The sequence below is a fragment of the Leucopleurus acutus genome (genome assembly GCF_964270905.1).
Source record: "Leucopleurus acutus genome assembly, chromosome: 10".
NCBI classification, from domain to species: domain Eukaryota; kingdom Metazoa; phylum Chordata; class Mammalia; order Artiodactyla; family Delphinidae; genus Leucopleurus; species Leucopleurus acutus.
Genome location: NC_139153.1, coordinates 90,084,684 through 90,228,862, shown reverse-complemented (window position 1 = coordinate 90,228,862; position 144,179 = coordinate 90,084,684). Strand labels below are relative to the sequence as shown.

The window sequence follows — 144,179 nt, the reverse complement described above, 5'->3', positions numbered from 1 at the left end:
TATACACATTGCTTTTTTTAGGCTCCGGACGCGCAGGCTCAGTGGCCATGGCTCACGGGCCCAGCCGCTCCGCGGCATGTGGGATCTTCCCAGACCGGGCCACGAACCCGTGTCCCCTGCATCGGCAGGCAGACTCTCAACCACTGCGCCACCAGGGAAGCCCCCTCAAATATACACATTGCAAGAAAAATGGGAAACAAATGAAACGAAACGTCAAGAGTAGTTATTTTTGAATGGTGTAACTATAGACAATTGTTATTTTCTTCTCTTATTTTTTTTTACTCACTCCTTAAATTTCCTGTTATTTTTAATCAGAAAAAAAAGTATTTTGATACCACTATTTTTTTTCTATTGATAACCCCCTGCATGTGGTCTTTTTAAAATTTTTAGCAAGAAAAAATGTTAAATAATTTTAGCATACAAGAACATCTATGACCTAAGTGCCTGCCTAAGAGCAAGAAATATGAAAAGTTTGATCCAAACATAGAAATTCACATGCCACAGATGGGGCACCTAGAACAACAAGAAAAACAAAATGTATTCCGGTTCAAAAGTGATGGTTGGTGAGGACAGTTTACATTTCATAGTTTACAGCAAAAGATTGTGTTTTGTTAACTTTGCAGGACCTATTCATTACATGATGCAATGAACAAAGAGGTAAAAACTATAAATTATCCACCGAGAATTTGTGGGATATTTATAAGGAACTGAAGCAGAATTTGGTTCTTTATTTTAATATAGTCAGACAACACGGTGAAAATTTGTTGAAGAAATTTACTAGATGTCTTCTTCAATTGAAGACACTTTTTAGACTCAGGATCCTCAGTAGCCTAATTTCTTAGATTCCTATTGGCCTTACGTATATGTATAACTGAATCACCTTGCTGTATACCTGAAACTAACACAACACTGTAAATCAACTATACTCCAATATAAAATAAAACAAATTTAAAAAAGAAATTATACTTATTAATGCAATAAGGCACGAACCAAATGAAACTGAAACTGTTGAAAACATAGAAACACATGATTGGGTTTCACGAAAATATGAACGTGTGCAGAGTCAATGTGGACACCTGGATTGAGCTTCCATTTCCTCCCCTTAGTGCTACACTTAAGATAAATAGGATCACAGTCTTAGAAAAACTGCAGAGCCAGACTGTGGAAATTAATTTGCAATTTCAGAAGAGAGCTACAGGTAAAAGGAAGAAAGTTAACGGCTTCTCCCATTTTCCATAAGTTATGCGTCTTGACTGGAGAAGCAGAAGGTCAGAGAAACAGAAAGGATGGTGAAGGTGACTCTGATGAGCAGTTCCAGGAAACTGAATGAAGTCCTATTGTCTGGAGAATGTCATGGATCCCAAATCAACAGGTTGCAGGCACATTCTCAGAAAACGCGTATCTTGTTTTGGGTCAACGTGAATGACAAAGAAGAGTCAACTTTCTGTCATGACATGGGTCACAGAAGGTTTTTGAAACTTTTATTTTTATCATTGAAGATCTTATCCGAAGGATCAGAATGAGGAAGTACCCATGCTCCTGGATTAATCGGAGGAAATTTTGAACATCTATTAACTTCAAGTAAGTGTATGTTCAGATGTTTTCTGGTTTTTATCCTCTCTGTTTTGGGGTGGGTAAATCTCCAGAACAGGTGGTATTTCTTTTCCAAAGCAACCATTTATGAAAACCCCGTATAAGTTAGTGCTTTAATGTACTTTGATCACATTAATCCTCCTAAGGTAGCTATTACCAGCCTCATTTTTTCAGTGAAATGTCTGAAATCCAAGAGAGTGACGTGATATGCCTAAGGTCTCACAGATTGCAGGTAGAAAAAATGAAATGGAAATCTATGTTTTCTAGCTGTAAATTTCTTACTTTTCATATGTATCATGCTTCCTTCTCAAGTTTTACCTTTCTCTCTTTTTTTTTTTAACTCATGACAGCTTCTTATTATACCAGAATATCATCAGGATCTCCACCTATCTACCTATCCATCATGTTAATGATGGGCCCATTGTTCTGAGTTTATGAAGAGCTCTTTATGAAGAATGGATACAAAATGTTGTTAAATGCTTTTTTTCTTCCCATGGGTGGGAATGCTAAAGGATTTTTCTCCTCCAGTTTAAAATAAGAGAATTATGTTAAAATATTTCCTAATACTGATCCATTCTTAAATTGCTGGCATGAACACCATGTGGCCAAGGTGTTTTCTCTCTTAGTGTGTTGCTGCATTCAATTTGTTCTATTTTATTTATGACATTTGCATTTATTTATAAGTGAAACTGGCCCACAGTTTTATTATATTATGTTGGTATGTGAAGTCTTTTGTGTCCAATGTCCACTTTAAAAAATGTCTTTGTCTGGGCTCATGGATTCCTTTATATTTGGGGAGAGAATTCAGCTAAGGGGGAAAAAAAGAAAGAGTAGAGGTCCCCATATCTCTTGTCTTTAGCTTCCATGGCTGTCTTTAATGAGCAAACTTCCAGATGGATCTGGATCACAGAGCTCCTGCCTTAACCTCTCAGCCTAGACCGATAAGTTAATTTACGTTGAAGGGGACAAGAACCGCCAAGAAAGAACAGTAACCTTCTAATTGTGGAGACAGGTAAAAGTATCTCAGAGCTAGAAATTCCAGACCATTTGGTCAAACTGCTAAACACCACCTGCCTCTGTAAAAACATATTGTTTTTCAAAAACAAAGTGTTCCAGATAGAGGGCATCTCACTACCAAGGACTCTGGTCCTGCCATCTTTTCACTCTGTCATTCTCCATGTGTTGGCAAGATGCTACAGCGACCCCGGGTGTCACGGGCTGACATGACTGTATCATGAGAGGAAGGGAGGTATTTCCTCCCGCATGCCTATTTTACTAGGTAAAATGTTTCCCAGGAACTCCTAGTGGACATCTCCTCCAGTCTTTTTCACTGGAATTAGATCTCATACCCACGTCATAGGTGCAAAGGAGATGAGAAGAAAAGTATAAGGTGTATTCTGCATCTACTGTGGGAGTGTGTTCTCCCGCAAGCAAGAAAAGAGAGAGAAGAGGCTGTTCTGGAAGCACGCAACAATTTGGTCACAAAAGAAAAGGGGAGGGACTTCCCTGCACGCAGTGGCTAAGAATCCACCTGCCAATGCAGGGGACACAGTTTCGATCCCTGGCCCAGGAAGATCCCGCATGCGGCGGGGCAACTAAGCCCAAGCACCACAACTACTGAGCCTGCGCTCTAGAGCCCGCGAGCCACAACTACTGAGCCCACGTGCCTAGAGCCTGGGCTCCGCAACAAGAGGCCTGTGCACTGCAACAAAGAGTAGCCCCCCGCTTGCCACAATTAGAGAAAGGCTGTGTGTGGCAACGCATACCCAACGCAGCCAAAAATTTAAAAAAAAAAAAAAGGGGAGGATGGGCACCCACATAAGATCCTCTGGCGAGGAAGGAAAGAGCAATGAAGGAGGGAGTATTTGGGTGCAAAAGACAAAACATTGCTCACTTCCCAATGTTGACTAAGAATTGTATAGGAAGGTGCGGTTATCTTTTAGTATCTTGCATGTAGTGGTCTTTGAATCAACTTTTAATTTTCCCATGAGGTTAAATGGATTGAAAATGTAAAGTCAACAAGGGTTAGATGTATTCATTCACATGGTATTGAATCACCCACTCAAGATAGGAATATTTGGGGGCACATCTGATTTTTCTGATATTTAAATCAAAGAATACAGTAGTTGGCTTTTACAACCATCGACAAAGACTGAGTCTAAGCTTGGACCCTGCAGTGGTTCAATCATTGTTACACCTGCATGGGTATGTTTGTCATATGAGACTCCAGACTGCTATAGAGAACTATAATATTCCCACATTCCTCTTCATTTTATTAATCGATTGATACTATCTTTCATTATGGGGATGAAAATGACTGAAAGGGAACAGAGATTATTTATTGTGGAAGGGAAAAAAAAGACACAAACGCTTTCAATATGTCAATAAAGAGTACCCAATTCCTTTTCATTCTTTGTGTTAAGTGTGTGTTACTTAGTCTTACCTCATCTGTGTTTAATAGGCTTCCTTCATACTCTCTCCATGAAGCCAGAGATGTACATATTAAACACAGGAGTTTTTGACAGCTTCTCCTTCCCTAGGGCAAGACTGCTCAACTAGTAGTAACTAAGATATCTTTTGACAAGTGCGGCTAAGAGCTGGTAAAGCTTAGTCAATCTATATCAGCCTTGTTGGCACTTTCTTTCCATTTCAGACCTGTATTGCCTTGAATGATGGGTACTGGAGAATGACTACAGAAGCTATACAATCCAAGAAGGGTAGTAGATGAAATCAGGCAGGGAGGGTTAGTGGGGATGAATGCAAAACCAGACTCATATTGATCAGAGCAAGGAAAATACTTTTTCCAACTACAATTGCAGCTGAAACCCCTAAATTAGATGATTGAAGTAATAAGACACGTGAAACGGCTTTTAAGTCCACTACGCACTCTGTGTAATAAATTTCAAATGACATGGAGGCTTTTAGTGGAGAGAATGATTTATTGCCATCTGCAAGAAGGAAGCTTTCAGGGATTATCTCTAAAGTGGCAAAACACTATTCCAAATTTCACAAAATTAGCGAAGCTTAGTGAAGCTTGGTGACTGAACTGACAAGCAAGCTCAAAAAAAAAAAAAAATTAATGGAACAAAAGTACTGCAAAGGTGCACTTTCACATCCCAATAGTTAGACATGTATTATCTCCTCAAAAATATTCAAATTAACATTCGATGAAAATCTCTTTTAATTTGTTAGGAAAAAATTCCTGAGAATATTTGATTTTTAAAATTATTTTTAATATGTGGGTATATTCCAAAATGATACATAGAAAAGTCTAAATATATTCCAGCTCATGTTCAGCATGGAATGGACTAAACCCTAAATGGGTTGGACTTCTCTTGCCTCAGGCAACATTTTCCATGATTCCTTTACTTGGGAAAACCCAAGACAGTTCACCCATGAACTCCTGAACAAAAGATGGACAGAACAGTCATGGCGCTCACCTTACATCCTGGTCTTTTAAGGAAAATTGTGATTAAGCAACTCAGGTAAAATCTGAGGGGCCTTACAAAAATATATTACTTGCCAAACAAAAAGAAAATAACAGAGAAGTCTGAGGACTGGGACAGGCAGAGATAGGAAGATGCTGTGAAGTCTGAGACCTGGAAAGATTTTCTGGATCTGGGATCTATCTCATGCTTTCCTCCTGTGCAACAAGTCTTTTAATTCTAGCCAATTGCAAAGAATGGGAAAGCTAGGAATCTAGAAGTATGTCTTTTCTGCAAATAACAGGTATTCACTGTCAGAATTTTCAGATTCCAATTGTGCAATGATCCCAGGAGATTTCTTTTCTTTTCTTTTCTTTCTTTCTTTTTTTTATCCTGACCTAGCAGCACATGGCTGTCAAGAGGGAGCAACAGTAGACTTACCCACATTTTGTCTCCTCCAGCTCCATTCCATCCCTTCTTTAACCACTAGTCCTCTCACTTCTGTAGGACATTCATTTGATCCTGAGATATAATTGGCATCCATTAATTAACCATTTATTGCACCTCCTTGTTTTCCTTCTGTGTCACCTATTTTACCACCACAAAGACTCAGATTTCATTATTTCATCTGCCAAGACTACCACCTAAGAAAGGAGATGTTTTGGATATTACTACAGTCTCCTTTTTCCCCCTCTAAATTTAATGGAACTGTATTCCAACTTTTAATGATTTCTCAATTACAGTAAGATTTTTAAAAGTAGCAAAAAAAAAGTATCTCTTTCAATTCACATAATTAAAGTGAGTATCTTCCTTAGACAATCTGCAAGTTGCCAATCTGAGAACTGTACATGGTTTAATTTTTAATAAGTGGTAGGACTAATGACTAAAGTGGAAGAGAACTGCACAGTTTAATATTGTATTTTTCTTCAAGTCCTCTTCATATAAACAAATTCCTCCTGCAAATGCTAATTAGTGATTAAAAGCCACAAAATACATTATATTTGAGGTAGCCAGTGTCTTTGCCTACGGCAAGGCATACTCTCCCACTAATCAGTTACTAAAATGCTCTGTCTTACAGAATTAAGACATGAATATCAAATAAATCAGTTTTTTCCAACATTTTCATTGGCACTAAATCTGAAGATGAAGAGAAGTAGTTCTCATCAAAAGAAATGAAATATTCCTCAAGCAAGTAGACCCATAATTTTACGAATGTGAAGAAGTCAGGGAAGGGGTCCCAAAACCCTGTGATCTGCATTCAGAGATGAATTAGTGACAAAATGTTTTCTCATTTTCTGAGTTAACTGAACGACCTGCATCCAGAAATACTGGTACCTCACCATAAACACTATTCAAAAATAATATAATTCATTGTGAAGTGGTTCTTTCTTGGAACCCATCTATTCTAATTATCTATTGCTATGTAACAAACCACTCTCCACACTAGTGACATAAAAATAGCAACCATTTTATTATGGTCATGGATGTTGTGGGTCAGGATTTTGAACAGAGTACAGTGAGGCTGGCTTGTCTCTGCTCCAGGGCATCTGGGACCTCAGCTCAGAAGACTCAAGTGGGTTGAGGGTGACTCAATTAGTCAGGGGATGGAATTATCTGGAAGGTCCTTCACTCACGTGTCTGGTGCTTGAGTTAGGACAACCCAAAGGCTGGGCTCACGAGGTCTGTCGATCAGCATGCCTGCATGCAGTGTTTCCATGTAGCTTGGGCTTATCACAGCATGGCAGCTGGGCTCCAGAGAAAGCCCCCTGAGACGGAACAGCTGATAATTGAGTATTCTAGGAGATCAAGGCTAACACTGCTTGGCCCTTTCTGGCTCAGCCTCAGAAGTCATGCAGCATCACTTCTACCAAGTTCTATTGGTTACAGGTGAGTCCTGGAGGCCAGCCCAGCTTCAAAAGGAGTACCATGAGACTCTTCCCCTTGATGGGAGAGACTCGAGGTCACATTACTGAAGGACACGTGGGATAGAAGATATTGCTGCAGCTCTTTTTGGAAAATAAAATTTGTCACCCCAAGGAAGGAGGATGGAATACGAAATGCCTTTAGCATCTTTTAAATGTTATTCTCTCTGCTAGGCAATATATATGTAATGACATTGAGTTACCAACTACTCCATGTATCAGTCCTAGCACTTGCCACATTATATTGAAAATATCTGTTTTTAATCTATCTTGCTTACCAGTTGGCAAATTTCTCCATACCAAGAACTCCCTTTGAATCTATTCCAAGTGTCTTGAGTATCTGGCATGTAATAGATGCGCAAGTATTTGTGAAATAAAAAGTTATCTCTGCAATTCATTCATTCTATCTCACGTATTCATTACTAATTATGTAGTAATTATTCATTTATACATGTTTTCTCTGCTAAATTCTCTGCCTCTTGCTCAGACTTTGTCTTATCTCCAAAACCTAACCATCTGCCTGGCACAGGGTAGGTTCTCAAGAAGCTTTTATGAAACTGAACTGGTCTTTTTTGGAAGATGGCTCCACCACGTGGAAACCAATAACAAACCTGGTGGGAGGCTAAACTTTCACTTTATTCATGATCCTATAACAACAGAGACCAAAAGAATGTATTTCTTTTATCTTACTGCTTCAAAACAAACCACTTCAAAAGTTACTGACTTAAAACAATGACTGTTTTCTTTTATTTTATTATCATCTGAGATTCTGTATGTTAACTAGGCAGTTCTAATATTGGTTGAGCCTGTAGTTATCTGAGGGCTCAGTTGATCTGGAACCACCAAGACGGAGTTGCCCATGGCTCAGATGGGCAACAGACGGGAATGTTGCCCATGGCTCAGATGGGCAACAGACAGGAATGCCCAATGGCTTGGGCATCTCACAGCATGGGGGCTGGGTTCTGAGAGGGAGTATCCAACAGCAAGAATTCCAAGAAAGAAGAAATGAAAGCTGCCAGTTCTTGTAAAAGCTAGACTCATGATTGCCCAAGTATGACTTGGGCCATATTCTATTGGTTAAACTAACATAGCACACATTCAAGGGTAGAGAAGATAAAGTTCAGTCTCAAAAGGGACCGGTCAAGAATTACAGGCACCTTTAACCACCACAGAATGGGAAGGGTGAAAATGGAAAAAGCAAATGAAGACTACTCTGGTACAACTTCTGTGTGTGAATAATCAGGTTAATCAGACATGACACAGTTGGTTAAATAAAGCCCAAGGCAAGTGTTCTGACGCTTTGTGCAGAGTCAGAAACAGAAAACTTAATTTTTCCCTAACTGTCCAATAGGGCTGGGATGCTCTACAAAAAGGATTTATGTTATTTCTTTATGAAGCATTTGAGATAACCTAAGTGAAGAGCACAAGTTGGTGACATATACCAGCTAACACCCTGAACATATGCTCATTTATTTTAACCAACGCAGACTGGAAAAAAAAAAAAGTGCATAGGAAAATAGTCATGATGTTAGTTTTTTTAAAAAGAGAGTTACAAACCTTGTATTTATAATATCACCCCAATTATGTTTTTGTTTATACTCAAACAAATTGAGGTGTTGGCATTTAATACAATAGCACATAAAAACTCAAATTTATTATCTTTTGCTGCTTTTAGAAGAAGCTCCCTGTACATCCTTGGGGGATGGGTTTCCAGAAATTAGATGTCAAGACTGGAACCTTCTTAGCTCCTGGAATGTTAAATAGTCTAAGATGGGTGTCAGGGCTTGGGATCTGTCCATCTTAAAGATGGAGTTGTTCAGACGAACCTTAAAATACTGCGATAGAAATGAATGGGAAAGAAAGGCTGGGTATTTCTGAGGTTTAGAGGAGAGCATGGTCTGATTTGGGGATGGACAAGCAACAGTTGGAAGAGTGGAGGGGTCCTCAAGATCATGAGAAAAGGACGTGAAGGTGGCAAATACCTTCAGTGAGTGACTCTAGATGGCAACTTTAAGTGTGTTTGAAGAGCAAGCAGGAATGGTGGGACCTCCAAATGGTGTGTGACAATGGCCCTAAAAGCAGAATATTAAGCTCTGTGGCTCTGGAAGCACAGGAGGTCCCCACGAGGAACAGGGCAGGGGCACTGGGAGGCAGTCTCTAAATAAACTAAAGAACAGAAGGTCTTCCTAATTTCCTGGATCGCAGAAATGCTGTCATTCTGTTCAAGCCTAAGCAAGGGGGGAGCAGGCGCTGAAAATAACAAAGATTGGACTTCAACCGTAATAGACAAGAACAGAGTCAGATGAAATTTGATTGTACCCAGTATTAAGAAATGTGAGATACTTTTATCTTAAGAGTAGTTTAGACCTTTCTCTCTCTCATACACACAGACACACACGACACACATACACACACACACAAAGGCATGCACACACATACATATACACAAAGGATAGAAGAAAACATACTTATAACTATTAACAATGTTATTTATATGCTAGTAAATTATGGCTGACATTGTTTAATTTTTCAGGGGGTTTTTTGTGTTTTTTTTTTTTTTGCAGTGAATATACATTAACTTCAAAACTGCAAAAACATAAGGAAAAAATAGAACCTAATTAGATGACAAGCAAAAACCCAAAGTATATCTTATTCCCCAGCAGTACCTCTTGATCTGTAATCAGGCACATGGCTCCAAGCAAAATTCAATGAGTTTACATGGTCAAAAATAGAGCAAGAAGACCATAGCCAAAATAGTTCTCCTAAGCAGAGAAGAACTAGTTGCCCAGTGTTTACAAATCCTGGCATAAACAGTGTAACAGCTCTTATTTTAGCATGCTTGCTATCTGTTTTCACTACTTTCAAAAGATGGAAGATTACTCTGAAGCAGACTCTAGAAATGTCTTGACTCGTATTTCAGTGAAATTAAGCTTTCTATGAAATAGAAAACAAATAAAACATTTGGAAAAAGTATCCATTTTACATTTACATCTCTGGAAGAGGTGAGTTCTACAGTGAGGTGAAAGGGAGAAGGCAGCAGAAGGGAGTGAGAATAGGTCAAGATATTGTTTTCAAAAAAATAACAAAAGGAAGAAAGAGGAGGAAAATAATAACTTATTGAGTAACAACTATAGTTTGGTGCTTCATATGCACTAAATTGGCTGGAATCTTTTTTTTTTTTTTTTTTTTGGCGGTACGCGGGCCTCTCACTGTTGTGGCCTCTCCCGCTGCGGAGCACAGGCTCTGGATGCGCAGGCTCAGCGGCCATGGCTCACGGGCCCAGCCGCTCCGCAGCATGTGGGATCCTCCCGGACTGGGGCACGAACCCGTGTCCCCTGCTTTGGCAGGCGGACTCTCAACCACTGCGCCACCAGGGGAGCCCGGCTGGAATCTTTTTAGGTGCTGTTGAAGCGGCGTGAGCATCTTTTATGACAGTGATATTTCCAGCCCATATTATGGACCAAAAAAACATAAATTTCTTTCTCTTAGACTTCATCAGCAAAAAAGATGAAACAGTGTAGAGGAAATATGTACTCTCTTTCATCAAGCAGTTGAAGGTTGAGGGCAAGGATGGCAAAGGGATTGGGACCAAGGCAGAAAAATATGACTGAGTGACTTCTGAGTTTATCAACTGGATTTTTAAAGTATTGTATCAGAGCAGCTTAACCATGGAAAAAACCACTGAATTAGTCAGGTTTCTCCAGAGAAACAAAATCGATAGGATGTCTCGAGAGAGAGATGTATTTTAAGGAATTGGTTCACATGATTAGATGAGCTGACAAGTTCAAAGTCTGCAGAGCAGGTTGGCAGGTTGGAGACTCACGGAAGAGTTGATGTTGCCGCAAGAGTCCAAAGTCAGTCTCAAGGCTGAAGTCCTTCTTCCTCAGGAGACCTCAGTCTTTTCTTTTAAGGCCTTCAGCTGACTGCACGAGGCCCACCCACATTATGGAGGGTCATCTGCTTTACTCCATGTCTAATAATTTAAAGGTTAATCACATCTAAAAACTACCTTCACAGCAAGATCCAGACGGATGTTTGGTTATCACAGCCTAGTCAAGCTGACACATAAAATTAACCATCACAAAAACTAAACACTCAAATGCAGAGAGAGCCCAAGAGAAAATAAAAGATGACTCAGTTAGATAATGAAGTGGTCTATAATGAATATAATTTTGTCTAAGCATACTAAGTTCTGAGTTGGAACACCAGTTTGAATGTAGCTATTCCATAGTGGGTGGAAGCTGAGCTTCCTGTTAAAAAGAAAGGAATCAGAGTCCATCTGTTTTCTGATCAGGTGAACATTTTAAAGTATCTTTTCTCTGAGTCAGCTTTCACTATGACATTCTGCTTTTCGGAAAAGACCATTAATTCCTGTGGTTACATTGTTGTTACTGTGATAAATTTAAATTACACCTGGGTCTCAACCAAGACACTCATCACTTGGGCACCACACTTAACCTTATTTTCTTCCATTCTCCAACTGCAACTTTGGTTGCAAATCAACAAGTCACTTCGTTGCTGCACAGACTCTCTCTACTATTCACACTTTGCAGTCATAATATTTATGTTCTTCTCTTCTACAGACTTCCCTTTTTTTTTCCTGCCTATTCAGCAAGTGTACCAATCCTTCACAGATCGAAGTAAGTTCTACCTAGTCTGTCATTCAAGTTCATCTATGAATTCTCTGACTATTCTTGCCAATAGTAAGTTCTCAGTAAGTCTCTCTTTACTAAATATTTTATAATATAATAATGTAACATAATATTAATGATACTATTGCAATAAATTCAATTTCATTATTTTTTTCTACATTTACTGATACAAAAAGAGGAACAATAAATATGTCATCCAAGGAATTGCATTCCTGCCCAGTGAGAACACAAATGATTTGTAGTTATAGAATCACAAAATTTTATTTTCAATAAACAAAACATCTACTGAACCCATATGATATGTACAAAGAACTGGGCTACGCTCTTGAGATAAAATGAGAAATGTGATCATAATCTAGTAGGGAAAAAAATAAAACAAAAAATCAAATGTATTTTCAATATAACATGATTCCTGTTTAATAGACAGATGAGCAAAATGCTTAGAAACCGTCTCATGCAGCTTCCTTATTTCAAAGCTGAAGACACCAAGGCTCAGGAAGAAGAAACAGCTTGTCCACAGTCATATGTATATTCAGGACTGGACTCCAAGCCATTCATTAGTTGATTCAACTAATTACAGTCTATGGAGAGAAAAACGTCTACAGAGAAAAGCGTCACCCAAATAGCACAGCAAATCAGCACAGCTCCAGATTTCACCTGAAAAACATCTCATCAAACTCTCAGGCCAGGGACTTTGTTGTTGTTGTTGTTATTGTAGAGAAATGGCCCAGCCAGGAACAGTAGAGCATTAATCTCACCATGAAGGCCCTGACATTGCTGAGATCTTTACCACCAGTGAGTAGCAAGCATTTTTGTAGTAGAGGTCCATGTCCAGAGAATTGATTCTCCAGTGCATATGCATATACCCTATTAGCCCCACTTGACAAGTGGGAGCTATGCTCATGCCTGCAGTGGAGGCTACAATTGCCCGGTCGAACAGTCTCTCTTCATGCATAAACATGACTCCCGCTATCACTAATGGGAAAGGGTTCCACAGTGCTGAGGAAAATAGAGCCCACAGTCTTGTGGTAAATCAGTCAAATGTGACATGCTCCGTGTGAAGGGCAGCACCGCCGCTGATGCAACGAGCAAGCCCATGTACAGTACAATAACGTGCCAAAGCGCTTCGGTGCAGACAGCTGGTTTGAAGCTCCGGGAGACAAAGCAGGACTTAAAACATGAGTCATTAGAGGGAACCCAGGTACAAATGTCCGTGCAGAAAACATCGTGGACTGCTCTCATTAACGTGCCCTTCACCTCCCTTCCCTCCTTGCCTTCTCTTGGTCACTCTCCTAGAAGCAAACTTGTGAGTCTGGACAAGGTGTTCTATCATACTGAGTTGACAACACAGCTTATCTATGGTCTGGTGGGATGAGACACAGGCCTGCGACCAATCTCTGGCTGTCCTTTAACATCGGGACCACAGGACATGCTGTGCCTGACAAATCCGCACAGAACAAGGCTCTCCCCGGATGCTCCCCTGCCCACCTGTCTACCTCCTTCCTACACCACACTGTGGTATTGTGGCATCATAAGAAATATACTTTTGATGTCTGTCCCTGGTTCTTGGCACAGAGATCCTAAAACCCTTGGAATTTCTTGAGTGATGGGGTGAGAGAAGCACCTTCTGTTATTCATAATAAGCCCCTTTTAACCATACCTGAGTTTAAGCTAATGAGGTGATTCTTGGAGGATAGGGGACTGGTTACCAGGGGAACCAACCATGTGATTAGAGGGTTAGAGCTCTCAGCCCCACCCGCCAACGTCTGGGGATTTAATGACCAATGGCCAATGATTTAGTCAATTATGCCTACATAACAGAACCTCCGTAAAACCCCCTCAGTGACAGGGTTGTGAGAGCTTCTAGGTTGGTGAACATACCAAGGTCCTGGGAGGGTGGCATGCCTGGATGGGGCATGGAAGTTCCATGCCCCTTCTCTATACTTTGCCCTGTGTCTCTCTTCCATTGGGTTGTTCCTGAGTTGTATCCTTTATAATAAACGGGTAATAGTAAGTAAAGTGTTTCCCTGAGTTCTGTGAGCCATTCTAGCAAATTATGGAAGCCGAGGAAGGCACCATGGGAGCCCTCAGTTCATAGCTGGTCAGGCAGAAGTACAGGAGGCCTGGGACTTCCCTGGAAGTACAGTGGTTAAGACTCCGTGCTTCCACTACACGGGGCGCGGGATCGATTCCTGATTGGGGAACTAGGAACCCACGTAACGCACGGTGCCGCCAAAAAAATAAACAAAGAAAAAAACAGTGCAGGAGGCCTGGCTTGTTATTGACATCTGAAAGGGGGGGCAGTCTTGTGGGGCTGAGCCCTTAACCTGCGGGGTCTGTGCCAGCTCCGGGTCGGTAACGTCAGGACTGAATGAAATTGTAGAACACCTATTTGGTATCTGTAGAGAACTGAAGAACTGCTTGGCGTAAAAAATACATACACTCAGTAGTAGAAAAATAGTTTTTCCTTTACACATGTATCTAGGGCCCTCTCACCTCCCTACAAGCCACACCTAATGTGCACCAGGATCCTCTCTGAACTCCCAGCCCTTTGACATCTGCCCCAGGGCCTAGACTTGGGCCTTGCCTAACCTTTAATCTCCTTTCTCTTTGCCCTACCTTTGTCCTCCTGCCAAGCCTAACTAACAAGATTAGGAAAGGAAATAACCCTGTCTCAGAAAAGATAAATGTACTGCAGCAACAACCACCTGTATAAAAGTATCTTCAGGTAAAAGAACAGGAAATACATTCAAAAGATGCGAAGGTGAGGGAAACGGCAAGTGGAGGGTAAGAGATTGAGTTCTGTGCAGGGGACATTTCAGTTCTGCTTCAGATAATACCACATTAACGCTACCAGCTTGAGGTCTGCAGATCCCGCACACTTCTGGGAAAGATTTCTTGCAACCAATTCAGAAAAATAGGTTACAAAGGCAATTTGAAAATGACAGTCCTTGAAGACTTTTTAGATTATTTATTTTGTTTGTTTATTCATTCACTCATTCATTAACAGAAGCTATATTCAGAATTCACTATATAGATATTGTGCTAGTCTCTAGGGGCCTAATGTCCGTAGCAGACATCTTTTCCATCCTCCAAGGAGTTTAGAGTCTATAATAGGGCTCAGTACACTTTTTCTGTAAAAGACCAGATAGTAAATATTTTAAGTTTTGCAGGCCATCCTGTTTCTGTTGGAACTTCTCAACTGTCGTTGTAGTGCCAAGGCAGCCATAAATAAATATGTAAATGAGTGTGACTATGCTCCCATAAAACTTTTTTTATGGACACTGAAATTTGAATTTTGTATAATGTTCACATATCATACAAGGTCATTCTTCTTCTGACTTTTCTCAGCCACTGAAAAATGTAGGAACCTTTCTTAGCTCACAGGTCATACACAAACAGGAGGTGGGCCAGATTTGGCCTGTGGGCTCTAGTTTGTCAACCCCTCCCTGGTCTACAGGGAGAGACCCAGGCATCAGAAGATCCCCCTTTTCCCATCAGGACTGACAAGAAGAAAAGAAGCCCATGTAAATTATCAGGTTCAGAGGCAAGCTCTGGGGTTGACTGTGTTATCTATCAACAGAAAGCTACACAGTTGATGGAGGACCCAAAAGTATTTTTCACCAGAAATGGACCCTGCTCTTGGTGGCACTGTTCATCTATAAAACAGGATTAAAACTTCCTCCCTCTTGGTGCAAGGATGAGAAATAATGCTCCTAAAACACTTACTATGCTGCCAGCCAATAGAATTCCTCTATACTGACTGCTGTAAACAAATCAGCTTTGCTGCTCAGGATACACAGGACATTTGATAGATTGTTCTTCCTTTTTAATCCATATAAAGGTATTTCTTAGCGCCATTATAGTAAAGATTTTTGTGTGGTTGACTGGTGGGTCAATATTTTTAAGTTAGAATTTCATTATTACTATTATTATCACTTTAACATTTACTACCCTTGTTTAATTTTGGCTGTATTATATACTCATTCATCTTCTTTTAAAATTACTTTTAAAAGAAACAGAAAAGTCATACAAATGAGAATTAGTCCTGCCAATAGCTTATGCCTCGAAGAAGAGAAACATAAATAAAGGTCCTGCTTCTCGCCATTCCTTGGGGTGTCACAACCCTAAAAAGACCTCATGTTCTGGTTTGGGGTAGTATATCTTTGGCCTAAGAACAACCCTTTTGCAATACACTGAATGTTCGTGTCTCCCCAAAATTCCTATGTTGAAACCTAATCTCCAATGCGATGGTATTTGAAGGTTGGGGCTTTGGAAGGTGATGAGGTCATGAACTTGGAGCCCTCGTAAGTGAGACTAGTGCCTTTGTAAAAGAGAACTCTCTCCACCCTTATTCCACCATGTGAGGACACAGCAAGAAGATGGCCATCTTGTGAAACACGAAGCAGACACTAACCAGACATCAAAGCTGCCAGCACGTTGATCTTGGACTTCCCAGCCTCTGGAACTGGGAGAAATACATTTCTGTTGTTTATAAGCTCCCCAGACTGTGGCAGTTTATTACAGCAGCCCAAACAGATTAAGATACCTTTTAAATGATGACTATTCCACCCATAAAAGCACAGATTCTGAACTGTTCAGCAATTTCCTCCTTTCCCTCTACCTTCCTCACTGCCAGCCCCCAAAAGGACAATAAATCAGTCCTAATTACAGCAGAAGACTATTCCTGAACCTATGAATTCTCCTTACTGAGGACATGAACTTGTCCTTCACGAGGGAAAGTGCCCACCTAAACCCACCCTGCCCAGCATCCACAACTGTTTAAACCTCAGCTAGCACCTAAAGAATTCTGAAATTAAGTAAAATAAAGTCTGTAGCCTTATTGCTCTTCTTTCATATTTTCAGTAACTTGATAAAACCCTCATATGAATTGGATGAAAGTAGACGGATCCCTAGAATTATAAAATTAGCAGAGTCCTTCATCTGCCAATGCAGTGGACTTATTAACACCAGCGTAGGGTAATATTAACAAAATAGCTGCACCTGGTGGGTAATGGTTGTCCGAAATAATACTTCGGTATTAGCTATGTTAAAATAAAATTAGTGTATTTCACAAACATTTTCCACTTGAACAGGATTTTTTTAAATAGGTCACCTTATTCAATTACTGGGGAGAATATTTTTTCACGTAATAATTATAAATAACAGGTACTGAACTCCTAATTCATACTTGGCATTATGCTAAGTGCATTACTGTATATAATTCTCACACAGCATCCTGAACTAAGCAGTACTGTTGTTTTTACTTTACAGATAAGGGAAATTAGGATTGAGAGAGTAGCTTGCCCACAATCCCACAGCTGATCAGTGATGAACCTGGGATTTGAATTTTGGTCTGTCTGACTTAACCATGTACGGGGCTAACGGCTAAACAACATTGTTTCTTATGAGCTGATTCACATGAGCCCAAAAGGGCATGCAGAGTTTTTCTAAAGTTAGATGCTCTATGGGGCTCTTTGATGGTTTAGATGTTCAGTCAGTGACAACAGTGCTTGCACTTATTTTTCAGGTTAAAAACTTTTATCCTATACATCCAGAATGCTAGGATCTTCTCTGAGTACTTGTTCCAGCATAAGAAGAAACTGAATTCTATTTTTTAAAAATAATAATGACCTTATTTATAACCTTTCTCACAGTCTACCCCCATAGGTAAGAATTAGGGTCATGTCCATTTCACATCTGTGTGTCTGGTAGCTAAAGCATATGGACTTCTTTTTAGTAAACATGCAAAGCCTCTCCCCTTAGTCTGGTCTGCTTTAATCACGACTTCACCTTTGATACTGAAGTTGATTATAATTCTAATATTTGAAATAAAGGAGCAAAAGGAAAACTTTGTCTCTCAATTAAGTCTGGTCATCAGAAAGAAAGTACATCAATCTATTAACCTAGACTTTTAAAAACTGCCTTTTCTGAGTTACAATTTCATGTTATAACTTCAGCATTTATAGTCTATATAGACAGGCATACCTCATTTTATCACACTTCACTTTATTGTGCTTCGCAGATATAGCGTTTTTTACAGATTGAAGGTTTGCAGCAACCCTGCATTGAGCAAGTCTACTGGTGCCACTTTTCCAATAATACTGTTTTTTAATTAAGGTGTGTACATTATTTTTTAGACATAATGCTGTTGCACTCTTAACAGACTACAGTGTAGTGTAAACATAAGTTTTATATGCACTGGAAAACAAAAAAAAAATTGTGTGACTAGCTTTATTGCAATACACACTTTATTGTGGTGATTTGGAACTGAACCTGCAATATCTCTGAGGTATGCCTGTACTAGCTTCCACTTTTGGAAGGACTCTGCATCTGTTACAAAATAACTGAATGCATTGTTTATCGTGTTACCCAATATCCCTTACATAGAGATCCAAATGATAGATTTCTTCCAAAATTGTAATTGTCCTTCCAAAATAACTTGTAGCCTCCCTAATTACCATTCAATAAATACCATCTAACCCACTGGGTTTTCTCCATTGTTTTTGTGCCAAGCCTATATTGTGTTTTGTCCTTTGTGAAGCACACAGCCAAACTCAGTCTCAACTATGGTAACCAATTAATCATAAGTTCCTGTTAAATGTCTCCTGTTTCTCTACATGATCTTGGGTATATCTGCTTTTTTTCCTTTTTAATGTTTATCTTTACTGTCCAATAGTATTTAGATTCCAGTATCATAAAATATTGCTTATACTACTGGATAAGGGCAATAGATAACTAGATGATAAGACCCCTGTAGGACACAGGGTCCTGTTCAAAACGTCCATAAGACATTTGGTCCATGCCAAAATGTCCTTGATATTTGGTCCTGTCCAATACCATCTGGCATGGACCACATACGCTCATGGACTTTCTGGAAAGGACCATATTTCAAGGACATTTTGGTGTGGACCAAATGTCTTCTGGACACTTTGGGCAAGACCAAATTTCAAGGATCCTTTGGCATGGACAAAATGTCTTATGGACCAAAAGTCTTATGGACATTTTGAGCAGGACAAAATGTCTGCTAACCAGATAGACGGATGGATAGTTGTACATGTTTTCGTAATATAGGTAAATAATATACAGTCCTGGTAGTATGGTGAAAATGAGATCGAAAAAGAGGACTTGATTCATTAGTAAACACTTATCTTCACAGAAGAACAAAAAGACTCTCCTTCATTGTTAGATGCTGCCTGTTTAAACACTGGCCAGTCATTTGCCAAAAACAAGACGGAAGTATTAGGATGAGTATGTCCAAACTATCACTTCATTGGAAAAGCAGTTCAAAATACATATCACACTGCTTAGTCCCCAGAGGAAAACACATTGTAAGGCAGTAAATGGAGAATGAGCAACATTTCTGTTTAGCTGAGAACACTACGGGTGTCCAATAAATAGGAGGTGATGACATTATTAATGTCTATGTGTTGCTCTTTGAATATGAGACTAAATTGTTTCCACATATACAGAGCCTTGTATAAATTATTTAGTCAATTTTCAGACTATACTTGCCAGTCCTTTACCTTTATAGTATCTTGAAATAAAGGCCATATCTTAAAATAAAGAAAAAAGTTCTAGGTCAATATGATACATTTGTCACTGATATAGAAATGAGTTTTAAAATTTGCCCTACCTACAAAGTCAGGTCACTTCTACCAAATGAATGGTGTTGACTATTTAAAATAGTAAAATGTCAACAGGTAGATATCTTCCAGTTGTAGATAATTATGGAAAGCATTAAAGCAGATTTTCTGCTCAGTATACTACCTAAAATAAAAAATACAGCATTTGGGGTAACATTAAAATAGCATAGCCAACTCTAAAAATACAAACAAATAAAGAGATACATTGAGGAGCAAGGTCTAAAAGCTAGAATACATTTAAGTATGATGCGGCACTGCCTCCACCCAAGTACTTCTTTTCATTTATTCAATTAAATTTAACAAGCTTCTGTACATAAAGAATTCTTCTGGACATGAAGAACACGGAAGTAAATTAAACAGTCTTTGCCTTCAAGGATTTTGTGAGTCACTGAGCTTTTGTAACCATCCTGGGTACAAATATTCTCTAATTTTAGAGTTAGAAGCCTCTGAATCTATACCTGGCTCCATCCATGCACAGTTTGGATGTTATACGCACAGTTTGAGGTGTTTTATCCATCCTACTTTTTTAGTGTTTTACAAGAGTCTATTCCTGTTCAAGGTAAGAAGCTTTATGCTTATTTCTCCATTTCTATACCTTGTCTCTTCATGGCCAGTTGACAAAAGCCTCCCAGGAAACCTTCCTGACCACAATCTGCACTTCTGAAGTCAGGTAGAAGCATCTCTAGTTACCCAGGAGTGACTCTTCTATACAAGACCCCCTTTGAAGGTCAGTAAAATCACACTGCAGTGAACAATGCCAACATGTTCAACATACTAATAACTGAATGCTTTTGACACTTAAAAGGGTTTTTTTTTCTTTATTAGTCATTTTAAGAATTGTTTTAAAACAAATTTATAGGGTAATGATCCCATATGCTGCAATGGACAACTTTTGACTTCTTTTGTCATTTCAGGCAACTAAATACACACCTAAGATGCCATTCCTGTATCACAGGTGTGCAAGTTACCATGACAAACAGAAAATTTGTGGATTTCAGAGTTTGAGTAGGATAAGTTTCTACTTTTTTTTCCTGTTGGCCAGATTAAGTCCTATTTAAATCATTGTCAGCCACATGTCAAATTATCTCAGAAAGGGTAAAACATAGGGAAAAAATAAGGAAAAAGAAAGACAAGAACTCTCAAAACCCTGTGTCAGCTAAGAGTGTAGTTTAAAATGTGATGGATTCGTTCTATTTCTTAGAATGAATTATTATTCGTTCTGAATTATTATTCGCTCTGAATTATTCAGCAGCAGGCTTGGACACTGGGGAAAATGCACAAATATTGAGTTTTTAAGCTTGGTCTGCTTAATGTCACAGGTTCTGTATAATGTGACAGCACTGCAAAATGTACATTGGAAAAATACATGTTCTGTTCAACTTTATTCTCATAAAACCCCATTTCAAATCTTAAAGTGAAGGCAAATTTAGTGCCATTATCCCTCTAGGCTGCTATCTGAACCTCTGTTACCTTGAGCATGTAATATAAGATTAATTAGTCTGCAGATCATAAAGGTATTCTGAAATCTATTTCAAAAGGGTTACTGCAAGATTTTCAGCTCCAGCAATTTGGCCAAATAAGTCTGGAGGTTCTCCCAACACAGACCCTTAGAAACAGTGTGTACAAGATAACCAAAAGTCTTCTGAACGCTTAGCTGAGCTTTTAGGAATTAGAAGTAACCTCTAGAAGCCAGGGAAAAAAAGAACTGAAAATCAAAGTGGTAGGAAATGGGAAAACTCTGTGGAGGGGATTCTATCTTCATCACCTAGGGGCTGGATGTTAGTATCCATGTGATGACTGAAGTTAAGGCCATCCCCTATGTAAAAAGGGGAGTTAGTAAAGAAGTTAGCTCATAAAATGAGGATTTTTGGAGAGGATACAAGCGAGAGAGGACAAGGAGAAAATATCTGCCCATAGGCACAGAGAGAGAACAAAAAAGCAGAAAAGTTATCTGTCTTTGTCTAGATTCTGCTGGAAAAGCAAAACAAACAAAAAGCCCTCCTGAAAATGCAAATCCAGATATACTTTCTTCATTGTCAGATATTACCACATGGTCTAAGAAACTCCAAGCTGAGAATTAATACAAATCTTGGTCATGAACAACTGATAGTCCTTGGGCACCTAGACACTCCCAAAACTCAGACTCAAAAGATTGTCATGGGAAAAATGAGCCCCAGCTAAAAGATGTGATCACAATGAAAATTTCCAAACGTTAAAAAAAAAAAAAAATCAATCCAACATATGTAAGACTAAAAAGGGTTATAAGTACCAAAACTTCATATGATAAACCAACAATCAGAAAGTGAATTAAAAATATGTAAAAAAATTAAAGGCGTAACATCCAATTGCCTAAGTTACATAGGCTAGAAATAAGACACTGAAAAGAAGCCAATTAGAACTCACACAAATGAAAAGTATAATCATTGAAATTAAAGTATAATCATTGATAAGTAAAAGAACAGATTAGAAATAGCTGAGAGAATGTGTAAACTGAAATATGGATCTAAGGAAATTGCACGGAATAAAGGACTGAAAAATCACAAAATCAGAAAATATTAAAAAGTGATAAAGAGACATAATAGGTAAAATGAGGAATTCCAACACACAGCTAATATAGTTCCCCCCAAAGAAGAATAGAGAAAAGCAATATGCAAGGAGATAACTGTTGGAAATTTTTTTAGAAATGATGAAAAACGTAAGTCTTCAGGTTGAAGATGTGTATACAGTAACTGTAGAGCAGCATAAATAAAAATAAATCCACACCCAGACACATTATTGTGAAAGCAAAGAATACCAAAGGAAAAAAAGAAAGAAAGAAAGAAAAACAAATTTAAAAGCCAACAGAAGGAAGAGTAAATTATCTCTAATGGAATAAAAATTAGACAGACAATAGAGGTCACATAACAATGGAACAGTATATTGAAAATATTTACAGAAACTCATTGTCAAAGAGGATCAATCAGGATGTGTGAAGGAGTTAATTAACATCCAGGACAGTGCTCAAAAGCATGCAGTCATCGTATAAATCTCCCAGCCTCCCCCACACCAAGGAAAAGATTTCTCCGAGCATCTTCAGGACTCAGCCCCAGTTCTCTACTGTGGTTATTTTGACTATTTGCAAACTTCACTGATTTTTCTCCCATCTCACTTCTCCGATTTTCTCATGTAAGTTTTCTGGCCTCACTTCCCCAAATAAATTGCTGCACCCAAATCTGAGTCACAGGGTCTGCATTGCAGGAAGTAAGCTGGAAATTAAAAAGACAATGCTGTAAACAACAAACACATGTAATGAGACATAAACTAAAAAGAAAAGAAATGTAGAAGGGTCTATCAGACAAATACTAAACAAAAGATCCATAAATAGAAGGATGGATGGACGGATAGATGGAAGGAAGGATAGATGGATGATAGATAGATGGATAGATGGATGGATAGAAAGATAGATAAAGACCACTACAGAAGGATAGGAACAATTCTGAACTGTGTGCTCTCAAAAATATAATCTCAAATATATTATTAAAGAATTCCTAAAATTACAAAGAATCGACAAAATAATAATTATAATAGGAGATTGTAAAAGGATGCCTTTTAGAAATTAATAGACCACACTGGCTAAAAATTAATAAAGATGAAATAAATTTAGAGCTTAACCATATAAAGACAGATAGAACATACTAGGCCACAAATCAAGTTTCAACAAATACCAAAGTATATATATTATATCAACTAAGTTCTCTGTGATGCAGTGTAATTGAAATAATAATACAAATATTACTAAGTCTTCTTATATGTTTGGAAATTTGAAAAAGTATCCCTAAATTATTCATGAGTCATAGAAGACATGACAATGGAATTAGAACAAATGTAAAACTGAATGACAATGAGATATATGTAAAGCAGTACTTTGAAGAAAATTATAATCTTCTTAAATTGATTATACTAACATGAAAGGAAACATTTAAATTAATGAAATAATCATCCAACTGGAGAAAATGAACAATGGAATACACCTGGAAAAGATAGAAGAAAGAAAAATATAAAATAAGGCCAAAATATTATAAAGAAAAATGAAACATATTAGAATTAGAGCTAATTCTAATAAGGTAGCTGCTAGCTTTGTGTGTCTCTTGAACACTTGAAATGTGACTGGTGTGACTGTGCTATTGAATTTTTTATTTAATTTTAATTAATTTAAATGTAAATTTTTTTTTTTTTTTGCAGTACGCGGGCCTCTCACTGTTGTGGCCTCTCCCGTTGCAGAGCACAGGCTCCAGACACGCAGGCTCAGCGGCTATGTCTCACGGGCCCAGCCGCTCCACAGTTTGTGGGATCTTCCCGGACCGGGGCACGAACCCATGTCCCCTGCATCGGCAGGCAGACTCTCAACCACTGCGCCACCAGGGAAGCCTTAAATGTAAATTTTAAAACTGAAGCAGTATGAAATATTTTTATTAAATATTACTGTTTTGATGGGACTTCATTGTTTTATCAGAACTGCATTTTACTTTAACCATTGAAAGATAATCATCCAATTTGAGATCTCCTTTCAGTATAAAATACATACCAGATTTTGGTGACTTAACATAAAAAGAAGAAAATATCTCATTAATAAATTATATATTGATCACATGTTAAAAATGATAACATTTTTGATAAATTGTATTAAGTAGAATATCTTATTAAAATTAATTTCACTTGAAGTTCTTTCTGCATTTGAATGTGGCTGCCAAAAAGTTTTAAGTTACTTATGTGGTTCACATTACATTTTTACTAAACAATGCTGACTTACAGAGTGTAGCATTATTACTGAGTACAAGGTTAAAATACAAAATGTAATAGCATTTCTATGCAACCAGAAACAAATATAAATAAAATTGCATTATGATTCAATTTGTAATTGCCACAAAATTATTAAAAAACTAGGAGAAAATGTAAAGACATAAAAGTGTACCTAGATAAAAGGAAAAATATTCCATATAATTAAAAGCTGCAACATCTTAAAAATTCTCTCCAAATAAATACATAAATTCAAAGCAATTCAATAATATTTTTAAATACTAGACCTGAACATTTGGAAGTAGAAATTTTAAAATAGTATCATTCATATGTAGATATAAATCTAATAAAATATGTGCAGGGTCTGTAGGCTAAAACTATGAAACACTGACGAAAGAAAGCAAGGAACCCTATATAAAATGGAGAGGTATGTCGTGCTCATGTATTGGAAGACTCGATGTTATTTATATGAAAATTTTCCTCTAGTTGATCTACAAATTCTACATGATCCACCTCAAAATCCTAGTAGAAATTCTGTGGATATCGACAAGTGAATCTAAAATATATATGGAAATACAAAGGAATTAGAATAGTTGAAACAATTTTGAAAAAGAAAAAGGTGGAGGGTTCACCCTTTGTGATTTCATGAACCACAGTTGTCAGTCTAGTATCAAAATAGAACCACACAAATGTGGCCAATCGATCTTTGTTAGACAAAGGACTTTGGACGTGTCAATGTAGACCCATTCCTGGTTTTAAAAAAAACCAACCACCATTCTGGTGAGTGATGTTGATAATGAGGGGAACTATGCACGTGTGGGAGTGGGGGGGTATATGAGAAATCTCCCTGTTGCAAACATAAAACTACTCTACAAAAATGAAGTCTTTTTCGAAAGTGTGTGGGAAAGGTTCACACCAGTTTCTCAAGAGTGGAGGAAGAGAGAATAAATGAGAGTGAGGGTTTGGGTATATCAGTAGTTCTTGTATCAGAAGAGGGAGAGAGAGAGAGAGAGAGAAGATCTAAACTAAATGTGGCAGATATTAACTATTTAAACTTCAAGATGCATATATTTTCCGCTTGAATTTTTTCCTAATTTTTAAACAATTTCTTTACAGAAATAGAGTGTCTCATAATGTGTTAAAAAATATCAAAATTATAAGAACACCTGTCTTCCCAAATAGCTCCATTAAAGGGCAGCACTCACTTACTTACATGCTTCTGAAAAATAAACTTTATTGCTATTTTATATATATAGCCCTTGTTTAAAGATTGGAGAAAAACACTGAACTTTAAGCATATAGTGAAGAATTTCTCATGAAGGGAAGGGGTTATGGATTGCGGCTAAAGCTGTATCAATAAGGTCTGTCTCTTCAATGTTCTTACATATATTGAATTGTTAGGTATTGTACTTCTTTTCCCAGTAAATATCAGATTAATGTTCTAAGAACGTTTTTTCATTTTGCCCTAAGGGGCAGAGCCTGAGGTTAAGAAATGAGACTAGAACTGGAAACTTAAAAAGAAGTCAAAGTTCTAATTGCCTGCCCTAGCATAGTTGCTCCCACCACTGCCCACTATTTATAACAAGTTGTCAATGCTGCACGCAGGAAATGATATTCAGAAAGATCCTCATGCTTTCTGCACTACCAGCAGGATACCATGAATTATTGAATCCTAGAATTCCTTAAGCTTCTTTTTACAAAAAGAAACCTTTTTCATCTACTTTGACAGTTATATCACTCTTTTTTTCTTCCAGTGTCTTCCTGAAGCTCTTGATAGGAAAGCTTAGGCTTCCTAGACAACTGTTACTCAAAATGAAAAGCTGCGTGGATCCTGTCAGCCTCCATCTTACACTATTTAATTTTCAGACTAGAGTTCACAAAATGGCCATTTCTATAATGCATTCCATGTTGCCAGATAGAGAAGACTGCTGGCACAGTAAATATCCATCTAAGCCTTCTTTCTCATCAACAAAACATGTCATTTGTAGTACCCACCCATCAACAGAACTTCCTCAAGCCTGCCTCATAATTATATTTTATAATCCTCCTTTACACACGAGAGCTCAATTCACTTCCTCCTACAATGCATTAGCATCCTCTTCAAATCCATTAGTGGTATCACAAACTCCACAGCGTCATTCCCTCTTCAAAATATTTTATTATTAAGTTACTGTACTGCAAGCTGGGAGTCTATGAATATTTAAGCGAGGCATTGTATGTTTATTACACTCTGCCAAGACAAAAAAAAAAAACAAAAAACAACTATTTGCCCTAATATTTTGGCAGTGGTTTAAAAGCTGCTATGTTTTTGTAAGTGAGATGTTTGCTCAAGTTGAAAATGATTGCTATAAGTAAAGAATCTATTTGTTTGAAATTCTTGATGATTTAAACCTTACCTGTTTTTCAAACTGCAAATAAAATGTCAATGCTAGTTAGCAGCAGGAGTGGGAACACACAGACTGACTCTAGTGCTTTCAGAAACCTGGAGCATTCCTTAGCACAACTAACTCATTCCAGTTTTGCTGGCTCTATATTCATGTTTTAGCATTTGAAACTGATTAGCCGCACATCTAACTGATGGTTATGGAGACTACTCCATTATTGTTTATAATTTTCTAAGTTATACTGCTCTCTTGAGTTAGCTGGGTGTATTATAGACATCGATAATCCATTATTTTCACTGAAAATAAAATTAATTACATGATTTCATACATTGGATGATATATTACATAGCTGAGATGTAATGGCCAAAAAATGTCTGAAATGTGCATCTACAGAAGAATTGTTAAACAAATATGGTATATCCATGCTGAATATTTTTCTGCAATAAAAAGGAACAGAATACTGATATATTGTATGACACGGATGAAACTTGAAAGCATTGTGCTAAGTGAAAGAAGCCAGTCACAAAAGGCAACATATGAGGTGATTCCATTCATATGAAATGTCCAGAGCAGACAAAACTATAGAGGCAGAAAGTAAATTAATGATTATTTAGGATTGGTGGGGTGGGGATGGGGGGCTAGGGAACAAAGGGGCAATAACTAAAGAGTACAGGGTTTCTCTTTGTGGTAATGAAAAATATTCTCAAATTGACTGTGAGAATGGTTGCACATATCTGTGACTATACTAAAAGAAACTGAATTGCAGTTTAAATGAGCAAATGGTATCCTGTGTTAATTGTATCTCAATAAAACTGTTTTTAAAAATGAGTTAGAATTACCAGCCTCATTTCTCTTAACAAAAAAGACATTAGGGGCTTCCCTGGTGGCGCAGTGGTTGAGACTCCACCTGCTGATGCAGGAAACACGGGTTCATGCCCTGGTCCGGGAGGATCCCACATGCCGCAGAGCAGTTGGGCCCGTGAGCCATGGCCGCTGAGCCTGCGTGTCCGGAGCCTGTGCTCCGCAACGGGAGAGGCCACAGAAGTGAGAGGCCCACGTACCGCAAAAAAAAAAAAAAGACATTAGACAAGCCTCTTAGATACCCTCATCCACCAGAGAGCAGACAGAAGAAGCAAGAAGAACTATAATTCTGCAGCCTGTGGAAGGAAAACCACTTGCACAGAAAGATAGACAAAATGAAAAGGCAGAGGACTTTGTATGAGATGAAGGAACAAGATAAAACCCCAGAAAAACAACTAAATGAAGTGGAGATAGGCAATCTTCCAGAAAAAGAATTCAGAATAATGATAGTGAAGATGATCCAGGACCTCGGAAAAAGAATGGAGGCAAAGATCGAGAGAATGCAAGAAATGTTTAACAAAGACCTAGAAGAATTAAAGAACAAACAAACAGAGATGAACAATACAATATCTGAAATGAAAACTACACTAGAAGGAATCAATACCAGAATAACTGAGGCAGAAGAATGGATAAGTGACCTGGAAGGCAGAATGGTAGAATTCACTGCCATGGAACAGAATAAAGAAAAACAAATGAAAAGAAATGAAGACAGCCCAACAGACCTCTGGGACAACATTAAACACAACAACATTTGCATTATAGGGGTCCCAGAAGGAGAAGAGAAAGAGAAAGGAACCGAGAAAATATTTGAAGAGATTATAGTCGAAAAGTCCCCTCACATGGGAAAGGAAATAGCCACCCAAGTTCAGGAAGCACAGAGAGTCCCAGGCAGGATAAACCCAGGGAGAAACACACCGAGACATATAGTAATCAAACTGACAAAAATTAAAGACAAAGAAAAATTATTGAAAGCTGCAAGGGAAAAACGACAAATAACATTCAAGGGAACTCCCATAAGGTTAACAGCTGATTTCTCCGCAGAAACTCTACAAGCCAGAAGGGACTGGCATGATATATTTAAAGTGATGAAAGGAAAGAACCTAAAACCAAGATTACTATACCCGGCAAATGATTTCATTCAGATTCGAAGGAGAAATCAAAAGCTTTACAGACAAGCAAAAGCTAAGAGAATTCAGCACCACCAAACCAGCTCTACAACAAATGCTGAAGGAACTGCTCTAAGTGGGAAACACAAGAGAAGAAAAGGACCCACAAAAACAAACCCATAACAATTAACAAAGTGGTAAGAGGAACATACATATAGACAATTACCTTAAACATGAATGGATTAAATGCTCCAACCAAAAGACACAGGATTGCTGAATGGATACAAAAACAAGACCCATATATATGCTGTCTACAAGAGACCCACTTCAGACCTAGAGACACATACAGACTGAAAGTGAGGGGATGGAAAAAGATATTCCATGCAAATGGAAATCAAAACAAAGCTGGAGTAGCAATACTCATATCAGATAAAACAGACTTTAAAATAAAGAATGTTACAAGAGACAAGGAAGGACACTACATAATGATCAAGGGATCATTCCAAGAAGAAGATATAACAATTATAAATATATATGCACCCAACATAGGAGCACCTCAATACATAAGGCAACTGCTAACAGCTATAAAATAGGAAATTGACAGTAATACAGTAATAATGGGGGACTTTGAAACCTCACTTACACCAATGGACAGATCATCCAGACAGAAAATTAATAAGGAAACACAAGCTTTAAATGACACAATAGACCAGATAGATTTAACTGACATATATAGGACATTCCATCCGAAAACAGAAGATTACACTTTCTTCTCAAGTGCACAGGGGACGTTCTCCTGGATAGATCACATCTTGGGTCACAAATCAAACCTCAGTAAATCTAAGAAAATTGAAATCATTTCAAGCATCTTTTCTGACAGCAATGCTATGAGATTAGAAATGAATTACAGGGAAAAAACCGTAAAAAGCACAAACACATGGAGGCTAAACAATACATTAGTAAATAACCAAGAGATCACTGAAGAAATCAAAGAGGAAATAAAAAAATACCTAGAGACAAATGACAATGAAAACACAATGATCCAAAACCTATGGGATGCAGCAAAAGTGGTTCTAAGAGGAAAGTTTATAGCAATACAAGCCTACCTCAAGAAAGAAGAAAAATCTCAAATAAACAATCTAACCTCACACCTAAAGGAATTAGAGAAAGAAGAACAAACAACACCCAAAGTTAGTAGAAGGAAAGAAATCATAAAGATTAGAGCAGAAATAAATGAAATAGAAACAAAGAGAAACAATAGTGAAGATCAATAAAACTAAACGCTGGTTCTTTCAGAAGATAAACAAAATTGATAAACCATTAGCCAGACTCATCAAGCAAAAAAGGGAGACAACTCAAACCAATAGAATTAGAAATGAAAAAGGACAAGTAACAAGTGACATTTCAGAAATACAAAGGATCATGAGAGATTATTACAAGCAACTATATGCCAATTATATGGACAAGCTGAAAGAAATGGACAAACTCTTAAAAAGCACAACCTTCCAAGACTGAACCAGGAAGAAACAGAAAATATAAACAGACCAATCACAAGCATTGAAATTGAAACTGTGATTAAAAATCTTCCAACAAACAAAAGTCCAGGACCAGAAGGCTCCACAGGTGAATTCCCCCAAACATATAGAGAAGAGCTAACACCCATCCTTCTCAAACGCTTCCAAAAAACTGCAGAGGAAGGAACACTCCTAAACTCATTCTCTGAGGCCACCATCACCCTGATACCAAAACCAGACAAATATATTACCAAAAAAGAAAACTACAGACCAATATCACTGATGAATATAGATGCAAAAATCCTCAACAAAACACTAGCTAGCAGAATCCAACAACACATTAAAAGGATCATACACCATGATCAAGTGGGATTTATACCAGGGATGCAAGGATTCTTCAATATACACAAATCAATCAATGTGATACACCATATTAACAAATTGAAGAATAAAAACCAGATGATCATCTCAATAGATGCAGAAAAAGCTTTTGACAAAATTCAACACCCATTTATGATAAAAACTCTCCAGAAAGTGGGCATAGAGGGAACCTACCTCAACATAATAAAGGTGATATACGACAAACCCACAGCAAACATCATTTTCAATGGTGAAAAACTGAAAGTATTTCCTCTAAGATCAGGAACAAGACACGGATGTGCACTCTTGCCACTATTATTCAAGATAGTTTTGGAAGTCCTAGCCATGGCAATCAGAGAAGAAAAAGAAATAAAAGGAATACAAATTGGACAAGAAGAAGTAAAACTGTCACTGTTGGCAGATGACATGATACTATACATAGAGAATCCTAAAGATGCCACCAGAAAACTACTAGAGCTAATCAATGAATTTGGTAAAGTTGCAGGATACAAAATTAATGCACAGAAATCTCTTGCATTCCTATACACTAACAATGAAACATCAGAAAGAGAAATTAAGGAAATAATCCCATTCACCACTGCAACAAAAAGAATAAAATACCTAGGAATAAACCTACCTAGGGAGACAAAAGACCTGTATGCAGAAAACTATAAGACACTGATGAAAGAAATCAAAGATGACACAAACAAATGGAGAGATATACCATGTTCTTGGATTGGAAGAATCAATATTGTGAAAATGACTATACTACCCAAAGCAATCTACAGATTCAATGCAATGCCTATCAAATTACCAGTGGCATTTTTTACAGAACTAGAACAAAAAATCTTAAAATTTCTATGGAGACACAAAAGACCCCGAATAGCCAAAGCAGTCTTGAGGGAAAACAACAGAGCTGGAGGAATCAGGCTCCCTGACTTCAGACTATACTACAAAGCTACAGTAATAAAGACAATATGGTACAGGCACCAAAACAGAAATATAGATCAATGGAACAGGATAGAAAGCCCAGAGATGAACCCATGCACTTATGGTCACCTTATTTTTGATAAAGGAGGCAAGGATATACATTGGAGAAAAGACAGCCTCTTCAATAAGTGGTGCTGGGAAAACTGGACAGCTACATGTAAGAGAATGAAATTAGAACACTCCTTAACACCATACACAACAATAAACTCAAAATGGATTAGAGGCCTAAATGTAAGACCAGACACTATCAAACTCTTAGAGGAAAACATAGGAAGAACACTCTATGACATAAATCACAGCAAGATCTTTTTTGATCCACCTCCTAGAGTAATGGAAATAAAAACAAAAGTAAACAAATGGAACCTAATGAAACTTAAAAGCTTTTGCAAAGCAAAGGAAACTACAAACAAGACGAAAGACAACCCTCAGAATGGGAGAAAATATTTGCAAACGAATCAACTGACAAAGGATTAATCTCCAAAATATATAAACAGCACATGCAGCTCAGTATTAGAAAAACAAACAATCTAATCCAAAACTGGGCAGGAGACCTAAACAGACATTTCTCCAAAGAAGATATACAGATGGCCAAGAAGCACATGCTGCTCAACATCACTAATTATATTAGAGAAATGCAAATCAAAACTACAATGAGGTATCACCTCACACCAGTTAGAATGGGTACCATCAGAAAATCTACAAACAACAAATGCTAGAGAGGGTGTGGAGAAAAGGGAACCCTCTTGCACTGTTGGTGGGAATGTAAATTGATACAGCCTATATGGAGAACAGTATGGAGCTTCCTTTAAAAACTAAAAATAGAATTACCATATTACCTAGCAATCCCACTACTGGGCATATACCCTGAGAAAACCATAACTCAAAAAGACACATGCACCACAATGTTCATTGCAGCACTATTTACAATAGCCAGGACACGGAAGAAACCTAAATGCCCATTGACAGATGAATAGATAAAGAAGATGTGGTACATATATACAATGGAATATTACTCAGCCATAAAAAGGAAAGAAATTGGGTCATTTGTAGAGATGTGAATGGATCTAGAGTCTGTCATACCGAGTGAAGTAAGTCAGAAAGAGAAAAACAAATATCATATACTAACGCATACATGTGGAACCTAGAAATATCGTACAGATGAACCGGTTTGCAGGGCAGAAATAGAGACACAGATGTGTCTAGAGCAAACGTATGGACACCAAGAGGGGAAAGTGGTGGTGGGGGGGTGCTGGTGGGATGAATTGGGAGATTGGGATTGACATGTATACACTAATATGTATAAAATAGATAACTAATAAGAACCTGCTGTATAAAAAATAAATAAAATAAAATTTTAAAATTCCAAAAAAATAAAACAGAGAGGGAACAACAACAAAAAAGATGATATAATTTCTTACATCCTCTTGGACACTCACTATCAGCCCCTCAAGCTGATAAATGGAGGTGAGATGGGAGGGGAGTCAGTGTGGCTGACTGCCAAGGAAGGAATGACCCATAGCAGAATCACTTTGGAGTTTTTGAAACTACATAGACCTCTTCTTTCAACAAATGTGTCGTCTCTATTCCTATGCCAGAAGCCACTGCTCTATGGGGAAGTATAGAATGGTGATGTGATTCCGAGTCACCTACCTAAAAACTGGTTGAAAACAACTGCTCTAAGTAATGGCGTCAACAGGGTGCTCATGAGGATCCACAAGTGTGTTGGTCAACATTGAGGATTTACTTAAGGAAATATGGCGACCATGTTTATCATTTAACAAAGATAATCAGGCTTCTTTCTCTTTAGCAATGTTTTACTTTATTCCATACAAGGAAATGTTTACAATAAAGAGAGGGAAAGAATTGTTTTAAGCCAAATAATCGGATACGGTTGGCAGTATTTGTTTTGTGTCAAGCCACATCTGTTGTAAAAGTTTCCAGAGGAAACTGAAATCACTGTATAAAATACATAAATACAAACTTTCTGAAAAACTGTGTATTGTATTTCCTTCCCTCTTTGGATTACTTCTAACAGTTTTACTTCCCTTTGACCATGGAAACTTGATCTGTGTGTCCAGATTACAGCACAGAACAGAAGCAATTTGGGACAAAATCGTTATTCTTTTTCATCTGTTGTCCTCCCTAATTTTCCTTTTATGTTTGCCACTGTCTTTCTTGAAACGATCCTCCCTTTATCTCTTTGATGCTGTACCTGGGTACTGCCGTCTCTTTTTTAAATGATACGTAATCCTTCTTAATATGTGTCGGTCACTGTTGTAAGAGCCTTATATATTTATCCCATGTAATCTTCCCAATCCTATGTACTCTATTTGATGTAGTGCTTTTAATTCCACTTTTAAAGACAAGGAAATTCAAAGACAGAAGTGTAAGTAATCCTTCACTTACACTTTTTCTGCCCCGTCTTGATATCTGTAGTATCTGACTCCTTCAAAGAGCGCAGGAAAGGGTAAGTTTTGACTCCGCTGACACCATTGTGACTTGGCATCCCACTCTCTGAGTCAGGCAGGTGGTGAGAAGTCTCTCTTTTGTGGGTCTTTTCACGGGTTCTTAGGAGAACCCATGTAAGTTCTCCCATCACTGGGGAACTTTCACCTCTAGTTCCTTGAAGCTGGGATGTACCGTCTCATTGATTACCATTGTCTCTGCCTCTGAAATGAAGGAATTCTATAGATTCTGTTTGTCTGTCTGTCTCTTCAGAGATAATCTGTTCTTCGACAGAATCTCAGAAGATGCCAAGCTGATATTCTGTCTTGCATTTGGCCCGAATTTAGTCCACAGGAAACACTCACATACATTTATCTCAGCAACACCAGATAATGCAGGCTACATAATACTGAAATCACTTCCCGCTCAACTCGTCCAACAGGAGTTGGTCAGTGTCTTTCACCCTTGTGATGCTTCTTAAGTAGGAGTTAGACCATCCAATGGGTCTCCCCATTGGGGAGATCATAGATCAACTCTCAGAATTGTCTCACTGAAAGTCTTCTTATTAAACTGAATAACTGAACTCCATAGTCTTACATTGAATTGAGGTATGGAAGGAGAACTCACAGAACACAATAAGGTCTGTCCAAAAATTCTCTCTCTCTCCTCATTCTCTCCTTTCCATACCCTTTTATATCCCTTATTTAGGAGAAGGAGTTAAAAGTTCTCTGAATGATTTTTGCCACCTACTTTTAAAATCTTGGTTTAGGGCTTCCCTGGTGGCGCAGTGGTTGAGAGTCCGCCTGCCGATGCAGGGGACATGGGTTCGTGCCCCGGTCCGGGAAGATTCCACATGCCGCGGAGCCGCTGGGCCCGTGAGCCATGGCCGCTGAGCCTGCGCGTCCGGAGCCTGTGCTCCGCAACGGGAGAGGCCACAACAGTGAGAGGCCCGCGTACCGCAAAAAAAAAAAAAAAAAAAAAAAACTTGGTTTAATAGCACCTCATTGTGTGTGTGTGTGTATTTATATGTAAAGATATATTCATTTGTTCTGATTCCTCTACGGAACTATTACTTCACCAATGGTATCAACCAGGTCTGTTATAGTCACCACAGCATACACAGCATTTATTCCAGTATGCGGCACTTAAAAGGCAGCCATACAATATTTGTACAATGAATGAATGCATGAACACATCTCTTTTATTTATTCATAAAAATATATTAAGATAATTCAGGAAGATCCCCTATTCAGTTCTAATCATGAAGCCATACAGGTCCTCAAAGCAATTACCGTTTGTTCCACAAGAAACTTTTTTCATTTTTGAACCTTTCCTGTAAATGCATCAGTTAAGTAATAAACATTATTTTCAGAGTTCTACAGAGTTCTGCCAAAATGTCAATCATGCCATGACAGAAACAGCTATTTCTTTAAATAAAGCAATTTACAATACAATTGTATACTAAGTGCCAATGAATTCTCAGTTAGCTATACAGAAATATCAGACCACTCTGCTAATGAAATGAAGGAAAACATAATTGACAGTTATCTTATGAGATTTCATTGTAATGCACATGATGTTATAATAAATCTGGTTACTGGAAATTCTGTGGTGTACTGTTTAATGTATATTAATTGATTGCCTTGGAGTCAGCTTATTTTGAAATTCCTGAATGGGTACTCTGCATCTGAAGTATATTATAACAGGTCTTTACCAAATCTATTGCATATGATCAGTGGAGAAGGAGCTTTATAAAAACCTCTGTTACCATCTATTACCAATTTGTAACAGATGTTTTGGTAATAAAAATTCCAATTTGAAACAAAAAGATTCTCCATACTAGCCTTTCCGTGGTGCCTATTCTGGATCAGTAATTCCAGATCAAGTAAAGAAAAAGTAACTCAACAAAACAGAACCACCTCAAAATCAAAAAACAAAATGAATTTTCTATGTGAAATTAAATTTGATAATTATGTCATGAGTGAGAATTTATTTAACTTTTTAATGTGAGGGTTTTTTTGGTTTGATTTTAAGATGAGGAAAGTAAAAGCACTATTTTTCCTGCTGTTGATGTTTTCTCATCAACACCCTAACAAGAGTCATTAACATGAAAGTCCAGTTGTGGTCTACAGAATGCTTCAGATAGCATCTTCGAAATGTGTGACCATCCAGTGAGGAAACTATGCTTCATTTATAATCTAAAGTGCTCAGAATATCTATAAAATGAATATTTCATTCAAATTACAAATTCATTTTGAGGACTTTGTAGGAAAATATCCAGATTTTTTAATGAACCTTTTTTAAATTGAATTATTTGCTTTTTCTTATTGATTTGTAAGGGTTCTTTATTCTGGATACAAGTCCCTTATCAGATGCATGATTAGCAAATATTTTCTCCCATTTTTCAGGTTATCATTTCGCTTTCTGAATAGTGTATTTTGCAAAATAAAACTTTAAAATTTTGATGAAGTCCAATTCATCTTTTTGTTTCTTTTATTGATTGTGCTTTTTGTGGTGTCATATCTAAGAAATAAGCACCTAATCCAAGGTCAAGTTTATAGCAAAAAGTTGTTGAGTTTTAGCTCTTAGGGTTTGAAATTTGAGTTAAATTTTATATATGATGTGAGGTAGGGTCCAACTTTATTCTTCTGCATGTGGATATACAGTTGTCTCACCATGTACCCAGCACCACTTGTTGAAAAGATTATTTTTTTGCCCATTGAATGGTCTTGGCACCTTGTAGAAAATCAATTGACCCTAAATATATTGTTTATTTCTGGACTTTAAAATTATATTCTATTGATATATATGTCTATCTTTATGCCAATACCACACTGTCTTGGTTGCTGTAACTTTCTATTAAGTTTTGAAATCGGGAAGTGTGAGTCCTCCAACTTTGTTCTTCTGATTTTTCAAGACTGTTCTGTTGTTCTGGGCCTTTTGACTTTGCACTTGCATATACATTTTAGGATCAGTTAATTAATTTCTACAAAAAATGCAGCTGGAATTTTGATAGGGATTGCACTGCATTTGCAGATCCATTTAAGGAGTACTGTCACCTTAACAATATTAAATTTTTCTGTCCATGAACACAGGATTTCTTTCCATTTATTAAGATCCTTTCTTTCCAATATTATGTAGAGTTTGGTATACAAGCGTCTTAGTTCACTCAGGCTGCTATAAAAAAAACCCACAGATTGGAAAGCTTATAAACAATAAAAATTTATTACTCGCAGTTCTGGATGCTGAAATTCCAGGGTCACAATGCCAGCATGACTGCATTCTGAAGGCCCTCTTCCTGGTTCATAGCTGGTGCTTCCTCACTAAGGGCTCACAGAAGGGGCTAAAGAGCTCTCTATAGCCTCTTTCATAAGGCACTAATCCCATTCAAGAGAGTTCCACCCTCATGACAACTCCCAAAGGCCCCACCTTCTAATACCATCCTGTTGGGCATTAGGATTTCAATATTTGAATTTTGGGAGGACACAAACATTCAGATCACAGGAACAAGTTTTACAAGTCTTTCATAAAATTTATTCCTAAGTATTTTATTCTGTTTTGATGCTAAATGGAATTTCTATTTATATGTATATATAATAGAGACTCTGAAGACTCACCAGAAAACTGTTAGAACTAATAAAGTCAGTACCTTCACAGGATCCAAAATCAATATACAAAGATCACTTGCGCTTCTATACACTAACAATGAATTATCAAGAGGAGAAATTAAGAAAAAAATACTGTATAGAATAGCATCAAATAATACATGTGAATAAATTTAACCAAGGCCATAAAAGATCTATACACTGGAAACTATGATACACTGATGAAGGGAATTTAAAAAGACACAAAGAGATGGAACCTATTCCATGTTCATCAATTGGAAGACACAAATAAAAGGAAAGATATTCCATGCTTACGGATTGGAAGACATAAATAAATTGAAAGATATTTCATCCTTGCATTTAATAATATTAAAATGTCCATACTACCTATAGCAATCTACAGATTCAACACAATCCCTATCCAAATTCCAATGGCATTTTTCACAGAAATAGAAAAAGCAATCCTAAAATTTGTATGAAATCACAAAAGACCCCGAATAGCCACAGCAATCTTGAGCAAAAAGAACAAAGCTGGATTTCAAAGTGTAATATACTTCCTGATTTCAAAGTGTATTATAAAGCAACAGTAATTAAAACACTATGGGATTGGCATAAAAATCGACACATATATCAATGGAACAGAATAGAGAGCCCAGAAATAAACCTGTGCATATATAGTCAATTTTTGATAAAAAGTGCCAAGATTACAATGGAGAAAGGTTAGTCTCTTCAATAAACAGCATTGAGAAAATTGATTTGCCATACGCAAAACAATGAAAGTAGACCTGTATCTAACACCATACATAAAAATTAACTCAAAATGGATTAAACACTTGAATAAAAGACCTGAAACCATAAAATTCCTTAAGAAAACATAGGGGGTTAGCTCCTTAACCTTGATCTCAGCAATGATTTTTTGGATTTGACACCAAATGCAAAGGCAACAAAAGCAAAAATAAGTGGGACTACATCAAACTAAAAAACTTCTGCTCAGCAAAGGAAACCATTAATAAAATGACAAGGCAACCTATGGAATGGGAGAAAATATTTGCACACTATATATGTGATAGGAGGCTAACATAAAAAATATGCAAGGAACTCAAACAACTCAATAGCAAGAAAAACAAATAACCCAATTAAAAAATGAGAAAAGGATCTGAATAGACTTTTTTCCAAAGAAGAGATACAAATGGTCAACAGGTACATGAAAAGGGGCTCAACATCACTTATCATCAGAGAAATTCAAATCAAAAGCCCAATGGATATCACCTCACATCTGTTAGGATGGCTGTTGTAAAACAAACAAACAAACAAGAGATAACGAATGCTGGTGAGGATGTGGATAAAGGGAACCCTTGTACACTTTTGGTATGGAATGTAAACCGGTACAACCACTATGGAAAACACTATGCAGGTTCCTCAAAAATTTTTAAATAGAACTAACATATAATCCAGGACCCCCACTTCTAGATGTTTGGGTTTCTAAAGGAAATAAAACCATTATCTTGAAGCAATATCTGTACTCTCAGTTTCACTGCAGCATTATTCACAATAGTCAAGGTATAGAAACAACTTAAGTGTCCATCAACAGATGAATGTTTTTAAATGTCTCTATGTAAACTGTTTTATTCATATTTTATTTTTAAACATGTTTCTTCATGTGAACTGACTGGAGAATTGGTAATTCAGACAAAAGCACAATCAGGAAGCAAGGAGTTTTGTTGTTTTTGTTTTTAAATTTTTGAATTTTACTTATTTTTTTATACAGCAGGTTCTTATTAGTCATCAATTTTATACACATCAGTGTATACATGTCAATCCCAATCGCCCATTTCATCACACCACCACCCCCCCACACACACACCCCCGCCGCTTTCCCCCCTTGGTGTCCATACGTTTGTTCTCTACATCTGTGTCTCAATTTCTGCCCTGCAAACCGGTTCATCTACACCATTTTTCTAGGTTCCACATATATGCGTTAATATACAATATTTGTTTTTCTCTTTCTGACTTACTTCACTCTGTAGGACAGTCTCTAGACCCATCCACATCTCCACAAACGACCCAATTTCGTTCCTTTTTATGGCTGAGTAATATTCCATTGTATATATGTACCACATCTTCTTTATCTATTCATCTGTCGATGGGTATTTAGGTTGCAGGAAGCAAGGAGTTTTTATGTCACACCCACTGTGGACATACATGTTACATCTTAAAAGCTTCACTTATTTTAGCCAATATTATATAAGTTTAATTAAATTCTGTTTGTTAGTGTTTTTTAAAAAAGTATTTCACAGGCCAAGTAAGATCAGTGTTAGAATTAGAACACAGATATTCTGCTTCCTAGTCTGGGACCCTTCCCACTTTACCACATGGTTTTCAATGCAGTATAATGCTAACAATACACAAATTGGAGCATTTCATAAGTTAGAAAGATTGTGTCAGATGACCAGGGTTCAAAGATAGAGACTATCCTTTGGATGGGTCCCTTATCCTCCCTGAAGCTCAGTTTCCTCATCTTCAAGTATTCCACACCTCATATTCTCATTATTTTTGTAGAATCAACTGAGTTAACACATATAGGGCTTAGCCCAATTCTTGGGAATACTATTACTAGTTATATGATAACCCCTTAACCTGACTAACAGAGCAACAGGGGCAGAAATAATTATTGGTACAATGATGTGCTCTAAAACAACAAAACTTGTTCTATTTTCTGAAATTTTCATTCTAAATGAATTTGAATACATCTATTTTTCATATCTCAAGGAATTTTATAATATGCTGTTAATATTTTGCATTTTGAACAAATTCAAACTAGAATACTTAAGAATTTAACTCAAATGAACATTAGTGTTACCACTTTCATTGGGATGGTATAAAAAGTTATGATGTTGCTAAAGATTCAGATAGCTTCCTGTCAGTGCCAATAATGCTTGAATTTCATCAGCTATTGGAACAATTTAAAACTCCTTTCAGCATTTCCTCACAAACCACACCTCCTCCCAAATAATTCCTCTTGATCATTCCAAGGCATGTCTTTAGTCTGCTGACTTCACTAACTCATCAGATTGAAAAGGACAAATGAGAGAGTGTTGACCCCTCTCCCAATCACATACCAAGTGTTCTATAAGAATGCAGAGCTTCTGTGTTCTCCAAAAAGAAGTAAGAAAGTTTACTTAGGAGAAATAATTCCCAAGCCTCTGGGTATGAGACACCCCAGTGGGTCTCCAATTATTACAGAGAAAATTAAGCTTTATTTCATTTAATTTTTTCTAAATCCCTCACTAAAAGTTTTAAGGTAGATAGAGTATATGCTATATAACAGGGTTGTGTTGGAGAGATGGTCAATAAGGAGCATATTATACAAATATTGATGAAGTCATCACTTCAAAATAATATTAAAAATCAAGGCTTGAAACAATGCAGTTCTGAATTTTAGTAATTAACTGTGATGAAAGTATAAAAATCAGACATCTCTGTAGTAAATTTTATATCTCCTCTAAAAATTCCCTATCATCCACTGTGACAGATCAGAAGAGATTTGGAATAGTGTATACAGCACATTAAATATAACAGTTGTCTGACTTCAAATAAAAATACTTTTAGATTCAAAATAATTCAACAATAACCCTTCAAGTGTGATTGATCATTAAATCCATCAAAGTCACAGTTCAAGACTGAAATTTTTATCACTCTGTAGTAAAACTAGTCTAAAGAAACTAAAGTTAAAAGGACAATTAAAGTAGTTCAATTCTCTCTGGGGAATGTATAAATGTAGGTCAATACATTCCAGTGGTCAAAAGGAGGTTAATGCCAGCTCTAGACTTATTCAATAAGGTGCATGCGAGGTTATAATGATTTCGATAGCATGGCAATAATTCCTGGACATCTCCCAACCTTACCATTTTCCCAAACCTTGAGAAAGTTGTCTGATTCTTCCCATATATGCCACTTTTACAAAGGAGCAGAGCCTTTGAAAGAAAAACATTTTTGGCTCTGTTAATGCTAGTGTATTCTTCCAGCCCATTATTCGGTGTTCAGGACTGGACAGGCAATTACATGCAAATTTGTTGGGAGCTAGGAGGTTCATTTACTACATTCAGCCCCATAGAGGAAGATCAATAGAAGTGCAAAACCTAATCCTAGATGAAAGCACCATGATCAGGTAATGGTTATAGAGTTAAGGCCCTCAGAAGAATGTTGGGAATCAAAAGGGCATGCTAGAGAAAAGCATTATGCATAGTGCTTTTTTGAACCATATGGGAAAGACAACAGACACAGTGAACCAAAGAGTTGGAACACAAGAAGGTAGACATGCAGTTCAACACAAATTGTTAGGGTTTTTCAAAAGATATGAATGAGGATTGGACCAATTAAAAATGGCTGCCTCGAAAACCTTTTGTTGGCTTTTTAAAGAATAATGGTGTGCAAACCATTGCTCAAACTTAAACCATGCAAGTCATGCTTGCATTTAACTCTTAAGAAAAAGACAAACTCTTCACTGCTAGTTTTCCTGTCTTTTAATTTTTGTGGGTTTTTTTTTTCTGAGGTTTTACCCTACCCAAGGCCACATACCCTGTTGACATTTAGTAAAAGTTATTGAATATTTCTTAATAAAAATTTAGAAGAATGTACATGCTAACAGTTATTGTTGATTTCATGGAAGAAAGATAATGAGAATGAACAGGGTGGGAACTAGTACATGTTGTAGAGGCTGGTGGTTATTCTGATTGGCTGTTAAGTAATTTGAATATCACCACAAGTCATGAATGGGTATGCAGCCTACATTATAAAGGGAAAAGAAAAGTTCTTAAAACATAATTAGTCCTTATCAATGCAGACTATCAATGTCTTCAGAACGTACTGAGAGGATTCTTGACCTGGTGTGCAGTGGATTTTCAGAGGATCCTTGTATGGTTTACCAAGTTCCCATGCATCTGCTAAAACTGCATGTAAATTTTTATGTGCATGTACCCTGTTGCCATTTACTGGAAAAAGAAGGCTTTAAGAAGATTATTAAAGAGTTTCTGAAACAGGAAAAAAAAACTAAAACTTTTAATAAATAAGAAAATTGGCCAGCAGTTTTTCTCTGTGTTAGTTTAGATCTTCTAAGAAGTTGATGCAAAGCAGGATTAAGCATGCAAGGATTTTATTAGGGGGAATGCCTGTGAGAGAAAATGGGGTAAGATTCAGGGAAGATGGGGAGAGCCATCAGACCAGGATACAAGTTTGACCCCCAAAGAAGGACAGAGAGAAAAGTATCCTAGACTGTCCTGTGGCCAAGGAAGGTTGGGCAAGCCTGGAGGGGTGTTCTTGAACCAAAGTTGGTCATCAGTAGAGTTCCACATCACACAGGAATGAGGCTGCCTTGTCTCTGTGCCACACTCAGTCTAGCAGAAGCCAGTGGGAAGGGTGGTCTCAGCAAAAACATAGCAATGGATTTCACAGCCCAGCAGCTAGGGCATTTGTCAGTTTTGTCTGTTCTAATTGAAGGTCTTCAAGGCACATGCTCATGGCTGCCATTCTTTGAGTCATGTTATCGGTCAAATCTGCTTTTCAACCTGCTGATAATCTTGTTCAGGAAATCAGACTGAATTCTAAGCAGTCTGGAGCTAGTCACTTAATTATAATGTTTCATTGTTCCATTTGAAACTTATTTAGAGCTCTAATCCTTTAATGCATCCCAAACATAGTCATGTTTATGTTTTCATAGTTTAGATTGTTTTTATTCAAAACTAAAAATTAAAATCTTTCTCTTTTTCTACCTAATTGTCTTAGAATTGGTCATTCACAAACTGATAGATAATTCACTATGGGTAAGATAAAGATGCAGTGTAGAATGGGATTAAATATAAGCCAATAGCAGCCACAAGCTAGAAACATACACATTATTCCTCAACAGAATTACCTTGGGGAGTCACAATGCCATTTCAGAAAACTTGTCATATTACTTTGATACCAATACATATGACACATCAAAATAAAACTTTTCTAGCTATAAGGCTTTGGTAATGCTTTGTCCTAATTCTGATTCTGAAGATTATAGTAACATGCTTAATGCTTATGTTACTGCTACTCAATGGAACCTATCAAAGATAGTTATTTCCATGAGAAAATAAAGTCCTTGCTTAATTCTCCACATTGAAACTTAAAGGGCAGGTATGGGGAGAAGAGAAACATAAATATAATTAAAAATATATAATAAACTAAAAAATATATTTACAGTATACATTGCAAATCCTTAACTTATGAAAACCTTTCACAAATCAACAATAAAACAAATATACCTATTGAAAATTGGTAAAAAATCATGAATAGAAATGTACAGAAGAAATACACATAGTTTATAGATGAAAATATCAATGTCATTTATAATGAATGATATACAAATTAATAAGCTGCCATTTTCACTCACATAATTGATAATGCATGAAAATAATAAAATTCACCATTCACAAGGGTATTGGGAAGTGGGTCTCTCATGGAAATAGTTTGCAATTTCTCTCAAAGCCAATATAACACAATATACTAAAGCTTTTTAAAAACATATTTGCTTTTGACCCCGATTCCACTCTTAGAAATGTAGCCTAAGGAAATATTATAGATATGTACATAACACATAACAATATTCAGTAAGTGTATTCACAATTATAGAAATAAAGGCTTACTTAAAGATAAAATCTTTATCTTTATATGGGTGATCAAATGGGATATTATATAGCCATTAAAAATCAATTTTAGAGGGCTTCCCTGGTGGCACAGTGGTTGAAAGTCTGCCTGCCGATGCAGGGAACATGGGTTCGTGCCCCGGTCCAGGAAGATTTCACATGCCGCAGAGCGGCTAGGCCCGTGAGCCATGGCCGCTGAGCCTGGGCGTCCAGAACCTGTGCTCCGCAATGGGAGAGGCCACAACAATGAGAGGCCCACGTACCGAAAAAAAAAAAAAAATTCTGCCATAAAATCTACAGCTCCATACCTATTACTGGAAAAAGCAGATTGCCAGACCACAGACAATTTTTTAATAATTTTTTTTAATAAATGTATTTTATTTTTGGCTGTGTTTGGTTTTCATTGCTGCACCCGGGCTTTCTCTGGTTGCAGCGAGCCAGGGCTACTCTTCGTTGTGGTCGCAGTCTTCTCATTGCGGTGGCTTCTCTTGTTACGGAGCACGGGCTCTAGGCACGCAGGCTTCAGTAGTTGTGGCACACAGGCTCAGTAGTTGTGGCGTGTGGGCTCTAGAGCACAGGCTCATTAGTTGTGGCGTACGGGCTTAGTTGCTCCGCAGCACGTGGGATCTTCCCGGACCAGGGCTCAAACCCATGTCCCCTGCACTGGCAGTCAGATTCTTAACCACTGCTCCACCAGGAAAGCACCCTGGACCATAGACATTTTGACAATGCACCCGCACGTATTTCCCTTAAGTTTAAACATGTGGCAGAAATATTACTGAAATGTTTCAGTCTCAGACAAATGCCAGCCTCACTGTATGAAACAGACTACGGAGGATGACCTGCAATAAACTGAGAAAAGAGGGACCAGCAAGACTTGGCAAAGTGCAGAGACAGAGGGACAGCCTTGCCGTCGACAGATCCTAATCACTCTCTGGTTCTGCCACCTAAGTTTGGGCCACGACAAGTTTCTTTACCTCTCTGGGCTTGAGTGGACTCACTGGTAAGATAAAGATACTACTCACCTCAGAGCACTCTTGAGAAGATTAGGGATGATGTTTATAAAATTCCTCATTCTCCTCATATCTGGAATAGGCTGGGGATTCCTACAGTGCTGGTGGTTTTTGTCATCACCAATGGCTCTCCGCTTATAAGCAGCAGTCAGTCCCACTGAACTCCCAATAGAGTCACAATACTTTAAGAATGACTCAACCCTATCCAGCCAGCCTTAAATTAGGATACACAACACAAACAGTTGTATGACTATTCCATGCCAGGAAGACTAACCTCAAGAGAAAAGCCTCAAACTCTGTTTGCAGCCCTATCAAATCGACTTGGTTTAATTTATCAACCTTTATTTGGAGTTTGATTGGGAATGACACATACCCTGCAAATCTCATCAACACCTGTTGTTCTTCTCATTGTTTTTAGAAGAAAAATCTTCCAATGGCCCACAATGGCCTATATGACCATAATAATAGTAACCACTGTAATTTATGAAGCAACTAATATGTGCCAGGCCCTTAGATGCTCTAAAAGCATAATTTTATCTCAAAGCCCTGCAGAGTATATACTATTCTCATTAAATACATGGGGAAAGAGTGTCTGAGGAATCAAAAATCTTGCCTTGCCTATGGTTACTTTAGCACTCATTGGTTCCTTAGCAGGGCGTACAAGTCTCTTCACAAATTTGTAAATAGGCCATGTTTTTCTCATGTGTAAAATAAAAAGGTAGCAATATGTGGGGAGGGTGAGGACAGTGGTGAAAGATGACCACTTTTTTTTTTTTTTTTTTTTTTTTGCAGTACGCGGGCCTCTCACTGTTGTGGCCTCTCCCGCTGCGGAGCATAGGCTCCGGATGTGCAGGCTCAGCGGCCATGGCTCACGGGCCCAGCCACTCCGCAGCATGTGGGATCTTCCCAGACCAGGGCACGAACCCGTGTCCCCTGCATCAGCAGGCGGACTCTCAACCACTGTGCCACCAGGGAAGCCCCTGAAAGATGACCACTTTAAGCTGCATTATTTATGGAAAACTTGATGAAGGTAAAGTGGATCCTTCTATAGAGTATATGTAGAGAAGCAAAAAAAGTAAAATATGCATCTTTTGCATCAGAAAAAAAAAAAGGTATTTCTAAGCAGTACCAGTGGCCCACTTAAAGGGAGTCAAAGTGAATTTGTAGTGGGCCAGCTCCATCCAACTGGAAAGTATTCAATAAATGGTGTTTGTAATTATAGATCATAATTCTAGAAGGGCTCAAAATTAGGATCCCGACTGTAATACCAAATGTATAAGGAAAGAGAAAAGAGAAAAATGTACCTAAAATGCTGATCTTCTTACCAACTCATAATGAGACTAACAAGAATGCAAAAAACAATAATTTGAAGAATATGTTGATAGACTCACGTAAGTGAATGTATCTATAATAGATTCAAATGAAAAAATGTTAACTCCATACTATGTTTCATCAATACAAATATGCATTTTTAATGTTTGGATATAGAGGTTCATCTTAGAGTCAACCGCACCTTAAAATCACTGTCAACCAGGGTGGACTGTTGAGTTAATTGTCTTTGCCTATTGGTGTGCAAAGTTGACTTTTTTCCTGGTGGCTTATCTGGGGAACTGCAACTTCTTAGTTTGTAGTCAAGAGAACATTTGAGGGCCATTAGAGAAAGGATACGAGCTACTTTTGTTGCCACTAGTCCTCTTGATGTACAGAGTAAAACATTTTGTGGAAAAACATAGATATAAATGACTCCAAGTGAAAAAATAATTCAGAAGAGTCAAAATCTGAAATTGAAGCTATTTTGGGAATACTGTAATCAATATATGTCACTTCTATTTTCCTTCTTATGAATGTATAAGAGTAATGTATGATTAACACATCTATCTATATCTGAAAAATTCTAAAGAATTTTTTCAACAAGAATTAAATAAAAATTCTTAATAAGAGCACATAGTGTCGGGCTTAGTTAAACAGCATATTTTTTTTCTGTCTTTGTACCTAATGTAATGGTACATCTTACAATGAATGATGTTTCGGAATTGAAATAAAGTACTGAGTGAAGAATACCTGTAAATGCTTTCAAAACTCCTTAATCCATACCAAAAGAGAAGAAAAACAACCGTGTTGAGAACAGTGGCCCATTAGATGGTAAACAGAATAATGCAGAAATTGTATCATATAATTATCTATCATTACAGTAGCAGTGGACTGTTCCTTTAGCCCCAAGGTGAGCAAAACGATAATGAATTTACACCAAAGTATCTAAGGTAAGTAAGCAATTCTCTTGTAGCAAATGACCTGCTGCTATGAAGTAAATTAACTCTTCCTGACACCATTTAATAAATCACTTCTTACAGATTGTATCTTGATGTTCCGGGAAGTTAATCTGCCACACAGGAGAATTTTTCTCCTGCAGGGGATTTTATTCCTCTTATTTCACATCGATCATGTGGAGGCTGAGGAAGTCATCTAGATTACTGTGGCACTTTAGAGTTTTGCCATTTAAATGAAATGCATGATGAAGTTCACAACAAAAATGAACTCAGTTCTGTGAGGGAGCCTGGTAGATTTTCTTTCAGTCAACAATTTCAGGGTTTGGTTTTGCTTTTTAGGGAAAAAAAAGTTGGTAGGTTTAGGATTTGAAGCTCTTTATTTTTTTACCCTAGTTTTCTGTTGGTTCTCTGTTTTAATGTTACCTCTCCTCTTTCTGTTGCTAAGCAGATGGGACACATTGCTACGTGACATTTTACCCAACCACTTTTATGCAGCTTCAATGGTAATGACCAGAGGTCATGAAAACATAATCACGCACATTGAAAACTGGAGCACTCACCTTTTTGTTCCTGGAAAACTACAGCGAATGTATCCCCAAAAATGTTTTTTAGAATATAATAATAATAATAACATATTTATTAAATAAGTCTTTCTGTATATCACCCCGTTGGAGATTCACAAAAACCCAGGGCAATGTAAAAGGACAGCATCAGCACCATCACCACCACCCCCAGCAGCAGCAGCAGCAGCAGCAGTGGCATCATATTTCAGGTGAGAAAAGTGAGATTAGGAAAGGTCAGGCCAGATGATAAGTACATGGCAATGATGGGAAATGAGCTCTATTCATTTGACTTCCCACTCAGAATATACCAAAGTGCCCTCTGAAGCATAGGAAAGCTGGAAGTTTTACACTTGCAATGAAAGCTAATGTAAAGGTATATTTTTACTTCCCATAGCTCCATAGTCTAACTTTGCAGCTTTCTTACTCAATAAAAAATAATAAGAGTAACAATAATAATAATAATGTTGATAGCTATCAATTATCTAATACTGAGTTCTACTAGGCACCCAAATACATGCTGCCCCTATTCCAGCCTACAGAATACTAAACATTATGAAGAATCAAAGGCTCAAAAAGTAAATGACATGCTAAAGGGCATCATTTAGTACGTAGCAGAGCAGAATTAAAACTCATATGTGTCCCACTTCCAAACCTGCACCTCTAACCATTACACTGCATTATCCCAGCTGCTAGCTCTTTCAGATTCTTCAGAAGAAGACTTCTTTTTCATTTGTATTACAGGTTGCTTTTTCATAATTCCAGTTTTAATTAATGTTTTTCATTCTCAAGGTACACACTGAACACAGTGAACCTTAGTTCAAAATGCATTAAGAGGTTTGCATTCAGAAGGCATGGTAAATTAGCTGGGTGATTGAGAACTGAAAAGCAACTATCATACAATGACAATAAAGTGGGTAATTAATTGCTCTGTGATACACAAAACAGAGAAAAGCCAGTGACCATGTGCATAGTGCACTAGAATGAGCACTGCAACAGGGCTCAGAAGCTCGGATTTGAGTCCATTTTTTTAAATTGCTTTTTTTTTTTTTTTTTTTTTTGCGGTACGCGGGCCTCTCACTGTTGTGGCCTCTCCCGCTGCGGAGCAACAGGCTCCGGACGCGCAGGCTCAGCAGCCATGGCTCACGGGCGCAGCCGCCCCGCGGCATGTGGGATCTTCCCGGACCGGGGCACGAACCCGTGTCCCCTGCATCGGCAGGCAGACTCTCAACCACTGCGCCGCCAGGGAAGCCCTAAATTGCTTTTTAAAATATTGAATAGATGCAAAGAACATTTGTAAATATTTGTAGTACAATGAATCACAGTAAAATTCAGACCTATATATTCACCATCCAGATAAAGAAACAGGGCATTACCTTTATCTATGGGGCCCCTGCTTCTCTCCACAAGTAACCGCTCTCCTGACTTTCATGTTTATTGTTCCCTCTGTTTCTTTGTAGTTTTACCAGGCAATTCACATAAAAAACAATGGATTGCTTCACTGTGCATATTTTGGAACATGTATTTTCTGGATTTTCATCTGCAGTCTTATGTGACTTGCTTTTTTCACTCAGCGTTACATTTCTGAGATACATTCAAGTTGTTGCTTGTAGATGAAGTTAATTCTTTTTAATTGTTCTATGTATGTGGACATATTTGTTCTCTGTATGATTATATTACAATGTATTTATCTATGCTAATTTTTAAAAATTGAAGTATAGCTAATTTACAATGTTGTGTTAGTTTCTGGCATAGAGCAAAGTGATTCAATTTTATAGATATATATGTGTGTGTGTATATATATTCTTTTTCAGATTCTTTTCCATTATAGTTTATTACAAGATATTGAATACAGTTCCCTGTGCTATACAATAGGATTTTGTTGTTTACCTATTTTATATATAGTAGGTTGTATCTGCTAATCCCAAACTCCTAATTTATCCCTCCCCAACCCTGTTTCCCCTTTGGTAACCATAAGTTTGTTTTCTACATCTGTGTCTGTGTCTGTTTTGTAAATAAGTTCATTTGTATCATATTTTAGATTCCACATATAAGTGATATCATATGACATTTGTCTTCCTCTGTCTGACTTACTTCCCTTAGTATGATAATCTCCATCCATGTTTCTTTCATTATATTTTTTATGGTTGCGTAGTATTCCTGTGTGTGTGTGTGTGTGTGTGTGTGTGTGTGTGTGTGTGTGTGTACACATATATATATCTCCCACATCTTCTTTATCCATTCATCTGTCGATGGACATTTAGATTGCTTCCATGTCTTGGCTATTGTAAATAGCCAATAGGGGTGCATGTATCTTTTCGAATTAGTGTTTTCTCCAGATATATGCTCAGAAATGAGATTGTGGATCATATGGTAACTCTATTTTTGGTTTTTCAAGGAGTTGTTTTTTTTTTTTTTACTGTTCTCCATATCTATGTTAATTTTAATGGGCATTTGCATTGCTTCTAGCTCTTTTTGCTAGTATAAATATTACCACTTTAAAGATTTTTCTATCTTTCTTCTAGTGCAAGAATTTCTCTAGGATATATCTACATACAAGTAGATGTGCCAGCTTATGGGAAATGCATATCGTCAGCTTTGCTAGATAATGCCCAATGATGCTCCAAAGTGCCTGGACAAGTGTGTACTCATCCTGCAGTATGTAAAAGTTATGGTGGCTTCATAGACTTACTAACAACTGTTTTTGTTAACCTCCTTTTACCTGTCTGCTGAGTGCCAAATTGTATTTCATTATGGTTTTAATTTGCACTTCCTTAAAACTAAAGAAATTGAGTATCTTTTCATTTCATTTGCATATAGACCATTCAAGTTTCTTCTTCCTTGAAGTACCTGTCCAAGTGTTTTTTTTTTTTAAATAAATTTATTTATTTATGCAAGTCTTTTGTCCATTTCTGTACTAGGTTGCTTTTTTCATTCAGGTTTGTAGGTATTCTTTATGTATTCTGAATAACAATCTATTTTTAGCTCTATGTGCTACAAATATCTTCTCAGAGGCTTGCATTTTCACATTCTCTGAAAAAAGAAGAAAAGTTCCAAATTTTTCTGAAATCGAATCTAATTTCTAATTTGTACTTTTGCTTCTTTTTAAAGAAGTTTGTCCAACACTGAGATCATAAAAATCATCTCTGAAACTGTCTTCTAAAAGTTTCACAGTTTTGCCTTGCCCACTGCTCTTCAGCTAGCTTGGAATAGGTATCTGTGTATCCGGGCTCTACTCGGCTTTTGATTTTTTCATATAAATTTTAGGATCAGTTTGTAAAGCGTCAGAAGGAAATCATATTATGATTTTTATTGGAATTGCTTTTCATCCATACAGAACTTTTGGTAGAATTTATATCTTTATGATATTTAATCTTGTAGTTCATAAATATCATATAGTCCTTCATTTGTTTATGGCTTTTTCAATGTGTTCCCACAAAGCTTTAATATTTTCTCTGTAAAAGTCATGTATATCTTTTGTAAATTTTCTTCCCTAAATGCTTTATATTTTTGAGGCTATTATAAATTGTATTCTCTTTTTAAAATTTTTCCAATTCCTTTTTCATTATTAATATATATATTGATTTTCGTACATTGATTTCATATCTAGCCACCTTAATTCAAACAAACAATTTGCATAAATATATATATAGTTTACTATATAGACAGTTATACGCAAATAATAACTACCTCTTCCTTTACAATCCATATATTTAAACTATTTATTTATTTATTTTTCTTAATGTACTGGTTAGAAGGTATACTACAATGTAAAAAAAAAATAGTAACAGCATGCAAATTTGTCATATTCCAAATATTAAAGGGGATAATTGCAATATTTTTCCATTAAATATGAATTGTTCCACTTAAATGATATGTGTTTCTTGAAGATAAAGTTTATCTACTTTCAGTTTAAGGTTTTTTTTTTTTAATAAATTTATGTATTTATTTATTTTGGCTGCATTGGGTCTTCTTTGCTGTGCACAGGCTTTCTCTAGTTGCAGCGAGCGGGAGCTACTCTTCATTGTGGTGCGCGGGCTTCTTACTGCAATGGCTTCTATTGTGGCAGAACATGGGCTCTAGGCATGTAGGCTTCAGTAGCTGCAGCACGTGGGCTCAGTAGTTGTGGCTCACGGGCTCTAGAGCACAGGCTCAGTAGTTGCGGCGCACGGGCTTCGTTGCTCCGCAGCATGTGGGATCTTCCCGAACCAGGGCTCGAACCCATGTCCCCTGCATTGGCAGACGGATTCTTAACCACTGTGCCATGAGGGAAGCCCCAGTTTCAGTTTTTATAATGGGTAAATTTGAATTTTATTAAAAGCTTTTTTCTCCAGCTATTGAGATGATAATATATTCTTTTATTTAGTAATATAATAAATTAAAGGTAAATTTTTTTCATGTAAAACCAGCCTTGCATTCGTTGTAGCCTATTTAGTTATGTACTATATTCTTTATAAATTGTGCAATTCATTTTAATAATATTTTGTTTAGAAGATATTCATCCTTATGAGCAGGATAAGAGTTTTTCTATTCCCTAGATTAATTTGTATGAAATTGGACTAATTTATTCCTTGAATGTAACATAAACCTCACTGACTACAACATCTGGATTAATGTTTTATTTTATTTTTTGGTGTTTCATTTTTGTGTGTGTGTGTGTGTGCGTGTGTGTGTGTAGAAAAGAGATTTTTAACTGCTGAATCAATTTCTTTAATGATTATACAATTATTATGATTATTCTTATTGTGTTAATTATGGCAAATTATATTTTGAGAATTTTTCCAATTCTAATAACACTGCAACACTGACATAATGTCATTCATTTTTTTTTTAATGTATGCAGACGTTACTGCAATGGCCTCTTTTCTTCCTATATTATTACTTTGTGTTCTCCTTTTTCCTTGACCAATTTGACCAGTGGGTTCTTTCAAACAAGAAACTTTTGGCTTTGTGGATTCTATTATGCTTTTGTTTTCCTCTTTATTATAATTGTCATTTGATCCACATTTTTAGGATATATTCTGTAGTTGCTTCCTTGTTTCTCACAGTGTAATAAGTTAAAATCTCAGCTCATTAATGTTATTTTCTTTTCCAATGTAAGCATTTAAAACTAAACTTTTCTCTAAGTATCAATTTTGCTATATCCCATAAATTATGATACAGAGTATTTTTGCCTTTGTTCTGTTTTCAATATTCTCTAATTTTGTTATAATTTCTTATTTGGCCCATGCTTTATTTATAAATAATGTTTCTTGTTCTTCAAATGTCTCTTGCTTTGTCGGTTGTACTTTGTTCTTAATTTATAACTCAGTTGTTTTTTTTTTTAACATCTTTATTGGAGTATAATTGCTTTATAATGGTGTTAGTTTCTGCTGTATAACAAAGTGAATCAGCTATACATATACATATATCCCCAAATCTCCTCCCTCTTGTGTCTCCCTCCCACCCTCCCTGTCCCACCCCTCTAGGTGGGCACAAAGCACCGAGTTCATCTTTCTGTGCTATGTGGCTGCTTCCCACTAGCTATCTATTTTACATTTGGTAGTGTATATATGTCCATGCCACTCTCTCACTTCATGCCAGCTCACCCTTCCCCCTCCCTGTGTCCTCAAGTCCATTCTCTACATCTGCATCTTTGTCCTGTCCTGCCCCTAGATTCTTCAGAAACATTTTTTGGTTTTTTTAGATTCCATAAATATATGTTAGCATACAGTATTTGTTTTTCTCTTTCTGAATTACTTCACTGTGTATGACAGTCTCTAGGTCCATCCACCTCACTACAAATAACTCAATTCGTTTCTTTTTATGGCTGAATAATATTCCATTGTATATATGTGCCACATCTTCTTTATCCATTCATTTGTCAATGGACACTTAGGTTGCTTCCATGTCCTGGCTATTGTAAACAGAGCTGCAATGGACATTGTGGTACATGACTCTTTTTGAATTATGGTTTTTGATTTCCTCTTCGATTTCTTCAGTGATCTCTTGGTTATTTAATAGTGTATTGTTATCCCCCATGTGTTTGTATTTTGTACAGATTTTTTCCTGTAATTGATATGTAGTCTCCTGGCATTGTGGTCGAAAATGATACTTGATACAATTTCAATTTTCTTAAATTTACCAAGGCTTGATTTGAGACCCAAGATATGATCTATCCAGGAGAATGTTCCATGAGCACTTGAGAAGAAAGTGTATTCTGTTGTTTTTGGATGGATTGTCCTATAAATATCAATGAAATCCATCTTGTTTAATGTGTCATTTAAAGCTTGTGTTTCCTCATTTATTTTCATTTTGGATGATCTGTGCATTGGTTAAAGTTGGGTGTAAAACTCCTCTACTGTTATTGTCTTACTGCTGATATCCCCTTTTCTGGCTGTTAGCGTTTGCCTTATGTATTGAGGTGCTCCTATGTTGGATGCATAAATATTTACCATTGTTATAGCTTCTTCTTTGATTGATCCCTTGATCATTTAGTGTCCTTCTTTGTCTCTTGTAATAGTCTTTATTTTAAAGTCTATTTTGTCTGATATGAGAATTACTACTCCAGCTTTCTTTTAATTTCCATTTGCATGGAATATCATTTTCCATCCCCTCACGTTCATTCTGTATGTGTCCCTAGGTCTGAAGTGGGTCTCTTGTAGACAGCATATATATGGGTCTTATTCTGTATCCATTCAGCCATTCTATGTCTTTTGGCTGGAGCATTTAATGCATTTACATTTAAGGTAGTTATTGATATGTAAGTTCCTAATACCATTTTCAGACATTTGGTGTATGTGCTTGGCTGAGGAGCCAATGGAGCGAAGCTACCATCTGTGGGATTTTGACTGAACACCTCTAAGTCAGAATCCCTCCCAGGTGGAACGATACGGCAGCGCCACAGGAGCCTCAGTTGGCCAGTTACCATTTTCATAACTGTTTTGGTTTGTTATTGTAGGTCTTTTCCTTCTCTTGTGTTTCCTGCCTAGAGAAGTTCCTTTAGCATTAGTTGTAGAGCTGGTTTGGTGTAGCTGAACTCTCTTAGCTTTGATTGTCTGTAAAGGTTTTAATTTCTCCATCAAATCTGAATGAGATCCTTACTGGGTAGCATAATCTTTTTTGTAGGTTTTTCTCTTTCATCACTTTAAATATGTCCTGCCACTCCCTTCTGGCTTGCAGAATTTCTGCTAAAAGATAAGCTGTTAACCTTATGGGGTTTCCCTTGCATGTATTTGTTGCTTTTCCCTTGCTACTTTTAATATTTTTTATTTGTATTTAATTTTAGATAGTTTGATTAATATGTGTCTTGGCGTGTTTCTACTTGGATTTATCCTGTATGGGACTCTCTGTGCTTCCTGGACTTGATTATTTCCTTTCCCATATTAGGGAAATTTTCAACTATAATCTCTTCAAATATTTTCTCAGTCCCTTTCTTTTGCTCTTCTTCTTCTGGAACCCCTATAATTCGAATGTTGGTTTATTTAATGTCCCAGAGGTCTCTGAGACTGTCCTCAGTTCTTTTCATTCTTTTTCTTTATTCTGCTCTGCAGCAGTTATTTGCACTATTTTATCTTCCAGGTCACTTATCCGTTCTTCTGCCTCAGTTATTCTGCTATTGATTCCTTCTAGAGAATTTTTCATTTCATTTACTGTGATGTTCATCATTGTTTGTTTGCTCTTTAGCTCTCCTAGGTCCTTGTTAAACATTTCTTGTATTTTCTCCATTCTATTTGCAAGATTTTGGATTATCTTCACTATCAATACTCTGAATTTTTGTTCAGGTAGACTGCCTATTTCCTCTTCATTTGTTAGGTCTGGTGGGTTTTTATCTTGCTCCTTCATCTGCTGTGTATTTATCTGTCTTCTCATTTTGCTTAACTTACTGTGCTTGGGCTCTCCTTTTCCCAGGCTGCAAGTTCATAGTTCCCGTTGCTTTTGGTGACTGCCCCCAGTGAGTACGGTTGGTTCAGTGGGTTGTGTAGGCTTCCTGGTGGAGGAGACTGGTGTCTGTGTCTGGTGGATGAGGCTGGATGTTGTCTTTCTGGTGGGCAGGACAACATCTGGTGGTGTGTTTTGGGGTGTCTGTGAACTCATTATTATTTTAGGCAGCCTCTCTGCTAATGGGTGGGGTTGTGTTCCTGTCTTGCTAGTTGTTTGGCATAGTGTGTCCAGCACTGTAGCTTGCTGGTTGAGTGGAGCTGGGTAGCATTGAGATGGGGATCTCTGGGAGAACTTTCACCATTTGATATTATGTGGGGCCGGGAGGTCTCTGGTGGTCCAATGTCCTAAACTAGGCTCTCCCACCTCAGAGGCTCAGGCCTGACACCCGGTCAGAGCACCAAGACCCTGTCAGCCACAGGGCTCAGAAGTAAAGGGAAAAACCGAAAAAGAAAGAAGGAAGAAAGCAAGAAAGAAAGAAGGGAAGAAGGAAAGAAAAATAAAATAAAGTTATTAAAATAATTTTTTAATATTATTAAAAATAAAAAAGTAATATAAAAAAAGAAAGAAGAGAGAAACCAAACCAAAAACAAAAATCCACTATGATAACAAGGGCTAAAAACTATACAAAGTAAAAAAAAGCACAGAAGGACAGACAGAACCCTAGGACAAATGGTAAAAACAAAGCTATACAGACAAAATCACACAAAGAAGCATACACATACACACTCACAAAAAGAGAAAAAGGATAAATACATATATATTTTAAAAAAAGGGGGCTTCCCTGGTGACGCAGTGGTTGATAATCTGCCTGCCAATGCAGGGGACATGGGTTCAAGCCCTGGTCTGGGAAGATCCCACACGCCGTGGAGCAACTAGGCCCGTGAGCCACAATTACTGAGCCTGCACGTCTGGAGCCTTTGCTCCGCAACAAGAGAGGCCACGATAGTGAGAGGCCCACACACCGCGATGAAGAGTGGCCCCCGCTCGCCACAACTGGAGAAAGCCCTCGCACAGAAACAAAGGCCCAACGCAGCCAAAAATAAATTAATTTAAAAAAAAAAAGGAAGAGAGCAACCAAATCAATAAACAAATCTACCAATAATAATAAGCTATAAATACTAAACTAAGATAAACATAAAACCAGAAACAAATTAGATGCCAAAAGCAAACCCCAAGTCTACAGTTGATCCCAAAGTCCACTGCCTCAATTTTGGGATGATTCGTTGTCTATTCAGGTATTCCACAGATGCAGGGTACATCAAGTTGATTGTGGAGAGTTAATCCACTGCTGCTCCTGAGGCTGCTGGGAGAAATTTCCCTTTCTCTTCTTTGTTTGCACAGCTCCTGGGGTTCAGCTTTGGATTTGGCCCCGCCTCTGCGTGTAGGTCGCCTGAGGGTGTCTGTTCCCCACCCAGACAGGATGGGGTTTAAGGAGCAGCTGATTAGGGGGCTCTGCCTCAGTCTGGCTGGGGGAAGGGGGAGTACGGAATATGGGGCAAGCCTGCGGCGGCAGAAGCCAGCATGATGTTGCAAGAGCCTGAGGGGCACCATGTGCTCTCCCAGAGAAGTTGCCCCTGGATCACGGGACCCTGGCTGTGGCAGGTTGTACCCCCGGGAGCAGAGGTGTGGACAGTGACCTGTACTTGCACACAGGATTCTTGGTGGCTGCAGCAGCAGCCTTAGCATCTCATGCCTGTCTCTGGGGTCTGTGCTGATAGCCACGGCTCACGCCCGTCTCTGAAGCTCGTTTAGGCGGTGCTCTGAATCCCCTCTCCTCATGCATCCTGAAACGATGGTCTCTTGCCTCTTAGGCAGGCCCAGAGTTTTTCCTGGACTGCCTCCCGCCTAGCTGTGGTGCACTAGCCCCCTTCAGGCTGTGTTCACAAAGCCAACCTCAGTCCTCTCCCTTGGGTCTGACCTCCGAAGCCCGAGCCTCAGCTCCCAGCCCCTGCCCGCCCCGGCAGGTGAGCAGACAAGCCTCTCAGGCTGGTGAGTGCTGGTTGGCACCGATCCTCTTGCAGGAATCTCTCCACTTGGCGCTCTGCACCCCTGTTGCTGTGCTCTCCTCCGTGGCTCTGAAGCTTCCCCCCGCCACCCACCCCCCATCTCCAGCAGTGAAGGGGCTTCCTAGTGTGTGGAAACCTTTCCTCCTTCACAGCTCCCTCCCAGAGGTGCAGGTCCTGTCCCTATTCTTTTGTCTCTGTTTTTTCTTTTGTCCTACCCAGGTACATGGGGAGTTTCTTGCCTTTTGGGAAGTCTCAGGTTTTCTGCCAGTGTTCAGTAGGTGTTCTGTAGTTATTGCTCTACATCTAGATGTATTTCTGATGTATTTGTGGGGAGGAAGGTGATCTTCAGGTCTTACTCTTCCGCCATATTGAAGGTCCCTCTCTAACTCAGTTGTTTTGTGCTCAAAAAAAATGATCTGAGTGAGCTCAATCCTTCGAAGTTTGTTGAGCCTTATTTTATGGCCAAATATATTGTCTATTTTTTCTTCAATGAATACTTGAGATAAATATGGTGTTCACAATTAACACTTATTAATTCTGCTCTCTAGATCTTCTCTAGCTTTACTGACTTCTTTATCTGCTTGATCTAACAATTACTATGTGATATGATGTTAAATATCCCACCATAGTGATAGATTTGGCAAACTAGAAATTTTATTATTACACAGTCAACCTTTATCTCTAGTTAACTATTTGACTCTCTCAACTTTTTTTAATATAACTCTCTCAACTGTTTTTTCACTATTACTTATCTGATTACTTCTTTACATACAATCTTTTTCTGTCCACTTTAAAATCTTGTTTGTCTTTGGTGCCGTGAATTTGTCTTCTAATGTCTGCAGAGTTGGTTTCTTTTAAGTATCCTGTGGCATTTGTTATGGTACCTGGCTCTGAAGACTGGTGACCTTAAACAGTTCTGGAAAATTCTCAGGCATTATTTTTTTTTAATGATTTCCTCTCCTCCATTTTCTCTCTTCTTTCCTTGAGAAATCCAATTTATTTTAACCTCTTTCTTTTTTCCATCTGCTTTTCCTTTTTCTGGATTATTAATACTCCTCAAATATATCATATCATTTTACATCCTAATGTGTATAGACATAATCTTGTTTCTACCTTTGTTGACAAATGTTTAATTTCAAATTTTGATTAATTTTTCACTTCTAAAAATTATACTTGAATTTTTGAAAAGGATTTACTCATTTTCAATCTCCTTTTTACCTCTTTAAACATATTGATAGTATATATTTTATATTTCCTGATAATTCATATATTTGAAGCCTTTGGGAGTCTACTGACCTTTGTTTCTGCTGTCATTCATAGTGCCGTATTTCCCTGTATGTTTTGTTATGGATATGAGCTTCTCTTCCTTGGATGTTCATATATGGGAATTTTTTGAGACCTGGGTTGAACATGGGATTTGCCTTTGCTTCTCCCAGATGCTTGGTCACATTGTTAACTAAGGTTCACTTTAAGTTAAATTATTAACTTGAGTTTACTGAGACCACCAAGGTGTATAATTCAGATATGAACTCTCAGGGTGGACTTCCTCCCTTTTCCCCAGCCAACACTGAGTTTTGAGATGAGAAATTTTATTGCTATCAATGCTACCCTCTTCCACACATATAATTCAGGACAGGAACCAAGTTTAATTCTAGTCACCTAAACAGTGAGGGTGTAGTCATTTGGGATCCTAGTTTTATTCAATGTATCTTCTATTATGTTCCCTTCCTCTCCCCTCTTCTGTGGGAATGGAAAACCCAAAGTTCAAGGTCATCTGGATTCAGCAAATACCTTCATTGTGAAAACAGTCTCAGTTCCAGTTTATTTCTCCAGATTCCTGCTTTCACCTAGTTTTTAGCCTCTGAGTAGGTTGTCAGAGTTAGCTACAGAATGCCCAATTAAATTTGAATTTTAGATAAACAGTGAATAATTTTTTAGTATAAGTATATCCCATGCAATATTTGGGACTCATACTGAAAAAGTGTTCATTGTTCTCTGAAATTCAAATATAACTGTATTTCCTATATTTTTTCTTGCAGCACTCCACCAATGGGATTATTATTTTCTTGACAGTTCACTGATGCATCGAAAGAGGCTTTTAAAAAACTATACTAAGCAGCATTTTCAGTTGTTTGCTGCAGGAAGGTCAATCAGGGTATCCAGTCTGCCGTATTGCTGGAAGCAGGATTAGTTCTTGTCCTTTTCCTCCCACTCACCAACCTTTATGAAACTGGGAAAGTCATTGGCCTCTGTGAACCTTAATCACCCACAATATTTTTTCTGCATATCCTGGAATTTGTAAAGGACCTTAGAGATCATCTCCTATAATCCTCTTATTTTAAGATAAAGAAAACCTAGACTCAGATAAAGAAAACAATAAGGCCAATATTAAGCCTGATACAATGGCAGTGTGGAAACTAGAAATCCTGTCTCCTCACTCCTTCAACTTTCTTTCCACTCTACCATGTTGACTATGAGGCTCAAGTAAGCTAAGTGATATCAAGGCACCAGGGAGAACATCAAGGCACCAGGGAGAACATAAAGTATTAAAAGCACATGATGTGTTAGAATAAAAGTAAAGAATTGTAAAATGATTTTGATTACAGAGTCTAACAAAAAAAAATAATTGAGCAAATTGAAATATGAGATTTACTATGGAATAACATTTATGGAAGGAGCCCCTTAGGAGTACAATAACATATTTACACATTCTTTCCTTCCAGGAATCTTAAACATAACAATGAGAATTTTCTATGAATATTTAAAGATAATAAATGAATGATATTAAAATTAAATATCTGACTGGAAATATACTGTATTAAACAAGCATTTTTGACCTAGAATATAATATATTCTCCATAGCGAATAAAAAAAAAGAACTTAATTAACAAAAGCCCTCTCTTCTTTTCTCCTTCCTCTTTTCTTACAAAGAAATGCTTTCAGAATGCTTAAGACTCTCACCATGCCACATTCTTTGCTACAATCAGTGCATGATTGCCACTCAAATTGCTATACTGGTCCTTTTTCCTCTAGCTCTGCATAAAAAGAAGATGCAGATGAATGGATTTTCTGTGGGTTAATTTATTAGGAGTGCAAAGCAATTATCAGCAAGGTAAATCATGGAACATGAAGTACACTGTTACATGCTGGTTGCTGTATAATGTAGGTCCCTTGGCCACAAATGCAATTAGAGTGTTATATTTTATTCCTTTTAATTTTATCTCCTAGTCTCTCCTTGCCTTGATGCAGACAAGTTTGACTGTCCATCAGTATGTGATCAATAAGTAGAAATGTAGAGCTATAACAAACAATTTTGTATTTTTGATGCTATGGGATACATGTTCATGATATGATAGCATAAATCTTCGAAATGAGGGTTGGGGAATTTAACTGAAGGACTCAGTTTCCAGGGCATCAGGTGGTCAGTTTCTTGTGTGGCTATAATCGGATGAAATTATTTTACTGTCATGTGAGAGACTGATGTGAGACAAATTAAGCAACACTTGCAAATGCCTGTCATATTAATAGTGTCCAAATCTTCCATTTTTAATTTTAAAGGGCAGGTCCTAAGACATTCATGTTTACTAGGCTTTTAAGACTCATAAGAGAAATCCTTGACAAGAAAAGCAAGACTTCTCCTTACACAGACCAGTACAAATGTGAATAATATGTGTTTCAACAAAGAGAGTGGGACTAATATCCCTGCTCTGCCACTTACCAGCTAAATTTGGTCAAGCTTCCTAACCCCTCTTTGCCTCAGTTCTTTTATTTACAAATTAGGAATAACGACAACTTCCTGGTGGGATTATTAATAACGTATGAAAGATATCTAGCTTGTAGCAAAGGCTCTATAAAAAAGAAGCTGCTGTGATGGTGTTGCTTATTCTTTATTTACGAAGAACTGCAAGCCAGTAGCAATATTAAAAATTGCACATCCAAAGCGATACATCAGGAAATACCTAGTTATAATCCATAAAACTTGAAGAAAGTCATAAAATGGTACAGAAAAGTGAGTGATCAGGATGGGCAGGGTTAGAAAGAAAAGATGATGGAGTGAAGTGAGTCTGTATTCTGAAACAACAGACACAGATTTGAGGAAAGATGGTGGCAATTGTGAAACTCCAGGGGAATGTGGGGATTTAGTGGGTGTTAGCTTGGACAATGCAGAGAAATGTAGTAGGATGAAAGGGGCTATTCACAGCAGTTGAAGAAGAAGCTTCAACTATCAACGGGTTTGAAACACTCCAATTTGTCCTAGTGGACCATTAGAAGCTCCTGAGTGAGGTGGCAATTTGAATAGTGTTCTCATACATGCTTTAAAATTTGTTTTAGCTTACTAGGTCCTATTATGGGGAAAGGCTAAAAAAAAAAAAGACCAACCAAAAGACAGTTATCCTAATATAGACAAGAGGTGATGAAGGTGGTAGGGATAGCAGGTGACTGTATCCATGATGTGAGCTCTGTAGTGAAGGAAAAATCAACACCTGCTAAGACTTTCTTCCCTGCACTAACTGGAGCCTAAACATCCAAGCCAATGCCCTTCTTGTAGTTAAAGGCTCTGCCCTCAATGAGAATGTAAATTCTCTGCAGAGAGAGTAAAAATTAACCTTCTCACATTTTAGCACCTCAGTGTGAAACCATTTGCTTTTCGTTTTTCCTAGAGCAGATGGCCATAGGGGATTGTCGGGAGGTGGTAAGAGCTGAACCCAAGTGGGCGGCAACCATGACTAAAGCAGAGAAGGACTTAAAAGGGGAGCCTAGGGTGCTGAACCTTGGTCTTGTATACAAGTTTACCTGGGGCTGCCCTTGGGGATGTAATGATCATGGCACCTATACTGTTCTGAATAACTGCATGTGATAGTGGGAGATGATCTTAGTTACCTTGGGAATTAAAAACCAATGTTTTAATGTAATATGCTGTAAATAAACAGTGATGTTAAAACAGTGTTTCTCCAAACTCACCCTCTATGCTTTTGGGGGAGTCCTTGTGCATGTCCCTGCTCCTTTGTGTGAACAAATGTTAGCTTCCATCCAGTTTTGCCTTATACTTCTATTACCCAGATGTCTTTGTAGCTTCATCTCCCTTCTTTCACTTGATATAAGCCATCATTATCGCCTCAGTTTATCTATGAAACATGTCTTACGTTTAACTTACATGTACAAATTGAAATGACTTATCAACATGACTATGGATTGATACAGTCTAAAATAAGTACATGCGATGATACTGCCTCTGTGTTGTAAGCACCCTCTTTGCATCTGCAGCCATCCCCTCTAACGCTAAATTGTGTTCTGAGTAATTTCATGCTTTTGTTCTTTAAAATGTGATGTATTTATGCTCTGAGTTCCCACCTCCAGTGAAAGCTCTCTAGGCTTTATTCCCCTCTGCATTCCTCATAGCGCCCACAGTAGTCTCTTCACTTTGTAAAAGACTTGAGTTTTCTGGGCTTAACCACAAATTCCTCGGTCATGGATGGTATTGCTTACTCTATTTTGGAAATGATCACTTTACACTGTATGACACTTCAAGTAATCATGTTTATAATCAATTAATGGAGGAGGAGGAATGAGGGACACTCAAAGCCACTTTTGAGTTCATAGCAAAACATGATGAAATCAGATTCCACAACTTGGAAGTTGGTATAAACTTGAAAAAGATTTATGTGTGTAGCTCTTGAGTCCCTATTCACCAACTTGTGGTACAAAATAAGGTCCCATATTCCAAATGAATTGGTTTGAACACCCAGGTCCTCCCCACCCTGCTCGTAGCTGCATTCCATTCTGCTCCTAAGATGCAGCCCTCTAAGTAATTTCTGGGGACCTCGAGGAACTCAGTCACCATTCCTGACTCTGTCCTCTCCACTGCTTGCCTTTTGCCTGTGGTCACATGGCTTCCAGCACATCCTACTGCTATGACTGCATGAACCACAGAGTCACGACATCAATAGGTCCTCTTAATACCACCTCTGAGGTCTGGGCTGCAACTACGCTCCTTATTTCTTCTCCCAGCTCTCCTTACTTCACCACTCTGTGCATTTTCACACATCTGCCATGGCATTTAAACGTTTATCACTTCACATATTCTGTTCCCTTTGCCTAGAATGTCCCTTCTCCTCTGCACCCCTGTTGTTCACATGGACAGCCATTTAAATCTCAGCTAAATTGTAATCTTCTCCATCACATTATCCCTGACTCCCAGAAGCAGCCATACACCCTCCTTCCTCCAATCCCTACAGTGCATCTCCGACATAACATGGACCACACTGGATTATAACTGCGCCATTTTTTTTTTCCTTAACTAAATAGATCATGAGATCCTCGAGGGCACTGACCGAAGTGCAGCTTTGTAGGACTATGATCAGCTAGGCAGACCCATTTAGACATTTTACCAGCTCACTAATAACCCTTTTGTTCATTAGCTTTCTGTTGTTGTTGTTAAGGATTTTCATGGTCCTTAATAGAATGAGCTGTATACCATGACTTACAATTTGACCTTGATTCAGTCCAAACCACATTCTGAGAAAATCTGCTTGAAGTGAAGTATTACGTGGTTATTAAATTCGTGTATTTGGGAATAGCAGAGAGGATAGGGCTATGGATATTTAAGGTCAGTTGCGTGGAGGATAAGAGAGGTGGGTAAAATTAACTCACCTATTTAAATGTTTCAGAAAATTGGGAAAACTAAGTTATCAAAAAAAAAAAAAGAGTAAAAACACTGCACATCGCTACTCAGCATAATTTTGCTTAGAAAATAGCATTATTCCTGCTTGATCTGATTCCGTGTGGTTAAGCTTGGGAGAAATGTTATTTGTTGTATACACAGCTAAGCTGATGAAATTATCCTCAAATATTCTAGTGTGGTACGTACAGCCAACAACACGGCTGCTTGTTGCATCAATTTGGAAAAGAGAGAAAAAAATTAGCCATGTAATAGTTAATTCAATTTATAAAATTAAATGTGCATTGAAAATATGCCTGGTAAATATTATGCCATCTGCACATGCTCAAACAGCGAGCCTGGTTAATATTTTATAGTTTATCTGATAAAGTTAACAAAAGAATTTAGTCAGAGTGGAGACACACACTGAATATTTCATCACCTTCTTAATTGCAGAATACAGACAAGACATTTTTTTTACCTTTGGGAAAAATAAATTTTAAAAGTTATTACAGATGGAATCAGTTTGGCAATTAGGTTGAAATCCAACTGAAACCAAGCAGAAATTGACGGCTGCAAACATCACAATACCAAAGTATTTTCAGCCAACTCCATCAATTTACATGATGAAGCAGAAATGTTGATAGCAATGCTGTGTTAGGCGGCTAGCAGAGGTTATATTAACACAGAGGAAAAACTGGCTTTGTGCCTTTTTTTCCCAATAGTTAATTCACAGCCATCAAGAGCTGTCATTCTTATGCACAGCAGACAATATGATATACCTAAGGCTTTTCATTCTGACTTCTGATTTAAAGGTCTTCAGCTTGTGCTGTGGACCTTAACCTTGAAGCCAAGTGCAAATTAGCTTTAAATCAATGAAGCTGATTAAAGCTCCATTGTGGTAGAGCCCTTAATAGAAGAAGGGAGGGGAAAGAACCACTTGAAAACAGTAAAAGATTGGCCTCTCTTAACTTGGAACATATGTAATGCTTTTCAGCTCTCCTCTACCCTGACAGAACCATGAATGGTTTTAAGGCTATTTACCTACTAAGAGAATGGAACCAAATTTTCCAATTCAGTGAAAGAGGCCAAGTGAGAATCAAAGGTATTTTTCACAAGCTCTAGAATATAAAAGGTTATTTTAAAAAGACGTAAAGAGGAGAACATCAAAACAGTACAGACCAGTACAGACCAAGAGAATCAAGTTTCTCTTGTGCAAAAACAATCCTTATATTTTAAAGGTACTTTGGGCTTCTGCTTTTGTTTGTTTTGTTTTGTATTTTAAGATATACCATTTCTCAGAAACTGTTAGACCTACGCGGTCTCCTAGGAGTTTCGACTCGCCCAGGAAACAACAAGAGTCGGAAGCTGATGCAAAACGCAAGAGGTTTATTGAAGGCCGGTGCACCGGGGTTCCTTGGTCCTCACGCAGGAGGTCGAGGAAGGAACCCCTTTTGGGCGCGAATATGTCAGTTTTATAGGTTCCCACGTCCCCGTATGTAAATTATAGATTTGGTTGTGTTTTCCTGCTGATTGGTCCCGGCTTAGGCTCGGACCAGAGAGGGAACTTGTCCCCAGCTTCCTGATTGGTCTTTGACAGACACCTTTTTTACATTTTGTTTATCTCCCTCCTTCTCAGAAGGGGGCCGGACATCCTGGAAATTCACCCATTGTCTAAGAAGCCCCTATTGTCTGGAGAGTTCTTAATCATTAGCTGGAACAATGTCCCTCGAGTCCCACAAAACAAAAGGTAGTCGCCAAATTCAGACCATCTAAAGAAAATTATTTTCCTCCCTCACAAATGAACAGATCTCCCCAAAATATGCCTAAGAAGTTCTTTGCTTTGGAAGTGGCCAGAATAAACTCCAGCCAACAGGCAGGACCATTTGTTTATCTACACCCCACCACCAGCACCACCCATCCATCACCACACAAACTTTGCCCAAGGGATTTACCAATTCTCCCCAATTTCCTCATGGCTATCAGAATCTAGAAAAATTCATTCTTTACCAAAGAATAAATTCTTTTCATAACATCTTCAGAAATACTAAAATCATAGACTAGAAAGAATATTTTAAATAAAGAAAGGCTCACTGTTTTACCTAATTTAGTTGTTTAATGCTGCAATTCAATTTACCCTTCACGGGAATACCATACCACTATAATAGTGACTTTATCCAATGTGTGGGATGAATACTTATCTTTATATTTCAGTTTTCATGAGCTTGAAATTATGGAAAAGAAATTTTTGCCAAGAACCTCAAGGGAAATTAAAGCAAATACAAAAAGGCAGATCACGCCTACTTCCTGCATTAGTGGATGTAAAGTGCTTTCAACAGGGCTTGGCCTTTAGCATGTGCTCAACAAACATGGGCTACTGGCTATTATTCTACTGAATTGGATGCACAAACTTAACCATGAGGGAGCCCTCAATTTTTCCTCTTACCACCCCCTTGAATGTACCAACCCCAAAGCCCTGCCTTGAAACTCTCAAGATTTCCTCTCCTATTCTAAATTCTATGGAAACTTAATGGAGGAAAAACAAGGGAACTGGGCTAGAAGAAAGTCAGTCACTTCCATCTAACTAAGTGGCTAAAAACATGCTAATAGTCACCAAAGGTAGAGAAATATTCATTTAAAAAAAATGTACACTACGAACAGCAGAATACAACCTTCCCCACTTTTAAAAGTTAAAGAGCTGTTCTTTATATGAATCTCTAGGTACATGTTTTATCTTGCTTAAACTTCCAAGGCAGGACAGAATAAGGAACAACAGAGATCTGAAAGGGCCAGTGAAAATAGAAAAAGAACAGAATGGAGATAAGGGAGGCAGTGGAATGCTAGGAGAAGAGAGAGAAAGAAAGAGAAAAAGACAAATGACTGAGGGGAAAAAAAAATGGTGGGGGACAAGAAGACAGTCGAGAATGAGCTGCGATCAAGTGTAATGTTCCCTCAAGATGCGGGTGGAGTGGCAACTGATGGAGGATAGACAGCTCTGCTCTGCACAAAGTCAAGGTTATATGTTTCTTTCCATCCACTGAGCTGTGGCTACACAACTTCAGGGGGAGAGAAAAGACAAGGAGAGAAGGCTGAGGCATCAGCACAACCAGACAGCCAGAGTGTAGAGAGTGATAATCATCAGGGTTTCTTAAGCCACAACTGCCCTCTGTCATCAACAAGACGTCGTGAGAGCAATCAAATTATCTGTGAGACGCTGACATCTCTGGAAAGAGGTACCATTAAATGCCATCGGTTATTATCGATGGTGATGACGACGACAAGGAAGATGACCGCTTCCATTCGGGATCTCTAGCTAGAACAGTCTGCCTAAGTGAAGCCCAAGCTGTTTCCAAACCTCATTAATGCTTACCTGTAATTAATCATCATTTAAAATAACCCCTGGAAAGCATTTTAGAGGTTCCCGATAAAATGAAAAGCAAAATTAAACAAGTAAGAGTCACTTTCATCTGACCGTGGGAAAATCACAGACACCTTGTATACCTTCATTTTGTTTGCTAAAAAGCCATTTATTTGAATGCATTACATCTATGACTAGGACTAACCTTACAAATAGATAAAGATAGTGTGCCAGAGTGGCAAGATTCAAGAAACTTTCCTTGCCCCAAAATATCTCCCTTGCCCAGATATAAAAATACTCAACAATGTGTCATTACATTTCTGTTCCTCTGGATTTCTCAGCAAGTAGATCTCCATTTCTATAATGCAAATGCTTCTGGATTTTATCAAGAAATTCAGCTATCAAAAAATAATAAAATAAAATAAAAATCTAGTGACTAACTCAACAAAATTTTATTGAGCACTGAATGTGCTAGGCAATTTTCTAAGTGTGGGAACAGGACTGTGAATCAACTTGACAAAAATTCCTACCTTTAATGGATTTTAGATACTTAAGGGACAGAAAATAAATAAACAAAATAATTACTGTAACGTCATTAAAAAAAAAAGTTATTCAGCTATCTCTGTATCCTAAAAATAGCTGTGGTTTTTTTATCTGATGTTTTTGACCAGTTTGAGGAGGGATTCCTGGCTACATGGAATAATTAGTCATCTGAAAAAGTGGGGTGGCACCAGAGTAAAAGGCATTTTAACAATTAAAACACAAGTAAAAGGGAGTAGCAAGCCCCCCAAATGAAAGTCATTCATGTCAAGATTTTGCTTAAAACTGGCTAACCCAGGGTTGTTCTAAAGATCTAGTACTGGAATAGGCAAAACCGCAGATCCAAAAAGAACTCAAAGTAAAGCATTTTCTGCAGCTCCAAAGAAAAACAGCATCCAATGAGCCCCACTAGGCAAAGCTCAACTTTCTCTTGCTACTATTCAAAACAGGGGGATGAAAGATTTGTCTTCTCCCATTTATTTCTGGCTCTCAGTTTTGCGGCCACAGAACTGGAAGAAGGAAGCAGCTCTGGCATTGCCAGCAGGGAGCCCAGGGCCTATGGCAGAGGGACCAAGACACATGCCCTCCATCCAGTTATCGGCACCGTTGTTGCTAAAATTCCTCCTTCGTGGCCATATTGCTCCTCTAGAGTCAGAACCCTCCTACCTGGCAGAGGGCACATATAGGATGAGCATCTTTCCAAGGACCAACCGTACTTCCTTCCAAATAAAGGTGTCAGCAAGTTTTCAGAATTTTTTTAAACGCATGGAAAGCAAAGAAAAACTTGTTTGAGCCTTGAACTCCTACAGGAGAACTAGCTAGCCTTCCACAGACTTGGACAGAGTTCAACACTTGGTTAAAAGACAATTATTTATTAGTCAGCTGCACAGGCTGAGATGGGTCATCAGTTCACCTAAGCTTCTCACCTCAGCAAGACCACCCAAACATCAGCCCCGGGCACAGAGCATCCTCCACGCCTCAGGCACCCTGCCAGTGACAAATAAGACAAATAGGAAGTATGTTCTGACCACTTTTCTGTAGCATCTTGAAAATCCCTGTGTCACCACCAAGTGGTTTCTGAGTGTGTGTGTGTGTGTGTGTGTAGATGTGTGTTTGTGTATGTTTTGATATCTAATTACATGTAGATACATACAGGGATAGAAACAGGGATATCTTACTGCATTACAAGGACTCATCTACATCCTGCCAGCACTGTGACGTTGTTGTGCGCTCCTATGTGACATGCCCTGTTGCCCACACCAGTGGATATGCACTGTCCAGGGAAATCAGACTGAATCATGGCATGGAAAGCATCATTTCAAGTATCTTTAAGCTCATAATCAACAAAGCTTATGTTAGCAGGGTTGGAAGATGCTCTTCTGAGTCTATTTCTCATCTCCTTACACTATCTACATCCCTATAACTCTCCCCTCTCCCTACCCCATATGTAACTCTGTATTTCCCAATGTCTATTGTTAAGTTAATCTAGGATTTATGTTTCTGGACAGGTTTCAAATGTGGTTCAGTTGATGTTGAAACGCCCATGAATCCTCCCAGATCTTGCCTCCCTCTCCTGTGGTCCACATTTTCTCCTCCATGTTTCTGCTGAGAAAGCTTCAAGCATGTCAGTCAGCATTCAGCTTCTGACTTTGAAAAATCCTGATGAAGCCACAATGAACTCCAATCTGATGCTTGTAGCAGGTCACCTGTTTCCTCTCCACAGTAAAACATGTTCACAGGTGACAAAGGCCACCATCCAAGGAGGCAACTGTTTGAGAGCAGCAACGGGACCACAGAAAGTTGGTGACTTGTGGTCATATTCTAGCAGATGGCAAAGGTGTGGATTACTCCTGGAAGCCACTGTCAGGTTGGATGGCATTTTACTCCCTAGTGACACTGAAGAAGTGAGTTCTTCTATCTATTCTCTGAATAAGAGCACTACGAATCCCCTGTGAGATGGTTTTTCAACAGTACAAACGCACCATCAATCTGCTCATAAGACTATTTAAAGTTAATATGTGTTCTAGTCTATACAATTCTTCAGGAACAAGGGGCCATTTTTAAATGCAGGGTGACTGACAAAATCTCTTCCCAAGTAGCTCATGAAAAGAAAGGGAACCAACTAAGACGACAGTGCAGTGCTTTTATAAGTCAGCAATAGGGAAACAAAACAAGTTGATTTCAAAGATAAAGCTTCTCTTATAACAAATTCAGTATATAGCTATTGGAATAACAGACTTTGTGGTATGCTCTTAAAATAACGTGAATAATACAGATGAAACATTGAAGCAGGAAGCCTTCCTTCACAGATGCTGCTTAAGAACCTTGAAGCCCAGAATTAAAATGTAAACATATTAGTACCCTTTTTCCTTCCCTTCTGCCCCATCCCAGTCTTCAAAAAAAAAGATGTTCCTATGAGACAGGAAAAGATACTGTATAACATCAAAATGTCTCAACTTACTATAATTATTATTTATTAGCTAATTAGGTTTGGTAAAAGGTTTCTTATGTATATTTGATTTTTGTGTTGGTGTTTATGACTATTGGGTAGGAATTTTCCAACACTTTCTAGATATCTTTCAAACATTTTAAATGAATTCAAATCAGCTACAAATGTTAAAGGTTGTTTATGTGATCAAACACACGATGGAAAATAAAATGACTTACCTCCTAGCCTACATAAAATATAGAGGAATGTCAAAATATAAAGAGGAGTATAATTGCTTGCTCCTGATTTGGGAGACTGTTAATTGCTCTCTCCTCACTCCATCCCAGTCCCGACTCAAAATAGCATTTAAAATAAAGTAAACCACACTGATAGTACAGCAGAGTATGGATAATTTTTTTTTTCTCAAAGATTCTTCAAAGTATAGGTCAGGCTGATCACCTGTTTCATTTTCTTAATCATTTAAAGAAATTTTAAGAATATGACCAAAATCTAAATCAACTCTGCTGCAATTCGATAGTTATAACAAGAAAAAAATCATCATATTTGTGTACAGGGCAACACACAGGAAACATTTATTATAAAAAAAAAGACTTGAGAAAGATTTATATTTAGGAACTATATAACTGATAAATTTTAAAGCTGAGGAAAATAAAATATGGGTTTTTATCCTCCTGGAATTGTGAACAACCTCTTTACAAAGTATCCCAAAAGCTTCCTTTATTTTAAAATGGACATTCTTGGGACTCAAACACAAGTCAATCAATGAAGAATCATATGTTGACAGTACGAGAAAGGGGAAGAAATTACCTTTCGTTGGTAGAAAGTTCCATCCCCATGAAAGAAAAATAAAAGTGCTTGGAGGAGGGAAAGAGGGAAAAAAAGCTCCGGTGAGTTTAATAAGTGCCATTATTGCTGAGAAATTTTAAAGGGTGATAATATGAATCACGAGAGAAGCGCAATAGGGCAGCTATTCGAAATTTGTTTTTCACATATTTAGCGCAAAAACAGCAGTTCTCACAAGAAAGGTCAATCAACCCACACGTTCATCTCCAGTCAAGCAGCACTTTGAGATCCAAATGTGATTGCAAATCTCTTGCAGGCCAAGATGAAGGGGTTTTTCATTTCTATCTATCTATTACTACCAGCATTTTATATTCATTATGGCCAGGGGTTGAAGTGCATACTAGGTATTTAGCTGGTGCAGAATTCCAGCACTTCCCTCATCACACTAGAGTAGAATTAACATGTGAACATGCACATGCACGCACACACACACGCACACACACACGCACACACACAACTATGCTACAGCAACATGAAGCATCTGACTTACTCTTGCCCAAGTAATCAGATTCAGACTTAGGGCTTCCTTTCAAACCTGACTTCACCCCCCTGAAACTCTTGCAGGGGTCCTCTCAGCATGCCATAGGTTGCTGCATGTGCCGTAATAACAAGGCACAGCAGGATGAGTAAAGAGCAAAATACAATCAATCAGCAGAGGCCGTCCTTACTTTTGTAAATTTAAGTCAGTCCCTGAAACTTCCTTTACACGAACACCTGTGGTTGTGCCTTAATTTCCTTTTTAAAAACAGTTCGAGTACTTTCTTTTAAATTATCATATATAATACAAACAGAAAAATGCATAAAACAAATGTACACTTTAGTGAACCCTTGAACAGCAACATAACCCACACTTGTGGCAAGAAATAACAGAGTCCCAGACTTGCCCCTTCTTGAATATAAATACCTCCCTCCCTGCAACTATAACCAACATCCCTGAAATGCATTCTATCTACTTCCTTGACTTTATTTAAGGTTTTATTATATAATTATGCATACCTAAAGTATGGTTGAATTATGCCTGCTTTTTATTGATGAAACTCAATTCGTATAGAATATATTCCATCAGGCCTGGCTTTTTTTTGCTCAATATTTCATCTTTAAGATTGATCTACATTCTTCCATGTATGTGTAGTTTATTCACTTTTTATTGTTGCATACTATTCCAAGGCATGAATATGTCACAATTGACTTATTCATTTGAATTTTGATGGGCATTTGGAATATATGTATCTGGCCCACTGCAATGCAACTTTGAAAAGTCTTAGTCATATTCTGGTATACATAAGCTGAAACTTATAGGGGATGTATACATAAGAGTGGAGTTACTGGACCATACCACACATGTATGTGTGGTAGTTTTAGTTTTACTAGAGATGGGCAAAAATTTTCCGAAGTTTCCATCCCACCAGCAATGCCTAAGAGTTCTTGTTCCTTCACATTCCCAACAACACTTAGGTTTTTTGTTTTTTTGTTTTTTTGCAGGTCTGGTTGGCACCCCTTTCCTTTATAAATAGAATAGTTGGAGAGAGAAGCCCTCATTGGACTTTCTGAACCTCTTATAATCCATAATTGTTGACCCATTGTTTTTGTTGTTGTTGTTTTAATTTTGGGCCACACCGCATGGCATGTGGGCTCTCAGTTCCCTGACCAGGGATTGAACCTGCGCCCCCTGCAATGGAAGCATGGAGTCCTAACCACTGGACCACCAGGGAAGTCCCCACTGATCCATTCTAAAGGTCATCAAAACTTCCTCTGTCTTATTGTTATGCACTATTAGAGAGCCTCTTAATTTAGAACTTATTGAGGTAATAACCTAGATTAGTTCTAAAGGAGCTATTACACTTTTTAAAAGCTGGACAAAAGTCCTGAGAAAAGAGACTAAATTTACCAAAGACGCAGTAGACAGGAGACCTATAACTAAGATGGAGAAGAACAAGCAGTTCTGTGTTATCTGTAAATCAAATAAATAAACATCAGATCCGGTAGGAAAAAAACAGATCTCACTAATGTGACTGAGAAAGTTAATCACAAAGAAAAATAATTCTGAGGAAAGCAGTGTGGGAACATGGGAATTAAATAAAGAAAAAGCCTCCTGGGGCCTCCCTGGTGGCGCAGTGATTGAGAGTCCGCCTGCCGATGCAGGGGACGCGGGTTCATGCCCCGGTCCGGGAGGATCCCACATGCCGCCGAGCGGCTGGGCCGGTGAGCCATGGCCGCTGAGCCTGCACGTCCGGAGCCTGTGCTCCGCAACGGGAGAGGCCACAACAGTGAGAGGCCCACGAACCACAAAAAAGAAAAAGCCTCCTCTTCCTTCATTTCTGTCTTCTCCTACACACACAGATACACACACGTACACACAAATTATTTCACTCACCACCTCCAGCACTAATTAGTGAGTGAGTTTCTTTCCCTGGAAATGCTGACAAGTTCCAGCTGAATACATTTTTTAAAAAAAGAAAACTGAAAATTATTTGAATATGTGTTAATATTTTTTCTCTTGTGATCGAGTTCCATATATACAGAGCTAAACCCCAAATGGGCAATTTCTCCCAAGGTTCCAGGAACCTTGGGCTCTGTATGAAGATCCCAAATATGCTTCCTAAGCAATTCTTTTGTTTTCTGTTTAGAAAACTGACAAGAACAATAAATTTTTACATAAAGGCATAGAAACTGGATATAGTCAGTGGACGCCTCTTCATCCTGATGGAGCATCTGCTCTGCAGGCTTTTAAAATCAGGCTATGACTCTCCTTACCTAGATCTATTTAGACATCAGAATTAATCAAAAATTCAATTTATTCCTTATTTTGGAGATGGTTTACGATGGTGTATTTCACCTCTCTGGCAAGATCCTACATTGTGTAGGTTAGATCAATAGTTAACTGGGAGATGTAATATGAATTGACTGCTCTTCTGACATGAACTCATTTGCAAATACAAGTAAGAGATTTTAGGTGGTCTTATTAGGAAATGGACCAGTGGTTCACAATTATATTTATCTGGAGGAGCTTTTTAAAATACACATATCCTGAAAATTCTGATTCAACAGCACTGGAGTATCATATCTACTTTTTTAAATTACCCTAGTGACTATGAAACCTAGACAATGTTAAAAACCAATGAAATAAGGAGGAAGAAGAAAGATGGAAAAATCAAATGCCAAAGGACCAATCTCTTAAGTCTGAGACTTTTTAAACGTTATTAACATTGGAGTTAGTATTTCAAATTTATGGTATGATGTGCTCATAACACTCCTCCCACTTTCTCCTTTACCCTCCCAGCCACTATAACAAAGAAATATGACCACGCGTTTGTCAGTCTGAACCCTATTTCTGTTGACAAGGGCTATATTTCAGTTGAGCTCACTTTCCCCCTTTCCACCACACATAGGACTTTATTTCTCAGGGTTTATTAAATGCATTCCACTATATTCTGGTTTATGGTAACTTTGTTCTACGTAGTTCCATTATATCCAAACATTTGTGCTTTTTCAAATATGAAAGAACTGAGGAACCAAACTGATCAAATGTTACTTTTTTAAAAGCTGCAATAGTTTCTGATGCACCTCTTTCTTTGAGGAAAGATATTATTGTGTACTCTATTAAAAATGGGACAGTTCACACAAGAAACAAGCAAACATTGAGTAGAAGCCTGTATATTTTAGCAGGCTTGAAGATTATCGAAATTTTACTGGGATAACATATACCATTACTAGGTAAAGTAAAATCAGAATACAAGTTAAACTTTATTCAGACATACACTGACCAGTTCCAACCCAGACTGAAAGCAAGGGGTCTCTGTTCAGTCCTGCCTAAACTAACCCCAGCCTATCCACTCTAAGGGAGACATTTCCAAAGATAAACACATAATAACAAGAAAAAAAATAAGCCACTAAGTTGTAAAATAATTCACTATAATTTTGCATTTTACCTTTTCAAATAGTAAATATAAATATTTTGTCTTCTAGACCAAATGGCATGGTTTCTATTAAACTAGCACAAGCTAAAACTAAGGTCATTCTAAAAGACTATAAAGAACAAAGCATCAAATGATTGCACATAACCAAACTAGAATTTTATGACCAATTCTATAAAAATAATAATTAATCTTCTGAATTCTAAGTGGCAGACACTATGCAGAATAGAAGATGACAAGAAACTCATTGATAACAGATTAAGAGGCAATTTGCTTTTCTTGAATAATATCAAAATGTCATTTCCTTCTCACTAAAAACAACAAAACTATTAGCTAGAGCATTATTTGAATGGCCTATTAAAGCCAAGGAACAAATAAAAAACATGAGGTTATTATCTTCAATGATTAAAAATTGTCACCCATTATAAATATATCCAGGAATCTGAAATTGCTTAAAAGGAAATCGGATATAGACACAATTTCCCTAGGATAAAAGCTGATTTGTTTTCCTTTACTGCCAAGTACTTTCATAAGTAATCTCCCTGTCTTTTTTTCCTCCAATAGAGAAATAAACACAAACATTTGGAGAGATTTACAAACCAGTGCAACGATATCCAGTCTTCAGAGTAAATAATATGTTTTAAAGAAACAAGACATTAGTCATTCTCATCCCTTCCCCTTGTTATACACATGAAATATACAAAAGCTAAGCCATTATAAGTGAAATATGATCAAAAAACACTCAAGATAAGAATTTGATTCTCAGAATTAGAATATAGACTTGTTTTTCCCTAACCAGGTAAGAGTGCTAAGTGTATTGTTCTCCACGTGGTCAGCAAATTGGGAAAATTTTAATTTTTTTCACCTGCATTTGAGTCTCATGGGCCTTCTCTATAATCCTTGAAAATATATTTATCATAGCTACTTATACTCCTAAATGGAAACAACAGTAATAAGTTCAGAAAACAGTCTTCAAATTAGTATAAAATGTATTTGTCATCATAAACATGATTGTATAAACTAGTAGCTAAAAGCTAGTGAATTTCTCTGAACCATGTAACATAAATTCAAGTCTTAATATTGGCTTTTCACTTTGTGACTACTTCTTTAAAAAAAAACTTTGTGCGAGAGTATGGCAGAACTAAATACCACGAAAACTATTTCAGGTACAAAAGTAAATATATATATATATATATATTTCTTTAAAATATATATATATTTCTTTAAAATATATATATATTTCTTTAAAATATATATATATTTCTTTAAAATATATATATATTTCTTTAAAATATATATATTTCTTTAAAATATATATATATATATATATATATATATTTCTTTTTTTTTTTTTGATTGCACCACGTAGCTTGTGGGATCTTAGTTCCCTGACCAGGGATTGAACCTGTGCCCTCGGCAGTGAAAGCTCAGGGTCCTAACCACTGGACTGCCAGGGAATACCCCTAAAATAAATATTTTAAATATTTAAATATACAGCCAAGCTTCCCCCACTCCCCCCCCCAAAAAAAAGATTGGATGGTTATCCCCAAAGGCTGAAAACATCTAGAAATCTTGAATCCAGAGTTAATCATGCATTAAAATGAGCAGTGGTCTTAGGACAATCTGCCAACCCATGTCATTTAGCTCCATTCTTTCATGGAGAGCAGGAGACAAAGTCTACAGTTGGTTCCAGAACAGAAGCAAGATTAGATCCTCCTGGGACGAGATAGCAAAGAGTAAATTAGGAGGAAAAAAAATCCACAGAGGAAGATGGTGTTGAAATTTGCCTATCAGTTTCTCAACTTGAGATAGAGGGGGATAAGTTCATTAAGCTTTCATAACCATAAACCAGTGTTCATGTAGCATTTGGGTTAGAATTCATACTATTTATATGATTCTTAAAACTCCAAGCTAAGAATTGTTTTCAAATGGTGCTTAATAGGTAGTGACTTCAGGAACCTGGCATAAACAAAGGTAAATCCACATTTAGAGGAACCATTTTCAACCCAGGTCAACTAGAACATCCACAATCAAAAGTTAAATTCCCAGAGGGGATATATGTATATGTATAGCTGATTCACTTTGCTATACAGTAGAAATTAACACAACATTGTAAAGCAACTATATTCCAAAAATTTTTTAAAAAGTTAAATTCCCACAGTTAAAAAGGAAATGCAGGATGGAATGAATTGGGAGATTGGGATTGACATATATACGTTATGTATAAAATAAGTAACTAATGAGAACCTACTGTATAGCACAGGGAGCTCTACTCAGTGCTCTGTGGGGACCCTAAATGGGAAGGAAATCAAAAAAAGAGGGGATATATGTATACGTATAGCTGATTCACTTTGCTGAACAGCAGAAACTAACACAACATTGTAAAGCAACTATACTCCAATAAAAATGAATTAAAAAAAATAAATACAAGTTATATCAGCCATGAACTTGAACTTGGAGAACAACCAACCAATCAGACCCACAAAACTACAGACATCAGAATGATCAGATACAGAACAGAATGTAAGTTAACTATATTTAACATGCGTAAATAATAAGAGGGTATTGGGATTATTTCAAAAGAAGGAGAAACTATCAAAATGAGGTATATTTGAAGATAACCATATAGATCTTATAGAAATACAATATATAAGTGAAATTAAAAATTTAATTAACTAGTTAAACAGCTGGAAAGACAAAGCTGAAGACAAAACCAATGCAGCAGAAGACAAATCTGGAGAAATTATACAGAATGAGACCCTGAACTATAAAAAGGGAAAGAGTATGAAAGAGAAGGTAAAAGGAATGGGTGACAAAAAGAGATAATCTAATGCCCCGTAATCGACATACTAGAAAGAAATAAAAGGAAGAATGTGGGAGAGACAATATTCAAAGAAATACTAGCTAAGGTTTGTTTCAGAATTAAGAAAAAAATGCAAATTCTCAGAATCCCAGTATATCTAAAGCAGAATAAATAAATGGAAATAAATGGAAATGTAAAAATCTGTAGAGCATCAAAGACAAAAGAAGATCTTGAAAGAAGGCAGAAGTTAAAGGCAAATTAACAAAAATTAAAATTAGACAACTGAGTTTTCAAGAGTAATAACAAAAGTCAGAAAAGAGCAAAATAATATCAAAATGTGCTAAGGAAAAAAATAATTGTCAAGACAGAATTCTACACTGAGTGAAATTAGTATTTAAGAACATGGGCAAAATAAAGGCAACAGACAAGGTCTGAGTATATACTATTAATAGAGGCTCACTGAAGATGTAAGTACAGGATTTAATTTAAGAAAAATTAAAATGAGCAAAAAAGAAGGTCTGAGAGACAAGAAAGGATGGTGAGAAATTTAAGAAGGGAAAAGACAGTAGTAAACATAGATTAAACTGGAAAAAAAGATATTGAATATGTAAAACTATAATATCTATTTTGTGCGGTTTATTTTTTTTAAAGCCACTGGAAAATAATAGCAAATAAGACAGTAGGAAAGTAACAGGAGTTCAAATATTCTAAAATCACTACATTGTTGAGTGAGAGATTAGAATTTTTAAATTAAAATACAGAATAAGCACTGAAACCAAAAGAAATACCACAGTAAAAATAGAATAAATAGCGGATACGCAATAGCATATTTGAAATAAATCCAAATGTATCATTAATCACAACAAATTCCATGTTAAAAGTCAAGGTGTTTCAGACCAGAATTTTTTAAATCTAGATATACGTAGTTTACATTAGACAACATAAAATAACAAACTGATTGGGCTGTACTAATGTTAGAAACTATATACTTTAAGACAAAAAATATTCTAGAGTTAAAGGAAGTACAATAGTATAAAAGATTCACCGGAAGATATAATAATTTAAATTTAAATGTACCCAAAATACAGTTTCAAAATATATAAAAAGAAAATTGAGAGAACTATCATAGTAAATTTACAAATCTATCATCATAATAAGCATTCTTAAAACGTTTCTTATCAATAAACAAGTGAAAAAATGAATAAGAATATCGAACATAGCCTCAATATTCTGAATTACATAGGATATTCTTAATAATTGGAAAATACACATTTTCTTAAACATATGTGTATCGTTTGCAAAAATATAAAATATTCTTTCGTGAAAATATAATAATCATTACAAAAGTCAATAGCAACAGAAAACTTGTTTAAATGCTCATATATTTTTAAAATTAAAATATGCTTCTAAGTAACTCAGGAGTGCTAGTAAAATGATATTTAGAGAAAAAAGATTAATGCATCTAACGTGTATATTAAAAGCAAGGAAAGCAGATAATTTTAGAAATTTTAAAACATAAAATTGACTCCAATAAAGTATATGGAATAAAGTAATAAAAATATAGCAGAAATTAATGAAATTTTAAAAATACAATAGAGGATCACAGAAACCACCTGACCTTTTAGAAAAGAGCAATTAAATTGACAAACCTCTGGCAAGCTTGATTAATAAAAGAGAGAGCATACTAATAAGTAATATGGAAATGAAAAGGGTGCATAGCTATAGATGCTGCAAACATTTTAAAAAATTGTAAAAGAATATTATCAACTTTATGCTACCAAAAATGTTGAAATTGATTCTTAGGAAAAAAATACATACCTTGCCAAATGGACTTAAGAAAAATAGATCACTTGAATAGTTTTAAAACCATTAAAGAAATTTAATCAGTAGTTTTAAATATTCCCACAAATGAAATACCAGGCCCCAGCAACTTCTATTCACTATTCAAGGACAGATAATTCCAATCTTACATACAATATTTCAGAAAATACAAAAAGAAACACTATTGAACTCATTTTATGAGGCTAGTATAATTCTGATACAAAACCAGGAAAGGAAAATATGAGAAAGGCAAATTACAGGCCAGTTTCACTCATTAATACAGATATAGAGTATTCCTTAACAGAATATTAACAAAATAAATCCAGCAATTTAAAAAAATAACAGTTTTACACCAAAAGCAAAAAAAAGTGAAAACAGACAAATTTGATTACATTAAAATTTAAAACTTCTTCATCAAAGAACACTATTAACAGAGTGAAAAGGCAGCCTACTGAATGGGAAAAAATATTTGCAAATCACATATCTGATAAGAGGTTAGTATCCAGAGTACATAAAGAACTCCTACAACTCAACAACAACACAACAAATAGCCTGATTTAAAAATGGGCAAAGAACTCGAATAGACATTTCTTCAAAGAGGACATGGAAATGGCCAACAAGCATATAAAAAGATGCTCAACATCACTAATCATTAGAGAAATGAAAATCAAAACCACAATAAGATATCACCTCCTACCCCTTACTGCTACTATCAATAACACAGAAAATAACAAATGCTGGGAAGGATGTGAAGAAATGTATAAAATGGTGCAGCTGCTATGGAAAACAGTATGGCGGTTCCTCAAAAAATTAAAAATAGAATTATCATATAATAGAGCAATTCCACTTCTGGGTATATACCCAAAAGTTTTGAAAGCAGGATCTCAGGAGATATTTGCACAGCCATGTTCACAGCAGCACTATTCACAATAGCCAAGAGATAGTAGCAATCCAAATGTTCAGACAGATGAATGGACAGGCAAAATGTGGTCTATACATAGAATGAAATATTATTCCATTTAAAAAGGAAAGAAATTTTGACACATGCTACAACCTGGATGAAGCTTGGGGACATTATGCTAAGTGAAATAAACCAGTCACAAAAGACAAATACTGTATAATTCCACTAATATGAGGTATCTAGAATTGTCAAATTCATAGAAACTAAAAGTTGGACGGTGGTTGCCAGGGTCTTGGAGAATGGGGTTATGGGGAGTGTTTAAAGGGTACAGAGCTTCAATTTTGCAAGAGGAAAACGTACTGGAGATCTCTTTCACGGAAATGTGAATATGCTTAACATTACTGAACTGTACATTTAATAATGATTAAGATAATAAATTTTATGTGTTTTCTTAATACAATAATTTTTTTAATATTAATTTTAATTTACCCCAGGAATGTAAAGTTGGTTCAACTTTAGGAAATCTATTAATATAATTTACCACATTAGCAAATAAAAGGTAATAATGTGAATGTCTCAAAAGATGAAAAAAACTGATAAAAATCAATATTCATTCTTAACTGAAAAAAAGACCTAACAAACCTTGTTCTCAAATTAAAAATTATCTTCTGGGACTTCCCTGGTGGTCCAGTGGTTAAGAATCTGCCTACCAATGCAGGGGACGTGGGTTCAACCCCTGGTCAGGGAACTAAGATCCCACATGCCTTGGGGCAACTAAGCCCTCGCACCGCCACTACTGAGCATGCAAGCCACAACTAGAGAGCCCGTGTGCTCTGGAGCCCACATGCCACAGCTAGAGAGAAGCCCACACGCTGCAATGAAAGATGAAAGATCCTGTCGCAACTAAGACTCGATGCAGCCAAAATAAATAAATAAATAAATAAATAAATATTTTTTAAAGGTTATCTTCTACACACACACATCACACACACAGAGCTTACAACTAACATATTTAATGGTGAAACATTAAAAAGATTTCTTCTGAAATCCAAGGTAAGGCATATTTGCCTGCACTTCTATATAATACTAGACTGCAGGTCTAACTAGTACAATAAAAACAGTGGAATAGGGTTAGGGGAAACCCAGAAAGGAAAGGAGGAGAGAAAAAAAAGAAGGAAGGGAGGAATACAGGAAGAGATGCATGGAGGGGGAGAAGGAGAAAAACAGAAGAGAAGAAAAAGGAAGGAAAAGTTAAACGCATAAGGAAAGGAAAACGTATAACTATTGCTTTTCTCATATAATATGATGGTATATAAAACAACCCAAGTGAATGTACAGATAAATTATCAAATTTAGTAAGACAGGTCAGCAAAGTTGCTAGATGTAGTTGTTACATAAAAGTCAATCTCATTTAGGTACAATAATGACAAACAGAACGTTTAATTAATTTCAAACATACCATTTGTAATAGCATCAAATATTAACTATTTAAAACAAAAGTCATGAAGACCTGTTAGAGAAAATTATCAACTTTTGTTTGAAGACATTAAGGAATATGTAAATAAATGGAGAGATTTATCATATTCATGGCTTAGAAAATTCGATATTATAATAGTGGGACAATGTCAATTCTTCCCAGACTGAGCAAGGGTCTTTCTATAAAACTTCAGAAAAGAATTCAGAAATAAAAATTCAGAAGAGACTTTATGTGAAAATTAACATGCTAATTCTAATGTGCATACGAAAGAGCAAGAGACCAAGAACAGTCAAGACACTCCTGAAGAAGAGTCAAGTCAAAGTTCGTCCTCTGCCGGATATGAAGACTAGAAAGCCATTTTTAATTGAGATGGTATAGAATTAGGGCATAGAGAATCAAGTAAACTAACAGAACACAAATGAGAACCACAAAACAGACCCAGGTAAATATGAACATTGAATATACGATACAGGTAGCATCACACACCAATAGGAAAGCAGGGACTACTGAATAAACACACAAGAATAACCAGCTACCCCTTTAGGAAAAAAACGGACTTGGATCTCTTCCTCACATCTTCTAAAAAAAACAATTTCAGATTGGTTGAGGGCTTAGCACTTTTAGAAAAAGAATGTGATATAACATCTTTTTGATAAAAAGATGCATTCTTAAACAGGACACAAAGAGTGAAAACATAAAGAAAATGATAAGTCATTTAAAGCTAAGAACTTTTCTGTTTATCAAAAAATATCTAATAGAGGATGAAAATGTCAGCCACAAAGTAAGAATGATTATTTGCAATAGCATATAGTCATCACAAGATTAGTATGAGAATGTTCCTACTAATTTTTTTAAAAAAAGAAGGGTAGTGAGACTTCCCTGGTGGCGCAGTGGTTAAGACTCCACGCTCCCGATGCAGGGGGCCCAGGTTCCATCCCTGGTCTGGGAACTAGATCCCACATGCATGCTGCAACTAAGAGTTCACATGCCACAACTAAGGAACCAGTGAGCCGCAACTAAGGAGCCCACCTGACACAACTAAGGAGCCCATCTGCTTCAACTAAGGAGCCACGTGCTGCAACTAAGGAGCTCGCCTGCTGCAGCTCGCCTGCTGCAGCTAATACCCAAGGCAACCAAATAAATAAAGTAAAAAAAAATAATTAAAAAAATTAAAAAATAAAAGGGTAGTAAATTACATTAAAAAAAGACAAAACATGAATGAACAATATATGAAAAATGATCAACCACATTAAAACAATCAAAGAGAGGAAATTAAAAATGACAATGAGGTAAAATTCTGACAATGTAGTGTGTTAGGAAGGATACACGGCAACAGGAACTCATACACTGTGGTAGGAGTATGCAGTTTTTGGAAAGCAATTTTGGCATTAGCTTGCAAAGCTGAAGAGCTACATACCCTCTAATGAACAATTCTACTGTGCAAACACGTGAAACTGGCTTAGGGGTTACTACTTTGTTCATAAAAATTATAGACAGAATAGAAATTAATAACGCATCACAAAATGAATATGCCTTAGAGATAATATGGCACCTTTGTACCAGGAAACAAGTACAATAATGAACATAGCAGCATTATTTATAATAGCAAAGATAAATGGAAGCAACGCCAATGTCTGCAGCAGGAGAACTGGTAAATAAAATGAATATACAATGAAATAATTGTATTCAAGCCTTACCGTTCTCATCTAATGGAGTACCCCTGTTCCAGAGACTTCTGCTCTGGTTAATTCTCCCTTTCCCTCTGGAGAATAAAATCTGTTATTTCTGGCTATCTGCCCTCTACACCATATTTATATATAATTGACCTATCGGATTCAAACCGTGGTTTTATTTCAGAACTAGTTAAGTACCCGTGAGCCTTATTTACTCTATCGTTTTCCACTTTCATTCCCCCACCCCACAATACAGAGACACAAACACACACAGATTTCGTGTCCCACTCTTCACTCGACCTCCAAAATAGTCAAGTCTCTTACAATACCTGAGGAAATGTCCGCTGCCTCAATAGCTGTGATGATGGCTTAATGCCCTTAAAACCCTGACTCTATATTAAGGACCAAGAAAAGAATTTTTTAACACCTGAACAAGGACAGAGGATGATTAAGATACAAATTTTATATGCTAGCTTATTTTACTTCTAATTATATTCTTAGTAAATGATGTTAATATTCAACAGGAATGACTTTGTCACTCAGTGCTTTTGCCCAGTAAAACCCAGAGCCCCTAAGCATTTTATTGGCACTAAAAGCAGTCAGCTGTGACAAACGATAAGGGCAAGGGTAAAGAAATTCTGCTCCGTTTCTAAATTAAATGTCTCTTCGATGACTTGAATGTAGGAGACTGAACATATGTAGAGGAGATCACAATAATTTTAAAAGGTGTTGACAGTATTATCATAATAGTCACCTGTTTAAACCAATGCTGACCCTTCATGCATGTGTATGTATTATACGGTTTAAGTAACCCAAAGCAGATGCTATACGTGTAATCCAGAAACAACTATAACGATCATTCATATCTCATGCTCGTAGATGAGAGAAGGGTAAATGACTTACTCAGCAAATTCTATTTCAACAGCATCGCCCTCCATCCTCAACACCGAACATCACAAAACTAGTTACTGGTGAGGCTCACTTTTCAGTGTTCTCCAGCACGTTATGGTGCCTATTAAACAAAAAATCAGTTTTAGGTGTTTGTTTATCTTACAGAATGATTTACATATGATTTCTTGAGCTATATATTAATGCACATAAAAATATGACTTGAGAAAAATTTCTCCTGTGATTTAAATTTACTACTGGTCTCTAACTAGCATGACATGTGTCCATGGTCAAGTGACTTTATCTAGAAGATATATTTTCATCTATATATTTTAGTAGCACGTAAACAGACCCTAACTTCATGTCAAGCCACTTAATGAGACATCATCATCGTCATTAAAATCATTTGTTTTTATGTATCTACATCCGTGTGGCTCCATACTAAGCACTATGAAAAGTGAGAATTAAAATGTCTCTCCTTCACAGGATGTGCAATTTAAAATAAAACAGGAAAACGCATATTGATGACACTAAGATCAAACACAGACACTAAACATAAGCATATAAGTATGTCTGATTACATCAAATGGTTAGATGAATGAGAAGGGGTTTTAAGATTTCATTTTAAAACAGTTAAGATTTCATGAAAATCTCAACTTCTCTGTCTTGAAGGCTTATTTCAGCACTTGGGTTTGAAGAGGGGTCTTAGTAAGGATAAGGACCCTGTAGTCTAGGGTTTCAGAGAAAGAAAACACTCCAGAAAAGGCCATATCATAGGGTAATTCATAAGAGGGGCAAGATTAGTAAGATGACCAAGGGGCAAGTTCCATGTACCCGAATATCAGAAAAAATATATATTTAATTAATATACCACCATCTGCTGAGAACCCATTCATCTGGCTAGCAGGGCCAAATAGTGTTTTTCTAACACTATTCAGAAAGACTTCACTTCACTTTGAGCTCCTAAATAGGCCAAGCCAATAATCTTTAAAAACCCAGATCAGGGCTTCCCTGGTGGCGCAGTGGTTGAGAGTCCGCCTGCCGATGCAGGGGACACGGGTTCGTGCCCCGGTCCGGAAAGATCCCACATGCCGCGGAGCGGCTGGGCCCATGAGCCATGGCCACTGAGCCTGCGCGTCCGGAGCCTGTGCTCCGCAATGGGAGAGGCCACAACAGTGAGAGGCCCGCGTACGGCAAAAAAAAAAAAAAAAACCCGATCAGAGAAATGTTTAAATTTAAGAATAGTTCCTCAATCTTAATTCCTAGTAGCAATCAGTAGCTATTCTTTTTCTCTATGCTATTCTTACAAAGAGGAAACTCCTTTATCCTATTAGGTTCTCTCAAAATAATACAGTTCTGATTCTTTTCTGCTAGTGGTTCTCCAAGTGTGGTCCTGGGAAGAGAGCATCAGTATCACCTGGCAACTTGTGCAAAATGGAAATTCTCAGGCTCCACCCCAGACCTACTCCATCAGACAACTGGGGGGGTGAGGACCAGCCATCCAGTTGAACAAGACCCTCAGGTGATTCTGCTACGCACTCAGGTTGAACACTACTGCTTTGTACCTGTCCAATAATAGCACCATCCATGCTTGCCCTGGTCCCACCGTCAGGACAGGTATTTCAGTTCACCTGTAGAAATAATTCAAGAAAAAAAATGGTTTTGTCACTTAATCTTCACACTGAAAACGGCATATTTATGTTGGTCAATAAATACTCCCCAAATGGAATAATACTCTTAAACACTCCATACTCATAAACTTTCAGTGTTACAGGGATTGTAGATTGTAGTGTTTACAAAACATTTTCTAGTATATTATCAATGAAGCCAATAGATTTAACAAGCTCCCAGGGGTCTTCATTCTCTCCTGGGCCTCACACAGAGAAGACCCTAATAGGCGGAGATCTCACAGCACCGCATATAAGAGCTCCTTTGTGTGCCAGGAGGGAGGGCTGGAAAAAGTCTCCAGGAAGGTCTAAGAGTAAAGACAAAAAAAAAAAGCCTGAGATTTCCTTCTTGCTGATTCAGCAGGCCCTGAGGGTCATCCTTCCCCCCTCCCAGCAGAGCTGAGACACTTCCAATGGGCCAGGCCCAGTTCTCAGTGTCAAGATCTGGAAATCAATGGTTTTACAGTGAGGGAATGGCATTCCCTAAATCTTAGTCTGAGGTTGTAGCTAAAACCAGACAACCCTTTTTGAAACACCAAACCATTTAAGCCAAATCGAAAAAAGTTCAGCTTCTTTGACAAGCACACTGAAAGACACTTTTACGCGTGTTAGGCTAAAATCCCACCAGGTCCCTGGAAAATCCTCTACCTGCGTTAGCCCCATGCTCTGTTCCCATAGTCCCCAGAAATGAAGACCTTCCTGCCCATCACCAACACCAATTACCTCCCACCAAACTTCACGATGAAAAAGGGGGACAAAAATAATCACTATTTCAGCAGCGGTCATTTAAAAAAACATGATAATAACGTCGAACTCCCTCCAAAATTAGCCTCCACCGTCCTATAAATTGGTTTTCTTTGTGATCTAAAATTGACTCGCAGGGCACCAGTTAGAAAATAGTCGCTGAAAAGCCGGGGCCTCCGAGCTTTCGGATCCTGCCGGCCTTTCATCGTGTAAACAAACGCATCAGATTTAAAGCTTTCCCATAATTGTTATGCTAACCTTGGAGCGAAACCTCTCCATTTGCATTTGAAGGAGCTAAATATTAGGCAGGAAAGAAAGTGCTCTCTTTGAAAGCCTGAGAAAATGTCCCCGCTCGGGGCTGCCGGGCCATCTGGGCCGCGGGCTGGGGCGCAGCTCCCGCCCCCCGCGCCCTGGTAGCCGCGCGCCGGGAAGAAGGGGCGCCCCGAGGGCCGTCATCTGGCTGCAGAAGAATGCGGACGGGCCTCCGGAGCCTTAGGGCGCGGGCCCGGCTCGCTCGGGGCGGGGGCGGCCCGGGGATGTAGGAGCCAGGCGTGCCTTGGGGATAGATCACGCGGCCTGGGATCCTTGCCCTTTTCCCAGGGCGCATCCCCCGGGCCCACCGCTTCCTGGATGCCGGGGGAGAGGGGCGTCTCCGCAGCAGGGTGAGGGGCTCGGAGGCGCGAGGCGGGGTGTGGAGAGCGTAGGCCTGTGCTGGGAAGGAGAAATGCACATTCTGTAAGCGCTCTGACCCACTTTGAACTTGATCTCCTGGAGTCTCCAGATGCAGCCCGTTTAGTCGAGGCCAGTAAGCCCCCCTATGCACACCAAGCTTGGAGTAATTAAAAATAAAAACGCTGCACCGTTGGGGGTTTCTTATAGAAAGGAGGGAAGGCTCAAACTTCCCATCAGCCTATTCTGGGGCAATCAAGAGAAGCCTTGCAGCCCTCTACCTTTTCCTGCAAACAGAACCAAAGCGTATCTAGGATGAGTTACGGGAAAATCGTTCCTGGGGGAAAAACATCGAGGGCTTCATACACCAGGAGGACAGAGCTGGAGGGGATAAGATGCTTCTAGATTCGAAGCATATAATTATTTTCTTGCACCACTTCTCATTTTAATCTCATTTCGAATATAATTCAAAGGTGCTTTGATTTTTAAATGACTTCACTGTTGTCAGAATTAGCATTTTTCACTAGTCCTAGGAGACATTCCAGAGGAGAACGGTATTTTTATTTTCCTTTTTTCCCCCCCTACGGTTTGACAAAGGCTTCTCATGCATCGCTGGACTGTGTTACAAAGTTAAGGGATTTTTCCCTCTCTCAAAGGAAGATCGTTGAGGCTGCAAGTAACCCTGGTAGCTGCTAGGAGATGGAATTCTTTAGGCTAGAACAGCATGTTGCACAAAATAACTGGCAAAAGAGGAATGCAGGCCAGCACTTGAGTTCTTTACAGGGGCAAAAGGATGCCACAGTGACCCAAGGTCTACATGGGAAGAGAAGATGAAGTATATTGTTTTTCCTAATCATAAACTAAGTATCAGTGTTTGACAAGCTTCTAAAATGCATCAACTGCCATGTATTCTATTTATTTCATATTTATTAAATGGCTACAAGTTTGGTTTGGGGGTTTTTTGTTTGTTTTTTAAGATTTAGGACCTTGGCCTCAGACAGACCCCAGTTCCAGATCTGGCTTCTCATACTTACTACCTTGGTAGCCCCAATCAAGTTACTTTGCCTTTCTAAATCCCAGTGTTCTTATCCATAAAATGGGTGTATTGAAATAAACACAGTGCCTAACACATAGTAAGCACTCTATAAATCATAGCTGTTGCTGAGTACGTTATTATCATCATTGTAATCACTGTCTCTTCCCTGAAGATTCTAAATCTTTTAAAATCTGTATTAAATGAAGCAATTGAACGGGGTCATTCAAAAATATTTATTTGTTGCCAGGTTCTGCTCTAGTGCTAGAGATAAATAGATAAATGTTCCTTGCTCTTATGGACTATAGGTTCTAGTCAGGGAGATAAACAACAGATCAGAAAAGTATTAAATATGATCATTGTGTAAACGAGCAGGCACTTATGAGAGGCCTCCCAGGACAGACCCCTTCCCCATATCCTCTGCTGGAGCTCCTCTCTGAAGTACCCAGATAATAGTATCTCATGCATATTTACTGAGTTTTTCAGATGCTAAAAACCACCACCAAATGTAAGAAATTAACTATTTGATGATCATGAGCACGTAGTCCTGGACCCACACCCTGTTACCTCATAATCAACCAATCAGAGAATTGTGCATGAGCTGATCACATACCCTGTGACCCTCCTCCCTCACCCGGCCTTTAAAAATGCTTTGCTGAAACCCTTTTGGGAGTTAGGCATTTGCAGGGGGCATGAGCCCCCTTTCTCCTTGCATGGCCCTGCAATAAACATTTCCCGGCTCCAAACTCCAACGTTTCTGTATTGTTTGGCCTCACAATACATCAGGGCACGTGAACTTGCATTTGGTAACAATTTCAGAGAACAATAGATTCCATAAAGAAAATAAACCAGGGAATTGGGAAGGGGAGTGACTGAGAAAGGTGCTGGGGGAGGAGAGAAGGGCTGGTTAAGATGAGAAGGACGGGGCACCTCGAAGAGGAAGTGACAACCATAGGTGTCCACCAGGCAAAAGCAGACTGGAGAAACATTCAGGGCCAGATCTTGTACGGTCAGGAGCTCCAAATTCTTCAGAGCAATGAGAGATGATGAGAAAGTTTCAGGTGAGGGAATAACATAATCTGATTTACTATTTAGAAAGGTCACTCTGGCTCCTATGTGGCGAGTAGACAATGGGAAGTGGTGGAAGAGGATAGGGTAAAAGTGGTCCCCAGCCCTCCTTGCCCTTGGGAAACTTTTATAAAGCCAAGCTCTATTTGTGGGCGTGGAGTAGTGCCTAAGCATTGCTTTTCCTGGCTTTTTTTTTTGTTCTAAACTCCCAGGTGATTCTACCGTATTCTAAGAGTGGAAAAAACCACTAATTTGTAAGCCATCTCAGTTGTCCCGTGAAAGAGGATGTGATTGACGTGGAGATGCTAAGCGGTGGTCATAGGCTATGTCTTAGAGGTAGAAGCAAATCAACCTGCTAATGGATTAGAAGTGACGGGACGGGTGGGGAGAGAAAGATAGGAATGAGGAATGACCTCATAGTTGGCTCAGTAGTATAGATGGTGATCCCATTTACCGGGATGGCAAAAATGAAGTCAAAGTAGACAGAGGAATGAAGACTGGAATCAAAAATACTGACCATGTTGTGTATATGATGATAATTTGACATATATTAGTATAACAATAATATAATTATTCAGTTGAAACATCTAGCAGGAAGTTGATTTGAGAGATAGGAGGACAAAACTCTAAATGTCATCTGTATCAATGTTGCCCAATAGAACTTTCAGCGAGAATGGAAATGTCCTATATCTGTACTGTCTACTGCAGTATCACTCACCACATGTGGATATTAGCACTTGAAATACAGCTAGGCTGGTATAACTGAGGAGCTGATTATTTTTTTTAATTAATTTAAATTTAAATAGCAATATGTGGCCAGTAGCTATCCAATTGGACAAAGCAGACATGCGTTGATGATTCCCATGTTTATATATCTGGCCTGAACTTGATACCTTCTCACTACTTCCCCTGGTAACAAACAGATCAAAGCCACTGTCCTCTCCAGCTTAGATTATTGCAACAGCCTCCTATCTGGTCACAATGTTTCTCCCCTGACCTTTTATTGTATATTCTCAAAACAGCAGCCAAAATCATCTTCACAGCTTGAGTTATATCATGTATTTCTTTGCTTGAAGCCTTCTAATGTTTCCTCATCTCAATATGATAAAAGCCAAAGATTTTTCAATAGCATACAAAAAAAAAAAAAGGCAGCCCTAAATCATCGGACCCCTTCTTTGCCTCTCTAACGTCACTTTCCACTTTTCTGCCACTCCTCTGTCCCTGCCACAGCACTTATCACCTTCTCTTGTGCGATATACTTAACTCAGTTATATTGTTTAGTGTCTACTCTCTTTTAGTAGAAGATAGGCTCTGTTGGGGTGGGGATTTATGACTATTTTGTTCACTATTGTGTCCTCTACTACCTAGAACACAGTAGCCTGGCACATGTTAAGCACCCAAGAAATACTTATTGAAAGACTGATAATATATGCTCACCTCGGTCACCCAGAAAGACTGTACATGGAGAATAAAAAGGGCTTCAGGACTGAGCCCCAGGCCACTCCTGCATTTAGAGTTGCACCATCCAATGTGTTGGCCACTAGTAGCCATATGTGGCTTTTCAGCTTTCAAAATATGCTACTCCAAACTGAGATGCACTATCAGTGTAAAATACGCACCAGATTGTGAAGATTAAGGATATATATAAAGAATGTAAAGTAGCTCATTAATTATTTATAGTGATTGCTTACTGAAATAATATTTTGGAGATTTTGAGTTAATTAAAATGTATTATTAAAATTGATTTCACCTCTTCGTTTTTACTTTTTTTAATGTGGAAATTAAATACTAGGAAATTTAAAATCGCATATGTAGCTCATGTTATATTTCTATTAGACAAGTTGGTTTAGAGATTGAGAAGAAGAAAAGCCAGCAGGGGTTACTGTGCAGTGAGTAGGAGAAAATATCAGGGAAGTGTGGTACATGGAAGATTAGAGAAACAATTTTTTAAAGTGGAAGGAACAGTTAACTAGGTCATATGAGCAAAATAAAGACAGCGAATTAAGCAAAAGATTTGGCAAGATGGAGATCACTGTCAACTATGACAAGGGTGGTTTCAGTGATAGGTGTGTGCAGAAGCCCAACTGGAGAGGGATTAAGTCAGAATAGAAAGTGAGGAAGGAGAGACAACCAATACAGACAACCCTCTCAAGAAGTTTTCTATGAGAAATGGGATGACTGCTGGACATAGAACAAAATTATTTTAAGATGGGAGATGTTTTGATCGCTGAAGGAAATGATCCAAGAGAGATAGCCCCAAATTGGAAAATTTAGGCCAAATACAAAGAATATGGACACAAAGCATTTTAAATCTGAAAGGGCCCTTGAAGTTTACCTTAGACAAACTCTTTGCATTACAGATAAGAACTCTGAGATCCAAACAAGTGAAGGATTTGTCAATGTCAACAGCAAAGCTGAAACCAGAACCAGAAACATGGTCAACGAGCTTAGATAAGCTCATTTCTTCAGAGACAAACACTGGTTTTCCAAAAAAAAAAACAACCCCATTGAGTGAGAATTATCTTATGTACCACTAGTATAGAATGACAGTGTCTCCTTTGGAATAGCTTCAATAATTCTAAGTGAATTGGATAAAACTTATGAAAAGATTTATCATCAGGGATGAAAACCTTTCTGTGCTTTATACCTAGAAAGTTCATACCTGTAACCAAGTATAACTTCTCTACCATAGAATAAAAATCAACTCTGTACTGTTTCCCTGTACAAAATTTAAATTAACTGGAGTGCTCAGAGAATGGTGAAAATGAGAGGTTCTGATAAATTTTATTTTCTGCTTAACCTGAGGTCAACCAAACAAATACATTGTATTCTAACTCCACTGAAAATCTTTAAATGCTTAGCCCTTCTTTCCTGTGTAGGAAAATGACCGTAATTTGATCTCTCTTTAATGATCCAGTATTTTTCTGTGCCTCAGGGTATCATGTTCAATAACATTTTACAATATCTTCCTAGGACTTTAGGTACAGAGAGTGAATTAGGGAAGGAAATTTTGCTAAGTTTCTTTCTGTGAACTTCATAGGAACATGTTTATCATTTGCCTCTTTTTTGCTAAAGGTTGGGCAAAATAAAACTTCAAGTAATGAGGTTATCTGTTAATTCAAGTTTTATCACCCTGTTTTCATTTCTTGTACACTAAGATAATACAATACTGTTAACTCATAAAAAATACAGTATGTGTTAAGGGGCTTTGGTTTGAAGGTTTTGTTATTGTTGTTATAACATTGTTGATGGGTTTGTGATGACCTTGACAAACCCCTCACTTAGAGATTGTTATGAACAATGATACTCATTCATAAGAAGATTAATCTGGGGTGAGTCAGTCTGGGGCCACAAAGAGGCAAACTTTCACATACAAGTGGGTTGAGATGGGTAACACAGTCTCACAGATGTGTGATGGGGTTTGCATGTGATATGTGATATGTGAACCGCATCACATGCCTCCTTTCCGTTCTACATTCACATCAGTACCTATCCTTCTCCAAGTCCAAGGCTAATTCTTATATTTTACCTTCTCTGCACGTTTTTCTCTTCCTCGGCACACAGCCTTGCTCGGCTCTCACCAGTTACAAAAGTTCCTTATCCCTTACTCTACCTCTTACCATTCTTTTGCCTACCAAGCTTCAAAATAAGTAGTTTGCCTCCGCAGACTCTTATTCCTCCCAACTGTGCATCTTCAGGACTTTCCATCATTATTTTTCTTAGCTGCCCAGGGGTCTCTAACACAGTTGGATCCTTCCATCTAGAAACTTGCTTTGTCAAACCACGACTTTACCTTTTCCTATTTTCTCTCCTCCTCCCCTCTAAATACTTCTTCTTGGGTTCCCGCACTAGTTCTTTTCCTTATGCCCTCTGAATGTGTGTTCCCAGACTTTCATCCTCAGCTTTCTCATTTTTCCTTCCATTTCTTCCTTCTGCTATTTCATCTGTTTCCCAAACTCTAACTGCCGCTAATATACTGGTAACTCAGAAGTTTGATATCTTTCTTAAGCCTGCTGGGCAACTCCACCTGGATATTCTGGAAGTGATCTCAAAATTAATACATCCCAAAACAAACTCATTAGCAAGATTTTTCTTTATCAGTTAATGGGGCCAAGCAGTTACCTAGTCACACAAGTCAATTCGCTTGACTCCCACTTTTTCCCTCAATCATTCAATTGATTTTGGCTTAAATACATATAGCAAATCTGTGCATCCCTCAAATCTGGTGAGCAACCTTAGTGTAGCTTCATGGCCTTCCCCTCTTTTAAGTTGTTTATCGCTCCTGTCCATCCTGCACTATGTTCTTTCCAAAACATAAATCTGAACTATTATTGCTGCTCCTTTGGGGATAACCTCCTCCACCCCCATCATGGAATAAAGTCCAGAATACTCTTCAGAGCACGTCATGTCCTTCACATCTGACCTTAACCTGTCACCCCCAATGCCTTTTCAACCATTTCTAGCAACCACCACCTCTTCCCTTCTGTTCCACACACTCCTGACTGTCTCATCCATCTGGAACTCCTACTCAGCCTCCAAGAGGCCTTGTCAGTATCTCCTAAAATCACTTGTTACATGGAATGATAATTAATTATTTACATACCTCCCACTACATTGTGTTATGATTATTAAATAATATGTTCTGCTTAACAATAGGGATCATGGTGTTTTCACCACTGTATCTACACCATCTAGCAGAGTACTTAGACTTAGTAGGGGCTCAACATATGGATTGGAATTGAATGGTTTAGAGGTAAACTCAGTCTAAATGAGATAACCAGTCTGTCCTAATGAGCTCATCTTCATTGTCTATCCCTGTTGACAGGTATCATCCTAAACATAAGACACAGGTGATTTCTGATTTCAGACACAGGGTGTGTCACCCTGATTTGTGAGGAAGGGAATGCTCCGCCGCCTCCCACCCCTTTTCTTCATTCTTCCTGGGAGAACAAACTGCATTATGCAGTTGTAGCGCCAACTTGCTTTTTAAGGGCACACTTTGCTGTTCTGTTTGAATATCCCTTGTCTCTCCTGTTGTTCTTTCTCTGAGCCTGTCTGCCCTTTTCCAAAAGTGAAAACATCACCAAGCATTTCTGTAATAATATGGTGTATATTATCACATTAGCTACAGTTATAATAAAAGTAGCTACATTATCAGATTATGCTTTGCCTCAGAGCCACAGAAATAATGGTGCTTTATCAGGAAATTTTTTATAGCCAAATGGAAATTCACTAATGCAATAGGAAGTTATCAAACATAATATAATTCAGGAGACCCAAACTGTTAGTGTCTCAATAGGTGAAGGGGCAAAACATCTATTTTATTGTAATGAAACTCTTAACAGAGACATATTTACTATCTTTGTAAAAATGCTCAACATGTTCTTTTTCTCTTTGTATAATCATTTCTCATTTCTTTTTTTAAAACTTGGATTCTTTTTGTGAAAAGTCTGTTTGAATGTCAGAAGAAAATAAAAGTGAAGGACGTCCCTTGTGGTCCAGTGTTTAAGAATCCGCCTTCCAATGGGGACGTGGGTTCGATCCCTGGTCGGGGAACTAAGATCCCACATGCCACAGGACAACTAAGCCCACGGGCCGCAACTACTGAGCCCGTGCACTCTGGAGTCTGCATGCCACAACTAGAGAGAAGCCCACTTGACACAAAGAAAGATCCCACATGCCACAACAAAGACCTAATGCAGCCAAACAAATAAATAAATAAAATACATATAATGGTGTCCCTTAAAAAAAGAAGAAGGGTTTCCCTGGTGGCGCAGTGGTTGAGAGTCCGCCTGCCGATGCAGGGGACACGGGTTCGTGCCCCGGTCTGGGAAGATCCCGCATGTCGTGGAGCAGCTAGGCCCGTGAGCCATGGCCGCTGAGCCTGCGCGTCCGGAGCCTGTGCTCCGCAACGGGAGAGGCCACAACAGTGAGAGGCCCGCGTACCACAAAAAAAAAAAAGAAGAAGAAGAAGAAAATAAAAGTGATCAGTGATCAGGCAGTTATTAAGTAGAAAAAATCATCCAAAAAATTTAAAATATGGATTTATGCTATCAAACTGCTAATAGAGTTTCAGAAAGGCTTCCATAAACATAAAACACACAACAAAGCACCAGTGTGCCTATGTATTGTGGAGAATGATAAGCTGTCTGCTCACATGCACACACTAATGAGCAGGAAAATGTCAATACATAGCATGTCGAATAGTCAGTGCTCAAATTCCATCCAAACTTTTACCTCGATTCCATCTAAGAACAGTGAACAAACATGCAAAATCTAGGTAGCTGCAAGTTCTGCCTTTACTAAACAATGGTTTCATGACAGTCAGAATATCAAATTCAGAGAAAAAAATTAAATGGCTTTCCTGCTTCATAATACATCAAATTCTTGCTAGAATTCAAAGGAAGGATGAAGAGTTTTTTTTTTTTCTTTCTCCAAAAAAAATTTCCCTTAGTCCAGGACTGGGGGGAAAGTGACTACGTAAAAGGGCATGACAGAAATGCAGTTCAAAGACATATTCCCATGCTGTCATTATGTATGTGTGTGTACACGCATGTTAATATATAGTATGTGTGCATTAGCATATAGATGGAGATATAAAAATTAGATAGATAATAGATAATGGGTGATCTGTCATTCTGGAACCTTTGAAAGGGAGATGTTTGTTTAAATGATCTTTTCAATGGTGTACTCTACTGAGGTGTAGCTATTTCTCCTTTTGACCTGAAATTCTAACCGTTTGGGAAAACACAATGATTAGATAACAATTGTGAGCCATAAAAATGCACTTAAAATAGACTGGAAATACTCATTTTGACCACTTGGACATATTGGCTATTTTACATTTTGATCAATGTTTCCCATCCAGTTTTGTTTCCAACCAAGATATTCCTACTTTTCAGGTTCAGGATCTGATTTGTGCATGGGGGCTATAGCTGTGTACACATCAGCACCTCAGCTCCCCCTGCATGGATGACATATTCTCCTCTCTAACATCTAAAGGTAGCACAGAAGGAGGATATGATCTGGGAACAATACAACCAGATACAATTACTGATAATTTTTTTTAAATCATACTTTCTAAATATAGTGCAAACCCATTTTTGGTATGTTTTCCTACACGGCAGGATAGAGATTGGTGGGGGTGTTTGGAGGATACAGGAAAAATGGGAGCCAATTTGGAATGGGGACAGGCAGTGTTAATTCAAAATTACATATTTAGGAAAAAAATCATCTTGGTCTGCAGTTTGAGGACAAAACTAAAGGAGTAAACAAACCTGCAGAGAGCGTCTTTGTAGAGACAGAATCAAGATAAAAAAAACAGTTTTCTGTCTTCCCTTCATCCTAGCAGGTGGCAAGTAATCAAGTTTTCATAAAGTGTGCAAGGCCTCCAACAGTGTTCTGAGTGCTCAAGTTCTTTTCCTTTGCCACTAGTTACTGTTGCTTCAGTCACTTAAAGGCATTTCTGTCCAGAGGTATACTCCCTGCCCTCCTTTACCTACACATTTGATGGTCTGTTTCTCAAAATACTGTGGCCCAATGGGGAAAAGAGGAGTAATGTGACAGCTCATGCAAGTGACATTATGGTCTTATTCAAATGACACCATGCTTGAATATCCTAATTTGATGAAGGGTAGCGATTTGTAATGAATCACTCCCCCTTTAATAATACTGGTTTTTTGTATCTCAACCCTGAAGTTTTGAAATTCCTGTCAAACTTACAAGCTCTTACACAGCAAAGAAAACCATAAAAAACAACAACAAAAACAAACAAAAAATGAAAAGACAACCTACAGAATAGGAGAAAATATTTGCAAATGATGCAACAGACAAGGGCTTAATCTCCAAAATATACAAACATCTCATACAACTCAACAACAAGAAAACAAACAACCCAATCAAAAAATGGGCAGAAGACCTTAATAGACACTTCTCCAAAGAAGACATACAGATGGCCAGTAGGCACATGAAAAGATGCTCAACATCACTAATTATTAGAGAAATGCAAATCAAAACTACAATGAGGTACCACCTCACACCATTCAGAATGGCCATCATTAAGAAGTCTACAAATAACAAATGCTGGAGAAGGTAAGGAGAAAAGGGAACCCTCCTACCCTGTTCATGGGAATGTAAGTTGGTGCAACCATTATGGAACACAGTGTGGAGTTTCCTCAGAAAACTAAAAATAGAATTACCATATGATCCAGCAATCCCACTCCTGGGCATATACCCAGACAAAAGTATAATTCAAAAAGGTACACGCACCCCTATGTTCATAGCAGCACTATTCACAATAGCCAAGACATGGAAACAACCTAAATGTACATCGACAGATGAATCGATAAATAAGATGTGGCACATATATACAATGGAATATTACTCAGCCATAAAAAGGAATGAAATTGGGTCATTTGTAGAGACATGGATGGACCTAGAGACTGTCATACAGAGTGAAGTTAAGTCAGAAAGAGAAAAACAAATATCATATATTAACACATATATGTGGAATCTAAAAAAATTGGTATAGACAATCTTATTTACAAAGCAGAAATAGAGACACAGATGTAGAGAACAAATGTATGGATACCAATGGGGAAGGGGGGGATGAATTGGGAGATTGGGATTGACATAGATACACTACTGATACTATGTATAAAATACATAACTAATGAGAACCTACTGTATAGCTCAGGGAACTCTACTCAGCACTCTGTGGTGACCTAAATGAGAAGGAAATCCAAAAACAGGGGGATATATGTATACGTATAGCTGATTCACTTTGCTGTATAGTATAAACTAACACAATATTGTAAAGCAACTATACTCCAATAAAAAAAATTGAAAACCATAAGACTCCTAGAAGAAAGCATAAGGGGTGAGCTCCTTGACATCAGTCTTGACAATGATTTTTTGGATTTGACACCAAAAGCAAAGGCAACAAAAGAAAGGTAGGACTACTCCTAACTAAAAAGCTTCTGCACAACAAAGGAAACAGTCAACAAAATGAAAAGGCAAACTACCAAGTGGAAGAAAATATTTGCAAATCATATATCTGAAAAGAGGATAATATCCAAAATAAAGAACTCATACAAATGGCCAACAGATACATGAAAATGTGCTCAACATTACTGATCATCAGGGAAATGAAAATCAACACACAGTGAGATACCACCTCAGACCTGTTAGAATGGTTATCATAAAAAAGACAAACGATAACAAGTGTTGGCAAGGATGTGGAGAAAAAGGAACCCTTGTGCACTGTTGGTGGGAATGTAAACTCATACAGCCACTGTGGAAAACAGTATGGAGGTTCCTCAAAACACTAAAAATAGAAATACCATATGATTCAGCAGTCCCTCTTCTGGGAATATACTCAAAGGAAATGAAATCACTATCACAAAGAGATCTGTATCCCCATGTCCTTTGCAACATTAGTTACAACAGTCAAGACATGGAAACAACCTAAGTGTCCATTAGCAGATGAACGGATAAAGAAAATATATACACACATATATACACAATTGAATATTATTCATCCATAAAAAATAAGGAAATCCTGTCATTTTCAACAACATGGATGGACCTTGAGGGCATTATGCTAAGTGAAATAAGTCGTACAGAGAAAGACAGATACTGTATTATCTCAGTTATATGCGGAATCTAAAAAAACCAAGTCATAGAAACAGAAAGGAGATTGGTGGTTGCCAGGGGAATGGGGAATGGGTGAAGGTGGTCAAAAGGTACAAACTTCCAGTTATAAGGTAAATAAGTTCCGGGTATGTAACGTACAGCATGGTGGCTATGCTGTTTAGTATATCTGAAAGTTGTTAAAAGAGCAGATTTTAAAAGTTCTCATCACAAGAAAAAAAAATTTTAACTATGCGAGGTGATGGATGTTAACTAAACTTATGTGGTAATTATTGCACTATATATATATTAAATCATTATGTTGCATAAACTAATACATGTGTTACATGTCAGTTATATCTCAGTAAAACTGGGAAAAAAGATTATAGGAAGCCAAGTCACAAAGACATAGACCTCCTTCTTCCTATCTTTATTATGCGCAGTATAAATTTCTTCAGCACATAAATCATCCTTTGAGAACCCTTGCCTGGTATCATTAGCCCAGAGAGTCAGCATACAGGTCCTGCAATTGTAATGCTTCAGTTTGGTACCCAGCTCATGGATTTTCAAGGAACAAGAGCTAGGGCATTTTATTTAAACTTTATACACTTCAGTTTTTTCATCTGAAAAAGAGATATAGTAATAATAATAGCCATATGGAATTATTATGAATATTAAATGAGTTAATATGTGTGATGTACTTGGTATAGTGCAGGGCAAATATTATATATGGTATATTGTGATTATTATAAGAAATTAATGTGTGGCTAGTTAATAATGGCTACTATGTGAGTTAATAATTCATATTAAGAATAAGTATAATATTAAATCTATTTAAAATGTTAGTATTTTGCTAAAATATGTATCAGTCTTTGTGCTATTTTAGCTGTCACAAAGGATATATTTTGCATACTCATTCTAAGGAAACAAAAAAGATCAACAGCTGCGGGATATAAGCTTCAGGATACCAAACAGCTTCACAGACTCACATGTTGCTGTCATGATTTCCCATCACTTCTGCTGTGTCTGCTGCATTGTAAAAATCTCGTCAATGGACCCATGTCATATGTGGACCCAAGTTTCCCCTGGCACCCCAGGATCTCTTAATCACTGTGGTTTGTAATAGGCACAGGCTTCTGGGATAGAGGAAATACTTGCACTTAGCTTTTTAAAAAGTATATTTTTCTGATCCCAAAGAGAAATAGGCCCAAATATAGCAGGAAGACCATGCATTGCAGCAAGAATATGGATAAGCTTCCCCTAGGAAAAGACGAGCTGGCTGAGAATGGGAGGATGGGCATAGGTAGGAAGTGTCGTAGAGTCGTGAGCTCTCAGCAGGACCTGTCCTTGGGAGATGAGGCCATAGTAGGGGAGATAAATTGGGGGGGGGGGGTCTTATGCAGAACTTGGAGTAGGCAAAAGAATGATGTTATTAGACATTAGATACTTTGGTCGAACAGATTCTATAGTTGAGACAGGCTCTGATGAAAAGGTAGATAGGGGTATTCATTAACTAGTTAAGCTAGTTTTAAAAAGTGACCAAGTAAAGACAGTTAGTACTTGGATCTTGGCTCAAATGTGGAGCACTGAATTGCCTTTAGGATGCTCTGTTCTTCCCTAGATGTGTGTGGAAGCAATTGCCTGTACAACAGTTTTAATCATACACCGTCGATCATTCTGAGAAGATTCCTAACCAGCAATTTAGAATAAGTTTTACTTCTATTTAAAGATGGTAAGAGTGATTATTGAATCACAATACTGGGACATTCTGCTTGACATCAAATGCTCTAATGATAACACACAGATTTTTCCTTCCTTACTTGAAAAAAAAAAAAAAAAAGAAAGCCAAGAGGCATTCACGCCATCATTTGAGAGTTCTCCTTTCTTCATTATTCTACTTTAATGATCTATTCAGAAATCAGACTCACGTCTCCGGTGTTAGATCACAGCAGGCTTCATTCATTCACACCTTTCCGTGGTCCTTCTACTGTAATTTTTATTAAGGACAACCGTGGCTCTCTATGGAAGGGATTCGTAAGATTTTTATGATGCTTTTGTTTGGAGAAGGGAAAATAGAAGTCAAAACTCAGAGAAGACTTTATGAAGTCAGAGAAGTCATGGGGGATAGCTGAGTACACATGCTCTTCATACAACCTCACCATCTTATTTTCCATTCCATACTTCCTACTCACAAAGTGAGCTCTACCACTGACTCCATTCTTGTCTCTTTATGCTTCACATGAAAAACTGGGGAAATATGTTCATGACTTTGCAAACGACCTTGGCAGCTTTACTTCCATTGGCTTCTATAAGTTTTAAGAATGAGGCCTTGGGGCTTCCGGGAAGATGGCGGAAGAGTAAGACGCGGACATCACCTTCCTCCCCACAGATACCCGAGAAATACATTTACATGTGGAACAACTCCTACAGAACACCTACTGAACGCTGGCAGAAGACCTCAGACCTCCCAAAAGGCAAGAAACCCCCCACGTACCTGGGTAGGGCAAAACAAAAAAGAATAAACAGAGACAAAGGACAGGGACGGGACCTGCACCAGTGCGAGGGAGCCGTGAAGGAGGAAAGGTCTCCACACACTAGGAAGCCCCTTCGCGGGCGGAGACTGCGGGTGGCGGAGGGGGGAAGCTTCGGAGCCGCGGAGGAGAGCACAGCAACAGGGGTGCGGAGGGCAAAGCGGGGAGATTCCCGCACAGAGGATCGGTGCCGACTGGCACTCACCAGCCCGAGAGGCTTGTCTGCTCACCCGCCGGGGCGGGCGGGGCTGGGTGCTGAGGTTCGGGCTTCGGTCGGAGCACCGGGAGAGGCCTGGGGTTGGCGGCGTGAACACAGCCTGCAGAGGGTTAGTGTGCCACGGCTAGCGGGGAGGGAGTCCGGGGAAAAGTCTGGAGCTGCCGAAGAGGCAAGAGACTTTTTCTTCACTCTTTGTTTCCTGGTGCGCGAGGAGAGGGGATTAAGAGCGCTGCTTAAAGGAGCTCCAGAGACGGGCGCGAGCCGCGGGTAAAAGCGCGGACCCCAGAGACGGGCATGAGACGCTAAGGCTGCTGCTGCCGCCACCAAGAAGCCTGTGTGTGAGCACAGGACACTATCCACACCCCGCTTCCGGGGAGCCTGTGCAGCCCGCCACTGCCAGGGTCCCGGAAGCCAGGGACTACTTCCCCGGGAGAAGGCACGGCGCGCCTCACGCTGGTGCAACGTCACGCCGGCCTCTGCCGCCGCAGGCCCGCCCCGCACTCCGTGCCCCTCCCTCCCCTCCCGGCCTGAGTGAGCCAGAGCCCCCGAATCAGCGGCTCCTTTAACCCCGTCCTGTCTGAGCGAAGAACAGACGCCCTCCAGCGACCTACACGCAGAGGCGGGGCCAAATCCAAAGCTGAGCCCCTGGGAGCTGTGAGAACAAAGAAGAGAAAGGGAAATCTCTCCCAGCAGCCTCAGAAGCAGCGGATTAAAGCTCCACAATCAACTTGATGTACCTGCATCTGTGGAATACCTGAATAGACAACGAATCATCCCAAATTAAGGAGATGGACTTTGAGAGCAAGATTTATGATTTTTTTCCCCTTTGCCTCTTTTTGTGAGTGTGTATGTGTACGCCTCTGTGAGATATTGTCTGTATGGCTTTGCTTCCACCATTTGACCTAGGGTTCTATCCGTCCGTTGTTTTTTTTTTTTTTCTCTTAATAATTATTTTTTTATTTTAATAACTTTATATTTTATCTTAATTTTATTTTACTTTATCTCCTTTCTTTTTTTCCTTCCTTCCCACCTTCCTTCCTTCCTCCCTCCCTCCTTTCTTTCTTTCTCTCTTTCTTTCTACTTCTACTAATTCTTTCTTTCTACTTTTTCTCCCTTTTATTCTGAGCTGTGTGGATGAAAGGCTCTTGGTGCTGCAGCCAGGAGTCAGTGCTGTGCCTCTGAGGTGGGAGAGCCAACTTCAGGACACTGGTCCACAAGAGACCTCCCAGCTCCACATAATATCAAACGGCAAAAATCTCCCAGAGATCTCCATCTCAACACCAGCACCCAGCTTCACTCAACGACCAGCAAGCTACAGTGCTGGACACACTATGCCAAACAACTAGCAAGACAGGAACACAACCCCACCCATTAGCAGAGAGGCTGCCTAAAATCATAATAAGTCCACAGACACCCCAAAACACACCACCAGACGTGGACCTGCCCACCAGAAAGACAATATCCAGCCTCATCAGGCAGAACACAGGCACTAGTCCCCTCCAGCAGGAAGCCTATACAACCCACTGAACCAACCTTAGCCAATGGGGACAGACACCAAAAACAACGGGAACTACGAACGTGCAGCCTGCAAAAAGGAGACCCCAAACACAGTAAGATAAGCAAAATGAGAAGACAGAAAAACACACAGCAGATGAAGGAGCAAGATAAAAACCCACCAGACCTAACGAATGAAGAGGAAATAGGGAGTCTACCTGAAAAAGATTTCAAAATCATGATAGTAAAGATGATCCAAAATCTTGGAAATAGAATAGACAAAATGCAAGAAACATTTAACAAGGGCCTAGAAGAACTAAAGATGAAACAAACAACGATGAACAACACAGTAAATGAAATTAAAAATAATCTAGATGGGATCAATAGCAGAATAACTGAGGCAGAAGAACGGATAACTGACCTGGAAGATAAAATAGTGGAAATAACCACTGCAGAGCAGAATAAAGAAAAAGGAATGAAAAGAACTGAGGACAGTCTCAGAGACCTCTGGGACAACATCACACGCACCAACATTCGAATTATAGGGGTTCCAGAAGAAGAAGAGCAAAAGAAAGGGACTGAGAAAATATTTGAAGAGATTATAGTTGAAAACTTCCCTAATATGGGAAAGGAAATAGTTAATCAAGTCCAGGAAGCACAGAGAGTCACATACAGGATAAATCCAAGGAGAAACACGCCAAGACACATATTAAGGAAACTGTCAAAAATTAAATACAAAGAAAACATATTAAAAGCAGCAAGGGAGAAACAACAAATAACACACAAGGGAATCCCCATAAGGTTAACAGCTGATGTTTCAGCAGAAACTCTGCAAGCCAGAAGGGAGTGGCAGGACATATTTAAAGTGATGAAGGAGAAAAACCTGCAACCAAGACTACTCTACCCAGCAAGGATCTCATTCAGATTTGATGGAGAAATTAAAACCTTTACAGACAAGCAAAAGGTAAGAGAATTCAGCACCACCAAACCAGCTTTACAACAAATGCTAAAGGAACTTCTCTAGGCAAGAAACACAAGAGAAGGAAAAGAACTACAATAGCAAACCCAAAACAATTAAGAAAATGGGAATAGGAACATACATATCAATAATTACCTTAAATGTAAATGGATTAAATGCTCCCACCAAAAGACACAGACTAGCTGAATGGATACAAAAACAAGACCCATATATATGCTGTCTGCAAGAGACCCACTTCAGACCTAGGGACACATACAGATTGAAAGTGAGGGGATGGAAAAAGATATTCCATGCATATGGAAACCAAAAGAAAGCTGGAGTAGCAATTCTCATATCAGACAAAATAGACTTTAAAATAAAGACTATTACAAGAGAAAAAGAAGGACACTACATAATGATCAAGGGATCGATCCAAGAAGAAGATATAACAATTGTAAATATTTATGCACCCAACATAGGAGCACCTCAATACATAAGGCAAATACTAACAGCCATAAAAGGGGAAATCGACAGTGACACATTCACAGTAGGGGACTTTAACATCCCACTTTCACCAATGGAAAGATCATCCAAAATGGAAATAGATAAGGAAACACAAGCTTTAAATGATACATTAAACAAGATGGACTTAATTGATATTTATAGGACATTCCATCCAAAAACAACAGAGTACACTTTCTTCTCAAGTGTTCATGGAACATTCTCCAGGATAGATCATATCTTGGGTCACAAATCAAGCCTTGGTAAATTTAAGAAAATTGAAATCGTATCAAGTATCTTTTCCGACCACAATGCTATGAGACTAGATATCAATTACAGGAAAAGATCTGTAAAAAATAAAAACACATGGAGGCTAAACAATACACTACTTAATAACGAAGTGATCACTGAAGAAATCAAAGAGGAAAGTAAAAAATACCAGAAACAAATGACCATGGAGACACGACGACCCAAAACCTATGGGCTGCAGCAAAAGCAGTTCTAAGAGGGAAGTTTATAGCAATACAATCCTACCTTAAGAAACAGGAAACATCTCGAATAAACAACCTAACCTTGCACCTAAAGCAATTAGAGAAAGAAGAACCAAAAAAAACCCCAAAGTTAGCAGAAGGAAAGAAATCATAAAAATCAGATCAGAAATAAATGAAAAATAAATGAAGGAAACGATAGCAAAGATCAATAAAACTAAAAGCTGGTTCCTTGAGAAGATAAACAAAATTGATAAACCATTAGCCAGACTCATCAAGAAAAAAAGGGAGAAGACTCAAATCAATAGAATTAGAAATGAAAAAGGAGAAGTAACAACTGACACTGCAGAAATACAAAAGATCATGACATTACTACAAGCAACTCTATGCCAATAAAACGGACAACCTGGAAGAAATGGACAAATTCTTAGAAATGCACAACCTGCCAAGACTGAATCAGGAAGAAATAGAAAATATGAACAGACCAATCACAAGCACTGAAATTGAAATTGTGATTAAAAATCTTCCAACAACAAAAGCCCAGGACCAGATGGCTTCACAGATGAATTCTATCAAACATTTAGAGAAGAGCTAACACCTATCCTTCTCAAACTCTTCCAAAATATAGCAGAGGGAGGAACACTCCCAAACTCATTCTACAAGGCCACCATCACCCTGGTACCAAAACCAGAAAAGGATGTCACAAAGAAAGAAAACTACAGGCCAATATCACTGATGAACATAGATGCAAAAATCCTCAACAAAATACTAGCAAACAGAATCCAACAGCACATTAAACGGATCATACACCATGACCAAGTGGGATTTATTCCAGGAATACAAGGATTCTTCAATATATGCAAATCAATCAACGTGATACACCATATTAAATTGAAGGAGAAAAACCATATGATCATCTCAATCGATTCAGAGAAAGCTTTCGACAAAATTCAACACCCATTTATAATAAAAACCCTGCAGAAAGTAGGCATAGAGGGAACTTTCCTCAACACAATAAAGGCCATATATGACAAACCCACAGCCAACATCGTCCTCGATGGTGAAAAACTGAAAGCATTTCCACTAAGATCAGGAACAAGACAAGGTTGCCCACTCTCACCACTCTTATTCAACATAGTTTTGGAAGTTTTAGCCTAGCAATCAGAGAAGAAAAGGAAATAAAAGGAATCCTAATTGGAAAAGAAGAGGTAAAGCTGTCACTGTTTGCAGATGACATGATACTCTACATAGAGAATCCTAAAGATGCTACCAGAAAACTACTAGAGCTAATCAATGAATTTGGTAAAGTAGCAGGACACAAAATTATTGCACAGAAATCTCTGGCATTCCTATACACTAATGATGAAAAATCTGAAAGTGAAATCAGGAAAACAGTCCCATTTACCATTGCAACAAAAAGAATAAAATATCTAGGAATAAACCTACCTAAGGAGACAAAAGACCTGTATGCAGAAAATTATAAGACACTGATGAAAGAAATTAAAGATGATACAAATAGATGGAGAGATATACCATGTTCTTGGATTGGAAGAATCAACATTGTTAAAATGACTCTACAACCCAAAGCAATCTACAGATTCAATGCAATCCCTATGAAACTACCACTGGCAGTTTTCACAGAACTAGAACAAAAACTTTCACAATTTGTATGGAAACAGAAAAGACCCCAAATAGCCAAAGCAATCTTGAGAACGAAAAACGGAGCTGGAGGAGTCAGGCTCCCTGACTTCAGACTATACTACAAAGCTACAGTAATCAAGACAGTATGGTACTGGCACAAAAACAGAAAGATAGATCAATGGAACACGATAGAAAGCCCAGAGATAAACCCACACACATATGGTCACCTTATCTTTGATAAAGGAGGCAGGAATGTACAGTGGAGAAAGGACAGCCTCTTCAATAAGTGGTGCTGGGAAAACTGGACAGGTACATGTAGAAGTATGAGATTAGATCACTCCCTAACACCATACACAAAAATAAGCTCAAAATGTATTAAAGACCTAAATGTAAGGCCAGAAACTATCAAACTCTTAGAGGAAAACATAGGCAGAATACTCTATGACATAAATCATAGCCAGATCCTTTTTGACCCACCTCCTAGAGAAATGGAAATAAAAATAAACAAATGGGACCTAATGAAACTTCAAAGCTTTTGCACAGGAAAGGAAACCATAAACAAGACCAAAAGACAACCCTCAGAATGGGAGAAAATATTTGTAAATGAAGCAACTGACAAAGAATTAATCTCCAAAATTTATAAGCAGCTCGTGCAGCTCAATAACAAAAAAAAAACAAACAACTCAATCCAAAAATGGGCAAACGACCTAAATAGACATTACTCCAAAGAAGATATACAGACTGCCAACAAACACATGAAAGAATGCTCAACATCATTAATTATTAGAGAAATGCAAATCAAAACTACAATGAGATATCATCTCACACCAGTCAGAATGGCCATCATCAAAAAATCTAGAAACAATAAATGCTGGAGAGGGTGTGGAGAAAAGGGAACCCTCTTGCACTGTTGGTGGAAATGTAAATTGATACAGCCACTGTGGAGAACAGTATGGAGGTTCCTTAAAAAACTACAAATAGAACTACCATATGACCCAGCAATCCCACTACTGGGCATATACCCTGAGAAAACCGTAATTCAAAAAGAGTCATGTACTGAAATGTTCATTGCAGCTCTATTTACAATAGCCCAGAGATGGAAACAACCTAAGTGTCCATCATCGGATGAATGGATAAAGAAGATGTGGCATATATATACAATGGAATATTACTCAGCCATAAAAAGAAACGAAATTGAGCTATTTGCAATGAGGTGGATAGACCTAGAATCTGTCATACAGAGTGTAGTAAGTCAGAAAGAGAAAGACAAGTATCGTTTGCTAACACATATATATGGAATTTAAGAAAAAAAATGTCATGAAGAACCTAGGGGTAAGACAGGAATAAAGACACAGACCTACTAGAGAATGGACTTGAGGATATGGGGAGGGGGAATGGTAAGCTGTGACAAAGCGAGAGAGAGGCATGGACATATATACACTACCAAACGTAAGGTAGATAGCTAGTGGGAAGCAGCCGCATAGCACAGAGAGATCAGCTCGGTGCTTTGTGACCACCTAGAGGGGTGGGATAGGGAGGGTGGGAGGGAGGGAGACGCAAGAGGGAAGAGATATGGGAACATATGTATATGTATAACTGATTCACTTTGTTATAAAGCAGAAACTAACACACCATTGTAAAGCAATTATACTCCAATAAAGATGTAAAAAAAAAAAAAAAAAAGAATGAGGCCTCTTAAACCCTAAAGAAGGATTTCCTGTCCTATGAGACGAGTCGTGAGACTGTCCCAAGACTTAGCAAATGTATGAAGTCTCCAGATCCTTATTCACTCTCTTGAAAGGTGTTAGAGGACTGTGCTTTTAGGAGGGTTTGGAGCATATTTAGTGATGAATGGTGAGTCCAGAGTTGGGCTCATGTTAGCAAACTTGAACTTAGCCTCTCTCAAGTCTTTCTTTCAGACAATGCTGTAATCAGTGTCATTCAGTGAGTGCGCTTTGTTTTCCTCACTCCCGATAGTTTCTTGGCATTTTCAGAGAGTTCTCACTGCTGTTGCTGAGTTTTCCAGTCCCAGGAGACCCAGCAATTTTCCTCCATGTCTTGCTTCACTGGTGCCAGGTATGCTGAATTCTTCACTGAAAACTTGATGGTCAAATCTACAGTGTCCATAGGGTCAGTAAGGGTAGAAGCCCTGGTGCAGTCAGACAAATCCCCACAGCAAGGAGGGTTTTCATTGCACTGATGGGGATCTCTACAAGTCACTGTCATTCTTTAATTCAACAAATATTTATTAAATAACTACTACGATTGAGGCACTATGGAAGATATAAATATGACACAGTTTGTTTTTAAGAAAAAACCTAATACTTATTAAATAACTACCATGTACCATATTTTACATATGTTATTGCAACTAATACAACAGCATTTTGAGCTTGGAAATATTATCCCTGTTTGACAGATGAAGAAACTGAAGCTTGAAGAATTTAAGTAAGGCTCAAGATCCTACAGTTGGTAAGGAGTAGAGACGCAACTGTTTGATTCCATGAGATAAAGTCATCTTAATGTGGATGAAAAGACAGTTGCTTGGATAACTAGAATTCAAGGCAACATGTGATAAGTATAACAAGAAACTAAAATGTTTAATGTCATAAGACTTCGGAGGAAAGAGATAAGAACCTGGCCCCACGAAAAATGAGCCCCTTCTTTCCCACTGGTTGGTAGAGAGAAGAAACACCTTTGAAATATATTGGAATTCAGTGTTGCATTTAATTAGGTTAAAGGTTTGTGCATAAGATTGTTCACATTTCTCTGCTTGGTACTGCCACACGTTGGTTTATCAGATCTCAAAACGCCCTGCTCAGGAGACCGGCTGGGGATTAGTGGTGCCAGGCCAACAAGAGCCCTCCTAACCCCAGGATAGTTTTCTGGTATCAGGAGCCAGTCCTGTTTTCTCCTCCTGAAAAAGATATCTACAAATCTGAAGGAAATTTTTCATTTTTCCATTCCAAATGAAGTAATTATTGGTAAGTAGGTACTAAACAATTGGCTGGCTATGTGAAAAAAAAATATGCAAACTATAAAATGTACTGAAATAAAATCATTTTTCCACATTGGGTAGCAAACTTTAATTACCTGACATCTTTTGATATCTAGTTCTCATGTTGGAACCCAAAATAATATAGTAATGAAACACATTTTATACAGTACATCACGGTACAGTACAATTCCCTCAGTCCCTCTGAGATAAGTGGGAATTATTTTCCCCAATTAGAGAATATATATATATATTTAAATATATATATATTTCTATATTTCTATATATATATATTAGAGAATATATATATATATATATATAAATATATATATATATTTCTAAGGTTCAAGAAAAGTAAGTATCTTTCCAGGACCACAGAGCTAGTGAGTACAAAGCTAGACTTATAGCCCAGATCACCCAGTTGCAAGCTGCATGCTCTTTCTATGCGTGATGTGGTTTCACAGTGTGTATGAGGATTGACTCTTTACTTTTCATCATCAAAGGTGGCACTCTAAGATGGCGATTTCCTTTGCCAACCTTGCCCTCAGCAAAATTCACATTAATTCACATAAATCTCAGCATTTCTTCTTTTACCATGAAAGTCTTGCATTTCACGTGACTATATCTATATTACTGAATTTCCATTATTATGACTTTTTGTTATTTTCTAGAATCCGTTATTCTGCATTTGTTATTTTCAGATTTTAAGTCTTTTTCTTCTGTCTACGCTAGATAACCATGCATAGGAAATGACACAAGTGAATAGAAGAATTGGATCCACATCTAGACATAGTAATGGGTTACTATTTCAGTAATAACCTTAAAAAGCCGATCAAAAAAAATCACTCAAGGAAAGCTTAGTTTGTTTGGGTAAAACCCAAATTTAGTGATAAGTTTTCCACACAAATATCTGAAATATTGGCATCCCCACAGTTCCAAGGAGAAGCACATAGGCAGGTAAAGACGATATATATATATATATACTTGCATCTGCAAATAAGAACAAGTGAATACAGAAAATCTCATAGTATTAAAAGATTTCCTGTATACGCCCAGTTTTTAAGCAAAAATTTAAGGTGTACAATATGATGATTTGATATACATGAACTTTTTACTGTAATCAGGCTAATTAACATATCTTCTCACATCAGTTACCATTTTTATATGTGATGAGAGTACATGAAATCTACTCTCTTAGCAATTTCCAATATTGACTACAGTAATATTAACTATAGTCATCATCTTGTACATCAGATCTCTAGACTTATTCATGCTATATAACTCCAACTTTGTACCCTTTGGCCAACATTCCCTCATTTCCCCCACCTTCCCGTCCTTGGTCACCACTATTCTACTCTCTGCTTCTAGGTACTCAACTTCAGATTCCACACATAAGTAAAATCATGCAATTTTTTTTTCTGTGTCTGGCTTATTTCATTTAGTATAATTCCTCCAGGTTTATCCACGTTGTTGCAAATGGCAGGATCTCCTTCTTTTTAAGGGTGAATTATATTCCATTGTATATGCATACACCGAAAGTTCTTTATCCATCCATCTGTTGATAAGCACTTAGTTTGTTTCTATATCTTGGCTATTGTGAGTAATGCTTCAATGAACATGGGGGGTGTAGACATCTCTTCAAAGTACTGATTTCATTTCCTTTGGGTATATTCCCATGAGGAACTGCTGGATCGTATGTTATTCTATTTTTAGTTTTTTGAAGAACCTCCATACTGTTTTCCATAATGGTTATATGACTTTATAGTCCCACCAATAGTTTACAAGTGTTCCCTTTTCTCCACATCCTTGCCAACTTCCTTCCTTCCCCCCTCCTTCCCTCCCTCCTTCCCTTTCTTTTTTTCCCTTTCTTTCTCTCTTTCTTTCTTTCTGATAGTAGCCATCCTAACATGTGTGAGATAATATCTCACTGTTATTTTGATTTGCATTTCCCTAATGATTAGTGATGTTAAGTACCTTTTCATATACCTGTTGGCCATTTGTATGTCTTCTTGGGAAAAATATCTATTGACGTCCTTTGACCATTTTTTTAACTGGGTTGTCTGGTTTTTAGTTATTGAATTGTAAGTGTTCCTTATATATTTTGGATATTAACTACCATCACATAGATAACTTGCAAGTATCTTCCTCCAGTTCGTAAGTTGCCTTTTCATTTTGTTGACAGTTTCCTTTGCCATACAGAAGCTTTTTAGCTTGTTGTAGTCCTACTGCTTAGTTTTGCTTTTATTATTATTTTTTTCTTTGCCTGAGCTTCTGTTGTGACATTCAAAAAATTGTTGCCAAGACCAATGTCAAGAAGTTTTCTCCCTATGTTTTCTTCTACAAGTTTTACAGTTTCAGGTCTTAAGTTAGTCTTTAATCTGTTTTGTGTTGATTTTGTGTATGGTATAAAATAAGGGTTCAATTTCATCCTTTTGCATGTGGATATCCAGTTTTCCCAACACTATTTATTGAAGAGACTATCTTCTCCCCATTGCATATTTTTGATGAAAAAACTCTGACCAAATATGCTTGGGTTTATTTCTGGGCTCTCTATTCTGTTGCATTGGTCTATGTGTCTGTTTTTATGCTGGTACCATACTGTTTGATTACTATAGCTTTGTAATATTATTTGAAATCAGGAAGTGTAATGCAGCCAGTTTTGTTCTTGCTGAAGATTGTTTTCATGATCTTTAGTACTTCCATACAAATTTTATAATTTTTTTTCTATTTCTGTGAAAAATGCCATTGGAATTTTGAGAGGGATTGTGTTGCATCTGTATATAGTTTGGGGCAGTATGGATACTTTAACATCATTAATTCTTCCAGTCTATGAACACAGTATATCTTTCCATTTACTTGTGTTTTCTTTAATCTCTTTCATCAGTGTTTTTCAGTTTTCAGAGCACAGATCTTTTGCCTCCTTGGTAAAATTTATTCCAAACTATTTTACTCTTTTTGATGCTACCATAAGTGGATTGTTTCCTGGATTTCCTTCTCAGTTGGAGCATTGTTGGTGTAAAGAAATGCAACTGATTTTTGTATGTTGATTCCATATCCTGCAATATTACTCAGTTTTTAAATTAGTTCTAGCAGGTTTTTCACATGTGTGGAGTCTTTAGGTTTTTAGGTATATCATATCACATCATCTGCAAACACAGATACTTTGGCTTCTTCCTTCCCTATTTGGATGCCTTTTATTTCTTTTTCTTGTCTGACTACTCTTGCTAGTACTTCCAGTACTATGTTGAATTGAAGTGGTAAAGTTGGGAATCCTTACTTTGTACTGGATCTTAGAGGAAAAGCTTTCAGGTTTTTCCTCATAGATTATGATGTTAGTTGTGGGCTTGTCATACCTGGTCTTTTTTGTTTTGAGGAAATTCTCTTTTATGCCTATATGTGGAGAGTTTTTGCCATGAATGGATGTTTAACTTTGGCACATGCTTTCTCTGCATCTATTGAGGTGATCAAGTGTTCTTTATCTTTTATTCTGATATGACTAGTTTTAAAATTTCTTATTTTTTTATTCACAGAACTCAGTATCACAAAACTATTGATCTGCATTTATGACTATTATACCATGAAAAATAATTGTGAAAATTTAATCCACCCCTACCCTGCCACACTTTGGGAACACATTTATGTTCTCAAGACACTGGGCTTCAGTATCTTCACTTCTCCTGCTGATATGTGTTGGGTTTAGCAATGTGTTACCAGGCCATGAGCTTATCAGTTGGCGATAGTCTAGAAGGGCAGTTAAAATGGCCAAGTTTATGCAAAGTTGCAGAAAAGAGAACCTGCAGTAGGGAGGAAAAAACTCATAGAAATATGAACTTTTCAATCCCTCTTCCTTCAGCTACAGGATTCTGCAGGGGCCACTAGAACTCTGTTCTCATTTATCTAATACTTGGCCTTAGCAGATTCAGAATGGAGAGAGAAGCTTACATTGCAATAATAAGATATATGAACACCATATTGAGCACTTCCTATTTGTCAGGGACTGTGTAATTTTTTACCTACAAATAGTCTTTTATGGAGCAAATAACATAAGATTCAACTTGTGAGGGTATATCTGAGGCACAGCGCTACTTCATGGAAATGGGGTACACACAGAACTCCCCCTTCATTACTGCCTCCTGCAAGAATGACCTTTGCTGAGACATTTAGCATCTTGGAAAGACAAAGTACAATAGAAAAATACTGGGTTGTTCAAACCCCTCCAACATTTGAGAGCTTTTAATAATTAACGATCAGACCATTTAAGAGTGTGTCATTTATCACTCTCCTTACCATCTTGTCATAGTTTTTAAAAAAATGGAAAATCTAAAACCAAACATGTAAAAATAATTTTCTTCCTTTAATTCATGAAAAAAACTTTAAAAAACTTTTGTCATTTTAAGAAAACAACTAAAAATAAATAATCAGCAGGACCCAAAATATTGGATGCAACTTTCTAACTTCTCTACCTCAGCTTACCTATCTGTGAAATGGGATTAACAATGGTGCACTACACCTGCAGAGGAGTATAAATTTAATAAGCTTTTCAAACCTCTGCTTTGTAATTCTCAGAGGAAAAGGCACTCTGTAAATATGAAGTAATCTTATTATCATGCCTCATTATCTGAGCTAATATTAACTGTAGAAAAGTTATGTCAAATAACATAAAACGGATATTGGAATAAAACTGCAGTCTGATTTTGCTGTTTCACTGTTTATTCTGGCAAGTGAGGATAAAATAAGCATGAAGGAGAAATAGATGGCAAACCCTCTGATCATATTTTACCACCAAAATTCCAACCTAGAAATAACAAGTAATGATAACATAGCACAATTCCTGGTTCTGCCAATGTCTGAAATAAAAATCAACTCAGATGGAGCATGCCAGCTGAAAATAAATATCTTTTTTTAAAAATACCCTACTATGAAAAACCATAATGCCATCCTGATAATTGGCCAGTAGCATCATTTTTCACTACTTAATGTTTAGCACATCATTAGCAAGAGTAAAAATGTCAAGAATCTCATACAGATATTGTTTCCATTATTGTGAAATGTTCAAGTGATTCTCATGCAAGGACAGCTTACTCTGTAAGTCAAGTGCATGGTTTTTACAGCGAACTAAAAATGTTCTATGACTGGTTGAAAACATTGGACAGAACAGGAATGGTGCCCACATCTCACGACCTTCTAGTTAATGTTTTATTCTTTGCACATTTATTTTGAACAAACCTCAAGTCTCTTAGCCCAAGGATAAGTATCTGAGCTTTTGCAAAGTTGATCTGCAAAATCGAATCTGAAGCTCATCCCCAAACACAACGATAAGCTAATCCTTTGTGTTGGTACAGCGCAATGTGATTTTTAACACTTTACAAACTTTCTCTCATATACTTCCTTCAAACCAGGGGAGTATCTTCTTTATCTCTATTTTCCTTTTGCAGTTGTGCTGATGCTTCTGAGTTGAAGGAATAGCAAGTAAAACAATTTGTAAGTGTTCTTCATTGTCATCATAAAGAATTTATTAAAGACTCGTGTGGAAAACTGTGCTATGAAGTACTTTAAGATTATATAAAAACCATAGGTGGCCAATGTGACCAAAGACCAGATTGTCACCAGGAGTTCAAGACAATGCAAGAACAACACTGGATCATCTGCCTGGAGATCTGGTTTTAAGAATAAGTAACAAATTCTCTAAGCCTAGTTTCCTCATTTATCTACCTCCAGGGACAGATGTGAAGAGCTCAGTGAGATTAATTTATAAATGGTAAAATTTACTCATGTAAGACTTTTATACCTTCTCATCCACCCATATTTACATTGAAAAAGAGAAATAGGTAGAAGTAAAACACACAAGGGAAGTCGAGAAATGTTACAGGGGTAGCAATAAATCTCTGCAAGACTTCCTTTGACATAGTTCTTTAACAAAATATTCTTCTAACAAACATTTCTTTCAGAAAGTTTCTAATCTCCAGCCTAGAGCCCTCATCATGAAGTAATGTCCCAAACATCATACCTAATTTGTTTTGACCACTAAATAGGCCACTACATGGTCCCTACAATAAGCCCCAAATTATATTATAACCCTAATTAATACCTGCAATGATGGGCAGACATTAGTTTGGTATGTGATGACCAAGGACTGCAACCCTTAATTGGCAATTTTGCCATACTCAGCAGTATTTGTTGCCCTCTGTCATTCAAATTACTTTGTTCCAACCCTGTCATCCCATTGGGCTTTAATGCCTACAGTGTCCGAAAAATCCAGCCTAATGCTTTCTTGGTGACTAGCTCTAGTTCAAGGGTCATAATGTCCCCCAGGATGTGGAGGGTCTCAGATCTACCAGGAAGGCATCACCCCACATTTTACAAGAGAAATTATGATTAGAGAATTAAATATGAAGTCCACTTTCTCAGGAATGGGGTTCAGTGGAGGGCACCTAGGTTTCCTAAAGCAAGTTCACAAGCCTTAAAGCTTCGGCCCTATGAACAATCTGTCTTTTGACATTTTTTTTCCTCTCAGAGGTGTTCTGGAAAGCAGAGCATGTGGGAGCATAATAAAAATGAGTCATATGGGGGTGGAGGACCTCCCCACTAGGGGACTGGCATTTAGAGATAAATAGACTGTGAGAAGGTTACTGAAATTGCATTTTCACTGGCCAAGTTCGTTTTTTCAGTGACGTAGCAATGTAAAATAAAACACAATACAATGGCTACGGAGGATTGTTAGCGATAAATAGCACAGGAGACAGACTCACATGTACTATGTTTTTCCCACTGCAGATTAATAAAAGAGGCAATTATCTAATAAAAAAATGACTGTTAATTGCTACCAGTTAAGTACTACTACCGTTAGTACTATTAAGTACTATTAGTATTGGCGAGATTTACTTCACCTTCTGCTGCTTGGAAATTTGACATCATTCCTGGCTTCTACCTCTCCCCCCAGTTACAATCCACTGGAAAAGAGAAAGTGACAAGAGCCATTTAATATGTCACAACACAGAGTGAGGGGAAGAAGTGCTGGAAGTGGGGCTTTTCAAAGAGAGTCGAGGAAATAATCCAGCATGATGATTACAGAATATGCTTTTTTCCTCCTTTCTCCCTCCTTTTCTGTAGGGGTTTATTTTGGTTTTGTTTTTCTCATTTTATTGCTGATGTGTTATTCCTGAAGGGTGTGTTCTTGCAGGTTTATGGCTCAGACTAATGAAATTGCTCTAAACAACATTTTGATCTTGGAAGGTCACCCAGAGTGCTATACCTTTCCTTTAATGATTCAGGTCTGGACCAGGCATTTCCCAGAATTGAGATGGTAATGAAGTCATTAGTTTCTTCCTACTTGAAGCCCTGGCTAGAAAGCAGAATTCTATGGGCAAAGTCTGAGTGGGCTTTTTTCATAAATCTCACACCCAGCTGAGCTGTAACACCTGTTACATTTTCCCAGGAGTTCGAGCCATAAGACCATTTCCAATCTATTTGCTCTTCTTCTTGCACAGGACACTGACAAAGGCAGGGGTCCCTGTTTTCTAAGGCACTGCTAATTGAAAATCTCTGGCTGGTGCAAATGTGAACTCAAACCCACAAGAGTTCCAAATAAGGCCCCCATGATTATTTCCTGCTCTTTTTAAAAATAGCCTTTATAAATGCAGGTTATACACGATTAATTTGTTTGAGGGAAAAATAGTCGTTGAACCTCTTGCCCCCAATAAACTTTTACTTTCCATGCAGTTTAAAAAAAAAAGAAAAAGAAAGAAAGAAAAGAAAGGGAAAATAATAAAACCCAGAGATCAGCTAACCCTACAAGCCCTGTGTTTGTGAGAATTAGAGGGTGGGTGTAGGGTAGCATTAAAATGTATTTGCTTTTGTTTTGTGCTTTCAAAATCTTCTCTATTTATTAGATTTGCACACAAGGATTGAGAAGAAAGTTGAGTCCAATGATTGAGCAAATGTAAAGTGATTACAATGGCACGTTTTAAAAAAAAAAAAAAACTAGTCTCAAAAACCAAATAATTAAAATGGGAGGAAATTTTCCTGTAGGATCCTTGAAAGGAAAAACAAAACACATTCGTCTGTAGAAAAGATGGGCATTTCTGGCCCTGATAACAGTCTGTGGGAAAAAACCCTGAAAAACAATGTTATCAGATCTCAGACGACATTTGACAGAAAAAAGAATGACTAGAAATAAAGTTGATATAAACCCATTCACAGTTATATAGTCCTCTGGGAGTCAGAGCACCTTAAGAATCTGAATCTTAAAGATAAAACTTTGGGGACCATAACCCACAAATCAGAGCCGGGAATCAAGCTGTTCCCTGTGGTCCTACCAACCGTGTTCTCTTCACCCAAAACCACTAAAGAAATGGACTGCCTTTGAATTCTGTACTGTGCTTCACTGATGTTTTGTGGTTTGGTGGTTTGTTCATTTGGGGTTTTGTTGTTGTTTTCAAGTGCATTGCTTGTGGTCATTGTTGTGGTTTGAGTTGGGTACCTTTGTATGCCTCACTCTTAAGGCACATCCTCATTAACTATAGTCCTTCTAGCCTAACAATTGAGAATATGGCCTCTCACTCACTTTCAATTATGAAAGAGGAGTATGCATCAGCAGGAAGAGGGCTATCATTTCAATACAAGAGGAAAAAAATAGCAAATACATTTCAGCAAATATGTTTTTAGGAAAAATGGTTGAGGAACTGTATTCCTACAGCATGTTGTTTTAGTTCTACTATGAAATCTGCATGCAGTTCTAAATCTGATTTTGAAGAGAGCTGAGACACTCAGAACCTTCAGGGAACACTTATTCAAACCGTTTCTAAAGCATATATGAATCCATTAAAAATAGATCTGGTTGCCTATTTATTGAAGAGGAAAGAGGTGCACAATATGTCACTAAGTGAAAAGCTTTTAAGTTGATCCATTTGTAAATTGCCATTGTTTTGGTAGGTCAAAAACGGTCAAGTATCTATAATTTCAACTTAAATACTATTCAAGATAATATGATCTCATTTTGTTGTTTAATATACACTCTAAAAAGTTATTGGTAGTTTTTCCTGGTAAGGAGATTGTGGGTAACTTTTAACTCATTTCTTCTATTGGTTTACCTATATTTTTTGCTTTTTCTGGAATAATCTCTGGGTTCTCCCTGGAGCTCCAGGCTGAAGATGAAATACTTCAGAAACATTAGCTATTCTTTTTTGGCTTCTGTTAATCTTCACCCCAATTCTCAGACTACTTGTACTAGTAATGAGTTTTTTGGGTTTTTTTTTCCCAACCCATATCTCACCAATTCTGACTTTATCTATCACCAATTCTGACTTTATCTATATAAGCTATAGAGTCAGACAATTTAGTAACTTAAGAATTAAATTGGATTAGTGAACAAATCTATAATCGACCTTGCTTACTTTTTTTCTCACTTCAACCTGCTATAAAAACAATGTGTCACAATTCTTTTCAGAGTATTTTATGTTCCCGTCCACTGCACTGAAAATTAAAAGATATGTTCCTACAAAGGAAAAGTCAAGCAAAACAATGATTCTTAATAAACTGAATCTAAATTTCTAGAAAAAAAATATGATCAAGGTGCCGGCCTCTTCTTTGTTAAGAAAGCAACACAGATTCTGTCAGAAATATCTTCTCTCATTTTCAGAAGTTTGAGTTATTTCTAGATTCTTCTATCTCCTTTCCACCATTTGCTTCTTTTGACTCCCTGCTTGTCAAGGGAGTGATTTTTTGACTCTGCGTGCATGATTGCCAAGTCTTACACTTGTTCCTTCTTCCTGTATTTGGTTATTGATGTCCTACAGGACTTTACTACCCTGTTTCACCAGTAGGTTCTGCCACATCTATTACAATACTTTCTGTATGATAGTAGGGCCTCGTTTGATCAATATTCTATTCTGTATGTATTGGTGATGAATATTGGTATTCGTCATCTTCCTAAGAGCTCAGGGTTTATTTTATTTTTATTAATTAATTAATTTATTTATTTATTTATTTTGTGGTACGCAGGCCTCTCACTGTTGTGGCCTCTCCCGTTGCGAACACGCCCAGGCTCAGCGGCCATGGCTCACGGGCCCAGCCACTCTGCAGCATGTGGGATCTTCCCGGACCGGGGCACGAACCCGTGTCCCCTGCATCGGCAGGCGGACTCTCAACCACTGCGCCACCAGGGAAGCCCTCAGGGTTTATTTTAAAAGGAACTATTACATTATTTAGGTTGGCAATACTGATCTATATTTTAATTAGGGAAAGTTGAGCAAAAATAATTTAAAACTCTCCCCATCAAGGGAGGTAGCATGAAGCAGTAGAAAGAAAATTGCCATCAGGAAAGGCTGTAGCCCAGATTCTATGACGACATGTGACTTAGAGCATATGTCACTTAACCTCTAGGGGCCTTAGGTCAGTATCTGTAAGATAAAAGATTTTCAAGAGACAGAACTTAGGTCTTTCTGTTTATACTTTTGTCTGACTCTCAACTCATTAATCCACAGATCCTCTTTGAATTCCTACATGGCTCTGATGCAACATCAATTTTCTACGATGACCAATAACCAAGAGTAGTTGGTCCACCAATCCTGTGGTTCCCGCAGTTCTGGAACTCCGTTGAATCTTCAGTTGCCTAGGCAGAGAGATTTAAAGTTTGTTCTTTACTATGTCTTCATGGCTCTTCTGTTGATCAAGGCTCAGCGAGAACTCTGCTCCTGACAGATAACTTGGTGGGTACAGGTAACCCTGCTGAATAAACTCCTCCTTAGAAACACCTGGTAGATTTGAGTTTCATCGTGTGCACTGATGTCCTGTACCATATTCAGGAATTTCCCAGACTCTCATTCTTCCCTAAATTCCCACCCAAATTGCACCCCACTGGAATAAGAATGGAAATCAACTAGGAATGTTGTCTAGAATCAAAAAGGAATTTTTTTTTCTCAGTTTCAGGTAATAAAAGTAAAAGGGCAGGGTGATCTTTGAATTTTCCCGGAGAAAAATTAAAATGTTCTTTATTAGTTGCTACAGTGCCCCAGGAAGGGATTCCCCACTCCCCTTTTTTTAAAATAAGAGCTTCCCCTTCCCTATACAGCCCTTTTGATACAAGTGAAAAAATTCCAAATTCCTCATTTGTTTAGCCTGAAAATCCCCTGCACATTCCCACAAACTACTTCCTTTTCTCTCTTTTTAGCAAGACTCCCCTCTCTCTCTTTAATGAAGAGAAGTTCAGAGGGTTTTTCCCATGAATAGATGGCAGGCACCTGGGAGTTATGAATTTTAAAGTGATCATTTTCTTTCAGCCCTGCCGGACAATGGGCATCTCCTTTTGACTCACTTTCACAGCTTTGAGAGGCTCTCAGATCAGCCACATTCCAATCGGACTGGAGTCAGATCAGAGCTGTGCTGGACCGCATCAAGGTCTCGCACAGAAAGACAAGGAGCAGATGGCCGGCACCGAGCTCTCCTCCCCTTTCAGCGCGCAAAGGCAGGCAATGTGGGAAAGCGTCTGCCCGGCATTGCCTATTGATCCCTGAATAGAACCACCGCATGCCACCAGCCTGTAGGTATGAACCTCTGTTAACAGATGGTGAGATCATTATGAGCAATTAATTCCTTTAATGTATCAGTGGGAACATGTTGGAAGGGATGATGCAAGCATTGAGTGAATAGTGAACTTCTCACTCCTGGGGGAGCAAGCAGGAGCTACCTTCGGGGGCGGCTGGGTATATCTTCCCAGCCTGCAGCCTTCTGGCTCCGGACAGGAGCTGCGAACGGGCTGCACAGAACTGAGGTGTGGTTTTCATTAACTAATTGTGACTCCTTCCCTTCCGCGTCGTGATTAATGCCAGATTGGTCTCTAGATCATTTTTATACACAAGAACTATCCAAAAACACAGCGAGAAACAAAAACAATATTTGTCAGTTAAGTCCGACATGCATAGGGAATTATTTCACAGAAATCAGCAGAGTATCAGGTTATGGGTCACTTTCGCTAACCACAACTATAGTTGTGACAGTTCTCAGTTTAAAATAACGGTTTCTTTCAACAAAGTTAAAGCGGTGGTAAAAGTATGCTCATCCCACTGTCTGAGTAGGAAAACTGAATGTTTGGATGCATTATAAATGGGTAGATTTAAAAGAGGGTATTTTAAAAAATACGAATTCACATGTAGGGTGAATTTGAGCAAATGACACATGTAGCAAATTATCCTCCCTAGTATAAGATGGAATATTTTTTTTAAAATTTCAGTAACAATGTGAAAATGACTGTCAGGGGCCAACTGGAAAAAATGGTCACCTTCTTATTTAGATATTTCTCTGATTCATTATCAATGAGATGATGGCATTTTTTGCATGTTTTCCTACCCTTAAAAATAATATTTCGTAGTAGGGGTGTTTTTCTTTTACAGGCAAAAGAATCTTAGGACACAGTACAGATCATAGGGTAGCCCTTAGATTTTAAGAAGATAGAAAATACAGGAACAGGAAATACTGGCAACTATTCACTTAATTCATATTTAAATGACACTTTTTGCTTGTAATTAAGACACTTAAGTAGTGTCTCTGTTCATGAAATTTACATAGCTGTACAATAGCTTGCCTAAATGAACAGCAAATGGCAGTTAACCTTGAAGTGTATTATCTTAATGAATAAATCTGGCTTTAATTCAATAAATTAAAAACAGAAATAATATTGCAAAAGACTTTTAAAAACAGACTTGCCATCCCCCATAAATACAGCATGGTACTGTTTATAGTTGGGTTGGAATGCTCGGACATTTTCCAGTATGATTTTAGAGCTCTAAAAGCATTCCAGTACACATTCACTATTTTTCCATCATTGTTTCCAAAGCAAATCAATGTCACTTTCTGGAAATCATCAATAAGAATATCTGAACACTGAATCAAGACACCTAAGCATGCTTATTTGAGATGGGTCTTCATCTGGGCTCCCAATTCCTCTACCTCCATGGGAAATTTGGAAATTTTTTTTCCAATTTTATATCGCGGAGGGTCCTATGACATACAGAAAAGACTAGAGGAAAACATATTTCTTACATAGGAAAGAGACATTCCCACTACTTTTGCATTTAAATCAGATTTACAAGGTCTGCAAATCCCTTCAGCATAAGAGAACCGACAAAAGATGCTGAATGCTTCCCTCCCAAAGTTTGTTGCATTAATCAGCGCGATCATGTTTCAGTGATTATATAGTTAAGGAGAAGAAATCATGCAATATGTTTTTATTTGCATGAAATAAGTTAATGAGGGACCACCTGTGCCTTGTATCAGTTTACTGGGGGAAAAAGCAGAACACAGGTGTTCTAAGAGCATCTTGGTAGATTTTATACATTAATTTAAAAACACTAAAACCTAAAATCATTTATCAGAATCCAGCGGTGTATATTGCTCAGGAATAACCCATATACACACAGTCATAAATAAAAATCATTGTGAAGAAATTCCTGGTTTCTTGGCAGCAAGGGGGAAAAAAAAGCTGTAATTCATTCTTTCCTCGTTCTCACAGTGTTCTCTATTGTACCATCTGCAATATACAATGTACATGCTCAGCCATAACCCGTAAGGCTGGAAAAGAAGCATTCACACTGTGAATTACCATTTTTCCCAGCATCGAGCTCTAGTCAAAGACAGCACAATAATAAACTAGAAGCTCCTTTGTCTGTTAACATTGTTCTTCATTACTACATGAAAAGCAAATTGTCTCTGTACAGAGGAAGAGTGGCACACACAGCCATGGGAGTAGGGGGAGGGATTTGCCTCTCTCGCTGACTGCCTCACATACACAGAGGCCACTCATCTATCTTTCCCCACCGGCCCACCCAACTGCGCCTTCCCAATCATTTCATCTGCAGGCACATTGGGCAGAAATCCCTTGTTCAGTTGGGTGAGATGCTGGATTAAAGACTCCTGGGATGCTTTTACACTGCATATCCTGAAGCTTACATCCACAGATTTCTTTCTTTCTTTTTTTAAGTCACTTCAGTGTATCCCTTTATAATATTTGGGAGAAGTGATGCTTATCAGAGATGCTCTTTTTTCCCCCCAGGGCTAAATAGAGTCTGCAAGTTATTGTGGGTTATGGGGGCTCTTAAGAGCCAAATGAAAAGGCAGCAAGCAAACAAACAAAACATTAAGAGCAGAAGATGTATATATCTATGTATATATATATATAGTATAACAAGTACATGGTAACAGTTACTGTGAAAGTTAAGAAAATACACAGATTAGACCAGAACTACCGGAAAGGGTCCTTATAATTGAAATAAGTTACTTATTAGAAATTAATGATTTTCTGAGGGTTTTTTTTCTTTTAGATGTAATAGATTCCAACAAATCTTGCAACACAAGCTTCCATACAAAAACTATACTCAATTAAAAGATCGTAACTATCTTCTCATATGGAGGCCAATGGCCAAACCCAAGTCCATGATTTTTTTTGTGTGTGTGTGTGGTACGCGGGCCTCTCGCTGCTGTGGCCTCTCCTGTTGCGGAGCACAGGCTCCAGACGCGCAGGCTCAGAGGACGTGGCTCACGGGCCCAGCCGCTCCGCAGCATGTGGGATCTTCCTGGACCGGGGCACGAACCCGCGTCCCCTAGCATCGGCAGGCGGACTCTCAACCACTGTGCCACCAGGGAAGCCCCATAATTTAAATCTCAAAGAAACTTACCTCTTCATGACATCTGATAGGAGCCTCAAGGGATCATTTCCAGAGTGTGTTGCTAGAGAGGTCTTCCAGGAGAGGCTGAAGGGTGCTCTGTTACACAGGACGTGGGGAACCGAAATCATGTCTGCTAACTCAACTCTGCTGACCAGAGTCTGGCTGGATGAACTCAATTGCTGAATATCAGTTCCAAAGTAGTTCAATTTGTGTAGTTACTGTTAAAAAGAAGTTGAGATCTCATCAGACAGGTAAAAATCATTGGGGGAGGAATGTCCAAATCAACTCTGGACATAAAACAGCTGTTTCTACACTGTCAGGTTTTGCAGTATCATTTTCTGCATGATTGCTAGTTTTTCTTGCTTGCCCATGGGAATAATACCTGGCTCACTAAATTGTCATGAGGCTTTAAGGAAATCACATCATAAAATAACTATAGTAGTTCTCTCTAATATAGTATGTTTTCAGTAAATGCCAGTTGTCTTTTCAGATATAGATGAACATTTGATTTTAACTTAGGGGGGAAAATACTTAATTGCAAAGTAGTATATTCGCATTTGTTCTGTCCCTAGGAGACAACTTTTGTGTATTTTTAATGTGCAATACTTGAAAGACCACCTTGAGAAATGGTAAAATGTTTGTGGAGGTAACTGTGACAATCTTTCTCTACTCTGAAATTCTGTTATTCTAGAACATTCCCAAATATCTAAAGTTCATGTATTCAACCCAGAAATCGAGTCTATTCCCCTAGAGCCTGCAACTATATTCTGTCTAAAGAGAAACCCGCCTCTGTATTTTTACCATACACCACATGACTTAGGGCTAGTTTTGACTTAGGCTGGCTCATCCTGTGTAAACAAGACACTGACATCACCAGGACACAGAAAGGAATAAACTCGGTCTGTGCCCATGAGAAAGTGGTAAAAATACATGAGTCACATCAGAAACATCTGTCTTCAATCCCAAGTTAAGGACTTCCCAGGCTAAGGGGCAATTTGTGAATCACATGATCTACTCTCCAACTCAAACTGTGTGCTCATTTGTCTTAATCCTACTAAAACGTAAAAGGATAACTGATGGTGTCTCTTTTTTAATAATACTGCTTTTCCTTGAAAGTTTGCATGCTGGTTTCCAAATTGTTACAACAAATATATTTTTTCTTTTCTAATTTTAAGCTTGAATGCTCCCTTCTTAATTTGGAGTAACAACATTTGTTCCTAAACTCATAAAACACAGCATTGACTAATAGTCCCTATAGTTCTGCTTTTTCTGCAGGGGAGACGAGCTGAACTTCCTGACCGTGGCTCCGCACATTAAGACCCTTCGTTTTCAATCTCTTTTCTCACTCCCTCTCCAGGGGCTCTTTCTCCATCATTTCAAACAACACAGGTCATCTTGGTCTAAAGCATTTGTTCTCAAGTGGGGGTGACTTAACCAGGGGACATTTAGCAATGTCTAGAGATAATTCTGGTTGTTAAAACTGGGTGGAGGGGGTGATACTGTCATCTAGTAGGTAAAGGCCAGGGATGTTATTGAACATCCTACAATGCATAGGGCAGTCCCCTCACCAGCTCCCATAGCAAAGAATCGTCTGCCCCAAATATCCATGGTGCTAAGGTTGAGAAACCCTGGTCTAGAGGGGGAAAAAAACACAAAAAAACAGTTTTATATCATTTTGTATCTAGCTACTCCCCTAACCACTCTCCTTCATCACTAAACTTTTTCAAAATATCTCCCCTCTATCCATTTCCTATTACCCTCTTACTCCTTCGTCATCTGCAGTTTGTCTCCCAAACAAGTCACTGCCACTGTTCTCTTCAGGATTACTAACCTCTTTAATGGTCAAACCCAACAATCCAATGAACACTTCCCTCTCCTTTACTTTGACATCTCAATGCATTTGAATTGTTGACAGTTTTCTCCTTCTTATAACTCTCTCATTCCTTGGTACCGTTCATGCCACCTTCTTCAACTCTTCAGCAGCAGAGCGTCTCATCCATCATCACAAACGCTAGCATCTCATGCCTCACTTCATTCTGTTCTACACTGAAATATCCTCCCAAAGAGCGGTTTCCCTGCCTGCCCTACCCAAAGTAGTACCATCTGATCTTTCTATCTCCTTAATTTGCTTTGCTTTATCCATAGCATTTATTGCCACCTGATATTATATTATATATTTATTTTGAATTTGTTTCTTGTCTCTCCTCACCCCACTCCCGCTTCCCTCAGAATATAAGCTTTAGGATGGAGCAGGGACTGTGTTTTTGTTTGTTTTTTGCGGTACACGGGCCTCTCACTGCCGCGGCCTCTTCCGTTGCTGAGCACAGGCTCCGGACGCACAGGCTCAGCAGCCATGGTTCACAGGCCCAGCCACTCCGCTGCATGTGGGATCTTCCCAGACCAGGGCACGAACCCGCGTCCCCTGCATCGGCAGGCGGACTCCCAACCACTGCGCCACCAGGGAAGCCAAAGACTGTGTTTGTTTTGTTTACTTCTTCGTGATGAGCACCTGCCACTTAGCTACACATGCATATCTGTAGAATGAATGGCTGGATTAAAGAATGGATGAATGAATGGCACCATGAAGTGTTTTTCTACCTGCCAGCCCTGTGCTTAGTACCATGTCCAATACTGGTTGTATCTGTCTTCTTAAAACATTTCTTTCTTTGTCTCCTAAGACATTGCCCTAAGCTGATACATCCCATTTCCATGACCACTTCTCTTTCTCCTTTGATGCCTCCTCTAGATGCTTGGCTGTTACTGAGATTCACTCCTCAGTGGCATGCCATCACTTTGCCTTGCACTCTCCTTGACAGCGTGTTCCAGTGTCCCACTGGAGTGACCCTGCTAGGATGCTGTGTGTCACACTCCACATCTGTAGAACCAGCTGTATCATGGGTTGTCCTGGCAGACCAAACATGTTCTAGATCAATGCTGTTTCTGGTGACTTTTTCAACAAAGTAGAACAATTGCAAAGGCCTTGATACAGGAGGGGAAACTTGAATGTTTGGGGGAGTAAAGAAAGGCCTGTGTGGCTGGAATGAGGGGATGGGGGGGGCACAACAGTGATAAAATATGACTGTGAAGACATTTTCATTGGAGGCTCCTTTATGTGCATGTAACTACCCAAGATGCAGAGACAAAGAAATTAAAGATGAGCTGAGGTTCCCTTCATCACTCAAGTTCTGCGATTTAGTCATCACAAGCTTATGTTTTTGTTCCTATCAAACACTTTCATTTCACCCTGCAAATTCCCCTCTCCCCTGCTTCTTTTTTGAGGCTCCCTATGGTCAATTCCTCTGGCCCTGTTTACTTGAAAAAATAAGTTATCACTTATTATTTTTTCAAATAGTGATCTATATTTAAGGTGAATCAGAACAAGAAAATTTACTCCAAAATCTATTCCAAAGTACTGAGAATTCACATGGAGCTTAAATTATACATAGTGGAGAAAGGCACAAGTTTTGGAAACACCCATATAACTAAAAGAGATGTCATTTGCTTTTCCCTCTTTTACCCAAGTATGTTTTCTTCAATTTTTTTTTTTTCCTTTCTCTGATTCATCTTCTTTTCTATCCAGCCTCTTGGCCTTTAAAGAAAATTCCTTGGGACTTCCCTGGTGGTCCAGTGGTAAAGGATCCTCCTTCCAATGCAGGGGACGCGGGTTAGATCCCTGGCTGCAGAACTAAGATCCCATGTGCCGCGGGGCAACTAAGCCTGCGTGCCACAACTACTGAGCCCGCAGGCCTCAACGAGAGGGCCCGCATGCCACAAACTACAGAGCCCATGTGCTCTGGAGCCCTCACGCCACAACTAGAGAGAAGCCTGTGTGCCACAACGAAGAGCTTGCACGCCGCAAAGACTGCCGCGGCAAAAGATCCCACATGCTGCAAGGAAGACCCGGCACAGCCAAATGAATAAATATTTTTTTAAAAAAAGAAGGAAAAAGAAAACTCCTTAATGGTGGGCAATCATTGAAAGCAATCACATATAATCTGAGTTATCAAGGGGGACTTGAGAGAAAAGTAATTTCTGACCAGGAATACCAGCCAAGACAAAGATAAAGAAGCAAAGTGGATGTACGTGTGTGTACGTGTCCATGTGCGTGCCTATGGCAGTGTTTATGCAAAACCCTGGCATCTGAACTTCATGGGTGCCCTTAAAAGTCATCTACTTTTTAAATTTTCAAATACACACGAATCAAACAAGTATTACATGAATGAAAGATGAGTCCTATTATAAAGGTGAAACAATTACACAGATCATTTTTTAAACCTGGATGGAAATAAGCAGATATTACTAAAAAGAGTGAGTTTAAACACTCTGGAAACTGTAAAACATTAGACACTCATAATATATTGTTGCTATTAATAAATAATTGCTTGTATATTTATTTCTTTGCACATTTAGATACACTGTGTGATTTAAATAGGATTATTGGGGGCTGCTTTAAATAGGAGTGGGAAGCCAATTCTAGAGAGAAACTACAGGGAAAAAAATTCCTTTTCTCTTCCTGAACTTGTCCCAGGAAGTTTATATTTGGAGTTTTTATTTAAATCACTGTTTCCTTTCTAATTATCCTCTATATTCGTGTATTTGGACATTAAGATAGAGTTTTAATATTCTGCTTAGAAAGATTCTTATATCTGTCAAGCTACACAATGAATTTAACTGATTAATGAATTAACCAGCTGACAACCATGGGTGTTTCTATTACCTGGGTGTATTTTAGCATGTTTTCAACTAAGAAGGATAAAAGAGGTATTAGAGACCACTTGGGAATCATTAATAATAGTTGCATACATTTAGATGAAGGAAATTTGATATCAATTTTCAGAGAAAATAGTAGAAATCTTGCGATCTTTTCTGGGGGAAGGGGCGGTAGGTGGAACCCAGAACCTTGGTGGTTTCATTGGACGGTGTACTACACAGTCAAAGTCTGATCCTTACAGAAATTGCTTGGTTTGCAAAATTGTCAAGGAACTAAATGACTTAATCAACCTTTCCCATTTTTATCTGCAGTCAATCTAAGCTTATTATTTATCAAACCACTCAAGTGACGGCCCCTGATTGAACAGAACATTCCACTGGGAACAACGTGAGTAGCCTTCCCTCCTGGGAGGGGGTATTCACAGACATCACAATGTTCTTTTTTCACCTTCAACCTCTATAGGCAGACACTTAAAAGCCATTTTGAACATTATCTCATTATCCCTTCACTTTTCAACTAGGAGTTGATTACCCTTAATTTACAAGGGGACACTGTATTGGGAAGGAACCCAGTTTCTCTACTGTTACATACAAAGCACTCTGTGTGGGGCTAAGAACAGAATTCAAACCTTCAGGTCATAATTTAGCCTCTGCTTCAGCATTTACATAGCATAATATTACGACTAGGACCCTCTCCACCTTTGAAAAATAATGGGGTATTATTGACAAACAGAAATCCCTTTGTGCTCATTTAAAATCTTATTTTTTAAATCAAAGTTGGCTGTTTTTGAAAAGAAATAAATTCAGACTTTCAAATATAGCAGTAGCTTTATTTTATTTATGTTTCTAGTTAGAAAACTGCTCTGTTTAGTAAGTATTCACCCAAACGGGTGAATACATTCCTGAAAGAGACAAACTAAGGTAACCCTGATTGTTGTGTTGACTTTGCTAAAGGCAATGGCCCACAGCATTAGTAATTAAAATCCATTTAAAATTAATTTAACTTCAGGAGCTCCACAAACCCATAAAATCAGATGCATGCAAAAGTAACAGCTACAGATGCATTTTTGAAATCAGTGGTTTTCAAAGTGAAAAGGTAGACAATGGAAGGAAGGAGAGTGCAGGACAAAGAAAAAGGAAAGAGAGACAGAGAGAGGAAAAAGACAGTGCTTAGTATTAGCCTGAGAAGCTTGCCCTCTGAGCTCAAGCCCACTGTTTCAAAGGCGGGATGACTTCACTTAGTAAGGTTTCAAGTTACTGAAGCATCATTCCCCAGAATGGAGCCAAACTAGACTGAGACATTTGAAAATGTTTATCTGAGCAAACATTGAATTTTTATCCATTGCTCAAAACCAATCAGAGAGTCCACTGGCTACCATGTTAACCTCACAGAAACTAAGCAAACACTGTCTGCACTGAAATGTCATCTAAGCTTTGCATCGATGGAATCTTTGACTACTTGCTCACAACTTCAAGACACGCGCTTTTAGATAATCAGATGTTGGTGTTTGGGGGAGGGATGGTAAATATATCTAAACACTGTTCAACTCTTATTTAAGAGGGCAAGTGTGGAAACTGCTTTACCAGATGCGGAAAAGAATGTCATCTACAGTAAATTTGCAAGTGTAGGGATTTGAGTGTAAGAGCTAGAGGTGGGGTAGGCATGTGGGACAAAGGACAAGAAGGACAAGAAGATGAAAATAAGAGTCTCCTTTTTCTACCTATTTCTTTCCCTTGCAAAGTATACACTTCTGATTAAGTGAATGGCCCAGTACTGAAAATAAAAGTGCCTAAAAAAAGATTTAGACTATTTATAGAACCCCATTCTTGAAAAAGACTTTAGAAATAACCCAATCCTACCTCTAATTACATGTAGTAAATTCAGCTATGCCTCCCTGACAGTGTTTGTTACCTTTCACCAGCTCACGTGTAGCTGAGGCAGACAAGTCCATTGTGGGCACAGACCAATTCCTAAAAGGTTTTCTAAATCTGAATTCTGCTCTCTTGAGCAACATAGGATACAATATTGGGCTCCACCATCTGTAAGCAATAACATGACAGTGGGGCATGGAGCTCTAGGGTCAGACAGACATAAGTTCATGTCCACGGTTAACAGGGATAGCTGTATAGACACAGGTAGGTTACTCAGCCTCTCTAAGCTTCAGTTTCCTTACCTGTAAAGTGGAATAATAAACATTTCCCACCTCATTGGCTTTTTGCAAGGATTACATGGATAACACATTAGAACAATACCTAGCATACAATCAATGCTTAGATAGATTAACTACTATCATGGTGTTAAAGGCTCAGTCAGATGGTCTTGAGTTCAAATCCTAACTCCACAGGTAAGTGGCTGTCCTTAGGCTAATTAACTCCTCTGAACTTCAGCTTTCTCATCTCATTTATTAATGGAGCCTAATGTTGTATTTGCATTTCTCTTTCAGACCCTCAGAAATAAGAGTATGAAAGAGAAAGTATCCTGGATGCCCAGGAATCCACTGGTTCTATTCCACTTATTCAGAACAAACCAGTAAAAACAATGTATAGCAAATAAGAATGCTAATGGTGAAGGTAGGTCACATGAAAATTTTCTTTAGAGAAAGATACAATTACATTTAATTCATTTACCCACTGGTAATTGTTCTACAAACACTTGCCAAGTGCCTACAGATTGCATCAGACAGACCCCGCTCTTTGGGGTGTCATGGTTTCATGGCATCTGGGATCCTCCAACCTGCTTATCTGAATCCTATTTCTCTTAGATGGTCTTAAAATGGCCTCTAGGCGATTCATTCTACATAATCATTCATGTTCCCCAGAAAGGTAAAATTATATACGTCTTTAAAGTCCAGATGTCACATTGAAAGAATGAACTACGTCCATCAAGATGGTAGCACATAACTGATCAATGTACAGATCATTTAGACTTTTTGTTCATTTATAGTGTACAGGCATGACACTAAGTAACCTAAAACATCCCTTCTAGCTGTCTAGTTTTACAACTTATAATTGCATTATTCTATTATTAAGAACTTTCTGTAGCACCAGCTATCCAAGGCTATACATGTCACTCGGACAGCATCTCTTGGCTCAGTCATAGAGGGACCCCCTCACGGAGGGTTCATTTTTATCTCTCAAACAAACACTCATGAGGAAATTCCTAATGTCCCAAAATATACGTGAGCAGCCTTTAAAAAATTCTTGCAGCACACACTATTGCTTTTCCACCTGCTGTCTCTCCTACCCACTCTTATTTCTTCCAAGTTACAGAAACCCATTTTGTTCATATATTAATCACCATGTGCGTCAAAGAAGACCAGGCTCCTACATGGTCCCAGAGGTTAAATGTTCATTGTTCTTAGCCAATCATCATTATTCTAATCCTTTTGCCAGTTATTGGTTTAGGAATGGGCAAGTGATTGAAATTCTGGACAATCAGATATGAGACGTATAATGTGAAAGGAAATGTACTAAGTGGCTCCTGGAAACTGTTTCTTTGCTGTTAAAAAGGCAGAGGTAAGAGGAAGCTTCCTTCTTCCTACCCCTTCACTCGGCTGCTCAAGGTGATGCCTGGAGCTTCTGCAGCCATCCGTGGCCACAGGAAGATAAATCGGAGGATAAAAGTAAACACACTTAGCAGAGCAAGGCAGAAAAATAAAGAACACCCAGGCCCTTCTTGACATTGTTGAGTTGCTGAATTAACCAACCCTGGAACTGCCTACCTCTAGTCGACTTGGTCTCTGAGATTTAAAAAAAAAAAAAACAACAGAGCTCTTGTTTAAGGCTGGGCATCTCCAACCATAATGTGCCTGCAAATAACCTGTGTGTCCTGTAAAAGTGCAGATTCTGATGCAGGTCTGGGTTGGGGCTGTGGATTCTGCAATTCCATCGAGCCCCCAGGTGATGGTGATGGTGATCCTGGCGGTCCTGAGCCCAAGCTATGAGTAATAAGGGTTGAAGTCACTTGAGATAAATTTTCTGTCATCAGTAGCTGAAATCATCCAAAATGATACAATTCTCAATCTAGCATTCTTTCTTATCACCTCTTGCCTGTGTTGATGAAATCGAATTGAGAACCTGAAAATTTAAACATTAATTTCAGTTGATGTTAACCCGCAGTTCATGCTTTGACTCAGTTCCACACGTTTCAATACCCCACAGTCACCAGCACCTTCTCCTTCTTTTCTGCCTTAAATAAGGCATTCATGGCCCCCGGCACCCAGCGTGTGACAAAGGCGCCTGTGAATGCTGGGTGCATTCGCCCTGCTCCACCAGGGAGTGCTTGCCAGTGCACCTGGCCCAAAGGTGAAGCAGCTGCGTGCACGTCGGTTCCTTCCCTGCCATCTCCAGCTCTAAAGAGAAATGCTTGAGTGCTTTTGCAAATCAAAACCTTTTCATCCTGAATTTGGTGATTCACCCTGAATGGCGTCTTCTTGGAAAGTCTGTAATGCACGATTGTGTAAGATGGGTAAAATTGGCCTGTCTCATTGACAACACTCTTCTTCTCGTGGCTCAGGCTGGGCTGGGGGAGGTGAAAGAGTCACAATAAAAAGGGTTCTTTACAAAGGGCCTCCCTCCCCTGTTGGTGCAGCCATGCCTGTGTACCTGTGTGGGCTGAGCTGTCTGCATGCAGTTGGTATTACTGCCCCCTTTGTTCATATCCTAGCCTCTGGATGAGAATTCGGTTTCAGCAGGTATGAAGATGGTGCTTGTTTATAAAAGGGCGAATTTACAAAGCTTCCATACTAAAAAAAAAAAAAAAAAAGTGGGGGAGAGGCAGTCATTCAAAGGCCATGCCAAATTTGCTTTTCCCCAAAGCAGGGAGAGACAAAGGAAATCTCGAGCATACCTCCCAGACACAAAGAACATGTGTTTGCCCTCCAAATTCAAGCGGGTGAACTCAGCTCATTATCCCAGAAGCTGGTCACTAATTCTATCCAGTTAAAAAATATATCTATAGTCCCTTTCAAATAGTGAAGAATTATCTTTGTATTTAGGGTCAGCTAACATTTCTTTTAGTGCCAGACAACCCTACACTGCGAACTTTCTTATATATTATCTTATTTAATCTTTTCGACAACTCTGTCAGTTAGATATTTGGATTAGTAGAAGTCCAGAATCTGAAATGTACATATTGAGTCCAAGAGACCTTTAAAAGAGGAAAAGGTAAAATTGCTTTGGAAAACTATGTAAAATAGCGCTAGAGCAATCTAAGAGCACCAATACTTTTTTTTTTTTTTCTCACAGAGCTGAAACAGACCTCCCCTTGGCTTCTGCCTCCGTAGGACAGTCATGGTCTTTGCAGACAGAAGGACTGATGGCCAGAACCTTCCCCTGGTACCTTGAAGCCCTGGATTTCCAACCCACACTATACTTCCTGGGACAAAACTGTCTGGGTCAGAGCTTGTAGGTAGCCACCCAGAAGCCAAGTGCAGCTCATGGTCGTCTTTTTTGTGGCTCTCTCAACTTTGTTCATTTGGATTCATTGCTGGTATTTTTAAATGTTCATGTAAAAATCTGGATTTCAGAATTCTCCAAAGAAGTCAGATCGGTCTGTACTGGGTCGTAGGACAGTACTCTTGATTGCTAAGTAGGTGAAATTCCTTTACTCAGGGAAGGTGGTTGGTCTCCAACTGGCACACTGAAGCTCTCCTGCTGTCTCTCCAACATGGGGGCCAGTGTCACTATCAAGTCTATGTCAGTCTACACCAAGGTTCCTCGACCCCGGAACTCTTGGCATTTGGGGTCAGATAATTCCTAGCTGTGGGGGACTGCCCAGCATCCCTAGCCTCTACTCACTAGATGCCAGTGGTAATCTTCACCCCAGTTAGGACAACCAAAAATGTCCCCAGACGTTACCAAATGTCCCCTGGGGGGGTGAATATTCCCTGGTTGAGAACCACTGCTTTACATACACCCAGTCCTCTTTGCTCATTTAAGTCACTAGCCAAGCCCCCATCCTCAGCAGAGTCTGCATCTCCAACTGCCTCCAAGTCATCCCTTATTCCACTGATGATGAAAAGTCTACAAATACACACTGACTTCCCCTAACTTAAGGTTTTGTGTCCCTTTAGAATGAATGTCAGTCTCAGTCAGGCAGTATATTATTAATTATTTATATCTTGGATTTTCCAGATCTTTTCTTAAGGGCAAATTTGTATAGGGAAGTGGATGAGGAGAGCATGAAACCACTGTGTCCTGAAGGAAGGTTGATAAGAAAAGGCTATTTTAAGAAGAAAGGGCGGGCTTCCCTGGTGGCGCAGTGGTTGAGCGTCCGCCTGCCAATGCAGGGGATACAGGTTCGTGCCCCGGGAAGATCCCACATGCCGCAGAGCGGCTGCGCCCGTCCGGAGCCTGTGCTCTGCAACAGGAGAGGCCATAGCAGTGAGAGGCCCGCGTACCGCAAAAAAGAAAAAAAGACGGAGAAGGAAGTAACAGATGGGCTACAACACTTTCTTAACCGCCAGCCCAGCAGGCATCCACGCGAAACAAAGCTTTCTGAGGCTCACCTGTGCTCACACTGAACTCTCCTGCTCTGAATGAGTAGGAGAGTGGATTTACACACGCCCAGCCCCCAGCCGCGTGTCATGCTCCTGTTTTAACGAGTTGTTCTGGCAAGGGGTCCTTCTCCAGAACTCATTTCCTCATGTGGGCAACACGGTTAAGAAAAACACACCCATTTGCCGGCTCCCCTCATTGTCTGCCCTAATTAGGGGGGATTTTGCTGTTCTTTCAAAATGGCTGTGGAGGGCAAAGGGATGCTGCAAGGGGAGTGACCCTCTGCAGGGGTGACCGTTCCAAGTTCCTCTTAGCAGGGACCTCAGACTCTGTGCAGGGCTTCTGTGTGACAGGATCTGAAGAGAGTCATTGGGAGAACTTTGGGGTTAGATAAACCTAACTTTACAAAGTGGTCATAACTAAGCAACCACAAAACTACCTCCTACACCAAAACCTATGAAGTGTGGCTAACTTTCCTTTCCTTCAAAGGAAATGTGTTGACCTAAAAGAATGTACTAGAGCTCAAGAAAGCTGAAAATTAATGAACTCAAAAAGCTAGAAACAATAGAAAACTCACTTTTTAAAAGTAGAAAAAATTGATAAGAATAAAAGCAGATGTAAACAAAAAAGAACCAATAAAATAGATAATTGTTGATGAGTATAGTAAAGAAAAAGAGATCAAAAAAGAAGTCATAAATAAATAACATTAGGTATGAAAAGGGGCCCATAAATAGAGTTACGGATGAGATTCTTTAAATTCTAAGATACGAGAGGCCCTCTCTGCTCTGCACCAGTCAAACCCTTCCTGAAACATATTACTTGCTTCTGCACAAAAAAGCAAATTATTCTCCCATAATATCTTCCATGCATATCTGTACTGTAGCACTTATCACAGCATATAGTTCTTTCATTTGTCTCATCCACTAGCCCCAGAACTCGTTCATGGAAGGAACTATATCTTATTTATGTTGGTACTTTAGCTCTAAGCATGCCTGGCCTGTAGTTAGTGCACAATAAATTTTTGATAAGTGAACAAAGTCAGAGAAGAGTAGTGGGATGATGAAAGGGCTGAAAATTTTGCGATGAGGAAAGCCTGAAGGAAAGAGGGCTGTCTGATCCTCAAAAGAGATGTTTACAAAACACACTGTAGCTGCCTTCAAAAGTGGGAAGGGCTGTCATGGGGAAGAGGGTTACATTTTTCTGTATAGCGACTCAGAGCAGCGGGTACAACGGAGATAAGATTCAAGAGGCAGAAGAGCCAGTTGGATCACTTGACTTAGAAGGAAGATGCCCCTCCTCCCAGAAAGTTTCTGTTTAACTTATTTAAAGGTAAGAAATACGTCTCATTTCTCTTAAACGGATCATAAATCTTCCTGCTTTTCTTCCCATATACCACCCCCCACCGCACCCCCAAATCACCTGTAGACAGCCAAGGACGGTGGATGGTCAAGGACTATTTTTTGTTCAGCTTCAGGATATAACCATGCATACACTGCTTCCCATATCTCTGTCAGATTTCCAATTTCAGAAATGAGCCTCATCAGGTTAGTATGAAGCCTGATTCTAGCAAAACCTAATATTCCACTGAGCTGCCTGCCAGACACTGCTAGTATCAACATTCTGTTCTTCACTCTGAATTGCAATTTAAAATCAATTGGGCTTTTCCCCAAACATCTCAGCCACCTGTTTAAATCCTTTTCCTCTATGCCCAGCATGAACATATTTCTCCAAAACTTGGTATTAATGACTTCATCAACTGCATTAAATGTAGAGTTTATACTGACTTTTTCACTTGATCACAGCTCACCAGCTATCTGCAAGGGTTTTGTTCTTGATGCACACCAACTCTTGAGAAGCTCACCTAAAGTTATATTTTCTATGAAGACCACTTTCAGACAAGAAATGCAATTACTAAAATTGCATCTGCTATTTGTAATTACTTAGGTCTACACCTGTGGTGAATTGGGAAGGAGGGCATCTTCTAAGTCAGAGAAGGGTAGCAGGATGATGAAAGGGCTGAAAATTTTGTGATGATGTTTGCAGGTCCTTGGCCATCTGTTCACAGAGTGAGGCCAAACACCGATGGGAAATCCAGTGCACGTGGGAGGGCCCACACCCTCGTAGGTTTCTCTTTAGAGTGAATGGGGCGAAGGTTCACTGCATATTGGTAAACTCCTAAGTTCATGGAAGTTCTTTTCTTCCAGGGTAGAAGCCACCAATCTCCCTCCTCAGGGTAAAATCCTGACTGCTGACCCTCAGGGAGAGGCAAGCATTCTGCCAGGGCCAACTACATGAATTACAGGGCCCAGTGCAAAATGAGAATGTGGGCCCTTTGTTCCAAAAGCAGGAAAAATTCCATTAAAGTTAGTAAAATAGAAAGCTTTTCCCCCTCTTCTGCAGTCTCTCTCTCAATTGGTCACGGTGGTTTTTAGCTGCTACTTAAAGTTGTTCTAAGTAAAAAAAAATTAAAATTTTACATTATTAGCATGAATTTTACTGTTCATCTTTATATTGTGCAATGCCAATTTTACATGCAATTATAAGAACATTTAACTCAGGCAGAATCACTAAAATTACATAATTTTTGTTGCATAGTGTGTACTTGCATGTATATTTCATTCTTACCAAAACAATGGCTGGACACACACATACAGCTGTTTTCATTTCACTTCTTGATAGGTTCTACCAACATTCTCTACCGTGACCTTACTGCTGAGTAAGTTAGAGCTGGAAGGAGAAGGAACTATGGTTTTGCCCTATCTTTCCCTTTCCTTCTTATCTTCGTCTTCATTGTAGGTGGTTTGGCTAATACAGGAAAGCAACAGGAGTAAGAAAGGGTGGGGCAGGGATCCTTGGTGGCCATACTTCTTAGAATGCAATTGCCCTAGTTCTGATTTAAACAGAAAGCGTGGTCCCTTGGGGTCTGTCAGTGCCTCAGTGTCCTCTCTCATAGACTAACACACTTACCTGGGATTCATTTTGAGGCTTGCTCAACTACCACACATCTGGATCCACTGGAATTCTGTGCTCATGGGACGTTGCAAACACTATTCTCGAATGGGGCAGCAAAGAACCATGGACGTGCACATTGCACCTATCTCCTCTGCTCACAATCATGCTCCACCATCCCATCGAACTTCACTTACAAAACACAAGTTCAAAGATACAACTCTTAAGAACTTCAAGATGGCGGCAGCAGAGCGTTCAGTCAAGCACTGGGCCTTCCTGAGTACTGTGTCTGAGAAGCCAGCCCTGTGGGCTAGGCATCGTTAGGCACACTTCCGCTCAAAACCCTCTTTCCAATCCACTGCCTCACCCTCACCCATGATAATGCCTGGTTTCTCTGAGTCTGAACCTCTCCTGTTCAGTTTCTTCAGAGAAGAAATCTGCTCTATGTTTAAGAGCCAATCCACAAGGCATGGGGGAAGCAGGCCCAGCGTTGATAAGGGTTTCAGTGGGACAAACACAAATAGAAAGTTGGGGAGGTTCCTACAGCCTGAGTGGGGCAAAGGTGGGGGGTTAGGGAAGAAGAGGGTATAAATACTAAACCAGTTAATGGCCATCAGGTCTTGGAAAATTAATCTATTATCGACACATCAATTTCTTTCTTTAACTGAAGAATATTGCTTCTATTAAAAAATATTTTGCACCTTAAAAATGTCTTTGTTAAGTCTGGCATGTAAACATTTGTGATTTCTCCAGTGCTTTTGTTGGAGTAATGGGAAATAATGGATTCTGGAGTTTACAGACATGGCATTGAACCCTGGTCCTGGCACTCCCCAAGCATAGCTATAGATAAATTATTTAACCTCACTGGGTTTTGCTTTTTTCTTCTGAAAACAACAGAGGTAACAATATCTATTCTTAGGCCATGCTTGCAAAAATGAAATGAAAGTTGAAATCATATAACATAGTGCCTAATACTATTCTTGATGTGCAATGAATACCAGTTTCCTGCCTTGCATTGTATATTATAAGAATCTCTTATGAATACATTTAAGTGAACCAAATAGTGAATTGAGAATGATAGAGGGCAATATAGATTTCTTATCCTCCACAGACAATGGATAACAGATGATACACAAATACACAATTTTCCTTATCACACTGATGACTTTGCCTTTGTATGTGGGGTTAAACAATAATGCATAACTGACTTTTATTTCCACATTGTACACAGGTAAATTTGATAGGATTTGATCAAGTATAAGTTATTTATTTGGGTTTTCTTTATGAGCTTGTTTTCATTTTGTTTTTATTGAGATAACGTTGGTTTATAACACTATATAAATTTCACATGTACAACATTGTATTTCTACCTCGGTATACACTACAGCGTGCTCACCGCCAAAAATGTAGTTTCCATCCATCACCATACAGCTGATGGTGTATGGTGTCCTTAAAGTATGCTCCAGGTGTGCTTAAAGTGTTTCTTTCTATGCTACTGTTTGCAGTTATTCCATTTCAGGTCACCAAACGATGGCTATCATGGGGCCATGTTATAATCCAACCATGAATCATGTCCACATTGGGTACTTGTAGGCATGTCTTCAGTGCTGGTGTGCTGGGTTCATCCCATATCCTCCGTTTAAGCAACTGTGTTTTGCTTTTTAACATTCATGATAGAGAATGTCAGGGATGCTAAAGAAATTACTCGGGAACCTGTACGTGTATATGTGACTGGTCCAAGGCTTAGAGCCAAGTAGGGAACTGAAACATCACAGGTGTCAGACTTTCAGTTTGACCAGAAGAATAAAACCCTGCAGAAATGTCAGGAAGTTACAATGCGTATCCAATACAATGTAAAATGGTAAAAACTGTAACAACACAAACTTAACACAAACCAGTCCATGGCTAGGTGGTAGGTATGTGATAGTGAGAGGAAGGGATGTTAGAAGGTGATCGCTCTGGGTTGTGCAGCTCAGCAGGGAAGGTGGCTATCTGTCCAGATAGAGAAGATGAAGCAAAGCCACTACATAGGCAGGAGACTATCCGCATTATCTCACAGAAAAACACCTTCGTGATTCTCAAAGTGAGGAGTAATCCTGTTACCTATTCTTTATGCATAACAAATTTTGGTTTTGTGCCTTGCTTTCGATATTATAAAAATCTCTTACGAGAAACAATGGCTTAAAGTGCAGGGAGTAAGTAGGAAGGAAAGACTTGTTGACTCTCACTGAAAAACGTGGGAAAGCTCGTTTTGCTCTTGTCTACCCCCATCTGCTCTGCAGGAAAACAAATGCCCTGGTACTGCTACTAAGCGCCTTCCAAGGAATTGATGAGAAGGAGAGGAAGCCTTTCCAGATGCTCCGGAGCTTCAGAAAGCAGTAAGGAAACGTATATCATGCCTTGCCAGAGAAACAGGACATCAAGTAAAAGTCTAAAGGATCTCCAGGAAAAGTTCCAACCAGGACGACCCATGAACCCATGAGCAAATTAGAATCTCTGCTTTTAATTCTGACAAGAATATTCCAGAGTTTGAAATCATCACCATCTTTCAATATATTCTTGGATCCAAGACTGGCCTTAATAGTAGATGGTGTAAGTGATCAATTATGAGTTTGAGAGCGCTGGAAATCCCCCTACCCCTTGTAACTGACGTTCTATCACTAGAAATTCCTATATTTGCCCTCCTATCTGCAAGAGTACACAATAAAACTTTAATGCTGTTTAGAGGGCTACCTAGTGTTGGTATTGGCTAACCCTCAGAGGACATTGCCCTCCACTGGTGCTTTAACGAAGAGGAAGAATTAAAACAAGTCTCAGACTTTCTGAAAACCAGAAGAACAAAAGGCTCCAAGGGAAGCAGAGGATGGTCAAGATAACCAGGACTTCCTTCTCCACAATACACTGTCCTTGGGCCTCCTCTTTAAAAATAAAAAATAGACTTGCTTCACTTCTAGCAGTTAAATTTTCTTGTAGTTTTTCCTGCAGATACCTTGCTCAACAATGACTCCATTTCGCTAATAAACTACCCAGTACTCCTATCGTTGCCACTCACTGCACAGCTGGAATAACCGGGTCACAAAGAAACACCTGCCTAAAATTCCATGGGTCATCAGATGCCCAGACAACTGCAAAATTCCCAGTCCACGGACCCAGAATCTCACGAGCACAGGAAGAGCGAGAGGGTAACCGTCCAGGTCTATTACCAGCCCTTGCTTTTCAGCTAGCTTTCTTGGCACACTTGTTTACAAAGAAATATGGCTCCCATCGTGTGTGTGCGTAAAACATACAAGAAGTAGTCTTTTTTTTTTTTTTTCTCCTTGATAAACAAAAATAACCATGACTACATCAACGCAAAGTAACTGCACACAGTTTTTTTCATTCTTTGGATTTGCCCTTAGAAACTGCCATCTGCTAATAATAGCAGTTGAATAATTTTTTTTTAATGGACTGGCACAGACAATCTTGTATTTGACTCCCTGGAACTGACAGTATTTTCTTTGGTTGAGGACCAAATGGAAAACTATGCTCGGTTTCTGAACTCTGAACTCTATTTTGAGAAGGAATCAAACACCAAGGGATATAACAAGTGTTCTATGGCAAATCTGAGTCAGATAAGCCTTTTCTTAACTCCCCAATTTCAGTCCAAAATAAACTTCTCTAAGGGTTAAGTCAGTATGCAGTGTGTGATGTACCTCTTCCTTCCAGCATCCTCTCTACTTGGAAAGAAAGAAGACCAAGAGTGTAGCTGCCTCTTAGAGGATATTCGTGGAAATCAGGAGAAAAATAGAAGAGGACATGTATAGAGAAGTTTGAAGAAATTAGTATTCTTATGTCAGAAAAAAAAATGGTGTAAATGGGAATTTAATTCTTAGGTTCCTCACATATGAAAACAATTATGACAACAACAATAATAATAGCAACAATTTTTTCACGATTAGGAAAAAAATACCAATGGGCATACAGAGCAAAGAGTATTCTGAAGTCCTGGGAAGCAGCTCAGAGCAGCCTGGGAAGGCAATATGGAGGCTCTGGGCAGAAAGACTGTGGTCTAGAATGAGAGGACTGTTAGCTCTGCTTGAGCATTAAAAAAAGAAAAAGCCAATGGGGTAAATTCATCTTTGAGTATGTAAGGGATAAATAGCTACAAGATGCCATCTGATGTTCTGTAATAAGGGCAGAACACAAATTACTGCATCTGAATTGCTGCCACTATAACAAAATAATGCAGTCAGGAGAGTGTAACTGGAAGTTAAATCAGGACTCTTCATATCTCTCTTCAAGTGAGGTGTTGATACCCTTTAGATATCAGATACCCTAAAGAGTATGAAACAGCTCCCCACACCCAGAGTTTACAAAAGAAATTTCTGAGAATTGGTACTGTACCTCCTTAGCCCCATCACTTATTTTGAAAATATAAAAAGGATGGACAAAGGGGAGAGAGAGAGAAACAGTTAAGAGACTCAGTGGAGAAGGTGGTTGCCTTGAGTCTGCCCACCTGAAAGGGGTGGAGGGGAAGAGAGAGCTTCCTCTGTCCTCTCAGCCTAGATGGGGTGGGGGTGGGGGGGCTTCCAAGGGACCATCGAGAGATCTGGAAATGGGTTTCCCTCCGTCAGGTGACACAGAGGATTGGTTCCTGCATCACTCCTGAGAAAGCTGAAACAGTCCAAGGAGGTATGATGGAGGGT

The 144,179-nt window shown here is 38.3% G+C and overlaps 1 long non-coding RNA gene across 1 annotated transcript; it reads right to left on the bottom strand.

Annotated features, from left to right (window-relative positions):
* Positions 1-84,683: 84,683 nt before the first annotated feature.
* On the bottom strand, positions 84,684-125,544 carry LOC309966813. The gene is made up of 3 exons (XR_014326482.1): positions 125,347-125,544; positions 86,610-86,675; positions 84,684-85,168 (listed from the first exon to the last, which is right to left on the bottom strand). It is a non-coding gene; the product is annotated as an uncharacterized lncRNA (long non-coding RNA).
* Positions 125,545-144,179: the final 18,635 nt, after the last annotated feature.